The sequence below is a fragment of the Megascapheus bottae genome, chromosome 5, assembly GCF_031878675.1.
Source record: "Megascapheus bottae isolate mThoBot1 chromosome 5, mThoBot2.hap1, whole genome shotgun sequence".
Taxonomy (NCBI): domain Eukaryota; kingdom Metazoa; phylum Chordata; class Mammalia; order Rodentia; family Geomyidae; genus Megascapheus; species Megascapheus bottae.
In genome coordinates this window covers 17,130,500-17,274,678 of record NC_143513.1, presented here as the reverse complement: position 1 = coordinate 17,274,678, position 144,179 = coordinate 17,130,500, and the positions used below count along the sequence as shown (strand labels likewise).

The following is a 144,179-nucleotide window of genomic DNA, read 5'->3' as shown; positions in this document are numbered from 1 at the left end:
ATATGATATTAAAAGATGATATCATATATAAAACAAAAGCAAAATATGATGCTACCTTTTTGCCCCAAATATTTTTAAACACTGTAATTGTAACTTAACATAATATGAATGGTTTGAAGACTGTTTGCTAAGTTTCAACCACAGAAGCAAATGCAAGAAACTCAGAAAGAATAGAGAGGGTGTTAGAAAAAGGCATTCGTCAGGAGAAAAATTCTAAAACCTGATACTTCTTACTTCCAATTATAGTAGCAGAGAAGAATAAAAACATGAATGTCATATTGAAATCTAGGATCTATCCCCAGCCGACATTTTTCTTCTGTTGTTTTCCTTTACTTCAAATTAAGCTTTCTCAATAGTTATGTATAGTGTAAAATTCTCACATTCATGGAATGTGGATTTTCCTTCTTTCTATGACATGTCATCATTTGTGATTCTCCAATTTCTACTTGAGTCTTTTTCATACAAGGCAGGACACTGGCCATTCAAAATTAAATGGCTGTTAACATTTGAATTAATGACTTTTGCCCATGTTTGAAATGTTGAAATTACTGGTAAGACCAAATGAAGGGCAATGAATCTTTAATATAAAAATAATGCAGAAATAGGTCAGTTGATCTCATTAGTATTCTATGCTACTAAATCAGAAAACAATCATTAGGATGAAATGCAACAGAACATTTATTTGTGCTTTCCTTTTAACCTAAGTTTGGAATCACTCTTTCTTTAAAAAAATTATTTTATTGTCAGGGTTATGTATAGAGGGATTATAATTACATTTATAAGGTGAATACACTACTTCTTGAACATTTTTCTTCCAATTTCCTTCCCTCCACCCCATCCCATGTTGTAAAGCTCATTTCCATCATATTGTCCTATGAATATCATTATCATTGCTGCACTGGTTCACCCATTGTCATTTGTTTAATCATTTTGTGCTTTCCCTTCCCTTTCCTGTCCTGATTCAAATAAACAAATAAATGTATGTATATATATATATGACAAATAAATGTATATATATAACAAATAAATGTACACACACATACATACATATACATATACATATACATATATATATATATATCACCAGGTACCAAAGTCAGATACAACAACAGGGGATAAGCCATTGAGGGGGGAGTAACAACAGTAAAAATGAGTAAAGAAGTAACTTCATATAGTACATTGAATAAAACAACCACAACCAATCTCTTGTTTCAAAATCCTGGAGATCATTTCGCTTAGCCTCTTTCTACATGGTTGTAGGGACATAGATTTTGAGTTGTTGTGCTCCTCTTCTAGGGAAATCCTAGACACATACTAATTAAAGAAGGACTAAGGAAGTGGAAGAACCACCAATGCTACTGGATTGGAAAGATTAACATCGTGAAAATGGCAATAGTGTCAAAGGCTATCTACAAACTCAATGCAATACCCATCAATAACCCAATGTCATTCTTTAAGGAATTAGAGGAAGCAATCTTAAAAATCATTTGGAATAATAAGACCCATATAGCAAAAATAATCATTAGCAGAAAAGTCAGCACTGGAGGAATATCAATACCAAATTTCAAACTGTATTATAAAGCTATAGTAATAAAAACAGCTTGGAACTGACACAAGAACAGGCCTGAGGACCAAAGAAATAGAAGTGAACCTACAGACCTATGGACACCTAATCTTCAATAAGGGAGCCAAAAAAATAGGATGGACAAAAGAAAGCCGCTTCAACAAATGCTACTGGCAGAGTTGATTCAGCACCCACAGTAAACTAAATGTGGATCCTTATTTGTCACCCTGCACCAGAATTAATTCCAAATGGGCTCTTTGGCACGGGTTGTAACTTTCTTAATAAAGGCCCAGAAACACAAGAAATCAAAAAACAGTTGGGCAAATGGAACTGAATTAAACTGAAGAGTTTCTGTATGGCAAAGGACATGCTAACAAGTTAAATAGAAAACCCACAAAATGGAAGATCTTCACTAGCCACACAACAGACAAGGGCTTCATATCTAAAATATATCTACAGCTCAAAAATTTGAATCTCTCTAAAACAAATCTGCAAAGGAATCACTCTTTATTGTTGGTTTATTCATTAGAAATTTTAAAACCATACCAATATTCTGTGAGCATATGTAAAGATTATTCATCCATTACAAGGAAAATGATTTAAAATGTTAGCATGAATATGTGGTTTGTAAGTTAGCCTGTAGTCACATCCTTTTACACAGAGAGTGTAGTTTTAGCAGTTACCATGTGCAGCTGTATAGTGAAACTACCCTAGTTAAGAAAAATGAATTTTATATAATATCTTTTTTATAGTCCTTGGTGCTGAGGTCAGGGCCTGGGCACTGACCTTTGGCTTTATCAAGGCTAACAATCTACCACTTGAACCACAATGGTTTCTTCTGTTTGTGTGTTACCAAGGAATCTAACCCGGGGCTTCTGCTAGACAAGCACTCTGCTGCTAGTCCACACTCCCGGCCTCTAATATCTTATTTTTTATTTTTCAAATTTTTTCATATATTTTTATTGTAATTAATAGAAGGGTTACATTATAGTCACCAGATAGAAGATGCATTACTTCACATACATTGATACCCTTTCTCATGTATTGGCCCCATCTCCCTCCCCTTTAATATCTTATTTTTCTTACAATGACAATAATGGAGAAAATTTCTCACATATAGATAAATAGATTGGGAGATACATGTATAATACAGTATAAAATTCATTCATACTATACATTGTGTGTACTAAAGTATATATTATATCTATAAGTCTATAATACAGATTTCCTAAATGTGTAAACAAATGCTTTCCATGGACTTAATCAGCACAACTGAATTAAACAGTTAATTAACATAATTATATAATTAAAGAAATCTTTTGCCCAGTTGAAATGAATTTGAGCTCTGAGGCTTATTAAGCTTCTTGTTTATTTTTGCTTATTGTTGTTCAATTAAATAAAGATAACTACGCATTTGAGAACATCAGTGAATTTCCAACTAAAATTGTAGAATGAGAGAATACATTGGCTCTGCTGATACCTGCCATAAAAATCTCCTCTTAACCTTTTCTGCTTTATCTATCCTGACCATTTATTTGAGAAGCAGCCCTTGAAAATCTATTAAATAAGGAAGGATGTGTCCCTTTTATAAAAAGCACAGTCCTAAGGATTTATTAATGTATTTTTGAGGATTAGAGGGAATTTATTAGGGTAGGAAATTATGTAGTGATTACAGAACAGTACTCTTATAAATCATACCAAGGATTTTACAGACAGAATCTATTTAATTCCTTAAATACCACATAGTTGAAGCTTAGTATGTGCTGTTTCCAGAGAAATTATACTATTAAAAAGATTGATAAATCCCAGTTACCAGTATAGAGGACTGCATTAATATTGTAAAGGGTAGTCATGTCATTCAATGTTATTAAAGCCAATAGTAAATGAAATAGAAAACAAGCAAAAGGGATATAAGAATTCTGCCTAATGGAAAAATATTATATTTAAATTCACAAGTTAGGGAATTTATACAGTACACCCTTACACACACACTTAATTTTCTCTTAAGTTATGTAGTTTGGTAATTATGTAGTTTATGGGGGTTGGTTAACTATCTATATATAACTCTAGAGTCATTCAATAGCTTTGTACATGTGAGTTTTGATCCAAGTACAAGAAGAATTATCTCCTGGAAGAAAAAATAAAGTTTCTCTTAGTACTAATTTTGCTATATAAGATAGAATTTGGATTCTACGATAATTCAGCTTCAAAATAATTTTCAGGCATTTTAAGAGGAGTAATTGATTTTGATCTGAGAGTATTACCATTCAACCTGAGATAATATAATTGACTTCTTTGCAGAAAATAATCAAAGTTCAACAACTGTACTTAAAAATAGATTATAAAAGCATGAAATTATGTTGAGACCAGTGAGGTCAAGTATTTTAAAAGTTACCCTGTAACACTTGAAAGTATTTTTTCTTTTTTTAAATTTTATTGTAATTAATAGAAGGGTTACATTATATTCACCAGATAGAAAGTACAATACTTAACAATCATTGCTAGCCCTTCTCATATTTTTGTCCCCTTTTCCTCCCTCACCCCCTCTCCTCATCTTGTTCTTCCCCCTTCCGTATCCTATTTCAAATAAATGAATAAACATATATACAATATATCAAATAATAAGGTAAGATGAGAAAAACATAGTACATTAAGAACAACACATCTTATATGGGAAATTGTATAAAGGGGTTACAGTTACATTTTTCAGGTGCATTACTTCTACTTCTCATGTTTCTGTCCCCATTTCCCTCCCACACTCCTTCACAACCATTTTGTTTATCCCTCTTCCCTTTCCTATTTCAAAAAAGTAAATAAACATATATACAATATATCAGGTAACAAAGCCAGATACAATAGCAATATGAAATTTACCCTAAGGGCAACAAAAGAGAAGAGAAATAACATAGTACATTAAGAACAATCACACAAGATAAAGCTCTTGTTTCCATACCCTAGAGATCATTTCATTTAGCCTCATCCTATATGACCTTAGGAATCTAAGGTGCTATTATAATCCTCTGCTAGGAAAGTCCTAGGTGTGTACTAATTATTACAAATGAGGGAAATCATTGAGCCTATGTTCCTTTGGGTCTGGCTTACTTCACTTAATATGATTTTTTCCAAGTCTTTCCATTTCTTTATGAAAGGGGCAATGTCATTCTTTCTTATGGCATCATAGAATTCCATTGCATTATTTTTGATTGTCAAATTTCCAAAAAGTAAAAGATTGCACTTTAATAGGGAACACACTCAACCAAAGTTTTGTGTACCCGCTTCCCTAAGATCAAGATCAAGAATCATCTTTATGGGCTAGATCATTCAGATTTACTTTTTAAATATACAGCATATGATCACTATCATATAAATGAGAGAAAAGCAGTTTTTACTCTTGAAAAAAGGCAAGATGTTCAATTATAGAAATTCCCACAAAGCAGAGATTTACAAATGTTGAGTTGTTAGGAGCCTACAGAAGCCAGTAGCCACAAGAGAATGTGGGTTCCATGGCAATGTGGTCCTCAATTTCAGATTTCCATGATGATCACTGATCACAGGGCAGGAACCATATTTATTGAATAATATATCAAGTTAGGGTTTTTCTTTAGTCAAGAGCCTATAATTTAATAGCAAATGTGTAATACCATAAAAACAATGTAGAAAGTTTCCTGCAGACAAAATACGATATTTAAAAACACAAGCTGGGTATCTGGTCTAGCCTAAAATTGAGATTAGATGATAACTTCCTAACAACACTGATTCTGCTGACCACTGCCTATTTGTATGTGAGAATATTGTGGGTATTATGTATAATACTTCAGAGTCCACTAAAACAACTTTTGTAGAATTTAATATGTTTAGAACAGCTGATTTCATCATCATCTTTCATGCCTATTTTTGTGAATGAAATCATGATCATCCAATTTATTTTAATATTTTACATCATCAGATATCACCCAAATCAAGATAGATATTTCTAAATTTCCTCTTAATACAAAAGCTGACAGTGGAGAGATCGGCGGAAGATGGTGGCAGTTCAGTGTGAGTTGTACTGAGCTCCCACCAAGATTCAAATTCTGGCAGCGTGGGGGACAGTTCTTTACCAAAAATTGATCCTAAGTAAGCTTTAGCAACACAGAGATCTCAGTCAGAGAGGAAAAAGGCAGAATATTGGTGCCAGAAGACAGCATGCGGCCCCCCCAGCCACAGAGCAGACAGTGCTTCATGGCCACACAGTCCGCAGGCTGCAGACAGAGCCATACACAGCCTGCATGAGCCCAGAGCCGACACCCAGCCATGAATCCAGCAAATTGTGAGTACCTCCGAGGAGAAGTTTCCACTTCTGCTCCAGCATTGGGAGGGAGCCCCTCCCCTACCAGCTGAGAGCAGCGCCATCTTGACTGCTGGCAAGGACCAGGCCAAAGCAATTGGAGCCTGAGAGGTGGTGCTGGCAGCACCATCTTTCTAACTGGCAAAGGATTTCCCAGAGATCCCTTAGCCAGAAATCCAGCCCTAGCTCTGCTGAAGTCCATCCCCTGCGCCTGCTGCAGACCTGGTAAACAAAGCCGCCCGTGGATCTTTCAGCTTTGTTTTATCAATCAAGCAATCTGATCCGAAAAACTGCAAAGCCAAATCACAAGAGAAAAAGACTTTGTGAAGTGTTTAGATCCCGAATTTAGTGGAGACACAAGTATCATATCCTGGCACACACACCCCCGAAAAAAAAAAAAACCTGAAGAAAACCCTTTTGCTTTTTTTTTTGTTGTTTGTTTTTCTACCCGTTTTCATTTGCATTTTAGGTGTTCTTATTTTCTCTTTGCCATTTTACCTACACCTTTTTTTCTAATGTTATGTTCATTCCTTAATTTTTTCCTCTTTTTTATTTCTCCTCTCTTTTCCAGCATTCCTTCTGTCACTGTGGTCATTCCTAGAAACACAGTGACAGCTCTGGGTATAGTCTGAATAAAAATGATATCTATATTGATACAGTCACCTGCTTTTTAAACTCCTGGTTCTCAACCCTAGTATTTCTTGGGTAAGAACTCACAATAGTAAGGAATCTCCCCCACCTTTTCTTTTTTCTTTTCTTCTTTTTTTGTATGTGTGCTCTGTTTTGTTGTTGTTTTGTTTCCTTTTCCTTTTAAAATTTGTATCATTGAAATCTCCTATATCTACCTCCCTCTTTTCTCTATATATTCTTATTACTCTCCTTATTTTCATAAGTTTATCTAAGTTCTTCTAAACTTTCTACTCAAATATTCACCTTAAGTCAGTTATCTTTACATGATACCTTTTCTTCATTACTATAATAATCTTACACTCTTGCATTATTCTTTTCCTACCTCCAATACACTGAAAACTTTACAAGAAGTCATAAGAGATACACTAGGCCTCTTTGGCACAGGTCGAAACTTTCTTAATAAGGACCAAGAATCGCAACAAATCAGAGAAAGGCTGGATAAGTGGGACTGCATTAAACTGCAGAGCTTTTGTATGGCAAAGGACATAGCTAGTAAAGTAATTAGGAAGCCTACAGAGTGGGAGAAGATCTTCACCAACCATACAACAGACAAGGGCCTCATATCTAAAATATATCAACAGCTCAAAAAATTGAATCAATCTAAAACTAATTTCCAAAGTAACAACCATCCCATTAAAAGATGGGCCAAAGACTTAAAGAGAGTCTTCTCTGAAGAAGAAACAAAAATGGCCTATAGACCCATGAAGAAATGCTCAACATCTCTGGTCATAAAAGAAATGCAAATCAAAACAACTCTAAGATTCCACCTCACTCCAGTTAGAATGGCCAGGATCAAGAAAACTAATAACAGATGCTGGAGGGGATGTGGCCAGGAGGGATCCCTACTACACTGTTGGTGGGAGTGCAAATTCGTTCAACCACTATGGAAAGCTGTATGGCAGTTCCTCAAGAGACTAAACATAGAGTTCCCCTATGACCTAGCAATTCCAGTACTAGGCATTTACCCAATTGTCCAGAAACAAGGACATACTAAATCCACCAGCACAAGGATGTTCATTGCAGCACTATTTACCATAGCAAAGACATGGAACCAACCCACATGTCCCTCAGTTGATGAGTGGATCAACAAGTTGTGGTATTTGTACACAATGGAATTCTATGCTGCTGTCAGAAAGAATGACATCACCCCATTTGTTAGGAAATAGAAAGACTTAGAAAAAATCATATTAAGTGAAGTAAGCCAGACTCAAAGGATCATAGGCTCAATGGTTTCCCTCATTTGTCATAATCAGTAGAAACCTTGGGCTCTCCTAGCAGAGATTTGCAATAGAGCAAAACCTAGATTCATAAGGCCATATAGTATGATGCTAAATGAAAGGATCTCTATGATATAGAAACAAAAGCCATATAATGAGTGATTGTTGTCCTTAATGTACTATGTTATCTCTCATATCTTTTGCTGTCCCTTGGTTATCTCATATTGTTACAGTATTTTACTTTGTTATCTGATATATTGGATAAATGCGTATTTGGTTATTTGAAATTGGATAGGGAAGGGGGGAAAACAAGTTGAGGGGTGGGGATAGGGGAAGGAAATGGGGACCAAGACATGAGAAAGGGTATCAATGTATGTGAAGTAATGCACCTTCTATCTGTCAAATGTAATGTAATCCTTCTATTAATTATAATAAAAATATATGAAAAAAATACTTAATTTCCAAATCATAAAAAAAAGGTGATGGCTCATTGAACACTGGCACATCTAACCGATGCTAATTTTTATGTGTCTTACTACTCTATATCTCACACTTAATAATCAATCAGTTTACTTTTTTTCTTGGTAGTTTGAAGATACTCCTACCAGATATGGCAGTAAAGTGATTCAAGAAGCTACAGTCTCCTTTAACACTGTAATGCCATTATCTAGATTTAAAATAGTACCTTCACACTCTGTTTTTGTATAACCAAAGAGGGAAATCGGTTGCTGCTTATTTTAACCACTGCTATTTCTGGTACCTGTTACTGGCAGGGGACAGTCCCTACCTAACAAGGTATACAAAACCACAAGAGTGTCTCTAAATTCATGCTCTCTCTTTTTCAACTCACCTAATAGCCAACTAATCACCAATTCCTGTCAGTTTAATTTCTTAAATTGATTTCAAAATCACCCTTCTCTCTATCCTACTTTGATAGCTCTAATTCACACACAATTCAGCTATCAGGACACCACCACTACAGCAGGTTAGTTCATCTGTTTCCCATCCTAAGGCCCTAAGATGTGCCACCTACCCTGCTACATTCCTTCTGCAGTGATAATCTTCTCTTCTCCCATCCATGCTCAGTCAACTTTCAGTGGCTAATTTCTAACGAGGTGGTCATACTTTCCCAGGTGATTAATTATTATCCTTATCTCCAGGTTTCTGCTACAGAAATATTTGAAACCTGGGTTATTGCCTAAATTCAATTTACATGCCTGTCAGTGCTATTTATTTGTTAAGGATATGTATGCCTCATCTTACTTTTATTGTTGTAAAAATACCACATTCTTACCATGAATTTGTTTTTGCTTTCCTGGACAACTCAAAGGCAAGCAGAATAAGTTGATTATTTTTGAACCTATAATTCTTGTTTCAAATATTTAAGACTCTGGGGAGCTATGAGATACATTTGTGTTTCATGTCAATCCTTTATGGAGGCCCTATGTAGCCCTATACAGATACTGGTACAAGTCAACTAACCCTTGAGGGGAGAGGGTGTCAGACAGCATCTAAATTGAACCCAAAAATGCTGCAGAACTATCATCTTCCACCTTATATGAGATTTTATGAACTATCATACGCTAAGCTGCTTTTGAGGTTAGGTTGCTTGGAGACAGCCAAGATTTCAGACAGCTGGAAGAAAAGGAAAATACAGTGGCAGCATGATACCAGGACCACCATGATACTGTGAGCCAAAATCACTGACTAACCTTTGCAACAACCAGTAAACTCTCATTATGAATGTTATATGTTCCAAATCTGGAGCAAAGAGAGCAATAATGGTAGAAGTTAGTGAGGATAATCACCATGACACTGAGAGTGAAGCCTCATTGACTCACCTATGCAAGAAAAAAGAAAATTCTCATTGTGAATTCATGTTTGCCAACTATCTCCAGGTTTAATTACAAATAATTTATATTTATATACAAATATAAAATATAATACATAAATATATAGAATAATATAATATGCCTAATATATATGTGTCATATATAATAGAGTACATAAATACTATGTAAATATATTTACTATTATCATGTTGCATATATTTATATATAAATTAAATTACATATTACTTTAGTTTTATGGAATATATTATATGTATAAATGTAAGTATATAAGTATACATTTATATATTAATATGCTGTCTATTCATGGGCTCATTTCTTTTTCCATATAGTTTTGTTGTGTTTATTGTATAAGGAAAATACAAATGGTTTTATTTTATAACTAAAATTAAGTAATGCTAGTTACTCTAGACTTGATAGGATTCCATGTCTTTGATGTTTAGAAAATGCTGAAATGAAATTTCCTACTGTTTTGAAATAGTTGCAGACTTCTCAGATGCACTTTTTTATGATTTGAATATGAAGAGTAAAACTACATTGAATAAACATCTTTGACATTCATCCTTCCTATCTAATGGTTAGTAGAGAATCAAACATTTTTTTCTAAATACTTCATTTATAAGTATTATTTTTATTCTAATCAATTATAACAACCATTAGATGAGCTTAAAATAGTACAATATTTCCTCAGTGTTCCTTTATGCCATATATATGCTAAATTATAAAACCAAAATGGCTCACAATAGAAATGTGATCAACAAATAACTTTACTGACTAGTCTATTCATTATTTTGATCTTACAGATACATTGCTGTCATTGAATTTACTTCAGGCTTCTCAAACACTTTATTTTATAAATAAGTTAGACTTTAAAATATGTTAGATATTACATCTATTAAAAATCTATAATATATTTTCCATACCTGACTGTTTTCATTTTATAATCACTAATATTAATAGTAGAAGAAAAGTGGCATTTATCCATTCCAAAAGCAAATTTGTCAATTTCCAAAAAGAATTATAAGGGACCTGGAGTTTAGCCTAGTGGTAGAGTGCTTGCCTAGCATGCACCAAGAGCCGGGTTCAATTCCTCAGTACCACATATATAGAAAAAAGCTAGAAATGGTGCTGTGGCTCAAGTGGTAGAGCTCTAGCATTAAGAAAGCTCAAGAGCCCAAGGAGAGTGCCCAAGCCCTGAGTTCAAGGCCCAGGACTGGCTAAAAAAAAAAAGAAAGATAAGGAAGAAGAGATTTAGGAAATATTCTTAGCCTACTTTTTGCTGAATTTATTTAAAATTCAGCCATTTTCTCAAGATAAAAGGCATGTATAAAAAAGGGACTGGACTCAGCCTGGATTGACTGTCCATGAAGCCTCTATATCAAGTACATTTTTCTGTACTCTATCCAGTAGGCATGGGATTGCTATTTAGCTAAGCATGTTGAATCAGAATTGAAATCTTTACAGAATAAAATCCAAGGAGACTTACCCCGTAGAACTGACACTGTAACAGAGAGAACAAGGCCATTCAATGTGGAAGAATCTCTCTCTTTATAGATAGATAGATAGATAGATAGATAGATAGATAGATAGATAGATAGATGTACAATGGGAGAAGGAAGACTGGAATATTTTGGGAGGACTGGTGCATTGGTTCAGATCTGTTAAAGTTTTCACCCTCTCATCAGTGAAAGAGAATCTGGCAGGCAGGGCAGACACATTTGACTTGGAACAACATTCCTTTCTACCTTTCACATTCAAACTGAAACACTTGCTTGTGTTTGTTCTAGAGCCTCTGAGGTTTTAGATTTGAACTGTAAGTTCTCTAGGTTCTCAAATATCTGATTTTTATTTTTATTTATTTTCTTTATAGTCAAAGATGTCAGGCATGTGTTATGATTATTTGTCATCATTCTATATTGTTTGGTAAGCCATCCATCTTACAACTCTTGGTGTTTGTGTTTGGTTTTTTTGGTTTTAGTGATACTAGGGTCTGTATTTGGGGCCTCATACTTGCTTGAGTCGCATTCTACTACTGATCCCTTTCTTCAACTATTTTTCACTAGTTATTTTAGGATAGGGTCTGCCTTCTTATAACCAGGTAGACAGGGCCCACACACCACCCACTTTAGACTTTCATAAAATTGTTGGGATCACAGACTTTTCTTTACTGAGATGGAGTCTCATTGACTTTTCTGCCAAGGCTTCCCTAGAACCAGAATCCTTCCATTTTCAGTCTCTAGTGAAGGTAGAATTATGGGCATGAACCACACATGTCCAGGCTTTTTGCTGATTTTAAAATTTCTTATATGGGGAGCAGGAAATTCTCTGCTGTCCTCCCTTCCTCTCTCTTTCTCTCTCTGTCTTGCTGTCTCTCTGTCTCTGACTACCCACTTACTCCTGGAGAGGGGAGTTGCATTTATGGTAGAGTTTTTAACCCCCACAAAGGACAAAGATTGCTTTGACTCCTTCCATCACAATGTACAAATTAATTCTTATGCCCATAAAACCAAAAATAACTGACAAAAAAGTTTTCCTTCGGTAAGGACTGCTATAAGGAACATTATGTGATGTGTCTAGAGAAAACTGAAAATCAATCAAGGCAACACAGCAAGGATGCCAAAACTGAACTGAAAACTCCAAAATTTCATTAATATGCTCCCCAAGCAGCTGAGTTACTCAGAGCATGATGGGGCCCATGTGATTTCCTAGGCCCCAAGTTCACAGTGTGAGTTTTACCCATGCAGCCAAGTCTAAATGAGAAAACGTAAGTGTCCAGTAAACTTTCTTACTGAGATCTGAATGTTATCCCATTATAAAGTTCCAGCTTCCATTGCTCAGAGAGCATCTTTCTCCAAATCTTCTTATGCTGGATGTTAGCCAAGTTTCCTGGAGAAGCAACTGAACTGTGCAGGATGTGAGGGGAAGGAAATAGGTGGAGCACAGAAACCAATTTTCAGACCTGCCAAGCAGGGTTCCAACACTCAAGAGGTTAGGCAGTCGTCTCCACACCTGGATGTCATTAAATGGAACATTGTTGCTGTGGCCAGAATGGAACCAGAGCTGAACCTGGACACTTCACATTTAACAGCCACCTGAGACAACATGGTGAAAATCGTAATGTTGGAACACTGTGCTAAGTTCATGCAACTATCCTTTCATATGAACACAACTCAGAGGAAAACTAACAAAAAACTGCCTAGGGTCACTTTCCTGCTGTCCTGTTTTTAGTTCAGGAGAAGCACAGAGGTGCTGCCACAAAGACAGTCTTTTCCAAAAATGAAAAGAAAATATAAATGATCATCTTATGAGTTAGATTGAAGTAATCATGGAAAGTTCTAGCAAAATGGTACAGTCATGTCTTCCTTCGTGGATGCTTATTACTAACATTTACCTGGAAAATGTAGACTGGAAATAAGTGAATGTACTTTTCAGTTTTCCTCACATATGCTGCACTACAAGATCCCAGTCAAGGAAAATAATGACTCTTAAGAGAAGTTGCAGAGTCAGGGGTGTGGCCTACTGTTAGAGTGCTTTGCTAGCATGCACACGGCCCTGGGTTCAATTCCTTGGTACCACAAACGCAGAAACAAATCCTTAAAGTGGTGCTATGGTTTAAGTGGTAGAGTGCTATTCTTGAGAAAGCCCAAAGACAATGCCCAGGCACTGAATTCAAGCCCCAGGGCTGGCAAAAAAAAAAAAGAAAAAGTTAAGTTTCAGCCTCTTAAAGAACACAAGATCCTGTTCAAATTAAACTTACATTCAAATTAAATCTCTCATGTTAGAAAAATAAACTATTACTTTATTCAATGCAAACATCTCTATATATCATATATGGATTTATATGGATATATGGATATGCCCTATCACCGTCACAGGAGGTTACATCAGAATCTCCTGGGTTAGAAATGCATTTACATTATAATAACACATGGATAGAGGTTTTCAAATGATTTAATATAAGACATAACTTTTTTGGCAGAACTGGGGTTTGAACTTAGGATATTATATTTTCTAAGCACATGTATTACCTCCTGGTCCATACTTTCAGCTCTTTTGAATTCTGATTTTTTTAATTGAAAGATTTTATTAACACTGATTTTTACATCATATTTCAAATGTCATGTTTAACAAATGAGTATTCAAGAAGGGAGTTGCTATATAAAAACACTGGTACATGAATTTTAGAACATAATTAAAATTAAGCTGAGTGTTTGCTTGCCATAGCTACATATCAATCTATATAATATTATGTCTATAGAGTATATATCCCATCATAGATTTTATGTCTATGTAATTATATTTATATCTCCAAGACCACGTCAATAATCTTGGGTTCTCAAATATTGAGTCATTGCTCTTGTACTGTTTGAATCTAATATCCACATATCAAGAATACCATGCACCTTTTGTTCCTTTGGTATTGATTTATCTTTCTCAACATAATTTGTTCTAGTTTCATCTACTTCCTAGCAAATGCCATTATTTTATCTTGTCTGTTGGCTATGTGGAATATTTATACAATATTAAACAATATTTTTGGTATTCATTCATCTGTATTGGGGCATCTGGGTTGTTGTCATTGCTTGGCTATTGTGAATAGTGCAGAGGTAAACATAGCCTAGGAGGTGTCCTTATCATATCTTGGATTATTATGTTCAGGGTAGATGCCCAGAAGTGGTATGGTGGTATCGTAGGGAAGGTCAATTTTCAGTTCTTTAAGAAACCTCCACACTGCTTTCCAGAGTGGCTGAACTAGTTTACAATCCCACCAGCAATGTTCCTTTTTCTCCACAACTCTGCCAGTATCTGTCATTGTCTGAGCTCAAAATTTTGGCCATTCTTGTTGGGGTAAGGTGTTATCTTAGGGTTGTTTTTATTTGCATTTCCTTTATGACCATGAATGATGAGCGTTTTTCACTTGTTGCTTTGCCATTTTAATCTCTTCTTTTGGTAAATTTCTCTTTAGTTCTCTTGTCCATTTAGTCATTGGTTTGTTGGGTTTGGGGCGATTAGTTTCTTGAGTTCCCTGTAGATACTGAATATTAAGCATTTGTCTGATGTATTGTTGTAATTACTTTTATAGTTTTTATTAAATAATTCTTTTACATCTTTGATTATAGAAATTCCTAAATATTTTATTCTTTTGAATTCTGGTTATTTTTGAGATTAGATCTCTGTCCATGTTTGAACTGTGATCTTCTTATCTTATGATCCACTGCCCCGCATACTTAATGAGACAAACTTGCACCACCGCATCAGGTTTTTCTGTTGGTATGGATATCTAACAAACAATTCTGCTTGTACTCTCCCAGAACACCAATCCTGTGGAATTCAGCCTCCTGTGTAGCTAACAGGAACATAGCAATAGGCACAACTATTGGTTGAGGTGTAACCTCATACATTTTTTGCCCTGACTGGCCACAAACTGTGATCCTTCTGATCTCTACCTTCTGAGCAGATAGGAATATAGGAACAAACCTAGGCACCTGATTGCATAATTATTTTAAATGCTATTTTTTAATAGATAACACTTTTTCCCAGTTAGTCAAAGTTTTCAAACAATCATGACCTAAATATTCACATTAAAATGTTGCTCCAAATACTTGCTAATTTTAATTTAAGAAGACCTAGTGGAGCCAATATAAGAAAATAAATCTCTTTCCTTTGAAGTTATATGTACCTCTCATTCATGCTATAGTTTGGCTCTCAAATGTCCCCTAAATATTACTTTGAATGCTTGGGTCTCAGAGTAGTGGTAGAAAAGCAATGGAAACTTTAGTAGGTGAGGTGGGATGTAATGATAAAGTTGGATTGTCTCGAAAATATATTGGGGTTCTAACATCTTCCTGTTTATCTTTTGCATTTCCCAGCAGTTTTGATCTGAACAGATGTTCTCTTCTATAGTGCTCATCACAACAAACTGCCACAGTCCCTAAGCCACAGAACCAAGTAACTATGGACAGGTCCCTCTGAACTCATGAGTCAAAATAAATGGGCCTTATGAGATTGATCATTTGAGATATTCTGTACAGCACTGGAAATCTGCCTGACGTGATGCATTTTTGTGTAGCTACACAAACTATCAGATGTGGCACCACAACATATTGTGGGTTGACAAACTTCTATTTTCTGGCAGTGATATTTCTGGGGTTTATTTTTCTAGAATATGAAAATCCCTGGGCCTTAAACAAAGAAATTCAGATCTATTTAAATATTTTAAGGTATTGTGATATCACTTATAGAGAAATACAAACTTTATTTTTCTTCTTGTCCTTTCTTCACTTACAGAGACCAATAAGCAATTCTTGAGGTCTCAACTCTGGAAGAATTTACAAAGTTTTAAGACCAGAAGCTATGTCTAAAGCTCCCAAAGAAAATGGCCATCCACCTTCTTCCATCAAGTAGGTCAGAACCATGCTGGTACAATTTATTCCTGTTCACTTAAAATAGAATTTCTCTGAGTGGACTTGTTAATATTCAGGGATGGTATTATGATTTGCAAAGAAGGATGATCAGGCTTCATTAGCAGGCTTCCTATAGGTACCCTATGAGATTCTTGCTTTGCAAGTGTCTGCTTTAGTAAACAAAACTAAACCAGTATCAGGGTATCATCTACATCTGTACTAGGGTGAGATGAGAGAAGCTGAGCTATAAAGACAAACCAATGTTCCTTCTTCATCTGCTGGGTTCCTATGAAATAGGTTTTAATTTGTCAGGCTCTTCCACTGACTACTCAGCAAAACAGGAAATTTGATAAATTTTCTCCCAGTGTATGAGATCTGCTTCCATTAAAGGAAGTTAGATGAGAAGGCCAAAGTCTCTGAGGACATTTTATAAACTTCCAAAATGGTGTTGAATGATGACATCAACAGACCAACCAATATATTATCTTCCCAGTTAATAGCATTCTTGCTTGAATTCATAAATTGTTATACTTTAGTTTTCTGGGAAACTTACAAAGTTAACACTGTTACATTTTCGATAGGTGATTTCTGGCTAGCCTACTAACAACTTCTTTTCTTGTTGCCAGATAACTTTTGGACCTGGCCTGACATCCCATGCCTCTTGAGTGATTTCTGCTACCCTCCCTCTCCATCTCCAGCCTTCTTTTTCAACTCCATCAGAGCAAGTGATCACTACCTTCACACAAATTTTCCACTAGTTTTTGAGTTTGATTCCTATGAAGAAACACTGACAATCATTGAAAAACCAGATGGAGAACAACTAAATAATGCCTCCAAATGCATACCACTTTCCTGAGTATAGCCAGGCAATAGTATGACCCACTGAAGAAAAAGAGAAGCTAAAATGTTTAGAGAACTGTAACCCCTCTGTATATTACTTTTACAATAAAATTTGAATTAGAAAATAAAACCCAAAAAAGATAAGAAACATGTTTGTTAATTTTTAGGTGTATTTAGAATGTCAACTTTGATATAAAATTTATATAAAATTTATATCATTTTCTGGTTTGAAAATAAAATGTTAATGCTTTATACAATTAAAATGGACTGCATATCTTGAATTATTTTCAGCATTCTCTTTTAATTATTTCTGATAATTTTTTTATTTTTTCAACTTTATTTTTGTAATCCTATTTTTGTTACCTTCAAATAATTGTACAAAGGAGTTCCAATTCAGCATGTCAGTTTATGAGTGTGATGCATCTGAATCAACCTACCCCTCCTCTCATAAAACTTTTTACAATATTTATCATGTTTATGAGAATCCTCTAGAACATTGATTAGCAAGATAAATTAGTCTCAAAAAACTCCTCCTCTAAGATTTAGATAAAGATAAATTGTTTGCATATAGCACACTATTCTGAAATAGTTTAATACAAGCCACTATATACATAATAATAACATTAATAATATTCCCAGAGTATTAGCTAATTGAATTTAAATTAAAAAATCACCCATTTGAAATTCAAAAATTTAAGTGATGCCATAGGAGTCTTCAGATTATTAAATAATTAATTGAATGTTACTGCTTAGTAGTACAGAAATCAATTCCATTTTATGTTAATTATACAATATTCTTCCATTTGAAAGAGTCCAATCTCTTGAAAAGAAGATGTCATTCTGTAAGTCCTACCCTCACTTTATCTAATGGTACAGGCTCTGTAATCTCTGCCCTATTTCTGTGGCCTTGAGTGGCATGAATCTCACTAGTAGAAGTGTTAAACAAATGAGGATTAGAGACAAATCAAATATTATGAGCTGGTAAACTTTTAAAGCTCTAACATAAAGAAGAAATATTAGCAAAGTGTTCTATTGACTGAATGCAATCTTCATTGGAGTCATAATTATATTTTTCACAAAACTAGAAAGAAATCTTCGAGTTCACATGAAGATAGAGAAAAACAGAGATTTCCATACTAAAACTTTTAATTTTCAAAAGGTTTAACATTAATAATGTTATAATAATTTATAATCAATTGAAAATTAGCAATATCCTAGATAATGTAATGAATCCCTTGATGTGCATATTTTTAAAAGACCTCCTTAATAGTCTGCAAGTATAGTCTTATTCCACTAACTTTACACATAATGGAAATGATCTGAGAGCTAAATCTTGCATTACTTGTAGCTAGATTGTTAATAAAGAACAGTAGTACAAAATGCATTGACTCCATGTAGGCAAAATTAATCCACTATGACACTGATTTAAAATGTAGTAAATTCAAACACAGGTCATTCTTGCATAAAATCTCTCTCAATTCCATTAGTATGGGTTTCATTTTCCAGTTACTTCTGTCATTTGAATTTCTTTAATAGAAATGTGGACATTTCTCTTTTCTCCTTTATTCCCTGCATGTAATATGGCTTTTTTCATATATTTATCAAGATAAATTGCTTGAGATTCCATATCTTATCTTATACTCATGGTTCCAGTGAAAATATTCAAAATACTCGGCTAGTCATGGTAACAAGAAGTCAGAACTGAAAAGCAGTCAAGCTCAGCGGGAAACAATGGCTGCTCTGGTGAGGATCAGCTGAAATAACCCCACAGGAACTATTAATTAACAACACTGCGAAATAGAGAAACTCCTGATTCACAGCTTCTGTTTTCTATGACATACTAACTTACAACAAATCTTAATTCTTAAAGGAATCATTGAAAGTGTAGTGGAAAGAACTGGGGCTTTGGGCTCATCTAAGCTTGATGCTCGCTTTCATGTAGACACATCATTCCTCTCATAGTCTGAAAACAGGAGCCACAGTGCCTACTTTTCAAAGCCTTCCAAAGATCAGATCCACTCCCAGTGCACTGATCTTTGAGATGTCTGGTTCTCCCAGCGACTGACTCAGAGCAGGAGCATCTTGTACATTATTGTCCTGTTGTTGTGGCTCTCAGCGCTTCTTCTCTTTCTGTTCCTCCAGTCTCAGCTTCCTGGACCATTCTAAATGCCGAGATAAAACCTGTAGCAGAAGGGGGCGGAAGATGGCTGCGATTCGGGGTGAGACATACTGAGCTCCTGTCAAGATTCATGTAGTGGCAGTGTAGGAGACAGTCCTCTACTAGAAATTGATCCTAAGTAAGCTTTAGGACCACAGAGAACTCAGGCAGAGAGGAAAAAAAAGGAAAAAAAGAAGAATACCAGCGCAAAAAGAGAGCGTGGAGCTCCTCCGCAGAGCAGCTGGGGAGACAAAGGCTCTTCTGAATCAGAGGAGAGAAAGCGCTCCACAGCAGCGCAGACCCGCAGGCTGCAGACAGAGCCTGCGTGAGCCCAGAGCCAACACCTGGCTGTGCATGGACCTGCCAGTTTCACGGAACCGGAGAATCCAGCAATTTGTTAGTAGCTCTGAGGAGAAGTTTCCACTTCTACTCCAGGAACGGCATTGGGAGGGAGCCCCTCCCCCACCACCTGAGAGCAGCGCCATCTTGACTGCTGGCAACTACCCAGGCCAAAGGAATTGGAGCCTGAGAGGTGTTGCTGACAGCGCCACCTAACTGGCAAAGGATTTCCCAGAGATCCCTTAGCCAGAAATCTGGCCCCAGCACTGCTGAAGTCCATCCCCCGGTGCTGCCTGTAGACCTGGTAAACAAAGCCGCCCGCGGATCTTTCAGCTTTGTTTTACCAAACAAGCAATCTGATCCAAAAAACCAAAAGCCAAATCACAACAGAAAAAGACTTTGTGAAGTGTTTGGATCCCGAATTTAGTGGAGACACAAGTTTCCTAACCTCTCCGCCCACAAAAAAGTACCCTTTTTTAAATCTTTTTTTTGACCCCATTTCATTTACATTTTAAAATGTTCTTATTTTTCTCTTTGCCATTTAACCTACACCTTTTTTTCTAATGTTATGATTCATTCCTTTTCTTTTTTTTCTTTTTTCTCTTCTCTTTTCCCGCAATCCTTCTGTCACTGTGGTCATTCCTAGAAACACAGTGACAGCTCTGGGTACAGTTTGAACAAAAACAACATCCATATTGATACAGTCACCTGATTTTTAAACTCCGGACTCTCAACCCTGGTATCTCTTGGGTAAGAATTCAGAACACTGAGGAATCTCCCCCCACCTTTTTTCTTTTTTTGTTTTTGTTTTTGTTGTGTGTGTGTGTGTGTTCTGTTTTTTTATTTTGTTGTTGTTTTGTTTCTTTTTTTCTTTTCTTTCTTAAATTGGTATCATTGAAATCTCCTATATCAACCTCTCTCTTTTCTCTATATATTCTTCTTATTACACTTCTTATTTTGATAAGTTTTATCTACGTTCATCTAAACTTTCTACACAAATACTCTACCTGTCTATCACCTTAGGTCAGTCATCCTTACACGATACCCTTTCTTCACTACTATAACATTCTTACACTCCTGTATTATTCTTTTCCTACCTCCCTTGCCATCTTTCATATTATTTTTCTGTCTCTGGTCCTCTGTTCATCCTTTAACTCTTATAATGCATGGATCTACATTTGATGGTTGTTGAGCAATGCTGTGTATGTAGGTGTTCAATTATACTCTAGGTCCAGAAGGACTTAAATACAATAGAGATTGGATTGAGGGGCTTATTGTTTTGGTCATAAATTGGTCATCTGTGATTGTATTAGATTTGTACATAAGTGTACAAAAAGAAAGAGAGAAATATCTATTGTCAGGCAACTAAAAAGGTCTAGGTTGGTTATATCTGAAAAATTATAATCTTGTTTAGTATTAATCTTGCTCCCATCCTCAAATGGGCAGAACAAGAAACTCAAGAAAAATGTCAAATCAATGAATAGCATCTCCCACCCAACATAAACAGGCAATGGAGCAGTCAGTGGCAAATCTAGAGAAGATCCTTCCAAGTGCTATACAAATGCAATTTATAAATATCATTAATGAAAAATGTGAAAGCATAAAGAAAGAGATAAGGGAGGAAGCCACAGCTAAACAAGAGGAAACCATAAACAAGGTGATATGTGAAAAGGGGGAAGCCATAAAGGAGGCCATAATAAAGGTTTTTCAAAGAAAAATGGATGAATTCATAGAATCCACAAACAAAAAGGTGAACAAACTCCAACAAATGTCCAAAGAGAATTAAGCTGCTGAGCTAACCACTCAAATGGAAATCAAGGAGCTAAAGAAATCCATACATGATATAAAAGAAGAGGTGCAAGGCATCAAAAATGAGCAATTAGAAGCAAGGGAGATGAAGAATAAAGTAGATAGCTTTGATAGCAGGTTAGACAATGCAGAAGAGAGAATTTCCGGGGTTGAAGATAATTTAGTTGTTATAGAAAAAGAACAGAAAAAGAGTCAATTCAAATCTAGGAAATATGAGAAAACGCTACAGGAGGTCCAAGATGCAATTAGGAAGCCTAATTTAAGGCTAATTGGTATTGAGGAGGGTCAAGAGGAAGAGGTCAATGGTATTGGAAATATACTTCAGGGAATCATCTCAGAGAACTTCCCAAATATCCAGAAGGGCAGGCCCATCCAGATACAAGAAGCTTTTAGAACCCCAAACAGACCTGACAAGAAAAGGACATCCCACCGCCCCATTATAATCTGAACTGAATCAATAGAGGTCAAAGATAGGATCCTAAAAGCAGTCAGGGAGAAGAGAACAATCACCTATAAAGGAAAACCAATCAGAATAACCCCAGATTTCTCAGCAGAGACCATGCAAGCAAGAAGTGACTGGAAGCATATATGTCATGCCCTTAAGTCAAATAACTACCAGCCAAGAATACTGTACCCAGCTAAGCTCTCATGCATAACTGAGGGAACAATAAAAACATTCCATTCCAAGGAAAAGCTTTAACATTATGTAGCAACAAAACCAACACTACAGAAAATTCTCAAAGATGTTCTACACATGGAAAAGCAACACAAATGTAATACAGATAAGATATGACACCTAAAACTCATAACATCTAAGTACCACAAAAACTATCAAGACACAGGCCCTAATGAAAGCTTGTAAAAAATGGCAGGAACTAATAAATATTTCTCAATTCTGACTCTCAATATCAATGGACTTAACTCTCCAATTAAATGGCATAGATTATCTAGTTGGATCAAAAAACAGGATCCATCGTTCTGCTGTCTTCAAGAGACACATCTTACCCAAAAAAAACAAACACCTTTTGAAAATGAGAGGTTGGAATAAACTCTATCAAGCTAAAGGCCCCCATAAACAGGCTGGAGTTGCCATCCTCATATCAGATAAACTAGATTTCAAACTAAAATTAGTGAGAAAAGACAAGGAAGATTACTACATACTACTAAAGGGATCTTTCCTCCCGGAGGACATAACCATCCTAAATATCTACACACCGAATCCCGGAGCTCAGAACTTCATCAAGCAAACTTTACTTACACTGAAACCATACATAGATCAAAACACAGTGATTGTTGGTGACTTTAACACACCACTCTCACCTTTGGACAGATCAACAAGGCAAAAACTCAACAGAGAAACCTTAGAATTGAACAAATATATAGACCAACTAGATCTAACATACCTCTGCAGATTATTCCACCCAGCAATAACACAATATACGTTTTCTCAGCAGCACATGGAACATTTTCCAAAATAGACCACATTTTAGGCCATAAAACAAACCTGGACAGATTCAGAACCACTGAAATTATTCCCTGCACTCTCTCAGACCACAAGGGCAACAAATTGGAACAGAACTCCATCAACAAAAACACTGTAACTCATGGCGACTGAACAACACATTGTTGAATCACCAATGGGTCATCGAAGAGATCAGAATAGAAATCCAAGAATATATGAAATTTAACAAAAACGAGCACACAAAATACCAACTCCTTTGGGACATGGAAAATTTATAGCTCTGAGTGCCTACAATAACAAATTGGAAAAACCACAAACCAACAATTTAATGTGTCACCTTAAGCTCCTGGAAAAACAGCAACGAACCAACGCCAATCCCACTAGAAGGAAGCAAATTGTTAAAATCAAAGCAGAATTAAATGAATCGGAATCCGAAAAGCTATAGAAAGAATCAACAAAACAAGGAGTTGGTTCTTTGAAAGAATTAACAAAATAGACAAACCCTTAGCAAATCTTACCAAAAAAGAAGGGAGCATACTGAAATAAACAAAATCACAGACAAAAAGGGTAATATCACTACAGAAATTACCAAGATCCAGAGTATCATGAGGGAAAACTTCACAAACCTTCACACCAACAAATTTGAGAATCTAGAAGAAATGGACGAATTCCTAGCCAACATTAACATACCCACACTGAACCAAGAAGAACTAACCCAACTAAACAGGCACTGAAATAGAAATAGCAATTAGAGACCTTCCACCTAAGAAAAGCCCAGGGCCAGATGGATTCACAGCTGAATTCTATAAGGTCTTCAAAGCAGAGCTCACACCAATACTCCTCAAGCTCTTCAACGAAATTGAAAATGAAGATTCTTTACCAAACTCATTCTATGAAGCCAATATAACCCTCATCCCCAAACCAGACAGAGATTCATCAAAGAAAGAGGACTATAGACCTATTTCTTTGATGAACATCGATGCATAACTTCTCAACAAAATACTCGCCAACCATCTAATACAACTCATCAAAAAATTATACACTATGATCAAACAGGTTTTATCACAGGGAGGCAAAGCTGGTTCAATGTACGCGAATCAATTAATATAATTCAACACATCAACAGGAGCAGGGACAAAAATCACATGATTGTCTCAATAGATGCAGAAAAGACATTTGACAAGATCCAAAAACCCTTTATGTTAAAAGCTCTGGAGAAACTAGGAATCCATGGAACATTCCTCAATATAATAAAGGCTGTGTATGACAAACCCACAGCTAGTATTATACTTAATGGCGAAAAGTTAAAGCCATTCCCTCTAAAATCAGGAATGAGACAAGGATGCCCACTTTCTCCACTGCTCTTTAAAATAGTATTAGAATTCCTAGCCAGTGCAATAAGGCAAGAAGCAAGCATAAAGGGGATCCAAATAGGGAAAGAGGAAGGAAAACTTTCCCTCTTTGCAGATGACATGATTCTGTACTTTAAGAATCCTATAGACTCAACTCCCAAGGTCCTTGAGCTGATTCAAAACTTTGGAAGGGTAGCAGGGTATAAAATTAACCGTCACAAATCCACTGTCTTCCTCTATGCCAACAGTGAGAGAAATGAGGCAACAATCAGGAAAGCAACTCCTTTTGCAATAGCCTCAAAGAAAATAAAGTACCTAGGAATTACTTTAACTAAGATTGTAAAAGACCTTTTTGATGAAAACTTGAAAACCCTGAAAAAGGAAATTAAAGCAGAACTAAGGAAATGGAAAAACCTCCCATGCTCCTGGATTGGAAGAATCAATATCGTGAAAATGACAATCTTGCCAAGGACTACCTACAAATTCAACGCAATACCCATCAATATCCCAATGTCATTCTTTAAAGAAATAGAAGAGGCAATCCAAAATTTCATATGGAATAATAAAAGAACCCGTATAGCAAAAACACTTCTTAGCAAAAAGAACAGCGCAGGAGGAATTTCAATACCAAACCTTAGATTCTATTACAGAGCTGTAATTATCAAAACAGCTTGGTACTGCCACAAGAACAGGCCTGAAGACCAATGGAATAGACCTGAAGACCCAGATATTAATCCACAGAACTATGGCCACCTAATCTTTGACAAGGGAGCCAAAAAAATAGAATGGAAGAAAGATAGCCTCTTCAACAAGTTGTGCTGGCAGAACTGGTTAAGCACCTGCAGAAAACTAAAGTTGGATCCTTCTTTGTCACCCTGTAGTAGAATTAACTCCAAATGGATCAAAGACCTGGAGGTAAAAGCCGACACTCTGAAAACTTTACAAGAAGGAATAGGAGATACACTAGACCTCCTTGGCACAGGTCAAAACTTTCTTAATAAGGACCAAGAATCACAACAAATCAGAGAAAGGCTGGATAAGTGAGACTGCATTAAACTGCAGAGCTTTTGTATGGCAAAGGACATAGCTAGTAAACTAATTAGGAAGACTACAGAGTGGGAGAAGATCTTCACCAATCATATAACAAAGGCCTCATATCTAAAATATATCAACAGCTCAAAAAATTGAGTCAATCCAAAACTAATTTCCAAAGTAACAACCATCCCATTAAAAAATGGGCCAAAGACTTAAAGAGAGTCTTCTCTGAAGAAGAAACAAAATGGCCTATAGACACATGAAGAAATGCTCAACATCTCTGGTCATAAAAGAAATGCAAATCAAAACAACTCTAAGATTCCACCTCACTCCAATTAGAATGGCCAGGATCAGGAAAACGAATAACAACAGATGCTGGAGGGGATGTGGCCAGGAGGGATCCCTACTACACTGTTGGTGGGAGTGCAAACTCGTTCAACCACTATGGAAAGCAGTATGGCAGTGCCTCAAGAGACTAAACATAGAGCTCCCCTATGACCCAGCAATTCCACTACTTGGCATTTACACAATCATCCAGAAACAAAGACATACTAAATCGACCCGCAGAACAATGTTCACTGCAGCACTATTTACCATAGCAAAGATATGGAACCAACCCACATGTCCCTCAGTTGATGAGTGGATCAACAATGTGGTATTTGTACACAATGGAATTCTATGCTGCTGTTAGAAAGTATGACATTGCCCCATTTGTTAGGAAATGGAAAGACTTCAAAAAGATCATATTAAGTGAAGTAAGCCAGACTCAAAGAAACTTAGGCTCAATGGTTTCCCCCATTTCTCATAATCAGTAGAAACCTTGGGCTCTCCTATCAGAGATTTGCAATAGAACAAAACCTTGATACAAAAGGCATATAGTAGGACGCTAAATGAAAGGACTTCTAGGATATAGAAACATAAGCCATATAATTAATGATTGTTGTCCTCAATGTACTATGTTATCTCTCATCTCTTTTGCTGTTCCTTGGTTATCTCATATTGTTACAGTATCTCACTTTGTTACCTGATATATCAGATATATTTGTATTTGGTTATTTGAAATTGGATAGGGAAGGGGGGAAAACAAGATGAGGTGTGGGGGGTGGGGGGAGGAAAATGTGGACCAAGACATGTGAAAGGGTATCAATGTATGGGAATTAATGCACCATCTATCTGGCAAATATCATGTAACCCTTTTATTAATTACAATAAAAAATATATGAAAAAAAGAAAAAAAACAAAAACCTGTTGCAGCATTTTTTTCCAGTGGTGGGACTTGAACTCTGGGCCTTGAACTCTTGAACTCCCGGAGCTCTTCAGCTCAAGGCTACATATCCCTTGAGCCACAGCACCACTTCTGGTTTTCTAGTGGTTAATTAGAGATAAATATCATAGACTTTTTAGTTTCTGGGCTGGCTTTGAACCATGATCTTCAGTTAGCCTCCTGAGTAGCAAGTGTGAGGCACTGTGCTCAGTCAATAAGCATTCTTTAGTTCATCTTTGATTTTACACATCCTATTCAAATTCCTGTCTTGTGTTCCTCTCTGAATTTTTTGATGACTGTTATCATGTTTCTTCCATTTGCAATCACAAGAAGAAAACATCTTACCAAAATATTCTACTGTTTCAGGACCCTTTGTCTTATTAAACTAAACTCTGAGAATTCTCTCACAGAATCAATTCTCTTCTCAATGTGCATTTTAAAAGATGTATATCACCTCCAAATCCTGCCATAAAAATATCTATCTGATGAGGGGTGGGGGTGAGCGGGAGGGAAATGGGGACCAAGACCGGTGGAAGGGAATCAATGTATGTGAATTAATGCACCTTCTATCTGGCAAACATCATGTAACCCTTCTATTAATTACAATAAAATATATATGAAAAAAAGAAATAAGAATGGCCTATAGACACATGAAGAAATGTTTGACATCTCTGGCCATAAAAGAAATGCAAATCAAAACAACTCTGAGATTCCACCCTACTCCAATTAGAATAGCCATAATCAAGAAATCAAATAACAACAGATGCTGGCAGGGATGTGGCCAGAAAGGGACTCTTGGTGGGAGTGTAAACTTGGTCAACCACCATGGAAAGCATTGTGGCAGTTCCTCAAGTTCCTCTGTACCCCAGCAATCCCACTACTTGGCATTTACCCAATCTTCCACAAATGAGAACTAGCACAACGATGTTCATTGCAGCACTATGTACCATAGCAAAGATATGGGACCAGCCTAGATGCCCTTCAGTTGATGAGGGGGTCAAGAAAATGTGGTATTTACGCACAGTGGAATTCTATGCTGTCATCAGAAAGAACAACATCACCCAATTTGTAAGGAAATAGAAAGACTTAGAAAAAATCATATTAAATTAAGTAAGCCAGACTCAAAGGAACATAGGCTTAATCATTTCCCTCATTTGCCATAATTAGTATAAACCTTGGATTCTCCTAGTAGAGGTTACAAAAGGGAAAAACCTAGATGTACAAGGATGAGGCTAAATGAAATGACCTCCAGGATATGGAAACAAGAGCTTTATAATGTGTGATTGCTGTTCTTAATGTAATATATCTCTCATCTCTTTTCTTGTCCCTTGATTATCTCATATTGTTACAGTAACTCACATTTTTATCTGATATATTGTATATATGTTTATTTACTTGTTTGAAATAGGATAGGGAAGGGGGAAAAACAAGATGAGAGGAGGTGGTTGGGGGAAGGAAATTGTGACAAAAACATGAGAAGCAGTAGCAACCATTGTTAATTAATGCACCTTGTCTCTGGCAAATGTAATGTAACCCTTCTATTAATTACAATAAAAATAAATTAAAAAGTAACCTAAAAAATATCTATCTGAAAATCAGAAATCTGGAGGTTTTTTCTCACCACCTATACCTCAACACAAGGAATGCCCCTTTAATCATGTATCTATAAATTTATCTATACATTTATATATTTCCTTACATTTAATATTTTCCAGAATTTCAAAAGGTAGGAGGTTACTATTTACTGTGTTCTTCTATGTGCCCAGAGTTTCCTGTTCAGAGCCTCTCCCTTTCATCATTCTCTTCCATTCCCCAAATTCCCTCCCCTCAAAGTAATTTCTCATTTCCCATGTCCTTTATCATGCATCTACATTAAGTCTTCTTGTTGTTCTCACCTTTATGCATTCACTCCCTTCTTACCAGCCCTCCCTCTTACAATCTTGTTTTAGCTTTTGGTATCCATTTTGTTAAACTGATAATTATTCAAGAAGTTTACTCTATGGAAAGATTCACTTCTTCACTGAAATATTTTTAGTCAAGTAAATTACATATGTGCATATGCATTGATATTGTATGAGAGGTTTTATTTTGGGCTGAGATTCACATATGAAAGAAAACAGGTAATTTGGAGCCACCACTCATGGGTATGTATCTGAAAAACTTCACATCAGGCCACAGCAAAGCCTTCTTCACACCCATGTTTATCATAGTGCAGCTCACAATAGCCAAGTTCTAGGAACAACCCAGATGCCTCCATGCTAGATGAGTAGATTTTTTTAATGTGATATATTTTAATTAATTTGTTTGTTTATGTATCCATTGAGTCATTCAGTGGTGCTATTAGGGTTTAAGCACAATGAAGAAAACAGGAAGCAAAGACAAACTTTTATTTCTACTCTCAAAGAGAAAAATCAGATTCCATTTTTAGATTTTCTTCTTACCAGTATCACAAAAGACAAATACACAAATGTCACTTTTTGGAATTACTGGAGATTGAATTCAGGGCCTCACACCCATTATTCTTGCTTTGCTTGGTTCATACTCTGCCACATAAGCCATGCCTTCCACTCTCCCTTTTATTAGTTACTTTCGAGATGGAGTCTAGCAAATCATTCTGCTTCAATTAAGCTTCACCCATGATCCTTTCAATCTCAGCCACCTTAAAAGCTGTGAGCCACTGAATTAATTTTTTAAAAACATCCAGCATTTCCTGTTATCTTGGGCTATAGTTACTAGGATACATGTGTATCATTTTTCCCTGGATTGTAAGTAAATATGGCATTCATTTCTACCGGGTGCACTTCAAGCAGTTAACAATTAATAAATGTTAGCTGAATGAGAAGAGTTAGAAGAAATGAATGCTGAAGTGACAAATGACTGGATATAATAATTTCTTTTGAGAAATATATGCACAAACTGTCCAATTTAGGTTTGCAAAGTAAATTAAAAATTACTCATCAATCTTCTTGTTCCACTTTCAAGCATCCATGAGTGGAATGAAGCAAGGTTCTGAGAATGCAATAATTCATTGAAAAAGAATCTGTCAATGAGCTGGAATACCTTGTGAAATCATAGATTTGGTAGGCTTGGCACAGGATGCTACCTGCCTCTATACCTGCTTCTATACTTAAATGGTTTTTATTAGATTTTTCAACATATGAAATATCTTGATTTAATTTGGAAAAGATACCACAAACATCAAGTTTATTATGACAAGACCTCAGTAGATCACAAAATTCTGACAGCTAGAAATACGGCTCCTAGAAAAGTAGAAAAAGATGGATTTTATTACAACATAGGAGGCTGATGATTTACCCAAGGTTAAGCTTGAGTCTCAAGAAGAGTAATCCATGATAGAAATAAATTTCTTGTCTTCTGAAGTATTAAATATCAATGTGGATGTAGTCAAAATAACACTAAAGAAAATTATACTCCACGTGTGTTCCATTTGGAATTGCTACTGATTTGTAAACTGTTCTGTAATGTGATTATTGCTTTCTGGACTATTATAAAAATAGCATATTTAGTGTAGTCTCATTCTTAAGAATATCAGAGGAACTCAATGAGAGTGAAGGGAATAAAATGAATGATGAGCTGTTTACCATGCAAATCTCAGCACCACAAATAATGCAATATTTCTTCTTTTCACTAATTCATATTTTATGAGGTCTATTTTTAGCTATGTGCCTCCTTATCCATTGACTTTGATTGTGCTCCAGGGAGTCTGCTGCTCACAGAAGACACTTGTATTGATATTTCTAAAATGAACTTACTCATTTGGTAGACTGCATCTGACTCATCCATATCTACTCTCTTGACGTGAAGGAACAATACTTTGATATTACTTGATTACTCATTCTCATACTACATTTATGACACTTTCCAGAATGGCTAATGAAGAAAGAAGGCAAAGCTTATCCATACCACTCCTACAGAAAGGCTATTTTTTAGAAGACTTGTTTAAAAGAACATGCCTGTTTAAGATTAGAACTTGATGTCAAACGTCCCCACATAGAAGCTTGCTTGTGTAGCCTACATTCATAATTAGCTACCCTATTTCTGGAAAGAAAACTATGAATTTCATCTGCAGGACCAGCTTTTACTCTGGACTATTTGAGGCTAACCCCAGCGGGGTCTTCTAGGTAGCATGCATGAAAATGTTCATCTTTTGTTTACAGGATACATTTTCAAATTTTCTAGAACTCTTGCTGTATATTGTCAGCTGTGATAATGCTGGCAATGTCCTTCTGACTGCTAATGGGATGCTTCTTTGCTAGATTCTTATTCTAGTCACCGTTCTATCTATGAGTGTTCTAAGGAAGAATCCTCCCCCTTTTTTAAATAAATAAAACTGGAGTTGATTTGTTTATCAGTGAAGATACACCTGCATCTTTATAGGTACCCAGTAGATCCTATACTATTTGTTTAAAACCATTTCCTCAGCTCACTTCATTTTGTGATGTGTTTCACCTTTCATATGTCAGCAAACAGAAGGATAATTCATTTTAATCTATGAGACTAGATGACTCAAAACTTATTCGAAACATGTGTGAGTCTTATTACATCTTTGATGTGTTACATCACTAAGTAGCAATATTTTAGGATTCCCATTAAGAGATTATGGCACTGTTTGCTTGGATTTTTGTCTTCTTTGAAGCTCCATAGTCACTTTCCCAAAGAAAACAATCAGTAGCCATACCAAAGAAAAAACTGATGTATAATATCATTGTGATTTCTTTGGGCATACTTTCACTTGAAATATTAAATTGCCTTTAATTTATAGTTTTAAATTATAGATTTAGCCTTCTTTATTTTTTACAACCCTGTTTAAAATTGTTTGTCTTCTCGATTTCATAGCAGTCTCCTTCTTCCCAACTTTTCAGTCCCTTTCCATGCCCTGAGTAAGTAATGCAAAATGACAAGCTACATTGCAAAATTTCAATTATTGGAACAACCAAGAATACCAATCAATCAAAATCTAGTTCTTTGGAAAGATCAATAAAATTGATTCAACAAGACTAACCAAGAACTAAGAGGCAACTACAAATAAAATTTTCTCTAATAAGTGATGTGATATTGCTATTTGTCCCACATTACGTACTACTCTCTGCTCACAAATTCATAACAGAATAAATTATTCAGTTTCCATGGAAGACATGAGTTATTGAAAACTCTCACTCAGGAATCCATTTGAATATGGTTAGATCTTAAATGATTAAATGATATTTGATAACTTTCCCCAAACCCCAGTAGGCCCAAATAGAATCACTGTGATTTTTAACAGAATTTATAAGAAAAAAATGCCCATTTTCCTCTTATCTATCTCGGAAGAGAAGCAGAATAAACATTTGCTAACTCATTTAATAAAGCAAATATTGCCCTAGTACCAAACCCAGAAAAAAAAGACTTTATGATTAAAACAAGCCAAGACCAATTTCCCTCACAAGCATTGATAAAATTCTACTTTACCTCCATTAGAATGGCCATTCTCAAGAAATATAAGAACAAGAGATACTAGTGAAGATGTGGCTAAAAGGAATTGCTACGACAATTGTTGGTGGAATTGTAAACTTGTTCAGCCACTCTGGAAAGCAGTAGGGTAGTTCCTCAAAAGACTAAACATAGAGCTCCCCCTATGACCCAGCAATCCTAATCCTAGGCATTTACCCAAATGGCCAGAAACAAACCCAGGCTAAACCTACCAGCACAGTCATGTTCACTGCAGCATTATTCACCATAGCTAAGAACCAAACCAGATGCCCCTCTGTAGATGATTGGATCAAGAATATATGGTACTTATACACAATGGACTCCTATGCTGCCATCACAAAGAATGCCATTTCCCCATTTGTAAGGAAATAGAAAAAATCATATTAAATGAAGTAAGCTAGTCCCAAAGAAACATAGGCTCCATGGTTTCCCTCATTTGTAATAATTAGTATGCATCTAGAATTTTCCTAGCAGAGAAGCACAATAGATCAAAAGCTATTCACATATGGCCATATAGTAAAAGACTGAGTGAAATGAACTCCAGGATAGGGAAACAAGAGATTTATACTTGTGGTTATTGTTTTTAACATACTATGTGAGATTATTTCTTTTTTTCTCTTTTTCTTTTTTCCTTACCTTATGAATTATCCTCTGTTGTTGCTGTATCTCTGACTTGGTATTTGGTATTATATAATCATTTATTGTTTATATGAATCAGGGAAGAGAAGAGGAAAACAAGATGATGAGACAAAGAACAAAGGGGAAACCAGTATAAAAGTGAAATTCACAGCACAATAAACTTTAAACTTGGGAGGGAGTGGAAGGAGAGAAAGTAGGAGAAAAACATGGGAACAGGTAACAATGTTCAAGAAGTAATATACTCATTACTTTATGAATGTAACTATAACCTTTCTATACATCACCCTGATAATAAAATAAAAAATTTAAGTCACCTACTGAAATGAACCCCCACAAAAATCTTGGCAAATTTTGTAATGTCAAATACAAAATGAATAAAAATAAGAGCTCAATGTGACAAAGCAAGATTTATTTATTTATTTAAATTCTACAAGCCTAATTAATACTCAATCCATTTAAAATAAAAGCCCTAAGCAAGTGAAGACTACAGTAAAATTATTTCAACTTGATAAAGAATAGCTTCAAAAATCTTATGGTTAATAGCAGAACTAATAGTAAATAACTGAATCATTTTCTCCAAGACCAGGAACAATGCAATGATGTCGTCACTCACCACTTTATGTTCAGGATTATTTAAAAGTCTTAGAGTAATGACACCAAAAAAGAAAAGGAAGGTAACAGCTTCAGGAAAGAAGGAGAGAAAGAAGGAAGGAAGGAGGGTAGAAAGGAAGGAAGGGAACAAGAAAAGGAAAAAGACATATAGGCTAGGATGGGATAAATAAAACTTTTGACTTTTAATGTAGATGATACCAGGAATCAATAATGATTATTTTATTAATAAGCTATTATGGAAAAGACAAGGCACAAAATTAAGCTTCAAAAGTTAGTCATTTTCTTATATACTACCTCTCAATGAATTATTTAAATTAGAAAACTGTAAAATGTCTAACACTTAAAACAGCACCTTCAAAATGCAACAATAGGGTATAACAAAATAGTACATGTTAATCACAGAGAACCGTACAACTCTGAGAAACAAACTTCACAGATTAAAAAAGAAGAGATACTTTACGATCTAAATTGAAAGAGCCAATGAGTTTCAAGTATTATATACACAAAAAACCTACACATGAGTGCTTTTCCAGTAATTTAAGTAATAATTTCCCAAAGATAGAAGTCATCTTCAATAGACCCATAGATAAACAAACTGGTCTGTCTATATAATGGAATGTTATTTAATAATTGTCTTATGTCTGAGTGCTAGATCGAAATATTTTAGACATAACTTATAAATAACTCACAGATACTTCTTATTGTTTTTGAGGGTAATTATTCCAATAATAGGACTCTAATACATTTAGAGTCTGTAAGGTAATATTATGTCCTAAATAGATAGAGGCAGACTACCTGCATCCAAGTGGCTGCTGTATTTTTCTTATTGGTGGGAAGCATCAAGGAAATTCCCTGAATATATATATGTATATATATGCATGTATATACATACCCATATGTATTTATATATACTGGTCTTGTTCATGAGTGTAGAACCCTCATGACTTAATCACCTCACAGTCATTTCATCATTTGATTGTACTGTAGTGGTTAATTTTCAGTAAAAGGGGTTTGAAGGGACATCAGCATCCAGAACCTATGCACACTCAAAAGAAAAGAACAGTGTAGCTAACTGAAAGAGAAGACATTCTTCTTTTCCTCTCTGAAATAAGCCATTCCAATTGCAATTAGTTGGTACTTTGGAAAAGGCACAATTACAAAGGTGGTATACAGAGTTGTAAAGTTCCAGGTTCCAGGGAGAAGTCAGACAAATGAAGCATGGTGTTTGTTGGGAACAATGGAGCTATTATATGAGGTACTGTGCACGTAGATATAGGACCTTGTGACTTTACTAAAATTCAAAAACTTTATAACATGGAGAGTTCAGGTTAATATTCATAATTGTTATAAAAATCATTTGGCGCTAAATGGCTCATGCCCACAAACCTTCATACTCCAGAGACTGCTATCTCAGGGTTGTGATTTGAAGCCAGTGGGGACAAAAGTTTCTGAGACTCTTGTGTTCAGTTAGCGAGCAAAAAGCCTAAAGTGGAGCTGTGGCTCAAGTACTAGCTTTGAGCAAAAAGCTCAGGTTCAGCTCACAAGGCCCTAAGTTCAAGTGCAGAAGACTGGGAGGCTTGAAATCCCATAAAATTATAATAAAAATGATATAAGCCTGTCATAACATAATTTAGGTATTAGCATTTATGTATACAACTTTATCAGTTAGAAAGTCTGATGCTGATTAGGTACGAATTGAACAGTCAGTTAATGTACAGTGGATGGAGGAGTCCTAATTGTCAATGGCATATAGGAATATATAAACAAGTTCAGAAAGGAAGTTAGGATAATCAATGTGGTAAGGATTATACCTTTTTATGAAGATGCTGAAACTTACATGATATATTTGTACAAACCAATTTAAGTAAGTTGTTATATAAACATAAGCACATGCTCTTTCAGTTGAGTAGATCTATAAGCAGAGGTGCTCATAGCAACTAGCACACAAAATGCCCAGAATGTTCTCTGATATTGTACTTTAGCAGCGGAAACAAAGCTCCTTGGATGAAAGGCTTATCCCAAGATAAGGACTAAGAGAGCAGCTAAAAGGGCTCTTGGGTAACCAAAGTTAGAACAATTGAATTATCAAGTAAATTATGTGATATTGTACTAAGATCCAAAGTGTAAAATAAATACCCATAAGACTATATTCCCTAATATATCCAAATACATAATATATAAAATTTCTAAGCCCTATAAAATCATATAAGTGAATGAATATATAATGAATACATAGTGGATATGTAATACATATATACAAGGAATACATATCTAGTGAGAGAGGAAGAAGTGGAGAGAGGAGAGACAAAGCTTTAGAAAATTTTAGATATGTTATCTCATATAAGAGTATAAGATATGACATTAAGAATAAGAGTCTACAACTCTGTGCGGTATATTGGTGAGTCTGCAATTCATAATGTGAAGGAACAGTTAAATACAAACATGGCAAAAGGGTGCATGGCTAGGATTCAGGACTGTGATTATTGCTGGAGACTGGGGGAGTTCTTTTGAAGCTCTTATTCTAGGTGCCCGTTCCATGAATCTGTTTAGTCTTCAAAACCTCATAAATCTGTGCACTTAAACCTCATAAATCTGTGAATATTTTCATGTGACTATTATATTTCAAAATAAGTTTTAAACATATAGAGACATTATATTTTCATGTAGAGAACATGGCATCTCTGAGAGCCAGAACACTTAAATGGTAAAGCCAAGTTCCTAAATTCCACAGATTTACTGTAAAGATTAAATGAAATGAAAATAATCAAAATGGGTAAAAGCATAAAATAATTGGTAATAATAGTGACTATATGCAATAGGTTTCAGCCTGCTAAGTTGTCAGTATCATTAATGTGGAGACAGCTGTAGCACACTATTCATTTCTCATTATTTTCTGCATTCTTTATCCAGAGAATGATTATCCTTCAGCTCAGACATCCAGGCGGTCCTGTGTTTATGAATTCATGTCACATGTCTGCCAAGAGAATATAAAGGGAAGGGAGATAAATAAAATTTGCTTCCTCCTGGTGTCAGAGAATGTCAGAGCTATTTTGGGCAGTTGTGTCCTGGTGGGAAGATTATTATCACTATCAAGATGCTGTTAGGGTGTACCTGGAAAAGCTTTGTTTTGATCTTGTTTTTGGTAGCCTGGGAAGCCCTAGGAGTGGGTCCTATGGCAGGGGCCCTAGGATAGAGTTGAAAGGTAATCCATAGTTTTCATACCCGTGAGGATAAAAATCAAGAATGATGAGTTAAAAATACATCCAGTGTTTTTTTTTTCTCTGTGACAATGAATGTATCAGAGGGGTATACAGAAAAACATGTACAGTCATTTCTATGAGGTATATCTAACAGTGAATAGAATAAAAATATGGGGGGAAGGATACCTACCTGGGTGCTGTCCTTGATTTAGTGTTCAGCTACTAGTGGCAAGTTAGAAATAAGAGCCTCATGGACTTTTCTGTCTAGGCTGGCTTTGAACTAAGATCATCAGATCTCAGCCTTTGGAGTAGTTAGGGTTACAAGGGTGATCCAAAGGTGTAAGGCAAGCTTTTTTTTTTACAATAATTTTGGGAAAATGTTGAAAAGACCAGAAGAAAACCTCATCTTCCAAGATAAACAATGAATTAATTATGGCATAACTCTGGTAGAGAGGTAGTATGATTTCTGTTCCTCCAGATAGTGCAAAGAAAGACAAGTTCTACCACCGAAGTGTGTGTAGGAGGCATGGAGGGGTGGGAAGAAAAGAGAAAAGAGGGATGGGCCATCTTTAAAAAGGAATTATGATGAATGTGACAGGTCTGGGGCTTGAACTTGGGGCCAGTACACTATTCCTAATCATTTTTTCTCTCTACCACTTAAGCCCAACTCCACTAATAGATTTTAGGGTCATTAATTGTAATTGGAGTGTTAAGGTCTTCTTGCCCAGGCTGACTTTGTGATCCTCAGATCTCAGTTTCCTGAGTAGTTAGGATTGTAGGTGGGAGCCACCAGAACCTGGAAAAAGGCAATTTTTACTGACAAGGTGAGGGTTTAATTTAAATTGATCTCATTTTTTTCTTTCCCTTGTCATGGTCCACTGGGATATAATCATTGTCCTATTACTCCTTTTTCAACCCAGAGCTTCTCAACAGTTAATGTGCAAAGCCCTAGAGAATTTAACATCTAGAGTGTATATATATATATATATATACATACATATGAATTTTATATATATTCATATATTCTATATTTAGAAAGAATTCACATATATATATTTATATATAAATTCATAGAACCAGGCCTATAGGATTTAATACTCTTAAAACATATGGTCTAGGTCTAAATCCATAATTCTATTTTAAGCCTACTCCTTGGCTGTTGAAGACCTCCATTCATGTCTCTCAGCCCCAGGGACATTGTGACACATCTAAAGCTCATATATCAGCAATCAAACTTGATGCATCCTTTAGATTCCTACCTCTGTGGGCTCTACATGAACACAGGGACCAAATTTTATAGTTAAATAATAATTATTTCTCTATTACCTACTGAATCGTAAGACATCCAGTCTTCCTCAACATTTTAGGGCTTCGAGGATCTCTCTAAATCTTTCCTTCTACTATAAGGATGCCTTTTGCTCTTTCATTGGAACAAAACAGTTCTATATCAATTTACTCCTTGAAATAGGGAAAAAATAAATTACCTCTTGTTCTTCTTACCACTAAGAAAAAAGAGTGCAGTACTATTTTTTACTTTGCCTGTTTAAGCATGAGGATTGGAACTAGTTTCATGGCCTTTACTGTTATTTCCTTTCTGGACTTCTTCAAATATGACAGATAGAGAATTGAGAGAACATATATGGTGTACTAGGGAAAAAATAGAGGGAATATGGGAAAGATTTGATATTTGCCTAACATAAAATAAATAGGATTAAAGTTATATGAAGTACTGATAAAATATTAAATTTAAATGTGTATAAAATGTACTAATGCAATCTAAGAATTAATTTAGTCCTATTTCTTTAACATGAATGCATAACTTCAAGTCAAAACTTTGTTAAAATGAAGCTTTCAAATATTGGGCTTGAAATTTTATTTATTTAGACAGAGAACTAGTCATTTAAAATGATTTCTGTTAATAGTATAAATGATAACATTTGAAATTTTGATTTCTTATATTCATTTTTATATTTTACAGGTTTTTTTTAATATTTTCTGGTTTTGTTAAGTTATAGTTGACCAAAACAAATTGTATATATTTAATGTTTACATTGTGCTGTTTTAGTATGTTTATATTGTGAAATAGATGCCATAATTACAATAGTTATCATATCTTACATGGTGCCAATGAAAATATGGTTAACAATTCTCAACAAATTTCAAGTGTATGATACAGCACTGGAAGCTATAATGATCATGCTATATATTAGGTTTACAGATCCTCTTCAGAACTCCTTCGACACACATAAGTGAAACTTGATTCCCTTTTATCAACATCTTCTTCTTTTCCAGATCCCCTACTCCTTGGCAAATACTATTTTCTCTGTCCTTGTGAATTCAATTCCTTTAACTTCTGCATGTAAGTAAAAAACACCTATTATCCATCCTTCTAAAAATGATTTTACTTATAATAATGACTTTATTGCATCTCCGTTTGTCCTACCATATGTAGGTATCTAGAATTCTGTGTATTTTTCTCATAACCTAGTGCCTTTGAGATCTAATTTCTACATATCAAGGAGAATATGAGCCATTTGTCTCTCTGATCTTGGCTTATTTCATTTTCCTGTGAATGGCATTAGTTTTTCTTCCTAATGGTTATGTAGAATTCCATTGCTTATAGTTTAAAAATCATTTAGCCCCTCTGGGTTTTTATGTATGGAAGGCTAATCTACTATTTAGAGCAATGATTGACAGGTAAGAAGTTTCACTGACACTTCCTTGCTTTATGCTTTGTAGATCTTTTTATTACCTTTCATCCCCTCTTGCTGTCTTTTCCCGGGATAAAAATGTGTGGATCTCAGGCTGGGAGTTTGGCCTAGTGGTGGAGTGCTTACCTAGCATGGTGCTGAGGCTCAAGTAATAGAGCTACCTCTAGCCTTGAGAAAATCCAAGGACAGTGCTAAGGCCCTGAGTTCAAGCCCAGGACTGGCAAAAAAAAAAAAAAAAGTGTGGGTCTTTATTTTGTTGGTTACATGTTATTATTTCATTCTCTTTACTTTTTTATGTAATTAATACATGTTCTGTATTTGTGATTCCCATGAAGCTTACAGAAAATATCTTACAATTACAATAGTTTATTTTAAGCTAAAAAGTATAATTGCATATAAAACCTTTACATCATAACTGTCTGCACATTTTATATCATTGGTGTCACAAGCTACACCTTTTATTTAGATTACCAATGAACTAAATTATTTTATCTACAGACACTTTTAATGCTTCTTTGAGCTTTTATATTACAATTAAAAAGTGGTTCAGCTGGGTGCTGGGGGCTCAATGCTTACACTCATAGTTGCTCAGGAGGTTGAAATCTGAGATCAAAGGCACCCAAGCAGGAAGGTTTGTGAGACTCCTTTCTCCAATTAAGCACCTGAAAGCCAGGACTGTAGCTATGGCTCAAGTGACAGACTGCCAGCCTTGATCAAAACAGCTAAGGGACAGTGCCCAGGCTGAATTCAAGCCTAGTACTAGCATAAGAAAGGGGAAAAAAGTGGCTCATACAGTCATTCTATGCATTTATTATGCACTTGTTGTCACTGAACGTTATAATTTTGTTGTCTTCATGTTACTAATTAGCATCCTTAATTGCAACAGTAATTTCCTTGGGATTTCTTATACAATAGTCTGGTGATGAGCTCCCCTAATTTTTTTCTTCTTAAGATAGTCTTTACGTCTGAAAAACAGTTGTGCCAAATGTAGTATTTGGGGTAGATTGGATTTTTATATCATTTGCACTTTATTATTTTATCTTATGCTTTTTTGCTTTGCAAGGCTGCTGCTAAGAAATTTGCAGTCTTTTTTCATATATTTTTATTGTAATTAATAGAAGGGTTACATGATATTTGCCAGATAGATGGTGCATTAATTCCCATAACGTGAAAGGGTATCAATGCAGACAGTCTTATATACCTCTCTTGCACGTGATGAGTTGCTTTCTGATCTTTGTTTTCAAATTTTTCTTTTAAAATTGTCCTTCAAAAATTTAATTATGCCTCTCAGTAAAATCTGTACATTTTGGGCTGTTCTTATCACTTCCAACATTTGGTATGCTTTTGAACATTATACTTTTAAATAACTTTTGAGTTTCTCTTTTTATATAATTCCTGAGATACATATATCAGTTCACTTAAGGACGGCTCATAAATCCTGACAGCTTTCTTTACACTTCGCCTTCTGAATAATGTTGATGGATTTCTTCAGTTCATGGATACTTCTTCTGCTTGATTGAATTGGTTGTCGATGCCCTCTTTTGAATTTTCATTTCATTTATTGAGGTCCATAATGTCTTTATATGTTTCTATATCTGTGCCAACGTTCATATATTGTTTATGCATTATAATTCTGAAGTCATTGTCTTTCCTATGTTATAGCTCATTAAGCTTCCTTCAAACAGCTATTTTGAATTCATGCCAGATCACATATAAGTTTCTGTTTGGCATTGGTTACTAACATTCTACTAGGTTCATTTGGTGTATCATGCTTGCCTAATTCTTTATGACATGTGTTATGTATGATATTATATTGGTGTCTGTGCTTTCAAGGAGCAGACACTCTTCTCTTTGGACACTGGTTTTTGGCAGGTAAAGAATTTCTCTTCTAACTTCCCAGTTGGATGGGAGTGCCTCTTGTACAGCAGTCAAGTGGAACAAGAGGCAGGTGACCACTTGTGTGTCCATAGTATGCACTGGAAATACCTCCTACCAGAAACAGAGATGAGTGAGATCACCTTAACAAGCTAACATCGGTTCCTTGAATGCAAAGACAGAACTGCTTTTGGAACCTTAGACAGAGGCCCAGATCACAGGGTTGATTAAGGAGCTTCAGTGTGATTTGAGGTCTAGAGAGCTGTAACTAAAGAAATAGACCAGGGCTGAGAATTTGGCGTAGTGGTAGAGCGTTTGTCTAGCATGCAAAACCGGGTTTGATTCCTCTATACTACATACATAGAAAAAAAGGCAGAAACCTTGAGAAAGCCCATGAAAAGCACTCAGGCCCTGAGGTCAAGCCATAGGACGGGCGAAACAAAACAAAACAAAGAAGAAATAGACCATCATGGCTCCTCCCAGACACCTGGATGGGTAGACCTGGTTGAAGAACTCTAGACAGGTAGGACTGCAGCTAAAAACAGTGGATGCTTTCATTGCAACTAAAAGCGAATCCAGTAATTGTTCCACTGTGGAACAGGCCTGACTTCTAAATAACAACTCTCCTTAATATTGAGCTTTGTGACCTTCTGGATTTTGTAAAAGGCTAAGTGGATCCCAAACCTTCCTCAGGACACTTGCGTGTCCAGAAGGACATTTATGTTGAGGAATGCAGTACTTGTTTGTGGAAAGACACATGAGCTGAGACTCTCCCATCATCTTATTGACATTATTCTTCCTACAAATGTAATTTTTAAAGTTCTCATGAGAATGTGAGAATGTTCTCTATATATTAAGTACTTTATTTTTTTAAATCTTAGTGTTTTAAAATGTCTTGTAATTGAAGAACTGTTTACAACTTAGTCCTAAATGCTACAAAACAATTTTCCAGTAAACTGATAACAGAAGTTCAGTGCTGCCACCTCCAGAAAATTCTGTATCCTCCCCCAAATTCTATCTTTCTACTAGACCAATATTATTACTTTATTGTACCTTGTGATTGGGTACCTAGATTTTTTTTCCAAAGGCCACTTATATCTATAGAGTATGTTTGTACATGACTTCAAAGACTGATCCCCAAAAGGTAAAAACATGTTCTTCATAGTACTCACTACCACACAATGCATCAAAAGTTAGTGGATGATACTGAGTAAGTATACTGCTGACTGTAGAGACTGTCCATTGCATATAATAGAACTGGGCATGGAGAAAACAATAAGAATTGGAGGGCACTCTTCATCCATCTTCTAGAACATCTTAAAGAACACTCTAAAGTGGAGAAAACAAATATTTCCTGGCACATGAATGGGACTATTACAATGTTATGAAGCCATTACACACAGAACCATTACCTTAGGCAATTTTATGGGAGCCACTTTTCCTAATTGTCTCCTGTTTGGTTCCTTGGACTGGTTTCAATTTTTCAATCCTGCATTCTATCACAGGGTATGAATATGTTCTTCATTGCACAATACTGTCAAAATGTGCTCGTTAACAACTTCAAGATTACTATTCTATAGCAAGTGCTCTTTTTATTATTGTAGGAGATTCTGATTGGTTTTCACCTACATATCATTTGTCAGTACATTATATCTAACATGAAGTAATTAGCAAACTAGGGTTATTAAAATATTAGATCATGTTACTACTCATCTCAAAGTCTTTTAATCTACATTCATTTAGAAGTAAGTATAAAATATTTGCATACTCAAGTGTTCTTAAATGATGTAGTCTCTTTAATATCTGTTATTCTGTTTAATATAAGTTCTGTGTCAGGTCCACTACTTCACCAGGCTTTTACCATTGTGGAAATGTTCAATGGCCCTTTATGTGTTTTGCTTATTATTTTTTTCCCTTTCTTTCTGGATTTCACTCATAGATTTCACTGAAGGCATGTGACCATGTGTTACTTGTTCAAATTCTAAAGTTCTTATATATACATTCTTTATTTAATTCAAAGCCCTGGGCTTTGAACTCAAGGACTGGGCACTGTCCTTGAGCTTTCTCAAGGCTAGCACTCCACCACTTCAATCATAGCACTATTTCTGGCTTTTTCAGTATATGTGTTATTAAGGAATCGAATCCAGGGCTTCGTGCATTCTAGGCAAGCACTCTATCTCTAGATCACACTCTTTGTTCTTGTGCCCTATTTTAGTTTACTTTGAGATTTGGAATCATATAATACTAGTTATATTTTGTTTACTTATTCATCATATGAATCCATCACAGAAGGTAGGGTGTAGTATATCTTATTTATGAGGTATTTTTCAGAGCTGGCATTATACAGGTACACAGGGAGTATGTTATATGTAATAGTTTTATTTATATTTGTTATTATCTCTTTACTCAATCTTTCTTGGAATTCTTGCTCAAAATCTTTTCAGGATTTGTGCCCATATACAGCATTCCATAAAGATCTGATATGTGGACAGGGGAAATAAATTAATTAGAATAATTCAGAAGAAATATTATTAAAATAATATTTAGACTTGTTATTACCCAAGACATAGTAAGTAAAATAGAATACCAATTTCATTCATACCTCAATGGCCTCAAAAATATAACCAGACCTCTGGTGTTTCTTTTTTTTTTTTTCACCATTCCTGGGCTTGAGCTCAGGGCCTGAGCACTGTCCTTGGACTTTCTCAAGGCTAGAGCTCTACCACTTGAACCTCAGCACCATTTCTGGCTTTTTTTTTCTATGTATGAAGTACTGAGGAATCGAACCTGGGTCTTTGTTCATGCTAGGCAAGCACTCTACCATTAGGCCAAACTCCCAGCCCTTGGTATTTCTTTTGACTCACAATCATTGTCATATATAGAGTTGGCTGAGCAGATAAAACCATCTTTGAAATTTAAAGAAATTGTGTTTTCTCAAGCCCTGCATGTATGATCAAGTACAATTCTAGCCTATTAGTGGTGAAATGAGCATTTCATGCTATTATAATTTCAATACTTCCTTATCATTAAGCACCAAATAATATATATACATATATATGTGTGTATATATATATATATATATATAGTCTTAATTTTTCTTTTTGTTGGTCACTGGGCTTGAACTCTAGGCCTGGATGATGTCCCTAAGCTCTTCAGCTCAACTGCCCTTCTACTGGGGCTGGGCATTGTCCCTGATCTCTTCAGCTCAAGGCTACTGCCCTACCCCTTGAACCACAGCACCACTCCTGCTTTTCTGTTAGTCTCATAGATTTTAGTGCCCAGGCTGGCTTTGAACTATGATCCTCAGATCTCAGCTTCCTAAGTAGCAAAGATTACAGGTGTGAGCCAACACATCTGGCTGTAATATATATGAACTTCTGATTCAAGATGTTTTTCCTTAATTCTCCTGGTTTTCTAGGCAAGCAGTATTCAGCATAATTTTAATTTCTAGATATTATTGCTGTGAAGTATTTTTATTGAATTTGAATATGATGTTCTCTGCAGGTATTATGACTGAAATGCAAGTTCCCACTAAATTGAATGCTCTAGAGTAGGGAGAATTTTTTTAGTTCCTACGTTTTACTGCTATTTCTAATTTTAAAAATAGATTCTAGATCTAGAACTTAAACTCTAACCTCTGTTTGTTCACAAATTGAAAAATACAAAAAGCACAAAGACGACAAGATAATCCATAATCACTCCCTAAAACAGATATGACTATGTAGTTATATTTCTATATGTATCATCTAAAGAAAATTATCATTAGTTTATGTTATTTAAAAGTGTATTTTGAATTGTATTCATAGATATGAGGACTTTAAAAATAATGTCTATAAATTATATATATATATATTGTAGCCTTCCTTTCCTTATTCCATCATTAGCCTCTATATCAAAAATTAGGCTAGTTTTATATATTTTCTTAAGAAAAATAATATTATGAATAGTTATATATATGAATGGATTAGGTTATCAATTTGTACCTTCTTAGTGTAGAAACACAAAAGTTACATAACTGAGTCAATGTACAAAATTGTTAGTCTTGGGCTGGGAGTTTGGACTAGTGGTTAAAGTGCTTTCCTCGCATGCATGAAGACCCGGGTTCGATTCCTTGGTACCACATATAGAAAAAAGCCAGAAGTGGTGCTGAGGCTCAAGTGGTAGAGCTCTAGCCTTGAGAAAGTCCAAGCCCAGGACTGGCAAAAAAAAACTGTTAAAGTCTTATTACGTATTTTCTAATTCATCATAAAATATTACACCACTTTATATTTTCTAATTTAGTTATGAAAATAATTAATTACTCCCAACATTATTTACCTTTTTGAAGTAAATATTGTCTGCCTCAAGAAAAGTAGTCACTCTTATCCTTTACTGTTTACTACTGAACATGTCTCAGGTTATGTAGTCATTTGTAATATGTGTATTATGCTATAAATTATTTGCTCATTATGGTATGTGTTTGTCCACTAGCTTTTCTTTCCTGATTTTTAATTGCTACTGTGGAAAATAAAACATAAATAGTTTATATTTCTTCCAAGTTTATTATTTTATTTGACATTTAAGATAAAAGATCACTTGGATTTAATTTATTGTAATAAGACATAAGTAATAGGTGAAGTTGAAATGGAAAGAGATTAGGAAAAACATTATTTGGATCTGGAATGGATTACAGTTCTAATGTCTCTGAGCATAGTGCTATTTGGAGATGGAAATTTTCAGAGATAGGACTCATGGGAGGATTTGAGCCATGTGGGGTGTTCCATTAAGTGGGATGCTGAGAATCGTCGCCCCTGCCCCCAGTTTTTCCTTCTTCCTTTCATTTCTCACCACGAAGCATGATGTGTGTTTTCTATGTTTTTCCTCTCATAATGTTCTGCCACACTACAGGCCTGACAGTAAGGCACATTGGTCACAGATGAAAACCTTTAAAAGTATGAGCTAAAACAACTTTTTTTTCAGCTGATTATTTCAGATGTCTTTTGTTTTGTGCCAATCTTAGGACTTGAACTCAGGATCTGGGCATTGTCCTTGAGCTTTCTCAAGACTATCTCTCTACTACTTGAGTCACAGTACCACTTTCCCCTTTTTCTGAGTATGTGGTACTGAGGAATCAAACCCAGGACTTTGTGCATGCTAGGTAGGCAGTTCACCACTAGGTCACACTCCCAACCCTCTCAGATTTTCCGTACACTAGAAACACACCACCTTTTAGATTTTTATCCATTCTCTTTTCCTTTTATGTATTCATACATTTTGTAAATTAGTATCTCCTTACATTTCTTCCCTATGAAAGAAACGCTGGCCCAGTGAGGCAAGAATTCCAGTCTTTGGACTCTTGAATTTAAAGAGGGAACATCTGGAAAACCCTTGAGTTGAGAGATAAAAGGCAGAAGGTTTCCTGCAATAGTTACCAGAAATTTAGTGTAGCTAAATTTACCTCAGGTTCTTGAGTCAAGCAAGATAAATTTTGTGACAAGATTTAAACATAAATACAGATTATAATGAACTTTATTAGAAAAAGAAATATGCCAGAGAAAGAAAGAAAATGGCCTACACAGGCCATGGGAAGGCAATACGTAAGCCATCTCAGCCATCCTGCACATTCACAGGATTATAGAGATTATCCTTGAGTTAAATAAGGAAAAGAGGCCTTTAAAGATGGTAAGTTGCCTAACTCTTTCTTTACTGATGTTTCTATTGTGCATTTAGAAGTACTTGGAGCTTTTTATTGGTTGAGTGTCTTGTTTCAAACCAGATATGGAAAAGGGGCTGAAATTGTGTCTCCATTGTTCTTTTGTGCTATTGACCCATTCTCTGAGGATCTCCATTTTTTCCAGAATGTACAAAACAGGTTAAGAATGTATAAAGCAAGAAAATCAGAGGTTACGTCTCAGCTATCAAGCCCACTTTGGTCTTATCTTGATCTAGAGGGGCACAGCTTGTTTCTCGGAAACCTTCCTCCCCATTCTGCACATCTAAGTTTCCTTTTTTTCATGGCATCAGAGGGATGAGATGGAGTCTCCCATGCTCTTTTGTTCCCAGTACCTTTGATCCTTCACAGAACCCAAATTATAATTATGAAAATAGCTCATCGGGTTTTGGAAAGATAGTTTATTATAATCTATTAAATCTGTACCTAGCTAGATACTTCTAAGATAAGAGCTAAATATTAAGATATGAAATGCAGAAGCTATATAGTAAACAATAATAAACCTAGGAGTGACAGGAATCTACAAAGACAGAGACAGAAGAGCAAGAGTCATAAATGAGCAGAGACTTGTTAAAAATCCCTAAGATAATAAAAATGACAGTTTTGAAAATGTTGCACAAGAATGAGGTCAGAATAGGGCCCACTGCTTGGAGGCATATGACAATTCTGGAAGAAATAGGTAGTTCATGCAATAACAGAAAGAAGTTTCAGAAAGATCTCAGCCAGGAAAGAATACAGGGTCAAAGATAACAAGATAAAGTTAGTGATAAACGAAGCAACCTGCCTTCAGGTTAAAAGAAAATCCACTGTATAATACTGAAAAAATAGGACAAGCCATAAGAAAAAAAGATACGCTAAGGTTTCCATTGATTACAACATCAATATGAATCAGAACAGCTCAAAAAAATCACCACAACCAGCACTTTTTACAGAAATGTTGAATTAGACATAAATTCCACTAGTTTGTCTTTTTCAGAACACACCTATTGTGTAACATTTATTTATGTGTGTTATTACTTTAGAGAGACAGATGTAAGATAAGACTCACTAGTGCTAAGAAAATGGAAGGGCTTGGACTGTTCTCCTGTAACTGATGAACTCAATACAGTGCACAAAGTTCTTTAAATGATTGAATGGATAGCTCACATAAAATAATACCTAGTGACCCAAAACATAGTACTGAAAGCAGTGGATGAAATTCATAAAAATATAGATAAAGGTTTTTTAATGAAATATGTTCTTTTTTAATGAAATATGTTCTTTAAATATAGGGTTGAAATCTAACCATAGGGTTTCTTAGCCCTTTCGGTTCTACCTTTATATGTCAATCTACTTCTCATTTTGGCTAATAAAACCTAATAGCTTGTTCTTCTATTTCTTTCTCTTTTAATAATCATGTAACTGAATGCTCAGTTAAAAAACATCAATGCAAATGTTAGCCAAATAATCTTAACATTACCTGGTATATTGTATATATGTTTACTTGTCTATTTGAAATAAGGAAGGGAAGGGGGAAACAAGATGAATGGGAAGGGTGGGGGAGGTAAATAGGGACAAAAACATGAGAAAGAGTATCAATATGTGAGAAGTAATGCACCCTCTACTTGACAAATCTAACTGTAACCCTTCTATACATTACCCTGACAATAAAATATATCTTAAAACTCACTTAAAAATGGACAAGGGAGTGTCATAAATTAGAAAAGGATATAAAACATGTTTTTTTTTTCTGGCTACAAAATCAGCAGAGTACTTTATTTGAGTGGACCTAAACAGACATCTGACTTCATTATAATTAAAAAAGGGAAGATATTTTTAACCTTTTTAAAATAGTAGCAAATTGAGACAGTTGCTGAATAATATTGTGTCTATGTGTTTATGTCTTTGCTACCTTTTTCAACTTGTTCTATCAAGTGAGGATTCAAAATCTCCAAAAGTGACTGTAGAATTTTGTGTGCAATTCTATCAATTTTGAAATTTTGTTACTGAGTGATCCCACATTTGTCAGTATTCATGCCTTTGTATTAGTCTATTAGTCCAAACAGTATATTAGAACTGTATGACTGGCAGCAACATTCATTATTTCAGACTCTGAATGTTGTTGTCAAAGTGTTGGCTAGACCTGTAGTCCACTCCTTATTTGATTAGGCAAGGATGCATTTCCAAGCTCACTCATAAAGATATTGGCAGGAGATCTAAAAGTCTAGTTTTACAGGCAAGGTTTACAAAGAAATTAAGGTAAGAAAGAGCACAAGGAAAGTTTATTTTTGTATATTTACTAAGAATTAATCATTTTTGATGTTTTTTGTTATTTTTTTGCACCTGAGTATCCTACCTCTTTAAGAGTGTGTTAACTGTATATAAATTTATGGGCTAAATTTGATTTTGCCTTAAAAGATTGCAAGCTTGTCATTTTACATTTTGGGGCTTCCTATGATTTCTAACTAAAAATTATTACTTTCTCCATCTAATAGACCATTTGTCTTCATTTTAGATTTTAAAAAGTTGGTTTTAGCATGCTTTATATTATTTTAATGTTTACTCTGAAATCCATTAGTGTTTCAAAATTTAAATTTCTTTTTTTAAATGTTATTTTATTGTTGGGGTTACAATTACATTCATTGGGTAGTGAGTACATTACCTCTTCATCATTGATACCTTTTCCCATGTTTTTCTTCCATTTTTCCTCCCCTTATCCTCTCCCAATCATCTTTTTTTCCCTCTTAGCTTCCCTTTTTCAAATAAACAGATAGTACATTAAGAACAACAATCACAAAGATAAATCTCTTGTTTCGTTATCCTGGAGTTCATTTTGATTAGCCTTATTCTATATGGCCTTCTGTACATAGCTTTTGAGCTATTGTGATCCTCAGATAGGAAAGTCCTATATCTGTACTAATTATTACAAATGAGGGAAACCATTGAGCCTATGTTCCTTTGGGTCTGGCTTACTTCACTTAATTTTATTTTTTCCAAGTCTTCCCATTTCCTTAGTAATAGGAAAATGTCATTCTTTCTGGTGACAGCATAGAACTCCATGGTTTAAATATAGCACATCTTCATCAAAATTTAAATTTCTTTCACCACTGTGAAACTTTTGATCATTGTCCTCTCTAATATCTGTTTTTTTTTTTAATCCAGCTGCACGACCACTTGAGTCACAGTCCCAGTTTTGGCTTTTTGCTGATTAGTTGGAGATTGTCATGGATGGTTTTGCCTCAGCTAGCTTTGAACCACAGTCCTCAAATCTCAGCCTTCTAAATAGCTAGGATTACAGGTATTTGGCATAAATGAAGACTTTTTAAGACCTAAATGGCTATTATTCTTCTTCCTTGCTTTTTTTTATAATTAAGGGAAAAGGACTCAAGTTTAATACATGTGAAGCAACTATGTGAAATGAAAAGGAATTACAGTTCATTACTATGAAACAAATCCAAATAAATAGCTTTAATGGCAACTTCACACATGCCATGGGACTTAGGCTTAAGTTATTCAACTTTTGTGTTTTTAACATGAGAAGCTGAATAGAAAGAACCTTTTAAGCACAGAAGCACCTGCTCTCAACTTGTTTGCATGTATTCACAACTCTGGATGCCCTGTCTGTCACTGCTTCCTAATTTGAAGTACTTTCCTCTCACTTCCTTTAATTGATCCATCTCTTACTGGAGAATTTGTGTGTGTGTGTGTGTGTGTGTGTGTGTGTGTGTGTGTGCGCGCGCGCGCGCGCACGCATGTGATCATGAGCATACGAGCACATTTTCTATCTTGGAGTTTGAATTCAGGTCCTTGACACTATCACTGAGCTCTTTCACTCAAAGCTAGCCCTCTACCAGTTTGAACCACAGCTCCACTTTGAACTACCGATTTTCTGGTGGCTAAAAAGTGTCCAAGACTTTCTTGTCAGGGCTAGCTCTAAACTGTAATCCTCAGATCTCAGCCTGAGTAATTAGAATTTACAAGTGTGAGCCACCAGCACCTGGCTGTGAACTCGCTTTTTGAGGAAGATAATCCATACCTCCAAACCTCCCTAACTCCCTCAAACCTCCTGAATAACATTGACAGTGTCATGAGGCAAAAGCGGGGAGATGAAAACAGTATTCAGGCCTAGAGATTCTCAAACATCTAGACTTCTACATACATCAAAGAGGGTAACCCCAAAATACCCAAGGCAAGCTTCAACTCCTCACCCTAATGATATCTTCAAGAATAGCTTTTAAACAGTTATCCCTTGAGCCAGACATTTTCTTTTAAAATAATGTCTGCTCTAGTGTTGTACTTGACAACTACTTGAATGAGAGGGAGAGAGGGAAGGAGGGGGGGAGAGGGAGTGGAGACAGAGAGAGAGAAGAGAAGAGAGAGAAAGATAGAAGAGAGAGAGAGAGTGCGTGCACATCTGAATAGTGTCTAAGGATGGGTGACAAAGGGCCTGAATTTCAGGAAGCCAGGTTGGGGAGGGGACAGAGGCCACATCACTGTGGAAATGTGGAGGCTTGTAGCCAAAGCTTTCTCCTTCTGGTGAATGCAGGTGGGCAGACTTCCCTCAGAGGGCCTTTAGAGTCCTGGTGACCAGGAGGGTGACTTTTCTGCATCTGCGGCTTTCCCACACACCGGCGTACACGCAGAAGAAACTTTTACCCAGCAAGAGCCCGCGTTGACGTAGGCATCACCTCCCCTCCCGGCTGGAGAGGAGCCCGGAAGAGAGCCTTGGAGGCGATGTGGAGTAGAGGGGGTTTACTTAGATTCCTGTGGTTAGGGTCCCGGGGCGCAGCCGATCGAGAGGCACCCGAGAGTGTGGGTTCCTAGACCCAGCAACCCCTCATTCAGGCTTCTCCCTCCTCCGTCAAGCACCCAAATCCCAATGAGGTCATAGCGATGAGAGAGAAACAGATCAAGAGAGAGGGGGAGGAAGAGGACTAGGACCAGGAGGGAGAAAAAAAAAAAAAACCCAGACGGAAAGAGGCCAGCAGACAAGGTCGCTTTTTCTGGCGACACAGCAACTGCGAAGCGCGTGGTGCTGAATACCATCCTCCCCTCCGCACTTCGCCTGACCAGGAAAACAAAGGAGAGGAGGCGAGGGGAAGCGGCTGGGAGACGCTGCCGGGAGCCCGCATCCTGCTGTCATCTCCCCCGGGGAAGCCAGGCTGCTCTCCTCCGCCCGGGGGGAGGGGGGGGGGAGAGAAAGGAGAGCCAGACGGGCTCGGGAAGCTGGAGGAGGGAGCGGATCTCCCTGCGGAGGTCTGAGACGCGGCAGAACTCTGGACAGCGCCCCGCGAGCCAGCGATGGCGCTCCAGCTTCCTGGGTGCTGCATGCAGGTCTCTCTGAGGCTTGAACGTCGGGCTCTGCTGTCTTGACTCACCCCTTCCGCCCAGGACCATCCATCGACGATCCCCCCCTCACCCCTACACACCCCACCCCAGAGCCAGGAGGTGGAGTTCCTCGTCTACCTCTGGCCAGCCCCGGGAAGACCAGTCTCCAGCTCCCGGAAAACTCCAGTCCTTGTGGATACCCGTGTCGCTGGTGAAGAAAGAAAAGTTTGGGGATGTGGTAGGGGGTGGGAAGGGGTGAGGAGGATTGTGGAGAAGACCAGAAGGTGGACGGTTGGCTTTCCTCTCTGCTCGGGAAGGGATGATGACCCAGGAAGGATGTGCACCAGCGGCCAGATTATTGGGAGCCTCTTGGTGCTGTCCGTGCTGGAGATAGGGTTAGGGGTGTCCAGCGTGGCCGTGGGGGCGGTCAGCTTCAGCCTGGCCCTCCGACAGCACAAGCCGCAGCTCGGAGACTCGTCCCCGGTATGGAGCGGGGTGTGTGTACGTTGAGCCATTTCACTCTTTACCTATTTAGGGTGGTGAGCAGTGTGCGTGCTTGCTGTAGTCCCTGGGTCACTGCCTCCCCGGGAAACACAATCAGCAGTGCTCCTCTGGCTTTGCATGGAGGTCCCTGTGTGCCAGCTTTGCTTCTTGATGCTGTTCTTTTTTTTTTTTTTTTTTTTTTTACTGGGAGGTGGCGGGGGGGGGGGGGGGGGAGGGGGGAGTCTGGAAGGAGGGTTCTTCTGGTTCCTTGGGTGTAAGAGGAAAATGAACAGGCTTTATTTCATCTTGAGGGGAAGGGGTTCAGCCTCCACTGGCTGGTTTAAGAGGATCGCACCTGTCAAGAGCAGACTCCCTTCAGTCTTATGTGCCTCTGAGAAGGAAAGTCAAAATGAGAGTGCTACAGCATTGTCCTGTACCTGAAGAAGCATGGTATTTATCTTTGTGTACAACTCAGGGCAATAGTGTCCAGGGGACATCAAAGCAGCCCTAAGATGACACAGTAGGGGTGGCTGGTGTGTGTGTGTGTGTGTGTGTGTGTGTGTGTGTGTGTGTGTGTGTGTGTGTGGACAGGGTGGTGAATATCACCCCAGAAATAATTGCTCTTCGCTTTCCTTTGTTGGTTTTCTCTTACTTCCCCCCACCAATTCCTGTAAGTTCTAGGTAATGTTAGAGTGAATTGGAGAAGACCTCACTTTAAAGGGTAGCTAGGGAAAATGTCATAACTGTCTTTAGGTCAAGTGGCAGATTCAACAAGCTTCTTGTTTCATCCTTAAGATACATCTCTAGGAAACTGGTTTTGTTTGTTTGTTTGTTTTGGTTTGTTTTGTTGTCGTTGGTGGTGGTAGTGGTGGTTTTGTGATTTCTTTTTTTTTTTGTCCAAGTATAGGACTTGAACTCAGTGCCTAATGCTTTCTTTCATTGGCTAGCAGCCTACCAACGGTGTCACACATCCAAACCCTCAAGGGAAGTCGTAAGAGGCCTTTCTTTGATCACAGATAATAAATAGGCACTGTTCCTAATGAGGAGTTAATTTAAAAAAGAAAAACAGCTTCTTATTCTAGTTATGTAGCAACCATATCCTCTTGGGTCTCTGGTCTTGTTTCTAGATAATTTATTAAGGGACTTTTCTATCATTGATAGATAAACCATGGTACTTAATATGGTACCATGGTACTTAATAGCCATGGTTTCAGTATGTAAGCTTTAAGTTACTGAAGCAAAAATAACTATTTAGGAGTTCAAGGAGAAATCAGTACACACTAAATCGCTTTTGAGAGATGATCTAACGTGCTTAATTCTGATAAAATTGTGCTTTGAATGGTAAGTTTTTACATTTCATTTTTTCTAGTTGAAATAGTTTTCAATTGCAAGGTCTGTAAGGAAAAGTGGTGTTTTATTCTAACTCAGTTTCCCTAAGAATCCTTGTTGTGAATTCAACAAGTTACCAATAACCCACAAGTAAGTGTCTTGTTGTCTTGTTTTTTATTATGTATTTTGAGTCAATGTATATATAAAATATAAGTTTGGGAAAGGTAAAGACACATCTTTAATCTGATAATTCTACATCTTATATGTGGCTACAACTATTTTTAGAGTTGTTATTGGCATATAGGTAGAAATAAGTTAAACCTCATAATGGACTATGACAGTGTAATGCCAAAGTGGAGAGAAAGGGGAAGAGAATATGATGTTTTAATGACATGAGAAGCTCACATAATCAAATCATATCTCACTAATTATAGTCAAGGAGCTCAGGGACTAAATGTGAGTTTTCTGTAAGTAATACTAAAGTATACAGTCTATTGGTTTATCTTCAAGAGCAAAAAGAATTACTTCATTAGCTTGGACTTGTGTAAAAATAATTAAATGAATTTTTTCTCTTCTCAAAATAAATCAATATTGCCTAGATAAGTATATACCAAAAAAAGAAGTCAAAAGTGAAATCAGCTCAAGAAAAGCAATTGAATCAGTTTTACAATTATTCTGATATAGTTGTTTTATAAAGAACTGGTTATATTTCAATTGGTTGTTTACTGTAACTAAAATTCCTAGAGCAATTGTTTTGAACATTATACTATCTGCTTCAATAAAATCAAACAATACATGTGACTGAATGAATGCATTGGAAACAACAATGCCCAAACAGTTGATCACTTTCATAAATCTAATATAAAAAGGTCACTTTTTGACAATCTTAGGCCTTGAACTCAGGGCCTGAGCACTGTCCTTGGGCTTTCTCAGGGCCAGAGTTCTACTTGAACCACAGCACCACGTCCAGCTTTTTTCTAAGTATATAGTACCGAGGAATCAAACTCTGGTCTTCATGCGTGTGAGGCAAGCACTCTAACACTAGGCCAAACTCCCAGCCCCAAAGGTCACGCTTTTTGGAACCATAAATAGCCAGTTGGTATCACTGTGTATTCCAAATTATAGACAATATAAGTAAATTAATCAAATTATTTTTGTAAGCCCATTATGGTATCATCTAAACTATGATTTAATCCCTCCACTGATTAATTCATCCAGCCAATAATTAAAAGGGATTACAATCTTTTATGCAGAGGTCATACAATGATTCAGAGGATATCACCTTGTAGAGAAAACAAGATGGGTATATCACTGACTTTGTCAGGGGTAAGAAGTTGTAATGTAGCCACAGGTAGATCATAGGCAGAAGAGAGAGAAGTTGGTGTGACTAGTAAAATATCTGGTGGAAGAAATGCTATTTTACTCTTGATATTGTATAGCTATTCAATCCATGTGTCTCATTGTTAATATATAAATATACATATATCTATTATGTACATATATACATATATAGCAAAGTCTATTACATATATATATGTATATGTATATGTATATGTATATGTATCTATCAGTGTTGCGGCATGATTTCACACTACATGGTTACAACACTCATTCAACTTATCATTCCTTGGTTGAGTAAGTAGTCAAAGTATCTTCATTCATTACAAGGCCCAATTTAAATGTTGTTATTTTAAAAGTATGTAGCCTAAAAAAGTATTCGGGTAATTGTGGCAGCCAGTATTGGATGTGAGACTTGCAGTGGAGTCACAGGAGAGCCTTCAGGGGTGAAAGCAAAATACTGGGATGGGATGGGCTATGTCTCAGAAAGAGTAGGCTCTTCTGTCTTTCTAGGACTTAGGTATGTGATCAGAGAGTGAGGACAGAAGGAGTGATGGGACCAGACTCTCAGGAAATAGATTTTCCTTATATTTTTAATAATAATAGCAAAAAAACAGTAGTTACTATTTCTTCCTTCACAAGAAGGCTACAGGAAATATAGCTAGAAAATGAATCTCTGTGGGAAATTATGAGTAAAAAAATCTGTCTTATTTATGCATACCAAGTAAGATCCTTCACTAATTAACCTGTCAGGGTACACACATAGAACCAGACTGTGTTTTGATAAGTGCCAGAAAGATTTCTTCAAAACATTAATGTCATTATTACAAGATTTCTGAATTAAACTGAAAAGTTAATGAAAGTAAAAGCTGTACTACGGAGGTTTAATTTTCAATGAAGAGTCTCAGAAATCATGAGCTTTTATTGAGGAAAAATACACTATATTTTTAGGCAGTTACTTTGATTATTCAGTCTCAAATTTGCAAGCATTTTTAAAGTGGCTTTAAAACAAAGTAGTGTTAAGATAAAGCACTTTGAATTCATAATGTGGAACCTTAAATAGATTATTTCTAGCCAGTCTATTTCATAGTCCAGCAAGGCAATTCCCAAGATCAGACTTAAAAAGTGGGTAATGAGGGAAAATAATTCACCTGACCATAAATTTATAAATGTGTACAGCATTTGATTTTCTTTGTTCTTTCGTATTACTATATGGTCACTTACAATGAAACCACACCACAAAATCAGAAAGTGTTAACTGTTAGATGACATTGAGTGAATTGCTCGAGAAAGGGCATAGTTATGTGAAATAAAATCAATGTATAAGATTTATAGACAGAAGTGAATCACAGTACTGTGTTTTCAAGTTTCTGCAAGAACATCAATCTTCTCTGTCTCCAGTGTATCTTGTGCTGTGATGATCCACTACAGTCAGTAGGGAGATCTCATGCATCCTTGGGTTGTTGCTCTAGGAAGTTGGCGGTGGACAATTTAAAAATTCATATGATGGTGTTAAGAGGAGAGACTGATGCAGAGTTGTGCTTTATCTCTATTGAGCTACAATTCTTTCAATCTGTATCTGATTATTATTCTGTAAAATTTAATTCATAAAAAGGACTTTTTGAAGTGTAGTTCTCCCATGCATAAACCTAAAGGTAGTCTTGTGAAGTATTTAAAACTTTCTTTATCTCAAAACATTTCATCTTTGAATGATTTCAGTGCTTATTTTCCTGGAACACATATGACATATAGATCATACTTTTCTCTTATGGCTAAATCTGATGTTTTGTTTGGATGAAATTTATAGCATAATCAAAACACACACCTGTTCAGTAGCCTTCCAGTTCACCATGGCAACAACTCAGCCAATTTCAAGAGCTTGTAGAAATTCTACTTTTCGCTGATCCATAGCACAGCAACACAGAGAAAGTGTAATAGCTCCTCCAATATAGCAGTCCTAAGTATTTAAACCTAGCAAATTTATTTAATGAAAGACAAAACAATAACATTTCAAAAGCTCTTTAGTTACTTCAAATGTAAATCATTTGTATCTAGGGTAAAAATACACACCATTCAGGATTCATATTCCTTATTAGGGAGGGTAATCCATTTCTGATTCTCAGAAAAAGATATACATTTTTGTCCCTTTTTAATTTTAACCATACAAGTAACCCATGAATACACAATTTTACAATTACACTTTGAGAAGGAGTGAAATTGTACATCTTAGCATCTCATCAGAATTAGTTACCATTATTGCCACACTCAGAGACATTTTTCCATGGTTTATGGAGGGGGGAATACTGTTTAATTGCCACCAAGTTTCTTAAAATAATAAAGGCTATCTATAAATTCTTTGGAGCACAGATCAAATCTATTATGTGGCATTCTCATTCTCAGATGCTACTACATATCTTTTGGGCTTAGAAAATTTGATAAGCAAAGCAAACTAAGTATGTTCATTGTTCAAGGAACAATCTTATGCATAAAAGAGGCCTAAGCATACATAGGTCTGAGGTTTACTGAAATGGTACAATGGAAGAAAAATAGTCTCGCCATTATTGATGAGGTTTTCTTAGTCAAAATGCTGTCCATATATAAGATGTAACTGTTGGAATAACAAATTCATTTCAGGAATTATAACTTTTATAAGATTCAGAAGTCTCTGATAATGTTTGCATCAGTAACCTACCTGATGACATTTTGGTAGAAACATGCCAATCAAATTAAAAATTTCTAAATTAGGGCACTTAGGGTAAAATGTTTGAGTTGTTTTTTTGCATGAGCTTACATAACAAGTCCATTTAATATTTATTGTCATCACGGTAAACCAATTGACATTTTTTGTCCATTTGTTTAGTCCTCATGTAATAGCGAATCCTACTTGTGGAAGTAAGATCTTCACACCGATTCAGCCTTAAATTCTCATCTTTAATCTCAATGAAAACTACAACTGATTTTATTATATGTGAGCATATATATATATGCGTGTGTGCACACACACATATTCACACATACACACACATGCACACACATTTCTAATCATACTCACTGCATCCAAATGGGAATAAACCTCAACAGCTTAATGTTTAGATGATGTTAGGTCAGAAGCATTCCTTCGCCTGTGAAGTCTACCAAGTTTTATTTCCAACTGCATTAAATTAAAAAAGAACCATAAACACATATTAAGTATCTCTTCATTGAAATGCTTGGTACTAGTTTTGAGGTTTCCTCAGATTTTAGAATAATTATATATGTATGTTTGTGTATGTATGTGTAAGTGTAAGACATGCGACCATGAAACAAGTCCCAAGTCTTAACTTGATATTCATTTCTATTTTATACACTCCCTATACACATAGCCTGAAGATAATTTTTGTGGTATTTTATATGCACCAACCCTTTGACTATAATCTGTTAAATGAAGTCATATGTGGAATATATACCATTTGGGTTGGCACAGAAAATGTTTTAGATTTGGGAGAATCTCAAAGGTTATGGATACTCATCTTATATATGGCTACACACACACACACACACACACACACACACACACACTTCCCCATTTATTCAAATAATTCAAGGTTAGGCAGAACATTTGATTTTACTGTTTGAATAACCTAGTAAAGCTATCTGGTGACCATTTTAGTCTTGTGTTAGTTACTACATGACACATGCACAGTTCCCAGATAATATGAGGTAACAGTATTTCTTTTATTAGACATATTGCTATAAAAAAAGAAACCATGACTGATCTCCTCTAGGTTATTTTTCTTAACCTTCTCATGATTGCAAAACAAATAGATATAAACTTATTTAAATAGCTGTCAACTTGAATTTATGCATCTTGATATAATGGTTTCATTAGATGTCATGTTTTTCCACCAATTACAGTTTCTTTATTTGCAAAGAGAAGGAAACTCTAGTACTATTTCATCTGTTGGTATGAAGCTCAGAAGAATGTAATTACAAGTTGTTGATGTCTAGGCCAGCACAGAGGAATTACCAACTGACCACTAAGTATTCAGCGAGTGCTAGCTGCTGCCTTACTCCTGATATCCTTATAGATCCATGACTTCCCAGATCCTACAGTCTACTAAGTAAAGCACTAAGGAGAGATTCTCAAAACCGATACCTTTAATCATCCTTTGTTTGACTTATTCTTTAGGACAGACCTGTGTAGTATATACTGGGTTGTGTTTGGTTTGCTTTTGCTTTCATTTGGATATATAACATTAGCAGATGCAAAAATACATTAAAACATCTCGAATAGTTCATGTGAATATTTATCATAAGCCAAATGAAGACATACCTACTTATGTTAGACATCTTTCTCCTTTTTTTGAGTCAAAAGGAAGTCATAACTACCATAGAGATAATCGGCAATCAGTTCAATTAGACAAGTACATAGTTACATATAGTGGCAACTCAAACAATGGGGCTATCATGACTGTGGCCACTATTTATATTATAAAATAAATTTGTCAGAAATACACATTTAGAACCTTTTAAGTCCCAAAACACAAAAGCACAAGTTAATATCTCAGTTAAACATACTTATTATTTTGCAATCTTGTGTGGTTTTTGTCTATTTTACTCAAGTAGATCTTGAAGCAATGCACATTACAACTTATATATTTTGAAAATGTATAAATTAAATATGCAGATCTCAACAATGATAAATACAACTTCAATGAGTGTCCATGATTTTTTACACCATTATTAAGGCTACTAAGACACCGTTGTACGTTGTTTCTTTGGTCCATGGTGTATTGTTAAGTATTAGACAAAATTGTGGGATAAAAGACAAAAACCTAATGGTTGAGTAAGTGAACTATGAGATAGTGTTAATCTTGTAGAAATATCAGACATAGCTTACTGCTCTTAAATGTAAACAAATTTCCAGAAGTCATGATATTTATTGCTATTTCTATATCTAATAAGTTTGTATAGATTATAACATTTTAAGAAGTTTAAGCAAGAAGTGGAATTTAGCTACAACAGTACTAGTAATATTTGATCCATTGAATCAGTACTAATACCCAAAAATTTCATTTCAATATCTACTGCATTAGATAAAACAGGAAATTTTCATAAAAAAGCCATTTATTAAGTGCTGCCTGAATTCATTATTGGCTCCCATACCTTTAAAAATATGAGTCAGGCTGCATGGTTTAAGATTAGATTCTAATCATTCATTTTTCTATTTTCTAAAATACACTGGTGCAGTCAATCAATCTATCAACCAGCACAAACCACATGGTACTAGAATTGTACCGTATTAATACTTCCCATGTAAAATTCCACACTTAAGATTTAAACATTAGCTTAAAATATTGAAAGTATTTAAGTGATTCCTAAATATTGTAAGGACAATTCTATTCAAAATTATACTACTAATCAATCCAATGTGTTCAAAGTGACCAGAAGCATTGCCCAGGCAAAGATGACTTCTTCCTGGTGGGGACTGGGGCAAACTTCATGAGGGATTAGGATTCAGGCATATTTCCAGCAAGCAGAGAAACAATGTGCTGAGCAGTGCTAAGAAGATGTAAAAAGAGGGTAATGGGAAAGCAAAAGGGAGTGTTTGCGATAGCTGAGTGAACCAGCCTTGTTCAGGTTAAATTCATAAACAAAAATCTACCTTATGAAAGTAACATTCCTTTGCTCCAAAAGGAAATATTAGTCTGTACTTGATTCCCAGCTGTGCTTGGAGGGCCCTGCTAGGTAGAATGTTCTAGGTGTTTTTCAAAGCCAAGATTGTAGACTCTCGCATTTCTACTCAGTTTCAATCTGTCCCAGCCTCAGGTCCCATGAGGTACATTTTAGACCAAAAAAAAGTGTTGAAAAAGTCTGGCTATTTGAAGGAAGTATAAAGGTACATCACAAATTGAAACATAATTTTGAGTACTTTTCTTGTTGACTTATTAGACTATATTTATAAGCTTATAACGTCCTTATGTTCAAATATTTTCACAGCTGCTTGACATCTGGGAATAAAAAATGTGTACATGAAATTGGAGGTATCCATAAAACATAAAGGAGTATAGGTGTGGGAGCTATGAATTCTGAATTCAAATTCTAGCTTTAATATTGCATTATCTCAATTACCAATTAATTAACTGATCTTCAAAACAGCAATGTCTCTCACTTTCCCTCAAACTTACCTTAAAATTGAAATATACTATTAATAAAAAGTTCAATATTTATTTTGTCTACACAGTAGTCAGTAACAATGTCCAATGCCACAATAGTTACCAAATGCTTTGCCATTTTTCTTTTAAATTCATAACCTACGTATGATCTCTGTGAGTTGTAGGAATATTTCATTTTTATACAATTCTGAAGAATATGTTATTGTAAGACCATTGATGAACATAGCTTTGGACTACAGGTTTACTATCATTTAGGTTATATCTTTTCATAAAAGTATTTTCTGGAGACTTGTCATGTCTGTTAGTGTGCATATTCCTGGATCTCAGAAACAATGTGAGGATAATGAATAATATTTTCATTTCTCCTACAAAATAGAAGTTTGTGTCTGATAGTTCAACTACTTTTTGCAGGTTTGAGGATAATTGTTAGGTGTTATTTTTTTCCTTGTCTATTTTTTTCCTACATAGCTTATTCTAAGGAAGCAAAATAATGATTCCATTATACTAACTCCAACAGCTGTTTATGTTTATAATATAGTACATTGCCTAAAAATCCCAACTTCTTTTAATATTTCCTTAATTTCATCCAACAAATCACTTAGGAATGTTAACCTGAAAGATTTTAATCATGGTGATTTAGGATCAGAGAGTGAAATCAATGGCAAGAGTAAGAACAAAAAGCTAAGTCATGTAAAGAAAGAAGTCTACATGGGTGAGTGTACCAACTCTTTAGAGAGCAAGTAGAAAAATAAGCAACTCCTAGGACGAGCCTGATGAACTACTCATATATGATATGGATTGCATTTGGTCTGGGAGCATCTGGATTTCAGAATGATTTTCCAGCCACTGCCGTGTATTCCCATAACTGATAAGCTTTCAGAAACTGCCATGAATGTTAGATGGACATTCATCTATTATGTTGTTCTAGGGGTTCTTGGGAAAAGCGTAACTGCCATCACCTTTTCCTTTCTTTCAGTAAGTATTTTCAACTCCATGGCAACATGTCCTTTCCCATTGACAAAACTGTCATCTATATTTAATATCACTTATAAAGTCCATATATATCATGTTGAGAGTAATGTATTTTGAGTGCTGTACTAGCATGTCACAGTGCCTAAGTTAATTTTACCCCCGGTTGATGCAAGTATTTTAAACAAAAAATAAAAGCAGAAAGTCATGAGAATTGTGAAAGCCACATTAGTATTTATTTTACATATAAATGTGCTTTGTAGGTTGCTAATATATATAATTTAAGCTGCTTTAATACATGGAATGTTATCAATAAAATCTATTATCTAATGATCAGAATCAAACACACCCCTTTACTTCCCTCCATAAGTAATCACATTCTTAAATGTTTATTTGTATGTATATATAATTTTAAATTTTACCTATGATATTAAACTAAAAGGAAATTTTCAGGAGATAAATTCTTCTCATTTTGTGGCTACTACCCATAAGATAAGATTTATTCTGTTTTGTCATAAGAAGTAACATGAATTGTGAGTATAAGATTTAGTTGAATAAATGACATTTAAATATACTGTGAATTTAAAGTCTTTCTCATAAAAATGGTATGAGTTCTTCTATAATTTTCCTCATCACTTTTGAAGTAGAAACACCTCCAAAATCAAAACATTTTATTTATTGAGCATGCTCAAAATATTCAGTAGTTTTTTTTTGTTTGTTTGTTGTTGTTGTTTTACGTGGGTCATGGGGCTTCAACTCTGAGTCTGGGCGCTATCCCTGAGCTCTTCAGCTCAATGCTACTACCCTACCCCTGAGCCACGGCCTCACTTCCTATTTTCTAGTGATTAATTGGAGATATAAGTCTCCTAGTGCCTAGACTGTGCTTTGGCTTTGAACCGTGATCCTCAGGTCTCAGCCACCTGAGTAGCTAGGATTACAAGCATGATCAGTAGATCAGTAGGCCCAGAATCAGTAGATTTTTTTTTAAATAAATTCTATCACAAAAGAATTTGAAAGAAAGCAGAAGGCATAATGTATTACAAACACAAATGATCACATTACACAAAGAGTGATGCGGTACAGGATGTGAGCAAATGTCATTCTGAGAATCCAGGCTTATTCCTTCTCCATGTTGAAAGATTTGGGTCTTGGTCCAGTGGGACGTGTCTGAGATTTTATGGATGGAGATTTACTTAGAAGTGTTTGCCATGAAAGTAAACTACAGCTAGGCTTGATGATTTCTTCAGAGATTCCTTCTTGTGTACATTTTTCTTTCAGTGATGTGGTCTTTTAAGAAGTTTTTATCTGTTACTCATCCTCTCTTCACACCATAGCAGTATTTTCTTCCCAAGTGATGTGTTTTTACATTTCTATGTTTGCTTGGATGCCTCTCTCTCACACCTGATTCATTAAACATCAAGATGTCCTGGCGCTAATTGAGGGAAGCTTATCCCACCAACACATCTGTTTTGGATTGCTTTCTCTTGGGTTTTGCTTTTTCCCAATATGGTTAATTCTATTTGTGAGAGGTCATGAATCTATTGATAAAGATGTACAGTTACCCTTTCCAGTTAAACTGATTATGAAAATTTCTGAAGTGGAAGAAACATGATACATAGAGCTGTCCGCACATCATTTTGTGGTAGGAAAAAATTAGTTTAAGTTTTAGGGAAAAAGAACACTGCATAATTGACAAGGTTTTCCATGCACTAAGAAAAGAAATGAATATAAATAGGAAAGCAGAATAGTGGCTTCTTTTTAAAATGAACACTTAAAAATTAATTGCAGGAAGAGGGGAAAGCCAAGACCATATAGGGATATGAGAGAGACGGGGCGGGGGGAGGGAAAACACCTGCTGTAAGTTGGAGTGGGAAATGGATTGAGACAAAGTCCAGGAGTAGGCTTACAGTTATGAGGCCAAGTTTTTGTTGAGGTCTATGGCAAGGAACCTGGATGGGTTTGAGGATCATGGTTTCTACTGGGTTAGAGCTAGTCAATAAGATCACTGTCAGTGAGCCCGCATAGAAGAGGATCCTTGTAGGAAGCCAGGAAGGCTGGTTCCTTCTCTCATTTTCATGATCCTACCTCTCTCACTCCTTAATTTTCTTTCCTATCAGATTAATTTAACAAATATAAATTCTAGAGCTAGCATGATATCTGCTTAATATCTGGCAGTGAATATAGTTAGTAGGCTTCCTGGTTTTTTTGAAGTTTAATTTTAAAAGATAGAGAGAGGAAAAGATACATTAATACACAGATACACACACATACATTTCAATGAATGATACACCAATTTCAAGGACAGAGTGTGCTATATTAACAGGAAAATATAGGTACTGAGAATATAAAAGAATGTCAAGGACAATGGGGAAATCAAGAAAAGAACTTTTCAAGACAAACTATGTACTGAAGGATAATAAGACAGAACTTGATGAAGACAAGAGAATAAAACTATTCCAAGCTGGGAAACAACCAGGTAAAGATCCTGAGATGGAAAGTGTTCAGTGAGTTTTAGAAGCTGGCTGGAAACTAGAGTGAGGAACGTGACAAGGAAGGAAAGGGAACAAGGCACTGGTGAAATAGAAACAAGAATTCATTTTTATGTACATTCCATGAATTTGACTGCACCCTATTTTTTTCTTTTTCAGACAGTGACTTACTGTGTTGCGTAGGCTGACCCCAAAATCAGTATATTGCCCAGTTATCATGAAATTCAATGTTTTTCATTCTCCATCTCCTTGCAGGATAATATAGTGTACTAGCAAGCCCAGTTTATTTTGCCATTTTTTTTAAAAGAAGAGCTTTTAAGATACAAAGGGGAAAATTATTTTCTCATTACAAGAAGCTCAATATGGAATCATTTCCGAAAATATAACTGGAGTCAGTCAAACCAGTGACAAAACCCAAATCCACACAAGAGGCTAAGTATCTGATTCAGTGGTAACTGATATGATACTGGAGGTTGTAAAATGCAAGAAACATAGATATTTAAACAGCAAGTGTTTGATCTGTATTTGATCACGTGATGTCATATAAAGAATGGCTGCTAATTATACCCAAATGATATGATCATACATGTTTTTATTTAATCATTTGTGACATGGATGATTAGAAAAGAGAAAGGAAAACTGTGTGTGTGTGTGTGTGTGAGAGAGAGAGAGAGAGAGAGAGAGAGAGAGAGAGAGAGAGAGAGAGAGAGAGAAAGAGAGAGAGAGAGAGAAAGAGAGATAGAGAGAGAGAGTATTTGGCTAATAAAGTTCATAAATCCATTTGTTCCGTGTTTAGGTAGAGATTACTGTGAGATATCAAAATTGAGAGATTTTATAGTCTTAGATAAAAGTGGGTATAGAAAGCTAGCTGTTCACAAGCAGCAGTTGTATTGGATATCTAATGTAGGAGTAATTACAAGGTATGGAAAACTACCTAATGAGTAAAACCACCCCAAAGAAAGCCTTTTATTTTTTGCCATTCATGAACCTGATAATAAGGAGAGACAGGGACTATCTTCCACAGAAAGTTTCAATGTGACCTTCTCAGCGCTTTCTAGACCAGGAACACGATGGAAGCTCACTTTTTGAGAAGTTAGGTAATATTTTCAAACCCACAAGAACTATTGATCAGTTTACCTATATAAATAAATTGCTTTCAAAAATGCTTTAAAAACAGATTCCAAGTCTCATTTATCAAACAGAATATTCAGTGGAGTTCACCTGAGAACGTCCTACATCTCTGAATACCTGTGTCTTCTATTATTTTCTTTTTATTTTTTGTCAGTATTGAGTTTTGAACCCAAGAGTCTCACAGTTGCTAGGTAAGCCCTTATGCCATATCCCAATCCCTTTCTGTATTTGCTATTTTTCAGATATGGCCTTATGGTTTGGGCCTGGCTGAATCTGGTCATGTTTACCTGATCCATACTTCCCAGCTATCTGCAATTACAAACATGGTGTGCTTTTTCCAACCTTTGTGTTCCATTATTTGATTTTTAATTAAAATATGTAGGAATGGAGTTGAGCAGGTCTACTATATGATTTGTCTGAAGTGCTCAGGAATAAATATATAAATATGATGCTTTCCTCTACCTGTTGTTGGGTTTGTGGGGAGGAGGATTTGTTTGGTTTTGGTTTAGTTTTTAATTGTGTGTGTGTGTGTGTGTGTGTGTGTGTGTGTGTGTGTGTGTGTGTGTGTGTGTGTGTATGTGCCAGTCCTGGGGCTTAAATTCAGGGCATCCGCACTGTCCTTGCAATTTTTTTGCACTCAAGCACTCAAGCCTAGCACTCTCCCACTTGAGCCACGGCCTCATTTATTAACTCTAGGAAGGGGGTGGGTAGCTGGATAGGAGTAGTTATTTGGTCATAATGAGCTTCATGTGCTTTCCTGCTCAGGATGGCTTTGATCTATGATTTTGAGAAATCAGCATCCTGTATAGCTGGTATTATAGGCAAGAGTAACTGGTATCCAAATCATCTATCTGCTTTTAAAACTTAGTGATGTATTCCATAAAGGAAAATAATTTCAAATGTTAAAAAAAAACATGTGTTTCTATAAATGAATGAATTTTCCTGAAAATGACATATTATTCTGCCTGATGAAAATTTGTGTCTCTGTACACATTTTTTAAATGTGCGTACAAGTCAACTGTGAACAAATAATGTATACACAAATAAAAACACGATATACATGTAATCAAGAAAAAGCAATATATATGCATAATATACAATAGAAATAATAGCATAGGCACCCATCAATGTACAGTATTAACAACAAGATAATATAGATCTTTAATATCAAAATAAAATTAAGATTTGGGATAGAGGGCTTATCAGTGAGAACAATAATAAACAAAAAGATCTTCTGTGAGAAACTTTAAGGAGGAAGATTCAATGATAATGGATAGGAGGAAGAGGGCAAAAACATGAGAAAGGGTATCAATGCTCGAGAAGTAATACACCCAGCACCTGATGAATATAACTCTAACCTCTCTATATGTTACCCCAACAGTAAAATAAAAAAGAAATATTTTAAAACAAAAAGAATGGATAGGAGGTAAACTGGGAAAGGCAGAATTTTAGAAACTGTGGCTTGGGTTATAGAGAATGAGAGAATACTGATATTAGAAAACATAAATAAAGGTTTTTATACCAAGTTGTGCCTTGTACAAAATTCATGATTCATTTATTTATAAAATATCCATGCATCTCTTATACAGCAAACATTTAGCTGTGCTTTGTTGTATTAGAGATTTAATATAGAATGATAATACAGGTCTATCTTTTCCTACATTTCTACATGTTCTCTGGAGGACAGTATAAATGTTTAATCATAATGTAATGGGGAGGGGTAATTAAGGATGATGTAATAGTTTAAAATGGGAATTCCATTCAGAAAGCTAATGAGATCTTTCATAAAGAGGCAGAAAGCTGCTCCATGAAGAGAACTTATTCAGGTAGAAAAGAAGGAACATTACAGGAAAAGAAATAATGAACACCTGTCCCTTGAGTTGGGAACAATTTGATGTGCTTTGAAAACTAGAGAAATGGTCTATGACAACTTAGGCTGAAAGCTGAGCAGAAAACGTTCTCTAAGCCACATGCAAGTTTGGGAAAACATTGACAGATTGTTTTATCATGGAGCTAACAAGTTCAGAGAGAAATGGGTTTGATGAAGGCAAGCAGGAAAAGAACAGTTTGAAAGCTTTTGCTGCAAATCTAATAAGAAATGAGAGTGGTTAAGATAGAACTGAGACAATGCCCATGAAGAGGGGAAGGTATATATCAGAAATACTGGAGGCAAAAAATGTACTGTGTGGATGAAAAATATAGTACATGCGGGTCTGAGGAAAATGTCAGTAGTTGAGGATTTCAAGGGAGAGAACAGTCTAGTCCTGTTAGCAAAAGTGAGAAATATTATAGAAGGAAAATGTATCTAAAGGGGAAGATTAGAGTTATTGTGAAACTCTGGGTATAAAGGGAAATTTGCAAGGTGCTCAGTAATTCTGCTACCTGTCTTTATTTTCAGTTTTCATATCATATTTCCTATCAGTGCTGGAATCGTACCATTACTACATGATGTCAGCCAGTAGAAGAGTCTGCTTCCTTGACTAATGAAACAATACTACCACAACTTATGATTGCTATGTTTTATGTGATCATACATAAAACAACTCTTGAGATCAGAGGCTAAAGTGTTCTAATACATTAAATCTGGCTCATAGGACCATAAAGACAAGCAGGGGTGTATAACAAAAAGAAATGGTTGATGACTTTTTCCCACAGAAAAATGAAGCATAATTGTTAGGAGATGTATTAAAAATTCTCAATAGCAAAATGGACAGCTTTGTAGTATCACACAAGGTGATTGATACCATCCAAGTGGATAAACAAATTTTTAAAATATATAATTTGAAGTAGAGATGCTAAGATAGCAAGACAGTTGGAACCTGGTTTCTGAATTCAGGTCAGTGCTCAACCCATAGATTGGAAAAATTACTGGGACAGAAGTAATAGCTAATGTCACACCTTGCATGAAGGGAAAGAAAGAAGTCAAACTTTAGGAATATCTGCTTAAAAGATGCTTAGTAGGGGACTCAGTAGCAGGATTCATTAAGGAGTGACTTGAAGAAAAGTAGATTAATCAGAACCTCAAGGAAGTCAGCAAGGAAAGTATTTCAGAAGCAGGAGGAGTGGTTAATAGGGATAATCTCTGAAAGGACAATTTCAGTGAAAAATGAGCCTTAACCCTGTTCATTACTAGTCATCCTTACTCTTGAACTCCAACATTTCTGTCAGGGCCTTTGCTAAATCATGAACTATGTGTGCTTATAGAGGAGATGAAGATGTAAACAGAAAAAAATACCAAACAACAACAAAAAGAGGTGCCAGTGGTTCATGCCTGTAACTCTAGCTACTCAGGAGGCTGAAAGATGAGGACTGCAATTCAAAGCCAGCCCACACACCAAAGTCCATAAGACTCTGATCTCCAGTTAACCACCAGAACGCTAGAAGTGGTTCTGTGACTCACATGGTAGAGCACTAGCCTTGAGCTGAAGAGATCAGGGACAGTGCACAGGCTCAGAATTTAAGCCTCAAAACCTACCCCCACCAAAAAAAAAAAAGCTTTTCTCCTTCAAGAGCTTAAGATCTATTAACTCAGATGATAAACATAATCTAAGACAAACTGTGAGAAGATGCTAAAGAAGTAGAATTACAAAGAATACTGGTGGCATCATAACTGATCAGATAATTTGAGATGGGACTTGAATAGGAAAAAGTAAGAGCAAAACTTTCCAAGGAGAAAATTGGAATAGGAAAAGATGATCCATCAAGAGTATGTTTGATTATTTAAATTATCTTCGGCCATGGAAATAAGCAGAAGACTAATTGGGTGAGTTTTCTGCATCTGGATTCTGCAGCCTGCTGGGATCTCAGGGTTCTTGGCCCTCTGCACCTTAGGGTTGCTTTTGCAACTCTGGTGCTCCACAGCACGGGTGGAGGGGTCTTTGTGGTTCTTTTAAGTGTGTAGTTTATAAGCTTTTACTGTTTTTCTTTTCTAGTTCCTATGTTTCTCTGTTTCTTCTTGGTTTCGTAGTTGTTGACTTCTTAGTGGAATTAGTTGTTAGGATCCCCAACTCCCTATTTTGTGGGAGAGAGTTAGGACAGAGCCCTAGTGTTTCCTCGTGGTCTTCTTTTTTTCTCCCCCAGCAGAAGACTAATTGGCAAACTGAGTTATAACTGTGTCTGGGTCTTGAGGCCAGGCCAAGCACAAAGCCATTGAAAAATGAATGAACAAAGGATTGACAGAGGATTTGGGGTGCTTTAAAATCATCTTAAGATGAAGGTAGTCAATTATTGGAGAAAGACAGGCAGGAGATTCTTGTAGGCTCTTTGAAAATCCAGGCATGGGCTGATGAATCCCTGATGAAAATGAGAAGACCTCTGCATTCACAGTGAATGTAGAATGAGTGACATGCTGCGATAGATTTGATGCAAATGTCATGGGAAGGGAAAGGGAGGGGAAGAAAATCAATAGTATCCCTGAATTCTGAGAGAAGAGTAGTAAGATTGATAGTCATAGCAAAGGATTTAGTAGCAATAGAATAAAGATTCTTTCATGAGTTTTTCAAGCTGAAAATATCCCTGCTGGATCTCTTTTCATTGACTGTCTTACAACTGGCTGGGCACGCAGTAAATTGCAAAATGATTGTAGGCTGAGCTAAAAATAGACAAAGCTGTCAGAATGACCACCATCCTGTGTCATTCTCTAGTCTCCTGAGGCAGAGGCACACTGTAGACATGGCATTTCCTTTGAAAAATCATATGCACAGAGAACAATTGTTGGTGACAGAAAACTCCAAACGTACCAATCAGAAATGAACACATCTGATAATTATTTGCCTAGAGGGTCATCTATTTACATGCTTAGAAGTCTTGCTAATCAAAACTCAGTGTGTCAGGTCAGAGGTTATAGAAAAAAAATGTTCAAATCCCAGAGGTGATGTGGGAAAACTCTCCACAGCAGAGACAATGCGCATTGTGAAGCAAATACTCACATAGGTTTGTCAGAAAGCAAGATTCAGTGAATGAGGAAAAAATAGAATGGGTAAATGACTTTTTTAATACTTCTATCAGGAACTTACAGATGCATCTGAATGTCAAAATGAATAGAGGAGTTTTAACAATTCTTATTAAACAGCCCCATGTATACATGTTTGATATTAGAAACATAATACTAAAGATCATAAGCATTAATTCTCTTACCAGAACTCTAAAGTAAGCATTACTATGTCTCTTGCACTGTACTATGTTACAGATGTAGGAATGAGACTCAACAAGTTTACATGAATAGTCTGATTCCCACTCACTGGAAACACAGCCACATGGCCATGAGCCTGACTTTGAAGAATGTACTCTTCACTGTTCTACTACATTCTGTCCATTTCTTTTAACCTCGAGTTCTAAATTGTAGTATTTGTCTTCTATTTCAGACCTGCATAGAGAGCACCCATAAACTAATATACTACAGAGTGAAAAATGTTCTGAAGTTTCATTCTAGCTCTTCTAGAGTTTCAGAAGCCAGCAGCTCAACTTGACAAACCATTCTTTATGTACAGGGTGCCCTCCCCACTGTGAGCTCAGTCTGCTAGCTGATGTACAACCATCTTTCTTTCTAGCATTCCAAAGCAAAGCAATTACTTATCCTTCCTACCTTGTGTTTCCTCTTCATACTTCATATAGTTTAGAAGCAAAATCATGCCAGCATATCTCTTCCTTGTTCTGTACTTAAAGCAACAAGAACAATAAAAACACAAATAACTTTAATATCTCTTTCCCCAAGTCAGATTCTCCTTCTGTTTCTCTCCTGGGAATGAAGGGAAACTGAATTGCATTACATCTTTAATCATTCCTCTGAATAACACATACCTTTGGAAACAAAACACTGTTTGAAGAAATAAGATTTTGAAAATTAAAACCTTTGGAAAATATGTTTGATATTCATAATATATTGTTGTTCCCTCCCCCCAGGGATACTAAATCTGTAGTTTCAGGCTACATTTTGTATAAGACTCACTTATGGGGAGAATTATGTCACTTTGTTGAGTTTTATGAAGTTTAGATCTGCTCAAAAGGAAAGAATTGAGCAATAAACAGTGTTTGCTTATATATTTCTAAATGTCACAGACCCCATGATTTTTTCCATTTTAATTTTTATTATCGAGGTAATGTATAGAAGAGTTACAGTTACATTCATCAGATAATAGGTGCATTACTTCTCACACATTGATACCCATCTTATGTTTTTGTCCCCATTTCCCTCCCCCTACTCGTTCCCAATCATCTTGTTTTCCCCCTTCCATTTCCTATTTCAAATAAACAAATAAACCTATGTACAATGTACCAGGTAGCAAAGTCAGATATAATAACAATATGAGATTAGCCAAAGGGTAATATAGGAAAAGAGAAATAACATAGTACATTAAGAATAACAAGCACTCCATATCCTCGAGACCCCTTCATTTAGTATCATCCTATATGACCTTATGTATCTAGGTTTTGAGGTATTGTAATCCTCTGCTAGGAGAGTCCTAGATGTGTACTAGTTATTACAAATGAGGGAAACCTTTGGGCCTATGTTCCTTTGAGATCCCATGTTTTTTTTTCTATTCATCCTATGAGGTAGTAAAATGATTTGGAATAGACAACACTAGAGGCCTTTCCATAAAAGTAACTACAACTCCAAGATAACTTTCTACCTACCAGTTTACAATTTATATTTGTTAAGAAGTTCTGATTGAAAACTACTTATCATCAATTAGGAAACAAGACCCAATGATTGCTGGGAAAGTCTACTAACTTTACATTTACTAGAGAGTAATCCTAAAGGAAAAAAATTTGACAATTCAGTGATTTTCTTCCCAAGCAATTCCATTCTTGATATTCAAAAATAAATTTTTAATATTTGATAATGAACAATTGTATGCATTTATAAGGCATGATCAGACCCTTAAATATATATTTGTACTGCAAAATGATTAAATCAAGTAAATAACACTTCCATTGCTTTACATACAGTTGTCTTTCTGTGGTAAGAACACTTAAAATCTCCCTTTAGAGAGATGGGGAAGAGTTTACTGATAAAAATAAATGTCTTCAATAGGGTGGAAAAGAAAGAATGCAGGACATTGAGAAAGTGTAATCATAAAACTAGTTGGGAAACTAAAAGGCTCTTCTAGAGACTATGTGGTGTTAATGATATACTGGCCTTAACTTGCAGACAAGGCATAGACACAGCAGACACAACAGGGATAAATGCTTGGGGGCTGAAAGAAAGAAGGAAAGGAGAGAGGGAGGAAAGGGAGAAAACTTTCAGAAAGTCATTTACTTAATGGTGAAAAATTGCATATATCAGTAAAGACTGTTTCTAAGTTGGAAAAACTCTGGTTAAGCAAAGTATGTACATAGGAAAATTGTGTTGAGCACATAATGGTTCTATGGCTCACCAACATCTGCTGCAGGTTGAGCTTAGCACAAGCAAGTAGAGGAACTGTGTGTTAGCCTGAAGGAAAAATGAGAAAGAATACACAGAAGAAAAAATTCTAGAGCAAGCATGAATGAATACAAGGCTAACCTACAAAAAGAATTGCCTTTGCCTTTTCCATTTTTTTTTTATTTTTGCCAGTCCTGGAGCCTGAAGTCAGAGTCTGAGCATTGTCCTTGGACACTTTTTGTTTAAGGCTAGCTCTCTTCAACCAGAGTCACTTCTGGCTTTTTCTGAGTATATGGTACAGAGGAATCAAATCCAGAGCCTCGTATATGCTAGGTAAACACTCTACTACTAGGCTATGTTTCTTCCTGTGATTGAAGGAATTGATGAATACGTTCATTTGCTTTACTAGTAGTAACCATTTTGTTATTTACCTTTCTCCTATAATGTCATATTATATACATCAAATACATGCAGTAAATATACACAATAAAGCCACCTACTGTCTTTTGACACTGGGTCTCACTATGTAGCTAAAGACAAAGCTCAAACTCACTATGTATCCCAGGCTAGCCTCAAACCTGTGATCTTCCTGTTTCAACGTCTCCAGTGTTAACATTATAGGAAACAGTGTAAAAAGAAGAGATCAAAACTCTTCAGAACATTGAGCACATCTCTGAATATGCCTAGGATTGTTGTTGATTAACAACACATAAGTGAGATGATAGTTGACAGTATTGTTCTACACATATTCACATTGTGTGTGTAATCCTACTCAGATTAGAAGTGGATGTCCTGTGGAAACTGTATCATGTAAATCAAATTAAGCGGTCATATGAGATAGTTGAACTTAAGGCCATTGAAGGAAATATATTTTTTCCATACCACACATTGGAGGTAGATCCTCTTTGCTTCTGCTAGAATACATTCCATTTTCTTTATAAGCATTAATTCTTCTAAATGTAAAAGCCATTAATAAATGGCCTAAAGTTGGCTATCAGAACAAATTTGTGGGAATATTTTATTTAAAATCCTTGTTACCCTTGTTGCATATGTATGAAAACAATAATTTGGCCTTATAAGAACAAAATATGTTCTTTTTATATTTGGTCACTTTGTTCAATTGAAAATTCATTGTTAACTAGCACAGAAAAACAGAAGTGGGTGATCACTAATGGGTTACCATAGATGCTTAGATACATGGGTATGTTTTATAATGTTTAAATCGGGCTAAGCATCTCTATCTCTTTCAAATTTTTAATGTTTCCTTATAGTGAAAAGTTATCTTTCCTAGCTTTCTTAAATGCACAGCACTTAAATGACTTAGGCAACCTACAGTACAACAAAACACAAGAATTCCTTACCCCTTTCTAACTGTAGTGTCTACCCATTGCTCAGCCTCCTTCCGGCCTCAAGTGAATTCCATGAACTCAACTTTCTACAAGTATTTCACATGAGAGTTAGATTGTGTGATGTTTATTTTTCTGTGCCTGGCTTATTTCAGTTAGCATAATGAGATCGACTTCCATCCACGTTGTCACCAATGTCCACCCTTCAGTATTTCTCATGACGGAAGATAGCAGTCCATGCACATCAGACCATATTTTCATCAACCATTCATCAGTTGGTAGACCCTTTGGTTTGGTCATTTCTTGGCTATTGTGAATAGTGGAGAAATAAACAAGAGAGCACAGGTTTCCTTCAACAACTGATTCGATTCTAGGAGTGAGATTGCTGCTAGATCATGTGGTAGCAATGTGGCTTACTAGAGTAGAGTGTTTTGATTCTATTCAATACTAGAGAGCTTTGTACTTTCCCATGTTTTCCTTCATTCGCTTCAGAAGAAGACCATTTAATATTGTTTTAGGCCAGGTTTAATGGTACTATATTCTCTGAGTTCTTTTTTTCCCCCACCCTGGGAACTCCTTTCTCTTTCTTTCATTTCTAAATGAAAGCTTCACTAAGTACAATATTCTTGTTGGACAGTTCTTTGATGCATAATTTTGTTGTGTTGTATTGTGTTTGATTGCAGAGTTGTGTTTGTGTGTATGTATGTATATGTGGGGGGGTGGAGAGAGAGAGAGAAAAAGAGAGAGAGAGAGAGAGAGAGAGAGAGAGAGAGAGAGAGAGAGAGAGAGAGAGAGAGAGAGAGTGTCTCTTGCTGTGTGACTCAGGCTGGCTTTGAACTTCCAAATCTTCTGCCTCAGTTTCCTGAGGGCTAGGATTTTAGTCATTATCATTCCAGCTTTTATGTGGTAATAAAGATTGGACCTATTGGCAACTGCTGTCCTGATGAGATACATGCAAAGTCTAAAGAAAATTATTTGTATTTTCAGGATAGGGTCCTGCTATCTAGATCAGGCTGGGTTCAAGATACTCCTGCCTCAAGATCCCCAAGTAGTTTGGAAACATTTGTGCCACTTTCCCCAGCCTGTTAGGGTTCCTCTGAGAACTCTGCTCTCAGGTAATCAGTTTCATGGGCATGCTTTGGTTGGCATGTGTACATGTGTGCATGAGTATCTTTTTTTTTATTGGCAGTCCTGGGTACTATCCTTGGACTTTCCTCAAGGCTAAAGCTCTACTACTTGTGCCACAGCGTCACTTTCTTAGGTAATCAGGAAACCTTTATATGTTATTTATTTTGCTCTGTTGTAGCCTTGAGAAACTTCTTTCCAGTATTCATTGTACTTTTCTTCTATTTTGTTTTGTTTTCTATTACTATAGTTCAAAAGTAGGTTAAGAGTTTGATTTTAATTTATCTTGGGAGTAGGCTAAGTAAAGTTCAATCTAAACTGTGAGATTTGGCCTTCCTTTATCTAGATATGTGTATTCTTGCATACGTTTTGGAAAGTTTGCTATGATTATTCATTCCATAAGTTTGTTTGTTTCCTAATGGTACTGGGGTACTCCTGACATATATGATAAGTAAGCGCATTCTCCCTTGAGACAGTGCCCCATGTTCCTTTTTGACTGTCTGTCTCTTCCTTTAGCATTATACTTTCCTCTTGGTTCCTGATAACCCATGCCCTCTTTACAAAGCTGTCTCAAAGCTTTATTATTCCTGCATTTCTTTTTTACTCTTCCATATTTTCAAACAACCTGTCATCAAGCTCACATTTTTTTCAACTGTTTAATCTACTATTGGTGCCTCCTATTATCCTTTTAATTTAAGTTCACTCAGTATATCTTTCAGTTCACAAGCTTATATTTTGTTCTTAAAAATAGATAACCATTGTATTTCTCTGTTCCACTGAAGGTCATTGTATTTTCTTTAAAGATCCATTTTCACTACACTGTTTTAGTTTAGCTTCAATCACTTAAATTTGACTCTTAGCTGAGGTCATAGTTCCCCCCAAATTTTGAGGTCCTTAATTCCTGGGGGTGCACAATACTGTCTAGACACAGAAGAAATAGGTGGGTATTGTGGTCTCTATCATGGGATCTCATTTATGCCCATTGTCTCAGAAGCTATGAACTCTTGATTGCTTCTGCTGAGCTTGTGGTCACTCCCATAGTTCCAGAAATAGATTGTGTCCTATGTCCAGGTTGCTACAAGTCCATTCTCCGTGCATGGCAGCTATGTTGGCACTAAAATGTGAACCAATCCACGAATGGTTCCAAATCCACAGTTCTTGTCCTGTTCACCATGAAGCAGGGGTAGGATATCACAAAAGCCTATACCTGGAGCTGAGGAATATGCCTCATGCACAGTCATCTGCCTGTGGTGGGTATGTAGGAATTTCCCTAGCTCTCGTAAGAATTACATTGGAGTGCCGGGAGTTTGGCCTAGTGGTAGAGTGCTTGCCTAGTATGCATGAAGACCCAGGTTCAATTCTTCGGTACCCCACATACACAGCAAAAAGCTGGAAGTGGTGCTGAGGCTCAAGTGGTAGAGCTTCAGCCTTGAGAAAGTCCAAGGACAGTGCTCAGGCCCTGATCCCAAGCCCAGGACTGGCAAAAAAAAAAAAAAAGAATTACATTGGAGGGGCAAGCCTGGCCTCGCACGTCACACCACTGTGCCAGTGCTTGACTAATGTGTCACACCTGGAACCAGAGCCTAAAAAGACCAGTCAAGCACTAGGGTAAGTTAGAACTTGCACTGCCATTGGCTGCTTTCTAAGAAGATCTTGTCTCTGTAAGCCCCTAAGACCATTAAAACCAAGCCATGGCAGGTGACAGTGGCTCATAATTCTAGCTACTCAGAAGACTGAGGTATGAGGATCATGGTTCAAAGCCAACCTCAGCAAGAGAATCCATGAGATTTTTATCTATAACCACTAAAAAGCCAGAAATGGAGATGCAGCTCAAGTGGTAGAATGCTAGACTTCAAAAACAAAACAAAACAAACAAAAAAAATCAAAAAAAAAAACAAAGCAAAACAAAAACTAAGGGATAGTGCTCGGCATGTAAGGATGACATTAAGCTAAGTCATATCTGAGTTTTATGCACAGGATGTGCACAGGCTCAAGAGTGCACCCAGGCCCACACTGCAGCTTCCTGTGCTGTCTGCCAAAGCACAATTCCATCCCACCAGAGCAGAGGTCGCTGGCTCCTGGGCACTTTCTTGTCTCTGTCTATTATCACTGACCTCATATAGAGCTGTTTGGTTTCTTCCTGGTCTATGTCTTACTACAGGGAACCTGACATGGAACTCCATAGCAAAGTTCTCTGCTAACTTTGGTGCCTGGTTCCTGAGCAGGTACGGGGCTACTTCTTCTTCTGCCAGAGATTGGGAAGAGCTGTTACAGGTTGTCACATAGCTGCCTCCCAGAGGCAGGTTGAGTAGTTCAATTGGTGGTACTAGCATGGGGCAGAGTTTCAGGGTTCTGACCAACACTTGGTTTTCCTATCATGGGCTTTGGTGTGAAGTTTTAATTCCAGTGACTGAATTTCATTTCTTCTTTCACTACCAGGTTAAAAATGGCTCTTCCCAGGCTGTCTGGAGTTAGAAGAGGGGTGACACAGGAAAATTTTTTTCTTTCTACCTTCTTCACTGCATCTTCCCTTAGGATTCTAAAACCAAGCACTGTGGTTTCGCCCCTACATTTCTTAGCTGTTATGAATACAGTGTGATGATGACCTAGATGTGTATGCTGGTGTATCTGTGGAGAGAAAATCACTGGAAATTATTACCCACTATTTTGTTCCATTTCTGTAGATAGTCTTACAACCATCTTATTACAGCCTAATAGACTCCAAGAAAACAATTGTTGGTATTAAATTTTAGTAATTTATAAATCTAGTCTTATGCTTTGAGATAGTTCCATGTAATTATTTAAGATAAATGTTATTTATAATAAATCTATAAAGGGAATTTATACTTACTGTGGTAGAATACCAACTTTCCAAAGCTTCATCAACTATATTCTTTATAAACTCATTTCTTCTTGAATATATTCCTATCTCTTTTTGAACTTGAGAATTAAAGTTCTTTCTTAATTTTCCTGTCACTTGGGCAGGTATGCCATGAGGCTAGAGGTAGCAGGTGACAATGGAGAGGGAGTATGCTGTTAATCAGGTGGTTCTGGGTTTTGCTCCTGTGTTTGTTAAATGTATTGTCCAGGTATATTTTAAACAAAAACAAAAAGTTCCCATAAGTTTTTCTAAGTCTGTTGCCTCTGTAAATTAAACTAGCTGCATGAATTGTGACAATAGGTTCAAAGCTCTTTGATTAGTGTAAACTCAGAATAATAGTTTAATATTTAATGATCATAAATTACCTTCCAATTCTAGTTTCAGAAGACTTCCTTTTTTCCAAAGTATGTCATTATTCTCTTTTGGTCAGCCAGATATTACAATGAACAACAGTAGATTTATAAGCTTGCATGAAGGTAACTTTTTTCTACTAAATTATTTACATATTTTATTTGAAGGGTAGTTCAAAAAAAGGACAATATTACTAAATGATCTCAATAACAACAACAGTAATAATAATAATATAATGATAATGGTACTACTAGTATCTGGATTATAAATGTAGTACATAAAAAAGTGAATTGAAAATCCACTTTTTAAGGCCTTCATTCCAACTAGACTAACATTTCAGTTGTGAAGTCAGAAAACAGCCCTGCAGATTAATTGGTCACTACTGCCCCCAAGTGGTACCAAAATGGCTTTAGGGGGTACCAAAATTGTTTTAGAACAAAAAAAACTTTTCTGCATTTGACACCTAAATTTTTCCACCCTTTGTATTGATTGTATCATTTCCACCAAAGACCTGATCTTCTCAAAGTAGAAAAGATATTTGATTTGCATACCCACATTTCCAAAATACATTATCCTTCCAAGCGATAAAATCTATAAGTTTATTTTGATCTCTGCCCCAAAGCTTCCTCTAATACAAAAAGTTATGCAGATAGCATAACCAAAATGAGTATGGAGAGAGGTAAAATCATGACCTGAAAGTATCACATTATTCAGCCTTGAGAGTTAGAAAGACTGTTGCTCATTTGCCAAAGTGCACTGTACCCCTCCACGAGATTATGACAATGAAACTTATATGACTATTAGTACATAGTAACCTACAAACTATTCTGGTGTTCAGATGCCATCTCTGCCACTTATCTACTCAAAAATGTAAACTAACAATTATTGGAAGATTAGAATCCTGAGCTTAACAATGGGGAAGAATTTAGGTGATTTGCACGTAAATTATCACCCAGGGTCTGGTCAGTACTCAGTCATGGTGCTACAATTACTGCTGATACTGTTACTATTTTATGGAGATACTTTCCCTCAATCTAAGAATTAGTCTAATATTACAAGGTGAGCAATATGACATTTTACAAGAAACTTTGCCAACCATGATAATTATGTTTTGAAAGTTCTCTGCTTTGAGAAAGCGTAGTTCAGAGTGAAGTGAAGACATTTTCTGAGTTGTATGTGTCGATCAGGCATTCATGGTTCCTTCTTGCCGAGGCTCTGGACAAGGCAATTAAGCCTATTTTTAGCTCTCCTAACTCACACAATGCTATTAAGATTACGAATCAATCAATGTTTGTGGGAAATGGCCTAAAATATAAAATCTGTATGTTGATTCCAATTATAATGTCTTACAATATGAATTATAAAGAGTTATCTGCTATTAACTTTATGTAGCAAGTAATATATTTTAAGTAGTGTGGCTATTTCTTCAGTTAATGTCACCAAACTTAAACTAGTTCTTGACTCTTCCATAGGAAATTATCTCAAGTAACCATCTCTACCCAGGACACTGAAGAAGGCAATAGTGCATTGTCAGAGATAGAGTGCATATTATGTTATTTGTGGTACTGAACAGCAGTACATCTTAGCCAAATGACAAATTGCTATAAACCACAATGTCAGCATATTTTACTGGATTCTACTTGAGCTCCTTGTCAGAGCTATTCCAATTCCTTATTGGAGGCCTGTCACCATCTTCCCAAGGATTTACAGTTAAATAATCTTTTAAATGTTATCAGGAGACCCAGATTACTCTAGTCATTAGAAAAAAATATCCCACATGTAACTCAGCTCCATGGCTGGCTGAATTTAGCATTGGTATCATGTTATGGTACTCCCAGTTGCCTAGATAAATTCTAGAATAGATTCCATTTGTGAATACAGTACATCCTATAGCATAAACAGATACCTGCTGTGAATAGCTTATCTGCCAGTCATCTTAGAATATCAAGCACAGGTATTTTTATGGTCTCATCACGATACAGTAAATAAAATACAGGTATTCTGAGTTATTTTGTTTTACAACACCTAGGTAGAAATCAAAGTAGAGTGCAAAAGAATCTTTTTGATAAAATAAACCCAAAATACAACAGAGAATGTGACCAATTCACACAAGATGACCATGGAAATGGTCTCTGGCCCTTCATTTCCTAAAGTTTGATATCTTCTCAGGATTATTGGTACAGGGCCCCTGGCAGGAGTGGGATGGAGCAAGGCCTGCATATTAAATGATTTTTTGTTAATTTCCGTTTGTGTCCCCTTGCATTTTACTCCTTAATCTTTGAAAATAGTTGAAACTAAATGGGATAAATGGAAAGGGAATTGTACTGCAACTGAGCAAGAACACCAACCAAACTCTATAGTATGAGTGTCCATGCAGACAAACAAACAAACAACACAAAAAGCCTCTTCATCCAGATGTAGTAGTCACACCTGTGGTCCCAGCTACTTAGGAGGCATAAGAAGGAGGATTACAGTCTGAGGCTGGACTCAGGTAAAAACATGACACCTTATCCTACCATACCCTAAAGCAAAGTGGACCTGGATCCATGGAGCATTTGCCCTCAAAAAAAAAAATCTAAGGGAAGAAGTTTGAATTCCTGTAATAGCCACAAAACCTTTAACTGAAAACATTTTACAAATTATTTATTAAAGAAATCACACATTACATTTCTTTCATAATAAAAGGCAAGTGAGTGATGGCAGTAATCCCAAGATGCAATTATTAAGTACATGTTCATGTCCCTGACCTGATAGGGGAAATTTTTGGCATCATAATTCTACCTGCACACGAGAAATCTTAAAAGAGGACTTTTTCAATTCTATCAATGCTGAAGGAGAGAATCAACCTAGTAAGTATTACACACTTTTGAATTAACTGTAGAAAAGAGAAAATGTCTTCCATCACAATACTGAAGAAATGATTTCCTTCGCGGGTCTTTCATCCATAGTGAAAATGAAAGGATTGGACCGTGAGGGTAAAAGCCTGTCTGCTAAGCCATCCTGCAAGCTTCCTTCTAGTGAACAGAAAGATAATGCTAAAATATACTGATGAAGACTGAAGTGGTTAATACTTTCTCCAAAACCTATAAGCCAAGTCTTTTTTCCAACCCCACTTATTTTTGTTTCTTCCAGTAATCATTGCGGGCTTTTCAGTAAAGGCATACCTCAACTACAGGAAATAGAAAACCTGTCAGGCTTAATCCTTTTGTTATTTTATGAGCTAGTACCTATTATCTGGCTCGGTTGAGAGTACAAGCTATTGTTTATTCATTGTAATAACATCTTACATAACACTACAAAGGCAGGTGTTAAGCTCTCTGTTCAACTTGGTCAATGTGATAAAATTGTTGAGTCATGAAGAAATTAGCCAATGAGAGGTCAGAAGAAAGGTTTCAAATGATTTTATGATGTTCTCCATGCAGAGGAAGCTGAAATCTACCACATTAATAACATAAATCAATGAGGCTCTGAAACCACCATTCAGAGCTATTCTTAAACTATCTAGAAATGCAGCCTCTTCTCTGAGCCCTTACTTCATTAATCATCCACAATGTTCCTGCACTTCAATTACAATGCTTCCTTCCAGAAACTAGTTCTTAAAAACCTCACTCTCCAGATTCACTTCCCAGAAGTGAGTCTTCTTGTTTCAGCAATCTGATTCATGTTCTTGTAAGATCTTATTTTAGAGTCTTGGAGACAATGAGGAATTTATAATCTTAGACAAATTTATGGTTACTTTTCAATTTTATAATTCTGTAATGTTCCTTTTCGAAATGAAATGTCAAGTATCCCTTTTGACCTCATAAAACCCTCTGATCATCAAACTGAAGGAATTATTAGAAAAGGCTATACATGTTTGATGTTCTATGTAACTAATTTGAAGTTAACTGAGTAGATATGTGATGAGCGGCAATACTTCCCCTCCTAGAAACCTCAGTGAGATAAAAATAGAATTCTGTAACTCATTGATTCTCTGTGAAATATGCAAATACTTTATCTGGCTTACTTTCTGTGCACCAATTGTGTATATGGATGAGCTCTAGGAGAAATATTTTCAAAAAGAAAATAATACTAAGCCAAAATATACATGATAACATTTACCAGAGAGAGAGAGAAGGAGCAGAGTGAATGAAAATTTATTTCCTATGTTTACTTTAGAGTTCTCGTAACCAACCACTCCCTAGAAAGGGAGAAGGAGGGATAGAAACACTTGGGTAAGAAAAATGTCTATTCCTTAATGTCCCTTGAATCAGGAGTTCACTCAGTCTTAGAGATACTGTGTAGAATACTGTCAGCTTCTCCTTTAGTACAGACTTCCAGGTCCCCAGTAGTTCAATGTAATTATGAAAAGGAGACATGAGTTAAGCTCAAAGGAATATTTAAAAGTCTATTTTACACCCAGGACTTTTATGGAAGAAATCAGCAGAAAGAAATTGTCATGCTGTGTCATAAAATGGCTAAAATCAGAACTAGAGAAAGCAATTTTAATTTCATTCTCCCATAACTGATGTAGATGTAAATATGAATGAGACACTTCTGCTTGAATATTTTGTAATGTAGCTTAACATCTGGATATTGAGAGATAAATGTTCTTTGTGAAGAGTATGAGCTTTTCAGAAAGGACATTGGATCTTTCTACAAGCCTCATGAGTCTTTGAGATCAACCTCATCCATCCCTTCTCCCTTCTATTCACCCTCCAGGACAACTATTGATGTGGAAGAAACCCTAAGGCATGATATTCCCAATGGATATAAAGCAAAGATGGAAAAATACTAAGGTTTCTTCTAGCCTTCTAAGACTATCCACTTATCCTCATCAGAAGGTGTTCTGACCTTTCTCTACAACATTTCCTTTTGAACAGGTGTGGTTTATCATGCATAGTCACTTAGTGAAGGCTTGGAAGAATCACAAAGTTGAAAAGAAAAAAAAAACCTTATTTTTATGCATTGTGACATTTTTATGTTCCGAATCTCTTTCTGCTATCTTTTGATAATTTTTTTTGCCAGTCCTGAGCTTGAGCTCAGGGCCTGAGCACTGTCCTTGGACTTTCTCAAGGCTAGAGCTCTACCACTTGAGCCTCAGCATCACTTCCGGCTTTTTTTTTTCTGTGTATGTAGTACCGAGGCATCGAAGCCCGGTCGTGCATGCAAGGCAAGCACTCTGCCACTAGGCCAAATTCCCAGCCCACCTTTTGATAATTTTAGAACTTTGAACACCACTGCCTGAAAAGAATCTGTAGTTCTTGAAGAATTAAATTTTGCTATTTGACTGAGAGAATATGTGCATCGCGGTTACAGGCAGAAAAGTCAGGGGACTGAACCACTACCCTCAGGATCCACGAGCCAACTGGGAGTAACAACAGAATGCAGATGATAATGCAAAGACCTTGTCCTACTTGTATATTTATTGTGTGTGTGTGTGTGTGTGTGTGTGTGTGTGTGTGTATACTGAAGCAAGAATTCAAATCCTCTCTACCTTAACATTTTTCTCCCTTCGTAGTTGGCATTCTAGCACTCTACTTCCAGATTTTTGCTGGTTAATAACTGGTTTTGAACTGAGATCCTCAGATCTCAGTCTCCTGAGTGGCTAGGATTATAGGTGCCTTCTTAAGCCATGGCTGGCTTTTCAATCTAAGAGAAAGTAAGTTAAATGTAATAGTAGAGTATACAGTCATAGATAGACTGTCTGAATTATTTTGTGTACTTTGCCTCACATAAAAAAATCAAAAATAAGAATTTTATGTCATTTATAATTCAGTGCCAAAGTAAAATCCTTTTCAGTGATGTTGATCTAGAAAAGTCTGCATAATGACATCTCAAGAGCATCTGAAAATTGAAAAGGAATTGTCTAAAATCAATAAAGGGATCATTATAATCCTTAAAGAGTCAATAATATCTAGATTATTTTAAAATTCTATCAATGAAAAGATGAGAAGGAAATTAATCATCTACCCAATTAAGAATGTTTCTGAGAAGTTAACTAAATATTATTCTATGAAAAAATAAAATACATCAATTTTATAGTTTAGATCTGACTGGATTTAAGTATTCTCTATTCATACTGTAAATCATCCATACATCTCCTAATTCATTCATCCAGTTTGAATATAAATTATGTTACTTAAATATTTTATTCTGAATGCTTAGGAGATGCTATGTCAGAGCTGATTTTAACAAAAAAAAAATAGATGATCTATCAATTGAACAATTCAAGCAATGGCAAATAAAACAGCATCCAGATGGTGATTTGATGCCTACCTGGGGAAAACAGTCCACAAGGCTCAACTCCCTGAATAACCAGAAAAATGGTTCTGAACTGGATGAGTTACTCAAGTATTTGGGCACCAGTTATTAACAAAAAAGCTGAGCGAGAGCTCTAGGCCCTGAGTACCAGAAACACACACACACACACACACACACACACACACACACACACACAGAGTTTCAATTAATCTCATGAATGTACAGAACTACAAAATCCTTTCTACAAATGAAATGGTGGGCATTAAAGTTGTAGCTGCTCCCACATTAAAATGTAGTAGCTTGCATTTCTTTTTATTCATGTGAAAGGAGAGCCAACTTCATTCTCCACAATAGGCTTTATTTATTTCAAGCTAAATTCTTATAAGGTTTTGTACTTCCAGGTTTGAGCCTGAATGTTCTGGACCTATCAGAAGCTAGGCACATTTCATCAGTGAAGTCTAGCCTTGAAGATGGATAGATAACAAACAACTTTCCCCTTGTCATCAAGGTCACATAAGGGAAGCTCTAGGAAACTTCAAATATGGATAGTTTTCCATTCCTTTCTAAGTGTCCATTCTGAGAATACACATATTGGAGGATTGTTGGCAGTATGTTTAGCCCCACTGGAATAATGAAACAGTCATTCACTAGCAAGCATGAAGCTAGATGGGCTATATTTTCCTAATACCCACATAATGATTGAGAAAGGGGCTGTATATTGAACTCCCAAAATAGAAATAGTTCAAATATAAAATCACAAATATTTAATGAGAAGTCTATCCCCTCTTATAACTATTATTACTCATTTTACCCCAGGTAATCACAGCCATTTGTTTCTTTATTTCTGATTTTTAATTATCTTTAAGCAGATGTCATATGACAAAGCAGTTTCTGAATATAGTGCATCTTGATGAGTGTCATCCCCTCAACATTCTCACCCCTCACACACACATGGCTTCATCCTGCCCCTTTCCTTACTTTTCTTACTTTCATGGTATAATCAATGAATTCTTTTTTGTATTAATTGTTGTGACATTTACATTTGGCAGGTAGTAGGTGCATTACTTCTCACACACAGATATTCCTCTTGCTTTTGTCCTCATTTCCCTCTGGTACCCCTTCCCAATAATCTTGTTTTCCCACCTTCCCTTTCCTATTTCAAATAGACAAATAAATGTATAGACAATATGTCAGGTAACAAAGTCAGATACAGTAACAACATGAGATAAATCATAAGGGCAAAAAATAGAAGAGAAATAACATAGTACATTAAGAACAACAATCACACAAGATACAGCTCTTGTTTCTATATCCTAGAGATCCTTTCATTTAGCCTCATCCTATATGACCTTATGTATCTAGGTTTTGAGCTATTGTAATCCTCTTCCAGGATAGTCCTAGATGCGTGCTAATTATTGCAAATGATTATTACTATGTTCCTTTGGGTCTGAATTACTTCATTTAGTATTTTTTTCCAAGTCTTCCTATTTCCTTCCAAATGCAGTAATGACATACTTACCGATGGCAGCATAGAATTCCATTGTGTATAAGTACCCCATCTTGCTTATCCAGTCATCTACTGAGGGGCATCTTGGTTAGTCCATATCTTTGCTATGGTAAATAATGCTGCAATAAACATTGTTGTGCTAGTAGTTTTACTGGACATTTGAGTAAATGCCAAGGAATAGAATTTCTGGGTCATAGGGGAGCTCTATGTTTAGTCTTTTGAAGAATCACCATACTGCTTTCCAGTGTGGTTAAACAAGTTTACACTCCTACCAGCAATGTAGTAGCAGTCCCTTCTGGCAACATCCCGCCAGCATAGATTGTTTCTAGATTTCTTGATAATGGCCATTCTAACTGGAATAAGGTGGAATCTCAAAGTTATTGGTTTTCATATTTTTTAAGTTTTTCTTTTTTAGCTCACAATATTTTAATAAAGCAAATCTCCTCTGATCATTACTGTAAAGATATTTATCATTTCAAAGTAATAAATTCTATTTCCTATTATCCTCTTATTTTATTTGCAAATTAACCTATGTACTATAATTACCTATTTTACCCTAATGTGGTGAAAATTGTAAATCTAATTCTGTTTATTCTAAATCTATGTACAAGTGCACAGACACAATTTATGAAATAGCTATCTTTTCAGAACTGCTTAGAGATGCTATTTTATTATATGCTAGATTTTAAATACATCATAATTCTGTTCCTTTGTTCAGTTTTTCTATGCATATGCAAATGTCATTCTATTTTAATTATTGAAGTTTTAAAATATGTTTTAGTATCCGTGATTAACATTGAACAACTTCCTACCTCATTTTAGTGGTTATTTCCTCTGCAATATATTTATTTTTAATAAAATTTTTAGACTCATTTTTCTAATTTTTAAAAGTATGAATTGTCAGTGCTTAATGGAATCACACTGACAAATTATATTAAAACTGTTAGTATACTTTACATTTTAAACTATTCTATCCATTGTCATATACTGTTGAGGACTATAGAAAAATACTTTTCACAGAATAACTTGCAAAGAAGAAAAATGCACTGCTCACATTTCTGAAAACTGGAAGACTTAAAACAAATTACAATCAGCTCCAGTATCTGGTGATGACTAACTCCTTGCTTTATAGATGAGAACGCTTTCTTTGAGAATGATGAGAATACAGTGCAAATATTTAGAGGTATGAAAACAAGTTGTGCTGACAATATAACTAATATAATATATTAATAAATTTGTTTTATAAAATGATGCTTTCTAGTGTGCCTTGTGGCTGAAAATATGTACATACTCTTTCAGGCTTCTTTTAGAAAGAATGATACCCATTAAAAAAAATACCATAGCCAGGCACTGTGACTCACATCTGTAATTGTAGCTACTCAGGAGGCTGAGATCGGAGGATCTTGCTTCAAAGCCAACCCTGGCACTAAAAAAAACAACATGAGACTCTTATCTCCAATTAACCTAGAAAATGGGAAGTGATGCTGTAACTCCAGGGATAGGGCAGTAGCCTTGAGCTGAAGAGCTTAGGGACAATGCCCAGGCCCAGAGTTCAAGCCCAACAACTGACAAAAAAAAAAAGAAAAATACCATACTACAATGGTCATATTCATTTCCATTTGTATAAATTCATTATGTGCTTTGTTCATATTTTTAGTTTTCTACATGTTGGTTAACATCTGGATTATAAATTTTATTTTAGGAAATCATTCTGTATTAAAATGATTTTTCTACAATTATATCTCTCACATGTTATTTTTATGCACCAATATGAATGTCCATATATTTTGTCTTGCCACATTACTAAGTCAACCTCATTAATACAGTTAGAACAAACTTTTGAGTTGTTTCTCTTGGAAATGTTATGAATCAATCATTTTACCTTCAAATGATAACGTCTTGCTTCTAAATTTCCAATTTTAGTGTCTTTCATTTCTTCCTGTGATCGGTTGTCTGTTCTTCTGGTGAATACCCTTGGTGACAGTGGACAAGCATAGCCTTCTGCTCACTTCACATCCCAGATTCTTAGGATCAGCATGATTTAGCACGTTGGTATTGACCTTGTTCACCTGACTATGATAGTATTTCCATCCTGAGATCACTCTTTCCATAGGATACTGTTTGGAAGGAAATCATTATGTATGAGTCACATTTAATGAGGAAAGGAGATATGCTTTACTTTCTTGAAAATCAAGCATCTACATGAATTATTTAGAATTTTCTATATAGAATATTTTTCTCTCCTCATTTTATTGAGTTATGATCATTTAATTTGTCAGATGTCATGTATATTTATTGTACAATTGGGTATTAAACCAATACTTTTTGTTTTGTTGCTCAAATTGTTTCAACTTTGGTCATTGGATACTTTCCATTCTTTGGCCTTTTGACAAACCTCAATCAATGTGGGCTTGTTTGTTTGTTCCTTAGACATCTCATATTGTCTGGTACTCTATAATATACTTCAGGTTTCTAACATCTACCCTTCTCTTTTAAAATGTAATATTTCCAGAATAATCTCCCCATCTCAATACCCTTAATTTAATCACATTTGCTCTTTGTGCCTCATGAAGTAGTAATCACATGCTTGGATTATTTAGGCATAGCTATCTAGGGAAGATATAATTCTGTCTCCCTGCATGCGGTTGACCATTTCTTACAATCTCGATGGAATAACAGTTTGGATGGACAATATAGCTCAAAATTCAGCCTCAGTTATTTACTACTTGTATGTTTTCTTATGTTCTAAAATGGAAGGCTTTGCTACACCTTTAATATTATTGCTTCTTAAAGGACATCTGCTCAGGATGGAGCAGCATTCAGCACATCTCCCCTCACACACATGACAACATATATATGTATATATATGGGTATATATATGTATATATGTATACATCACACCTACACACACACACACACACACACACACACACACACCTGCATGAACTGAACAAAGTATTTCTTCCCGCCATACCTTGGGACAGGTGACCCAATTTCCTTCATCTCTGCGGTATTTCCCTTGAGGGAATTTGGCCCCTCCTGAATTGAGGTACTAGTGTCCATGGAATTTAGTTTCAAAGATTGTAGAAAAGTAGCATTTGGCAATGTATCAGTTTTGCCTTGTTCGTGTGGAAATTAAATCTTTTCATCTCCGAATACAAAAGCAGAAATCTTCTCCTTGTACAATTATTTGATGATAATACAGCAGAAATTTTCACAACCCTTTCACAAAGGAAATACTCTGAAAATGTAGGACAATTTCCCTAAAACTCCATTTTATCCCACAAATCAAAATCTTAGTTATCTATTGAATCTACTCTAAATTGGAATCCAATACATTTTCATTTCGAGGACTAATATAATTTATTTTATTGTGTTGTATCTCATTTCTTATAGTTGTACTGGCTATACTGGTACTGCTTCAGCATAAATGCAAAGCATATAATCTTCCTCGGATTTAAGCAGTTCATTTTCTGAGAAAATTCTATCTATCATGTGAGATTGTGTCTTTCATTCACAGTATAAATGTGTGTACACATACCCAGACAAACAAACATACACATATACATACACAGAACCAATGATCAGCTATATTTCCTTTTAACTAATTTTTGTTGTATCTGTGACAGCACAGGGATTGGAATTAAGGGCATGCTCTCATTTGTCTCTATTGTTCAAGACTGGCATTCTATTATTTGATTCTACTTCTTGCCTTTTGCTGGTTATTTGGAGATAAGAGTTTCATGAAGTTTTCTACCTTAGCTAGCTTTGAATTGGGATGCTCAGACCTCTGCTTTCTGAGTAACTAGGGTTACAGATGTGAGCCACTAGTGTCTCTTTGCAATTTTATTTACTTGCTAAATGATATTCATGATATATACTACATACTCTTGATAAAGTTATGATGAACAACAACAAAAAAGTACTTTGAAATATTATAAATTCTCTTATAAGATGGGGACACTAAATGTTGGACTAGAACACAGTGATATGTTTTCAAAGTGGTTTATTAGAACAAAAATTAACCGAGTCGGTAAGGTAGCTCATGCCTATAATCCTAGCTACTCAGAAGGCTGAGATCTGAAGATCAAGGTTCAAAGCCAGCCTGGGCACAAAAGAACCTGAGACTCCTACCTCCAATTAACCTCTAGAAAAACCAGAAGTGGGGTAGGGTAGTATAGTAGCCTTGAACTGAAGAGCTCTGGGACAATATCCAGGCCCAGGGGTAGGGTGGTAGCCTTGAGCTGAAGAGCTAAGGGATAGCACCCAGGCCAAGTTCAAGACACATGACCCAAAAAGAAAAAAAAAGTAAGCGAAACAATGGCAACAAGAACAGCTTTAGGTGACCAGAAGTCCACCAAACACTCCTGGTTGGAATTGTAAAATGTGCACTGCTTGCACTAAAAGTTCCTTTTGAGAAACATTTCATTATATTATTAGAAGAAAACTAACTCAGACTCTTAGCAAAATGTTCAATTCTATGTATAATTGCTAAATTTCATGTGTGATCTTAATCGTCATTAAACCTGCCTGAGGTCCCCATATATTCATTATGAGATCTGACAAACTTTGATCAACATTCAAAATCTCTACCAAGTAGCCAGTGGAATAAAAGGTCAATTTCTACTTTATGCAGAATCCCCTTTTTCTTCTCCATAAATTACAATGACTAAATTTAAGCCAAGACTTCTTAAATTTTACTAAGAAATTCCATGATTGTATATACTTCCTGTTATGTGTGTCTACTTTTCCCTTAGATATCCTCTAAGGATTGTGGACTGTAGAGACTGAATATCCTCCAGAGCCAATGGGAAAACATTGCTTAATTTTTCTTACTACTTTATCTTCTACTTCCTCACCCTGAAATCTTATTCTTTGGCCACTTCCAAATGAAATCAAACGATAATAAACAGGAATTAGCATCTCCACTTACATGTTTCAATGAGGTATCTGGGATGGAGAATTTTGCTTATGCTTCTGTAGTGTTTTGAATTTTACTGTACATAAATATTGACAACTTTTATAGAAAGACCCAAAGAACACAAAACTGTATTGTAGTCATATAATTTCAAGAATGAATTCTGGGTAAATGGAGTTTCACGTTGAATAATGGAGTAGATATAGAAAAGTAAGGAGGACATGTTTGAGTTTCTTTCAGAAGCTTGGAGCACTAAGCAATTAATTGGAAGTACTTGGAAACAACTTTGACATTTATGATATAGAATCAGTAGAAATGACTCTACAAGAAGTCAAGGATGTTTGGATTTCTGCAACAGAGGGTGATGAGAAAATAGTCACTAGAGAAAAAGCTTCATAGGATGTGTTTAGTATTCAAGTTTCATAAGGTTCTAGGGTTTGTATCTTTTCATGATTTTATAACATCCAAACTATTTTGGTACATGTACTTTCATCAATTGCTGTTTCTTATCATTTTATATGGTAGAAAACATTGACAGGTTTATCTAATTCTATTGACAAAAATAAAAGATCTTGATGCTTTCCTCACTGATTTTTAAAGATCATCCAAATTATGTATCAAATTATCATATCTCTTTGTGTGCCCTGTCTTTTTGTACCACTGGCTGGCCTACAATCATCTTGCTCTCTTTTTTGTCTTTTTTTGATTTCTTAGTATTTATTGTAAAGGTGACTTATAGAGGATTACAATTACGTAATTCAGGTATTGAGTACATTTCTTTTTGAACTGTTGTCATCTCTTCCCTCGTTTTCTCCCACTTTTTATCTTGCTCTCTTGTAGATAATGTTGCAATTTTTTCTCTTACTCATTATTTTTAGCAAATTTTATTGGTGATTCTCATATGCAAATGTCTCCACATTTATCAATAGAATATTTTAATATATATTAAATATATCCAGTACTGAAATACTTAGTTCAAGCCAGTTATATTATTAGTTTCTATTTGAAGCAACAAACATTGTGTGTTGTTTACTTATATTTATATGTTATTTATACAATTAGGCCGAGTCATTAATTAATGCAAATTTAGAGTCAAGGGGCCTATATGTTTCTACGCAAATTTAACTAATTATTTTATGTTAATCAAAATGTACATATCATTAATAGAAAATGTAATGTAACTGCTTTCAGTTAAGTCATGAATTTTCTGCTTTACATGAAACCCTGTGACATTAATAAGTTCCTATCTGTGAATTTTTTAAAAATATATATCTTCAGGAATTCTTTCTGGTAGAATGAAGTTATCATTTCCATTTTAGAGATAGGAACCGTGTACATGTAGAGAAACATCTCATGTTTAATGCCTTATATTTTTCTTGATACTAGATTCCTTATCTTTAGACTAGTTGATCAGTATGAATGAATGTATCCTTCTACTTTTTCTTCCCTGAGTAAGCAGAAAGGATGAAAAAGGCAGTGAAAGAAAACTAGAAAAGACAAAGCTCTAATGTCCTGTGTGCAATAATTTTGCCTAATGCTAAATTAGGCAAAATGGATTCCAGTTTAGCTTAAATCCAACAATTACATTTAGTGATACTGTAAACATTTTTTTCATAAAGTATGTATGCACTTTCAGCCCTTACTCTTTAAGGATCAGATATTTTCCTCTCCCAGTTTTTGATGGTAATGTAAAACCATTTGAACTTCCTTGGAACAAGTGTCACGAATGAAGTATAGCAGGCGAGGATCCAAGAGTTCTCTTATCTTTGAAATAAAAAAATAATTGTCTCTTTTTTTTCTTTTGCAGTTTCTTCTTTGTGGTGTATGTGGAATATTGTGCGCCAAAAAAAAATCAGGACTTGTCGTAAGTTTTTGCCTTGTAGTAAGTTTTTGCTTTGATTGTGTTGTGCATTGTCATGTTTGAAATATAAGAATTCAGACAAAATAGTGAGGCAAAGGATCAAGGGTGAGCTAATGCAATAGAAGTATTCACAGATAATATAGTGGAAATGAACTTAACAACTTGGGAGGGAGGTATACAGGAGCCATGGGGAAAGTGGAAGGAAAAAGAGAGGGGATAACAAGATTCAACAACCTTACATATGCAACTGTAACCCCTCTGTACATCACCCTGGAAATAAATTAATTTTTAGCAAAACAATTCTAAGGCAACCTAAATGACTATCAAGTCAAGTATCTATCTGTACAAGTACAGAATGTTATGACTTTAGGATGAAAAGGAGACTGAAATATCTTGGTTTTCTTGTTTCAAATAAAACTAGTATTGAAGTTTATGAAAAAACAGCAATATTAAAAAAAAACTTTGAGATGCTCTTTAAATACATGAAAATGCGAACTTGAATGTCTGCTATGGATGAAAGTCTCTCTGATTTTCCACTAAACCCCCTCCTGGGCAATCATCTGAACCCTTCAGCGAGCTGAAGTCTGAGTCAATGGGAAACTTAGCTGGTTAAATACAAAACTAGCCTTAAGGATTACTGGCTTTCTTTGACTGAAGCTAATTTTGCAAAGCAACAAGCAAGATTATTGTGTTGCTATGGTTATATAGGTAATGCTTAAAGATTTATTTTATTTTATTTGGTTTTATTACTGTGAGTCCACACATAACTGTGTTCAGATGTTTTCTGATATTGCCCTGGGATTCTGTGTGAGGGAACATGCTCCAGTTAACTGTGACATTGGCTGGAGGAGGCCCATGCAGGAGACTCCACCACTGCCTTCCATGGCATTTTATGAGAGTTTGCAAAGAAGGAAAAAGCATAGCTTATTTTATTGAGTCCTATAGGAAAGATCATAAACCTTTACAAATTGGTAAAAAATCAATGCCACACAAGGCCTCTAGGAAGGGACTTTTGATATTAAAAAGAAAAAGGGCTGTTAAGGGAGAAGCCAGACATAGGAACCAGACCAGGAACAAGGAAGACTGCAGTTATTTTCATTTTACTCCTTTAAAAAAGTCATGGTGCTTTCCCCTCATGGTAATAGGGATCACAGCCTGGTCTTCTTCCATGCTAAGCAAGTATTCTAGCATTTAAACTAAACAAACCTCTTCCCCCAAATATTGGAGGATATGTTTAACTGGTATCTATAAGTCTATTAGACATGGCCTTCATTTTTAAACATTTTTCCTCAACCAAGATTCCTTATGGTTGTGCATTTAAAGAAAAAGGAAGGAAGAGAAGGGAGGAAGAGAAGAGGGAGGAAGGGAAGAAAAAAAAGAAAGAAGAAAGAAGCAAAGAAATAAATGAAAGAAAAAAGAAAAAAAGAAAGAAAAGAAGGAGGAAAGAAAAAGAAGAAAAACAATATTGTTTCTGTTTTGGTTTTTCTAATTCTGTTATAAATTTATGAGGCCTGAAGATTTTAGAAATTATAGATACAAGTGAGTTCTATCTACTTTTAGAAGGGCACAACATCTTCTGTAGGTCCCCACTGATGGAAAGGACCCTATTGATGGCACTAAGCCTCAAGCAATCTATAGTCTCCAGTCAGTCTAGAACTTCTACCTGGTGGAATTCAATTATTGTATATGGTTATGAACTTGCATACAAAATGTAATGTTTAATTCTTGAGTGAATTAAGAACATATGTTAATGAAGTATCGTGCTTTTTAAAGAATTAATGAGAATAACCCAGTGCAGATGTGGGCTTTCTTATGATGGCAAATTAAAATGAATAGTACTTACTTGAAGGGTAAAATATAATGTCTCTTCATATTTTTGCGAATGTGTAAACTATTAAATATATACTCAAGAAACAGCATACCAGCTGTCAGCTATATTTGTATCTGGTTAATTTTACTTTAAATTGTGAGCTATGATTTGCCATTTGGAGGAGAGAGGGGATGATCCTATTATTTGATAGCAACTTTTCACCATTTTACTTAAGCAAGTATAAATAGACTTTTACCACCAGTGATTTTCAGCCCTGATGGAAGTACTCTGGGACAGATATGATTAATAATATGGAATAAATTAGACCTTTCTTCTTCTTTGTGTTATTTCATTCATCCATAGAAATATCCTTAAGGTCTTTGACTCATCCAGCCATTTACATGGGAACTCTACTGAGCTCAGATGCACATTCCCAAGGAAGCCTCTTTCCCTCTTCCCCACTCTCTCGGCTATCTCTCTCTGTCTTTTTGTGTCTCTACCTCCTCCCCTCAGTATTTATTATGTCATATTGACTCATTATCTCTTTCCTTTCACAAGATCAAGAGGAATCATTATGTACTATTTATTTTTCTGCAGTATCAGCAGCTGCCTTACTTAGGGCTAGCAGATACTAATGCTCAATAAGCACTTGCTAAACTCAATTATAAATAAGTAATACCTGATAACATAAAGGTAAATGCTACAGAAAGTTATAAAGCTGTCTGTCATGGGGAACTGTAGCAAAAGAAGTAATGTGCAAAGTTTTGGAAGCCTTTCAGGGAAAGATTGAGACTTACATTTTGCAAGAGTTCAAGGAAGATATGAAATTATTTCCGGGGAACTGAAGATATCCTTGAGTGTTTGGGGGAGGTGGGGGAGGGGAGTACAAAGTATAGTTAAATTAACAAGGAAGTTTAGGAACAGAGGTGCAGTGGTGAGTGCTTGCCTAACATGCATGATGAGGCCCTGGGTTCCATGCCCAGCAAGTAGGTGTTGGGAGCTGGGGTGGACAAAGGTGACTGGATACTGTATTACAGAGAAGAGAAATAAGATTGGATAATCAAATTACTATTACCCTGGAAGTCTATGGGAATGACTAAGACCTGTTACCCAAAACAAAATTATTCAAGTTCTTAAAATATTCAGTTGAGTTTCTCACAGGGCATTTATTATACAGAAGACATTATTCATCATTCTTCCGGGAATCCTATTTAGGATGTATTGTAGTGCCACAGAGTGCTACAAAAGATTTGTAAGACATAAGGCCAGGTCATAGGTAGTTCAGAAGATAGATACTGAAATAAACACATACTGGACAGGAGAAAGGATTTAACTAAATTTCCTACTTTCAAACAGTAGGAAGTTATAAATATTTAAAATTAAATAAAACTAGGGGCAATTCAATGAGAAAAAAAAGTTAGCTATCTGGAAAGGATTGAGAGAGTGAACTGGATTTAGGTCAGAAAATAAAGATCATTATTGCCTGATCACCACTCTTTTATTCTTTTCAAATATGTATTATTATCTTTCTCAGGGACCAGTAAGAAAGCTGACATATTTGTTACAGTTCCTAACTAGGACCATGAAATACTTACTAAATAAATATTTCAATGTAGCTAAAAGATAAGTTTTATTTACTTCAGAGTTCAATACATCCTTGGCTTCAACTTCTTCATTTTTTCTTTGTATTTGGGGTGGGCAGAGACATTATTTGGATTAAACTAAGGAGCTTACATTTGCAAGGCAAGTGTGCCACTACTTAACCCACAACTCCAGCCTTCCATACTTTCTATTATTTTGTAGGATCTTCCTTTTTTGGGCACAAAGTGACCTCTTTCTTCCTCTGCTCTCCCTGCCCTCCTCCACCCCCTAAACACACAGAGCTGGGATTGCAGATACACCTTCATTCCTGGCTTGTTTTTGAAATGCTTTCTTGCTAATTTCCTTCCTTCGTCCGTTTTCCAACTATGATCATTCATGTTCATGTCTTCCTGATATTTGTGATTATAGGAATGAGCAAGTATACCAGGCTTCAATTTCCAAAACACTAAAGTCTTCCCCCTCACTCATAAATGAGCCTTGCAAAATCTTAGCTGACAGGTTCTCTTTGCCCCTCTTTGAAAAACAAGAGTACCTGGTGGGTAGAGGGGGAGAGGCTTTTCCTAGAGCCTGGGTGCTGTCCCTGAGATGTTTTCTTTTTGCTCAAGGCTGTATCTCTACCACTTGAACTATACTTCTGCCTTTTTGTGGGGTTAGTTAATTGGAGATTAGAGTCTCATGGACTATCTTAGAGACTGGTTTCAAATCAAGTCTTCACCTTTCAGCCTCCTGAGTGTGGAGGAGGGAGCCTGGGGAGCCCAGCACTGTTTGTGTTTTTAGTATATGGCAGCATTGGGGGCATGGAGTTCTGGGTGTGTTTTGCCATTCCAGCATTAATGCCTCCTTTCTTTTCCCTGTCAGATGATCCTCTTTTCAGCCTGTTGTATCTGTGGACTCATTGGGGGCATCCTCAATTTCCAATTCCTTCGGGCAGTCACCAAGAAGACCTCATCCCTGTATCCTCTGCATCTTGCCTCCATGTCTCTGGCATGTATTGGAATTGGGGTCTGCACCCTGTCTTCCTGGCTCACTTGTCGCCTAGCCAGCTATGAACAAAGGAGGATGTTCTCCGAAAGGGAGCACTCCCTGCATCATTCCCATGAGATGGCTGAGAAAGTGAGTTTTGTACCTTTGCCTCCGCTGCTGTCGCGTGATGAAGACTGCAGTCTAGGTGAAGCAGCTTGCAAGCTTAGATGACAATTTGGAGGGACGAAATTGTGTAAGGTTGGCCCTATTGGGATAAGATAATAGCTTTCAATTATTTTATTTTTGTTTTCGCCTCCATTTATAGGCACACCTATTTTCAACAGAATTTCATCACCTCTCTGTCCACTCAAAAGCACATTTCCTAAGATAGTATTTCCTAAATTATTAACTACCTTATAAATATGAATTCTCCTGTGTTATGCAGAGGCAACACACACAAACTAAGTACCGTCTCCATTCAGTATAACACCAGCTTTAGAACTCAAATGAATAACTTTTGCTAGCTCATCCCTATGCCTGCAAGGAATTGCATTTGATTATGTATGTAAATCGGATGTTTGGGTACAAAAGGAGCTCTTTAATAAGACAACAACTATCAGTGCAGATATGACCATTCATATAAAGCTGCATTTAAGTCTCTTTTCTGAACACTTGCACATTTAGATGGCTTTTCCTGTATTTTAAACAATCATCCTTGCCTAATTATTTCAAGCAGAAAGCTAAAATAATTGCAAATGGTATAGAGAGCTACCTATATGTATATTGCATTTTGTTGTGCATTTCAATTTCTGCTAGTGGAGCTATTAAAGGGACTGGATTTCACTGTAAAAAAAAACGCACTCATGATCAGATTACATTCTGTTGAGTATGATGGAAATGAAACTTTACCAGCACAGAGCATAATAATAGTAACAAGAGGAACTACTTCTTTCTTTTAACTTACTCTGAAATTTAAAAGAATTATAGTTTATTTGTGGTTGCTTTGTGTATAATCTATATAGAAGAGAGGAGTTTCTCAAATTATCCCAAGAAAGCAGTTTTAAACAAATCTATGCATGTTCTTCCAAAAACATAAAATATAACGTAAATAGCTAGCTGATAACAAGTAGATCATAAATATACATAATCATTCTAAATTTGAATAGTGGCTATCTGTGCTCTATTTATAACAATAGTATGGTTTAGCTTTTTGTCTGTATGTTGGTGCAATATTTATTGTATACCTGTTATATTTACATTAGAGATTGAGGGCTATTGAAATAACCGACTTGCCCAGCTGCCCGGTGGTGCCCCCGACACCAGAGTTACCTACAAGGTACGCTGACTCCCAGGGAGTTATCCTGTTGTAATGTTGCGATACAACGCACTACCTCCTTTAAGAAGCCATGACACCAGCATATCCCTTGGACTGGTGCTGTCATGTGGCTCCTCAAAGTATCTCTTTCCTAAGGGCTACTTTGAAGGGTTGACAAAAGCCTTCATGGCAGAGTCTTGCAGCTTGAAAGTTGGTTGAGTATTTAAAATATTCAGCCTGCCTATACGCATCCAAACACATTTCTGCTTGGATGATTAGTAATTCCTCTTATTTCTTTTCTTCACTACATTCTAATTCTGATTGAATATCATTATTCACAGACCAGAGTTTTACTTTGAATAATAGACAAGTCTGGATAAAAACAATGTATGTCTATTGTGCCCCAATTGCGTCAACACATAGCCGATGTCGTACGCTGATCGAGTAAACAAAAAAAGAATATTTAGCACAGCACATTTGTTCCGGTGAAATCATCTGAGATGACACATTTTGAATTCATTTCCGTATTTCCAACTGCTGAAAACAAATAGTTGATAAGCTTGGTTTGTTTGAGTGGCAAAATTGGAAATACAGGAAGCCATGTAGATAGTGTGGCCTATTTGCTAGATGTATGTTCACTTGTACAGACCAGACCAAATTAAGAGGACAACCTTCCTGTTTAGCACGGCATGCCTATTTGCAAATAAACCAACATGTCTCACCCATTTAATAATTAATTTCCACAGTTATTTCCTGTGAGTAATTTTGCTGTCCATGTTGGTGTGAATTTAGTTCGGGAAATTTAGTTAAGAAAATTATTTGAAGGTGGTGCTGGTGACTCATGTCTGTGATCAAACTTGTTCTGGAACTGAGACTGTTTTGTTTTGGTTCTCAGCCAGTCCAGGTAGCACAAACAACAAAACTATTTCCAATTATGCAGGGAAATATTAGACCAGAGGTGTGGTTCAAGTGAGAGCCCTGAGCAAGCCTAAGTTCAAGTCCCAGTACCAGCACAAAGTTCTCTGATTATTTTTTTTAATTAAAAAAGCCAGCTTTCTTTAAATCCTGTAGTGTAACATGTATGTTTTAATTTTTTAAGGAAAATGACTTGTTTCTTATTTCCGTATCCATTAAGAAATTTTCCTTTTAACAAGATGAATAATAAAAGATGTTTATATGAATACTATTGATGCTCATTTGAGGGGGGTGATTTCTTACTATCTTTGTATCAGTTCTGAGTGTGTCAGATCCAGTTTCCTAGCAACAAATTTACCAATTCAATAATTCCAGTGTATTTTCAGACTTATTTTCAGTGTGAACATCACAAAAATGAAACAGCATAGAAACAGCTGGGAATGAGATAATTGAGAAAATAACTTCCACCTGAAACACGTTTTGATTTTTGTTTGTGTATGTGTGCTTTGTTTTAACTGCTCCTTTGCAAATAGGCTTGTTCAAGTGTGGAATGACGCTGTCAACCTATTGTAAGATAATTTTGCTGTCATCGTTATCAATGTGAATGGGCCTCATATCTCATCACCTTTTATTACATAAGGAAGACTATAATATTTAATAAAAGATTAATTCAAAGCAACTATTTTATGAATGTATTTTATCATCACAATTGGGATTTTAATGTTCCTTTTCTATTTATTTTTATTGTCTTCCCATGTACTTTTCTTTGTTAATTTCTTAAGAATTGTTCCCTTAAAAACACACACTGAGGTTTCACTGATTTCCTTTTTATTATATAAGTAATAAGTTATAAAAATAATAACAAGCTTTCCAGGAGGCATAATGTTACGTGTATGTAATCTTAATACTCAGGAGGCTTTAGAAATTGGGACTAACCTGAGATATGCAGTGAGACCCTGTCTCAAACACAGTCTTTCCTTTTGTGATTGTCTATGATGCATTATTGCAAATTAGCATTGAACTTTTTATGAGTTGGTACTCAAAAGGCAAGATGCTTCTCTTTAGAATAAATGTTATTCATAGAATGTGTTAGCATATTTTTGACATGCTTCCCAGAGGCTGGACACCTGGGAAACATGGTCCCTTAACTACCTTCTTTCTAGATAGCGTCCTCCACAATAGAGTTGAGTGAGGAAAAGGCAAAATCAGCAGTAGGACGAGAGAATGAACTGATTTTGTGAGTAGAAAATTTCACTCTAAAAGACTGTCATTTTTAGTGTGACCATGTGCTCTACTAAGAGGTCGTAACATTCTATTTCTTCAAATGCATCAAAAGTATCAATTCACGAGATTTCTCTCAGACCCCCAAAAAGGTTTTTCCATGGCTTGAAATATCAGTTTTGCTAACCACATAACCAAATCTATCCCTTACTCTCAATTTTAATTACTTCGTATTATTTTCCTAACAGGAAATGACAGACAATATGAGCAATGGAAGACCACCGCTGATATTTAATGGAAGAGTGTAACAATGATTTGTAAAGAATTGAACCTGTTTAGGGTGTTTCACGAAGCAACCAGATACCAAAGGACCAAGAGATTAAATTTAAAATTCTTGCATTTGCTTTTATCTCTCCTGAGCATCCGCTGAAATTACTCTTCCTGGATTTTGCTTCCTTTATTCTCCAGCTTTTCCTCTGGAGAAAGAAACTTCCCAGAAAGGCTCGAGTTAGACATTTCAACAGAGCTGCAATATGTTTCCATGAACACTTTTCAGGAAATGAAAGTAAATAAAACAAGAGGAAGATGCATATTCTACAAACATTATTTTACTGGCACGAATATTAGATTTATAATTCCATATTTCATATGAGTAACTGAAAAATGGAGGTATCAAGAAATAATACTTTTGATGGGTTTGTTTTGAAAGAGGTGTCTTCAAGAATGCCACAATTTAAAAAAAAAAGCCTCAACAATGCCTTGTTATAATAACATTGTAATTATTTTCAATTTGTGAATGAACTATATTTCATAATTTATTTATATATGGCAAAAACAAAATATAAAAAGGAATTTTTAGAGAGAAGATTAACCAGTATGATATTTTTGCATTTTTGCACAAAAGTGAAAAGTTGTAAGTGAACTCCATGTATAGATTAAACAGGTTTGGCTCATAATATGTAGCTTGATCTGCATGTTCACGAATAATCCTGAGAATACAATATGTTGTGTATATGTGTATATATATACTGTACATATGGAAAATGTAAACAACATATATTTATAGCTACATGAATGTAGTTGGTAGTAGAAAGGAAATTGTGATAAGGATATTCCAACATGTATAGAAGAGAATTGCTCAAGGCTTTTTTTATGCCCACAGAACCACATGTTTAATTTCTACTAAACATTTCTTTTTATTATGTCTGCTACATGTAAATATTCTTGCTGATATTTATGGAGCCGAGTGATTAGAACAATGCTATATAAAAGTTGTCTTAGTATGCTTATGATGTTTACATAGTTATTATTAAGATTAATTTGTAAACAACTTATAATCATATACTTTCATATCTATAAATGAAATCCCTCATGGTTATACATGATATGTAAGTATTTTAAACACTTGTCAACCCAATTAAATTATACAGAATGTCAGACGATTTAGTCATTAAATGAAGTTACAATTAGCTTTGCTATTGTTTAGGTGTTTGCTTTCATTTTGGCAATTAACAAGAAGTAATATAAACATATTTATCCAAAAGAATTTGAAAGAACTATTTATAAGAGAAAATAAAATGATAAACTAAAATTCAGGGGGCTAAATTCATTCTTTCTATTCATGATGGAATGTTAATACATCAAACAAATCTGTAGACACAAGACAATAGCATGTAATTTAAAAATATTTATGAGATTATAATCTTTGGCAACAAATGAATCTAATATTTTTAAATCAATAATTCCCACATTATTGTATATTTTTATTACTTCCCAAAGCTAATCAATTTTCAAATCATTTTTATGAGTTGTTTACTGAACTACTGAACTTTAATATCCAACTTCAGAAAATGTTACAGCTTATACATATGCTTATGAATTTTAATTGTACTAAAAATAATCATCAATGGAGTTAATCTGAAGCTTTTTCATTGAATAGCAATAAGATCGTGATTTAATGTATTTTCACTGGCTTCTTAAAAACAATTATGGCTAAAGTAAACTGACTACTCTGTTCAGGATAGTGTTTCACAATGTCCCCTCTCATTTGGAAAACTTTTCCATCTAATAATTATAGATCTTTCACATAAGTGCAACCCAAAATAGTGGATGAGTATTATCACCATTCATTTCATGCCACAAGCAAGTGTGCCATGTGTCCCTAAAAAGGTAAAGTATAAAGTGCAGCTATTTTGTGTATCCAGGATTATACTGAATTTATGCAAGTAAGTCAGTTTGGTACTGACAGACTAAACCACTGACTGGTTGTCAGCTGCATTTCTCTACAGACATGTTTGTATAATAAGAAATACCACTGAAATATTTTAATGCCTTTGAACTGATAAAACTCACATGTTAATTTACACAAGTAGGCACAACTGTGCTTTGACATAGAGTTAAAAAGAGAAACAATCCCATCACAATTACCCAAATAGTTCTCAGTATATGCTTAACCATACATAGATATATACTTAAATGCAATTAGTTCAACACAGTGTTTTCTGGATTCCGCTAGACATCAGCTGGAGTTAAACGCAGTTAGTTCAACACTGTTTTCTGGATTCAGTTGTGGGGGCCATGTAGTGACCCCTGAGATAACTGAGGCAAGGTAAAAAGACATTCAAGTAGCTGAACACCTATTTTTCACATGACACTGTTTATGATCTAGGCATTTTAAAATGACTACATTATAGTTTTAGTAAGAGATTATCCTCGAGGAGAAGAAATGAAACACCATTATTTAAAAAATATATGAAACAGATGTGCAGGTGTGCTCAGAGAATATCAAACCAAGAGTTAAGCTTATAATAATCTGAAAAGTGAACTGCCTTGGAAATTTTCAAACCTTTTTGTGTATGCTCTGTGTGTGTGTGTGTGTGTGTGTGTATGTGTGTGTGTGTGTGTGTATGCACACTATGGTTTGAAGTAGCATATCGTATGATGAGGCTATCGATGTCTATGTAATAAAACGGTGTGTTTTGAAACAACATATTATATTGGCTTTCTTTTCATAATACAAAAATGTTTTCCCCTCATAGCTGTATAAATAAAAGTGTGATCCTGAGATTGGCAGCAGGCAGACTGCTATGGATGAGAACAAGAATCACAGCTGGAAGGCATGAAAGTAGAAAAGGATGCTACTGGAACATGTTCAAATGCAGAGAGGGAGTGGGTGATAATACAGAACTAAATGAGGGTAGTAAGTAATATAATGAAATCCTTGGCATGCCAGGAGGAAATAAGATACTGATCATTGACTCAGAATTAACTCAAGGTAGGTAGGACTGAGACAGCAAATCTCACAAACGAAGCAATAGTTAAGAGGCTTTCAATGGCCTGTTTGGGTTTATCAAATTGACTGAAACCTGTTCTATGAGTGTAATATCATTTAGTATTTCTGTCTTCACACACTAAATGCTAGAAGGACTTCATGATTCAGTTAACCAAAAATAACCTTATATAAATAAATTTATATGTGTGTCTTATGGTAGGGAAATATTACTTTATTTAGAAACACTGAGAATCATATTTAAATATGATCCAGAACAGCCAATAGTAATATGGTCTACAAGTGTAAAAGTGAATTGCATAAGGTCATCAAGTCACTTTTCTAAGGTACTCTGGCTTAGATCTTAAATGTTCCCCCAAAAGTTCATGAGCTGATTTCTTGGTTCCCAGACAAAGGTGGAAGGTTTTGGAACAGTGATTGGCAGGATCTGGGTCACTGGGGGTATGATTTTGATAGAGATATTAGGACTCTTATCCCTCCCTTTTGCTCTTCTTTCCTCCATTCTCCCATCTTTTTTCTTTATCCCTCCCTCCCTCCCTCCCTCCCCTTCTCCCTCCCTCCCTCCCTCCCTCTCCCTCTCCCTCTCCCTCTCCCTCTCCCTCTCCCTCTCCCTCTCCCTCTCCCTCTCCCTCTCCCTCCCTCCCTCCCTCCCTCCCTCCCTCCCTCCCTCCCTCCCTCCCTCCCTCCCTCCCTCCCTCCCTCCCTCCCTCCCTCTCTCTCTCTCTCTCTCTCTCTCTCTCTCTCTCTCTCTCTCTCTCTCTCTCTCTCTCCCCCCGTACATCTCTATCTGTTCCTGCTTTCTCTCTTTGCTTTTGGATCACCATGAGGTGAGCAGCTTCCTCCACACATGCTTACCTTCCTGAATTTCTATATCATTCTAGGCCCAAATAATCAGAGCCACCTGATAATGTACAGAAACCTTTGAAATTGTAAGCTAAATTGGTTACGTCAGGTCATTTGTGATAATGATGGAAAGCTAATTAACACACAGGGTCTCCCTACTACAACTAATATGACAAATTTGAATATAAGTTAATTTAATATAAATCCATTTTTAAAGTAAATTTTCAATTCTTTCATATTTGATAGGCAAAATAAGTTGAGCAACTCCTCTCTTTTTGGAACAGTATATTCAGCCATTGCTATGTGTCAACATCTACTCTTGGAATTCTTATGCTGGGGAAGGTGCAAACAACAGCACATTGCCTTTAATTTATTCTCTGACAGCTTTTAAAAAGTGGCATCTTGGTGAGGGTGGGGGTGGGGTAGGGAAATGGGGACCAAGACATGAGAAAGGGTATCAACGTATGTGAAGTAATGCACCTTCCATCTGGTGAATGTAATGTAAACCTTCTATTACTTACAATAAAAATATATGGAAAAAAATAAAATACTGCAAAAAAGTGGCATCTTGGGCCGGGAGTTTGGCCTAGTGGTAGAGTGCTTGCCTAGCATGCACGAAGACGCAGGTTCGATTCCTTGGTACCACATACATGGAAAAAAGCCAGAAGTGGTGCTGTGGCTCAAGTGGTAGAGCTCTAGCCTTGAGAAGGTCCAAGGACAGTGCTCAGGCCCTGAGCTCAAGACCAGGACTGGCAAAAAAAGAAAAAGAAAAAAGAAAAAAAGTGGCATCTTTTAAAACCTTATGTCCAAAACTATACTTTCACAGATATTGAGCAAACATTTTTCAGAAATGTAGAGAGAGCATCTTAAGTACCGTTTGGTTAGAACACTGTTTCCAAATAAAATTTTAGAACTTGGCATTGCTTCATTCTTTTCTTCTTTAATTCATGCTTTTCTGGAAACATATGTAATATTTCTTACTCCAGTATATTACAGCCAAGAAATTCAATTGTTCCAGATCCATAAATCATAAGTTGCCATTGACTCACAGTAGAGGAAATCAATTCCAATTGGATGCCTAGTAAAATTATATAGATTTTTTAACACTCTCTGCCCAAGAAAACTCTGTATTGAATATAAGAGTCTTGAGTAGGAATGATTCACAATAATATGTTATTACTGAAAGGTTGAGCTATAGAATGATGAAATATTTTATTAGGCTAAGATTTGAGTATTATCTAAATCAGCTGTCAATTTGTTAAAAGACAGTCCTACTTTTAGGCAGATAGATTTCTTGTAGTTGGAAGTTTTTGAGCAAATGGAGACATCTTTATTTCCCTTGATATCAGCCAAAAATTATTTTAAATTTTTTCTCCATTAACAACCAAAACTCTACTCAACCACACAATACATTGTATAAGCCTTTCTCCCAAATCAAAATGTATTATATTACTAAAAGCTGCCACACATACTCTAGAACTTGGCTGACACTTGACAGAATCACTTCAAATCTTGATAGAGTAGTACTAGGTCCCGCAACCACAAGAAATCAGGATTATAACCAATCTTTACAAGCAACACATTATGGTCCTGGTCCTTACCAGGACAATGTTTCTCAAGCATCTTTCCATCATACCCTAGAGGAAAGCTGAAAGAAATACTTTGAAAGGCCAAGGCTAATGCTCAGAAGAAAAAAAAAGCTGCAGATTCATTTGTCAGTGACTCCACTACCATTCTCTCCGAACCATATATCAGCACAGGAATCAGGAAACGCACCCATACAATGCAAAAAGCCCTTTTAGGATAGCGGTCCAGTTATCCACATCCTCACTATGATTCAAATTCTTCTGAGATACAATCAAAGTATGTTCATATCAGACTTCAAAGCATATTAATATTCACACCTAAACTAAAACGGTAAAGGTTCTACGTTCTCTCTATTAACATAAATTAGTGCAAAGAATTCAAGTTTCCAAGCTACAATATAATGAATATTAGACATTTTATTCTAGTTCTGTCGCTGAGCCCAAAGGATAACCATACAGCATAAGAAAAATAAACTTTTATCTCATATTGTTACAGTACCTCACTTTGTTATCTGACATATTTAATTTATTTGTATTTGGTTATTTGAAATTTGATAGGGAAGGGGGGAAAACCAAGACAGGGGGAGGGCGGGGGGGGAGGGTAAAGGGTACCAAGACATGTGAAAGGGTATCAATGTATGTGAAGTAATGCACCTTCTATATGGCAAATATCATGTAACCCTTTTATTAATTACAATAAAAAATAAAAAAATACAAAAAAGATTGCAGAGTTTTAAGAAGAATAAAATTGCTTATGAGTAAAAAAAGAAAAATAACCTTTTATACATGTAATATGATAACATGTATTATCTATAAATTTGAACATTCCTCTATTATAATACAATCATTTCTTTAAACTATGAATGATGTATAGACACCAGTATATTAAAGGGTTGAAATGGTATCTGATGGTACCTCTGATTGTACCTTTTTAACCAAATTTTGTGATATATGCATACACTAGTAAGAACGTCTAACAAACCACTAGTTTTCTTCTTTATTTGTATTTTATTTTTTTAAATATTTTTATTGTAATTAATAAAAGGGTTACATGATATTTGCCACATAGAAGGTGCATTAATTCACATACATTGATACCATTTCACATGTCTTGGTCCCCATTACAATCCTCCCCACCCCCCTATCTTGGTTTTCCCCCTTCCCTGTCCAATTTCAAGTAACCAAATACAAATATATCCAATATATCAGATAACAAAGTGAGATACTGTAACAATATGAGATAACTGAGGGACAGCAAAAGAGATGAGAGATAACATAGGACATTAAGGACAACAATCATTCATTATATGGCTTTTGTTTCAATTTCCAACAGGTCCATTCAATTAGCTTCATACTATATGGCCTTATGTATCAAGGTTTTGCTCTATTGCAGATCTCTGCTAGTAGAGCCCAAGGTTTCTACTGATTATGACAAATGAGGGGAACCATTGAGCCTAAGTTCCTTTGAGTCTGGCATACTTCACTTAATATGATTTTTTCTAAGACTTTCCATTTCCTAACAAATGGGGTGATGTCGTTTTTTCTGACAGCAGCATAGAAATCCATTGTGTACAAATACCACATCTTGTTGATCCATTCATCAACTGAGGGACATCTAGGTTGGTTCCATATCTTTGCTATGGTGAATAATGCTGCAATGAACATTGTTGTGCTAGTGGCTTTAGTATTTCCTAGTTTCTGGATGGTTGGGTAAATGCCAAGTAGTGGAATTCCTGGGTCATAGGGAAGCTCTATGTTTAGCCTTTTGAGTCACTGCCACACTGCTTTCCATAGTGGTTGAACGAGTTTGCACTCCCACCAACAGTGTAGTAGTGATCCCTCCTGGCCACATCCCCTCCAGCATCTCTTGTTATTAGTTTTCCTGATCCTGGCCATTCTAACTGGAGTGAGGTGGAATCTTAGAGTTGTTTTGATTTGTATTTCTTTTATGACCAGAGATATTGAGCATTTCTTCATGTGTCTATAGGCCATTTTTGTTTCTTCTTCAGAGAAGACTCTCTTTAAGTCTTTGGCCCATCTTTTAATGGGATGGTTGTTACTTTGGAGATTAGTTTTGGAATGATTCAATTTTTTGAGCTGTTGAGATATTTTAGATATGAGGCCTTTGTCCATTTTATGGTTGGTGAAGATCTTCTCCCACTCTGTAGGCTTCCTAATTATTTTACTAGCTATGTCCTTTGCCATACAAAAGCTCTGCAGTTTAATGCAGTCCCACTTATCCAGCCTTTCTCTGATTTGTTGTGATTCTTGGTCCTTATTAAGAAAGTTTTGACCTGTGCCAAGGTAGCCTAGTGTATCTCCTATTCCTTCTTGTAAAGTTTTCAGTGTGTCAGCTTTTACCTCCAGGTCTTTGATCCATTTGGAGTTAATTCTAGTGCAGGGTGACAAAGAAGGATCCAACTTTAGTTTTCTGCAGGTGCTTAACCAGTTCTGCCAGCACCACTTGTTGAAGAGGCTATCGTTCTTCCATTCTATTTTTTTTGGCTCCCTTGGCAAAGATTAGGTGGCCATAGGTCTGTGGTTTAATATCTGGGTCCTCAATTCTATTCCATTGATCTTCAGGCCTGTTCTTGTGCCAGTACCAAGCTGTTTTGATAATTACTGCTCTGTAATAGAGTCTAAAGTTTGGTATTGAAATTCCTCCAGTGCTGTTCTTTCTGCTAAGAAGTGTTTTTGCTATACGGGGTCTTTTATTATTCCATATGAAATTTTGGATTGCCTCTTCTAGTTCTTTAAAGAATGACATTGGGGTATTGATGGGTGTTGCATTGAATTTGTAGATAGCCCTTGGCAAGTTGTCATTTTTCATGATGTTAATTCTTCCAATCCAGGAGCCTGGGAAGTTTTTCCATTTCCTCAGTTCTGCTTTAATTTCCTTTTTCAGGGTTTTCAAGTTTTCATCAAAAAGGTCCTTTACATTCTTAGTTAAGCTAATTCCTAGGTACTTTCTTTTCTTTGAGGCTATTGCAAAAGGAGTTGCTTTCCTAGTTGTTGCCTCGTTCCTCTCACTGTTGGCATAAAGGAAGGCAGTTGAGTTTTGAGGGTTAATTTTATAGCCTGCTACCCTTCCAAAGTTTTGAATCAGCTCAAGGAGCTTGGGAGTAGAGTCTATAGGATTCTTTAAATACAGAATCATGTCATCTGCAAAGAGGGATAGTTTTCCTTCCTCTTTCCCTATTGGATCCACTTTATGCTTGCTTCTTGCCTTATTGCACTGGCTAGGAATTCTAATACTATGTTAAAGAGGAGTGGAGAGAGTGGGCATCCTTGTCTCATTCCTGATTTTAGAGGGAATGGCTTTAGATTTTTGCCATTAATATAATACTAGCTGTGGGTTTGTCATACATAGCCTTTATTATATTGAGGAATATTCCATGGATTCCTAGTTTCTCCAGAGCTTTTAACATAAAGGGATGTTGGATCTTGTCAAATGCCTTTTCTGCATCTATTGAGACAATCATGTGATTTTTGTCCTTGCTCCTGTTGATGTGTTGAATTATGTTAATTGATTTGCCTATGTTGAACCAGCTTTGCCTCCCTGTGATGAATCCTGTTTGATCATAGTGTATAATTTTTTGATGAGTTGTTGTAGATGGTTGGCCAGTATTTTGTTGAGAAGTTTTGCATTGATGTTCATCACATAAATAGGTCTATAGTTCTCTTTCTTTGATGAATCTCTGTCTGGTTTGGGGATGAGGGTAATACTGCCTTCATAGAATGAGTTTGGTAAAGAATCTTCATTTTCAATTTCGTTGAAGAGCTTGAGGAGTATTGGTGTGAGCTCTGCTTTAAAGACCTTTTAGAATTCAGCTGTGAATCCATCTGGCCCTGGGCTTTTCTTAGGTGGAAGGTCTCTAATTACCCTTTCTATTTCAGAGCTTGAAATAGACCTGTGGAATTGGGTTAGTTCTTCTTGGTTTAGTGTGGGTATGTTAATATTGGCTAGGAATTCATCCATTTCTTCTAGATTCTCAAATTTGTTGGCGTAAAGGTTTGAGAAGTATTCCCTGATGATACTCTGGATCTTGGTAATTTCTGTCGTGATATTACCATTTTCATCTGCGATTTTGTTTATTCGGTATGCTTTCTTCTTTTTTTGGTAAGATTTGCTAAGGGTTTGTCAATTTTGTTAATTCTTTCAAAGAACCAACTTCTTGTTTTGTTGATTCTTTCTATAGTTTTTTTGTATTGAAAATCATTTAATTCTGCTTTGATTTTAATAATTTGCTTCCTTCTACTGGGACTAGGGTTGGTTTGTTGCTCTTTTTCCAGGAGCTTAAGGTTACACATTAACTTGTTGGTTTGCAATTTTTCCAACTTGTTGTTGTAGGCACTCAGAGCTGTAAATTTTCCTCTTCTTTATTTGATCTGCTGATTTCATGTCTGGGTGTTTGGCTTTGTGATGCTGTCCTGGTTTCAGTTCTTGGCTCCTTCACTTGAACCTGAAACTTCATCTTTCCAATTGTGAAGCTGTAACAGTGATCTGACTCCGTTCTCTTCATTCAGAATTGTCTAGAAGGACTCTCTTCTGATTTAGCCTGGAAAATCCAATCTTGGTCTTTGACCAGGCATAAGGTTACAACTAAAGTGGCTGCAAAATTTTAAACATCTAGTTAACCTGCATTTATTCAAATTGGAAAAAGGGACTCAACATATGAACTTCAGACATCAGAAAGACAGCAAAAGCCCCTTAGACCTTAAACGTAGAGAGAATGGAAAATCTAGAAAGCTATTAGAAACAGGTAAATGGCTCTGAGCTAGCAACCAAAGTAAAATCATTTACAGATAAAGGGATTTGTAAATCAAAGAGAAAATTAATTTTCTTATACACAAAATTCTTCCTTTATATGTCTGTGTCTTGCAACTTGTGTCTTTGTTCTGTTTTTTCCTCTGTAAGCCTATAGTGAAGCCTACTTAAATCTGTAAGAGACTATCAGTATGAAAGGGTTCTCCTTAAGCCAGAGCTAAGAATGTCAGTGCCATCCTACAGTCAATATGGTTCAGGATAGCTGGAATCAGAAAATACCAAGTGGGCAGAAGATAAAGGATTAGAGTTGATTTTATTTGGGATTTAGCCACCCATCAAAATACACTTTTCAGTGCAAGTCTTTGAATTCCATACATATTATTTTAAAATGAGGATAATGATGATAACTGGGTACCAGTGGCTTATGCCTATAATCCTAGTTGACTGGGGATTCTGAGAAGGAAGGATCATGGCTCAAATCAAACCCCAGGCAGGAAACATCCAAGAGATTCTTATCTCCAAGTAACTACAAAAACCTGGAAGTGGAACTGTGGTTCAAAAGAGCTCTAGCCTTGAGCAAAATATTCAGAGATGGTGCCTAGGCCCTGAATTCCAAATTCAAAATTTTCAAATTCCAGGATAAGGATGAAAAATGAGGATGTATAAAAATGTTCAAATCCCTCTGACACTTCTGTGACCTATTGTTTTGTTACTGGACAAGTCCACTTTTTGTCACTGGAGAAAGACATTTCATTACTCTAGTGATTTCTAAACCATGGAAGTATTCAGAGTTCCCTTTGGCCATTAGCGGGCTTTAGAGGCTAATTCACTGGGATATTTTTCCTAATCATATCAGAGTAAACTATGTATCAAAACCCACACAATAGCAGACATGGTGACCATCCTACAACTTGTGCTTGAAGACTGAAGTATTCAGATGGTGAATTTGAGGCCCAAACTAGCTTACAAAGCAAGCCCCCATGTCAGAAAATAAAAACAAAATAAAAACCACTTAATAAACTGATATGATAGTTCGCACCTGTAATCCTAGCTCCTCAGGATGCTGAAATCTGAGGATCACAGAAGGTAGTCTAGCAAGGAAGCCCAAGAGACTCTCATTTCCAAGTAACCTGTAAAAAGCTTGAGGTAGAACTGTGTGCTATAGTGGAAGAACACAAGCTTTGAGAGAAAAAGGAAAACAGATGCTTACATAACAAATAAGAAAGCACCATAACTAACTTTTCATTTGTATTTATTTTCCCACCTTCAAAATTTTCATACCACATTCTTTGAAAATAAAGTTAAGGACCTCTGAACTCACACCCACACTGACTCTGCAGCCAGCAGGTGGCTTATTAAACTACAGTTTTAATGCAATCTTCAAAAACTGTCAGTGAGCTGAGGACAGATGGGAATAAATGAAATTTCCACAGCTCTCTTGCAAACACTGTGGCTAATTTTAATAACCAGACTTCTCAGAATTGAAAATGTGAGATTTGAAAACAGAATATTAAACTGAGTTGCAGCACAGGTTGACTAGAAAGGAAGCAGGTCCTTAAAAGAAATACTGAAGCCTGTTTTCATAAGATAAGAGTAAATTTTACAAAGAAGGCACATTATCTCTATTAGGTAGCCTCACCCATTTTGGGTACCTTCTTCACTCCTTCCCAAACTCGGGCAACAATGAATGGTCACTGTTGTGTTGAGCAAACTCACACACCTCACATCCACACATATCTCAGAAGTTTGCGCGTGTTTGTGTGTGCGCGAGTGTGTCTGTACTAGGACATGAACTCGGGCCCAAAGCATTATCCTTTAGCTTTTTCCACTCAAGGTTGGTATTCTACCACCTGAGCTACACCTTGACTTCTTACTTTTTGGTGGTTAACTGGAGATAAATGCCTCACAGTCTTTTCTGTTCTAGCTGGCTTCAAACTGTAATCCTCAGACCTCAGCATTCTACTTAGAATGCTACTTAGCTACTTAGCTAGGATTTCAGACATAAACTTCTGTGCCCAGCTATCAGATTTTTTTTAAATTTAAATCAATGTTTTATAACTAGGTTCTTTTATCTAAAAGGCTTTGTTTCTGCTCTCTTGGCCTTCCAAGAGCAGGTTTGTAGATACTCCAATAGGCAGTTAAAGTCAGACTCAAGTAGACACTGCTAAAAAATTGGCATGAGTATTTAAGGGCTAGATTTTAAAGTTCAAGCTAAACTATTTTTCTTTTCTTTTCCTGTCTTCTCTATCTCAGTATGTTGAGCGGGGGGATTGGTCTTCTAATTACCTTCATAAGGGCCCAATGTGATTTACCATAATCCAAATAGTAAAACTATATTCATACACTACAGACAAGGATACAGGTTCCATGTAGACTGAGGAAGCTGAATCCACACTATCTTTTCATAGGAACTGGTATTTTAGATGTTCTTTCCAAAATTCTCAGCTAATAAAGTTTATTAACTGGCATGCAGATAATCAAGGCAAAGCTGTTTAGATAAATGATTAAATAAAGACAATTCATAGATGTATACCTTTTTACCTTTATTCATTAAAATATAACTTGAGCGTATTTGTTGTTACTTTAAAGTGCTCCTGTGTCTTTATGAGACACAGGAGAATTGTAGGTTTGCCTATGCCTAAGGGACGATGGGTAACCCTGGCAACGCCAATAAAATTAACCATAATTAGACTATCATCCTAGCTACTCAGGAAACTGATATCTGAGGACTGAAGCTTGAAGACCACCCAGGATGCTCCAACTAAGCATCAAAACAGCCAGAAAAGGAGCTGTGACTCAAATGGTAAAGCACTACCCCTGAGCAAAAAAATCTCAGGAATGGGGCCCGGACCTGAGTATAAGCCCCAGGACCAGCACATACAAAAAAAATTAATAAAATAAAAATAAGCAAACATAGTTTATCAAGAGAACTGCTTTTTCTCTCTGAAAATAGTACTATATTTCTTGGAAATAATTGCATTTGGTTCATTATAATTTAATGATCCTCTAACTAAAAATAAGACCCATAATTTTTTTTTTTTGCCAATCCTGGGCTTGGGCTCCTTGGACTTGCTCAAGGCTAGAGCTCTACCACGTGAGCCTCAGCACCACTTCAGCTTTTTTCTGTGTTTGTGGTACTGAGGAATCAAACCCGGGTCTTCGTGCATGCTAGGCAAGCACTCTGCTACTAGGCCAAACTCCTGGCCCAGGACCCATAATTTTATCCTTTGCAATTTAATCAAAGGGGAACATGAGCTATAATTCTTTATTATATATAGGAACCATGTGGAGACTTAGCAATGGTACTATTTTTTTTTACAGTCCTGGGCCTTGAACTCAGGGCCTGAGCACTGTCCTTGTGCTTTCTCAAAGCTAGTGTTCTACCACTTGAGCCACAGCACCACTTTCGGCTTTTTCTCTGTATATGATTCCGAGAAATTGAACCCAGGGCTTCATGCATGCTAGACAGGCATTCTACCGCTAGGCCATGCTCTTGGGCCATGGTGATTTGTTTTTATGAATCTAACTAATTATGTACAACCTTATAAACAAAGTTTAGTACATTTTATATATCAAGTCAAATGAAACAAAAAATGATTACCACTGTGGGTTTATCAATTATAGTTGAACAATAATAGTTGAACTTTTCTGAATATCTACCCTTACACTTCAAATCTTATTAGAGTCAAGTCACAAACATGAGCAAGCATTGTAATCATGTGGATGGCTTGTTCAAACAGAGTTCTGGCTCCATCTTAAGTTGAATGAGCCTGATGTTGATGCTTTGGGGGGCTAAAAATCTGATTTGAAGACAGTCAGTAGAACAGAACACTCGCAAGCAAACTGAGTTTTAGGGAGAGATTCATTGTTCTCTAATTTCTTGTTTTATAATATATGCTTTAGATTGGAAAGTGTAAAATCCACTATGCTTACTGATGTGCTGTCACTTCTTCCCATATTGTTTATAGGCAGGGTCCATCCATTAGTATTAGAAATCTAACAAGCAAGTTGGGAGAGCTTTAAGAGTCAAAAACTGATGCTAAGATGTAAGGATTACCTATAAAATCAACCAAGCCATCAATACATAACTGAATTTTGCCATTTGTACAGTGTATTAGGCTGAAGATTCAAAAAAGAAAGTAAAGGTCGTGTGTGCCATCTGCTGACAAGTTTGTGACTTACAAGTGGTTTTCCTCAAAGATTAATTTCTTAATGTTAGGGCTTGAGATCCCAAAATAAAGTACGCAAATTTGAACATGTATTTTTCACTAACAGTGTTGTATTTCACAATTTATTGAACCACTCAAAGGACTACTATTTCCTTATATATTATTTATTTCACATAACTAGCTTGGAAACAAATGTTTTAATTCTTCTGACAATATGACTGTACATTTGTGTTCATATGCATATTTGGAGGGAACTCTATCAATAAAATATTTTAAAGGTATACTAAATCAAAATAATTGTGTTTACCTGCACCAATTTCCATATATATCGTTTGCTTAAAATTACAACATAGTAAAATGGATTTGAAATTAATCACACTAATATCACAAAAACAAATCAGGAAATTAGAACCAAAGCATCCTCCAGGATTTACTCATATTCTCTTTTTGATTGCTGGTTGATTGGTTGGTTGTTTTGCTTTTTGACCATATTGAGAACAGAGGGGGAAATTGAGTTCATGGCCTTACTTACTGGGCTGGCACTCTACCACCTGAACCATACCTCAGCTCTGTCTATCAATAGTTCTTAAGATAAGGGCTCTTTTACTTCTGTTGCCTGGGCTTGCCTCAAACCATAATCCTTTCACTTAATTTTCAGCATAGCTCCTTACTGGCAAAAGTCATCACTACCCAGCTTACCCCAGTTTTCTACATTCCATTCTTCCACTATTATATTGTATTGTTACTCAAGAAAGGTTCTATGCTCCTGGACCCAAAGCCAACTTCACAGACTTGAGTCAAGCATATTATACAAATTGTCTCAAAGAAATAAACTACTGAGTGCTTTCTACAGGACTGCTCAGTGTGCTTAGGTCTGAACTGTGATTATCTTATTAAATCCTCAAAACTTCACCCTACCATCTTTTCTTCTAAACTAAGATTCAGAATTTGAAGTGTCTAAACACTGAGCAAGCCATCCAAGGTGATGGTGGTAGGACTGACACTTGTGTGGCTGATTATAGAAGCTGAGCCATCATTCTTCCTTTGTCTAAAGCTAGTGGTGGTTTGTACCTTTGCAAGCCTGTTTCCACATTGATCAGATACAGACCTCCATGTTTGTAGGCAGAGGCTGCCTAAAGCTAGCCATCCACATACCTATTATAATTTCTTCATTCTCAGGAAGGGCCTTTAGAGATCCAAAGTACCAGTTTGGGGAATAGTACTTTTCCCTTACATAATATGGGAGAAATATTAAAGAAATTGTTTCTATATTCTTGAACCTCCCATCATCTATCAAAGGTGGATGAGATATTACTGATGTATTTTTTAATTGAGATACCAGGTTCAGGGAAACTGTTTTTCAGGGAATGGACTCACAGTACTCCTTGCTGTGTTATCACCTTTGACACAGTATAACCTGTTAATTGTTTAAGATTATGTCCATATTCCACTATGACTGTTCTTTCCTTTCTGTGTTATCCAGGCATTCACTTGGGGTACATTGCTTGGATTTTTTAGGGGACAGATTATCTCCTAACGAGACTATGGTCTCCAAACAGACCAGGCAAGTAATTGGCCAACTAATATAAAATTAACCTAAAACTAAATGTTTGATGGCAGTGGAAAACAAATACATTTATTGGAACCAATTCATGCAGAGAAACAAGGTAGAGAGTCATAAACTCTTTGTAGGGGAAGAGAATGTAAAATGTAACATAACATCTGATGTGAGTGAGTACCTATGTAAGAGAAGGTATCTAATTATTCCCTGGTAGAATAAACTGCCCTAGAGTAGGGGGTAAGGGAGAGAGAGCTTTCTAAAACTGGATGGGTAAATATAGATAGCCCAGCCCATGTTAAGATGTTTGGATTTTCCTAAAGAAAATGGGGGTTTTAAGCAGGGGATGGTCAGAATATTTCAGAGGTCAGGTTGCTTTAGACAACTCAATTAGCCTTCCAGGAGCAGGAAAGCAGCCATGTAGTTCAGGACTACAAGACATAGTTTGTACAAACGGAGCCTGGTTTCTTCTTTAGGGCTCCCAAGCAAGACCGTGAGCTGATACAAAGTTTAAGAAAGAGCTCTGAGGATGGCCACAGCTAGGCAAGCAGTGGGACTCTTTTCTAATTTAGCAGCTGCAGAAAGAGGGCAACAGCTGGCCTGAGAGGGAGATAGACGGTGGGTTTGTGCTCACACAGTTGCATTTGGGGAATGGGAGCTGCAGGATAGGAAAAATTAAACTCCATAAGTACTTCTGGCTCGTGATTGTGCAATCCGAGCTTGCAAAATTCTATTAGACCACGTCGCTCCTGCAAAGGAACATCTTCGTTAATCCGATGAGGTAATAAAGATAGCATGTTTTTCCTGTCTTGACTCTGTGTGGTTTGGCGCATGCTCAAAACGTCCCACAAGCTCTGAGCTGGATCCCCTGCGCTGAAAACTTCAGTGCCCCCTGCTGGTCAGATCTGTGTATTACATCCAAGGAAAGGCGATGAAAAAGTCTTGGAGGCGGGACAGCGGGCTGGTGACGTAGAATTTAGACGTCGACGGCGAGGCGGTGTTGCTTGCGTCAGTCGCGAGCGCGACAGCGCTCTAGCTACCCTCATGGCCGCTGGTGGTTTGGACCCGCCGGGGCCGAAGGCGGCCTCGGTTGGACTGACGGTTGCACCGGCCGGGATCCTGCCTTGCCTGGAGCTGCCGACCTACGCCGCCGCGAGTGCGCTGGTGGGCAGCCGCTACTCCTGCCTCGTGGCCGGACCGCACCGCCGGCACGTCGCCCTGTCGCCCCGCTACCTCCACCGGAAGCGCACGGGGATCCGGGAGCAGCTGGACGCCGAGCTCCTGCGATATTCCGAGAGGTACCGCGGCTCCTTGCCTCCCTTCTCCCGCCGGGCGACCCCCACACACGGCCCGGGCCCCTCGCGTTGGGCATCGTGGACGTCCATCCTCATGGCGCGGCGGCAGAGAGCAGAATTGGTAAAGCGCTCACCGGTCCCCGAGAGTCCCGGGGGCGTCTGGGGCCGCGCGGCCCGGCCGCGCCCCCCAGCCAGGTCCCCCGGCCCGCCGCCCAGCCAGGTCCCCGCCGCCCGGCCCGGGGTCCAAGCGTTAGGCTTTTTTTCCCTTCCTCAGTGTGCCCCACCCCCTTCAAATACCATTTCAAAAAAATTGAATATGTTAAAACGACGAAAGGATAACTTGGTGTTGATCTGTACTGACTTTTAAGGCGATTCCGTGCCAGCTAGTTTTAAACAAGTCCGTCCCCTTACTCAGAAGGCATGCAGAGCCGAAGACAATTTGTCATCATGGGCAGTAGTGTCCTGTACAGAACTACTCTTGTCCTTTCTTGACTTTTGCCGTTATTTGCGACACATGGATCCACCAACACAAATTCCCAAGGTTTTTTGTTGTTGTTGTTGTTGTTTTTCTTCTTTTGTCTTTACAAAACAACAGTGGTCCTTCATTTTAATTCAAAAGGGCTTTCTCAGGAAGTGTCTTTGAGTTTATAATATTTCTCATTTGGTAGTTATTTCGGTTCTTCTGTGACTCCTATTTTACAAAAATAAGATCTACTAAGTATAAATCTTATTCTACATAGGTCTTGCTAGAAACAGAGTAATCTGAAATGAATACCTTTGGCTGTGAATACAGTTTTCAGTGGCCTTAGAATTGTGTGTGAAACTGAAACAGATTCAGGAAAATATGAACAGTGATGCATTTTGAGTTGCATTAGAAAGTTGGATTCAGCTTTCCTTTGAATGGTGGGAAAGTCACCAGATCTTTCTCCATAGCTATTGATTAACATTTTGAAGTAGTTGCCTGCTGTCCTCTGAAACCAGTTTTTAAATGCTACTGTTAGATTTCTTCCCATTTCCATTTGCTAGCAACAGATGCAGATTGGAACATTTCCATGATAAATCATTGGTTATAATATTCAGTTTCTAGCTTTGACCCTAATGCTTCTGTAATGGTTGATAGTTTCAAAAGTACTTTGTTCAGTGGTACTTTCCTTGCCAGGACTCTGATAGCCATGACAGTCACTCAAGGAAGAGGGCTCTGTTTATTCCTGGTATAAAATTATAACTTTTGTTTCTGCTGTTCTAAATAATCATTTCAACTTAGACAACACATTGTAATCTTTCTTTATATTGGCACTTCTATAGTCCTCTCATACCAATCCATAAGAGCAGTATATGCTGTGATAGTTTTGGAATTGGTAGACTTGTCAAACTCTTAGACATTGTCTGATCAGTGAAAATAATAAAAGATGGCTTTTCATTTTTTTTTCTGACAGCCTTTTAGGTGTTCCTATTGCGTATGATAACATCAAGGTTGTGGGTGAACTGGGCGATATTTATGATGATCAAGGACACATTCATCTTGACATTGAAGCAGATTTTGTCATTTTCTGCCCTGGACCAGGACAAAAACTTATGGTATATTTCTTATATTTTAACTTTCTTTGCATAACTTCATAATTTAGAAAATGTTAAGATTGCCTACTTTTTTTGTTCAAGACCAGTACTCAGACTCATTGCTTGGTGCTTCTTACCTGAGCCATGCCTCCATCTGTAAGATTACTTATTTCCTAGGAATCAAATATTGTAAAAATATTATAAATAGAATTTTTAAAAAAGGAAATATAAATAAACTACATCCACATTGAATGCATGTATGGAATACTGTAGTTTTCCTGTTTTAAGAAGAGTGTATTAAAGTGATTTTAATGATTTAACATATAAACTATATATATATATATATATATGTATGTATGAATGGCATTCCCTGGTATTTTCATGTGTACATACTTTGTGTTGATTTTATTCATCCTTTGATGGATTGATATATCCAGGCATTGATTGGATCATCCTTCTTTCTTTTTCACCCCCACTCACACCCTTTCCTTTTAAAAGTCAGTCTTTCGCAATTTTCTCCAGCAATTGTATATTTCAAAGCACTTCTTTAAGCTTACCAATTCTTCTGCTTGGCTTCTTTTGTTACTGATGCATTCTAGCATATTTTTACTTTTGTTGCATGTTTTGTTTCTTTTTTCAGCTCAGGAATATCTGGTTGTTGTTAAAATAGTAAACATTTATTTTCTTCAAGCTCACTGAGTTTCTTTAAAAGAGTAACTTGATTTCTTTTTTTTTTTTTTTTGCCCGTCCTGGGATTGGGCTCCAGGCCTGAGCACTGTCCTTGGGTTTTCTCAAGGCTAGAGCTCTACCAGTTGAGCGACAGCACCACTTCTGTCGTTTTTTCTATGTATGTGGTACGGAGGAATCGAACCCAGGTTTCGAACCTGGGTTTCATGTATGCTAGGCAAGCACTCTACCACTAGGTCAAACTCCTAGCCCAGTAACTTTATTTCTTTAAAGCATTCCTTCATGTTAAGGGCTGCATGGTCAGTTTCTGATGAAGTAGGTAATGTCATGGTTTCCTATAAGCTCTTGAAACTGGTTGGCATGTGTTATCTGCACATTGACAAGTCAGACATTTATTGTAGTCTAATGTGGCTCCATTGTGGCCTTTCTTTCCAATACTCTTAAACATGGTTATAATCTCTGAGCTTGTGATCCTTTCCATAATTTTATCACCACATTCAGATCTGCTGTTGCTGTATTGTTCAGAAAGAAGCACCTAAGTGCCTAGAAGGAATATATGTCCTTATAATCCTGACCCTGGAACCAGGATAAGCCCAGATGTCTGACACACCATAGCAGGCCTGTGGTTAGACACCATAAGATTTTACTCTGCTTGAGCATACTCATTATGCGTGGACCAACCCAACTCTAGTGTTATTGTGGCCACAAACCTATGTTAAGACTGTCAGTTGATAGCCCAGCAAGACCAACACAATCTTAGATTAGGGCCAAGGCGTCTACTTCTGTGGGCTTCTTGTTGCCAAGGTACACTCGTGGCCCAGCGGCCAGCCCCAAGTGATACATGAAAGCTGAGATTCTGGGGTTTGCCCTTTATTGAGCTTCACAGTGGCAGGCCTGGAATTGATTTTCAGTTCTAAACCTTGGGCTCAATTTTTAACTTGGCCTCTCTAAGACTGGAGGTAGCTTTCTCTTTCCTGCCTTCATCAATATATCTTCTTTTTCTTTTAATACTGAAAGTAGATGTGGTAGTCTCGCAATGATTTCCTTAGTTTTTGTGCTGTACTCTGGTGTCTCAGCTGCCATCTTGACCATCTGTAGTTTATGTGAGAGGTCACTTGATTGTGTATATTCCCTGTGTTTTCACAAGTGTAGAGGGCCTTCTTTTCAGTGTTACACAGAATGGTCTCACTGTCAGAATCCCCTGTGCTCCATCTCTATTCCTTGTCTTTCTCCCCATTAATCTTGCCATTCTCTTGTCACCTTTCATCTTTTTACTGTCTCTAGTTTTGCCTTTTCATAATCTCAGATGATTCATATCATAAAGTATCCTTTTCAAATTGGCATATAGAATTCCTCCGTAGGTTTTTTTTCCAGATTTGTTACTTCATTTTTTTTTAAATTATTGAATAATATGTGTTCTGTGGACAGAGTATTTGCTGCTTGGTTTCAGTGTGGTTACTAGCCTCTTCAGTGGAGCATTTTTCAGTGATGCTAAAAGTTTTATTTGATCTGATTGATTACTGCTGCTCATCCAGATACACAGTTGACTTACAATGCAACTTAATAAAATTTGGGTTTTCTAGAAATTCTGCAGTTTCCTCCAGTTATGTTTGATATAATGTGAAAAGTAAACTTCCCTCATTAACTTATACTATTAATCTGAAATTTTTTCATTTGACGATCATTTTGAAGTTTAGAAAGTTTCATTCATGTTTTAATTTGAGTCATTTCTTGATTTTCTTTTTCTTTTCTCTTCTTTCCAGGGTACAGTTAATAAGGTATCATCCAGCCACATTGGCTGTTTAGTGCACAGGTGTTTTAATGCCTCCATCCCTAAGCCTGAGCAGATGTCCTCCGAGCAGTGGCAGACCCTGGAGATAAATGTGGGTGATGAACTTGAATTTGAAGTTTTTCGTCTAGACTCAGATGCTGCCGGAGTATTTTGCATTCGAGGAAAACTAAATGTCACTAGGTCAGTTCAACATATTTGAAATATGCTTTGAAAGAAGACACTGGAGACTTCATTGTTTTAGTTCTTTATCAAATGTTCCTTTATAGCTGGTAAACCTTGGTTTAATATTCAATGTCCCTAGATTTCCTGATTCAACCCAAAATTTAGAAGCTGTATTTTAACTTCTGGAGAGGTACATTTAAGTAGTGGAGATAACAGTTTTTGTTAAAATACACTAAATGTTAGATTTAACATTGGCACTAACATACAAAGCCCATAGACATTTCAGTTGGCTGCAGGAGAACAAAATAGAATATTTAAAATTAGTTACCTTTGAAAATAGTTATTCCAGATGTGGTAGCTCACGCCTGTAATCCTAGCTACTCAGGAGGCTGAGAAATGAGGATCAAGGTTCAAAGCCAGCCTGGGCACAAAAGAACCTGAGACTCTTATATTCAATTGACATCTAGAAAACGGGAAGAAGGGCTTAGCTCAAGGGAGTAGGGTACTAGCCTTGAGCCGAAGAGCACAAGACAGCGTCCAAGCCTTCTTCAAGCCCCATTCTCTCCCCCCCCAAAAAAAATAGTTATAGGTCTATACTGCTGCTATGAGGAAAATTTTAGCATTTCAGGATATTTTTAACCTATCATTCATTTGTTCATTTGTTTGTTTGTTTGTTTGTTTATTTATTTGCCAGTCCTGTGGCTTAAACTCAGGGCCTGAGCACTGTCTTTGAGCTTTCTCAAGGCTACTGCTCTACCACTTGAGCCACAGCACCCCTTCTGGCTTTTTCTGTGTATGTGGTACCAAGGAATCAAACTCGGGGCTTCTTTTTATCTATGTGTGGTACCGAATAATTGAATCCAGGGCTTCGTACATGCTAGGCAAGCACTTACCACTAGGCCCCTGTTCCTTTATTTTTTGCCTATTTGTGTTAATTGCTTTTAACTTTTACAGTTTGCAATCCAAATGCTCTAAAGTTTCTGAAGTAATATCAGAAACCAGAACTGAAGAAAGTGCTGAAAAAATTTCAAAGAAGAAAAAGAAAAAGAAGAAAGATCCAGAAACATATGAAGCGGATGGTGGTACCTCAGAGCTAGCAAATTCTGCACATGCACAAGACCTACAGATTAGTAGTAATGTGGACAGCCTCCAAGAGGAAGAGCCAAAGATGAAGAAGAAAAAAAAGAAAAAGCACCAAGAAGATCAGGACCCAATCTTCCAAGGCAGTGACTCCAGTGGTTACCAAAGTGATCATAAAAAGAAAAAGAAGAAAAGGAGACGCAATGAGGAGGCTGAACTCACCCCAGACCTGGAAGGCTCACCAAAGAAGAAAAGAAAAAACACCAGTCAATAGTGCACTTGAGTGCTATTCAGTCGTTAAAATATTGACACTGGGTAGATAGGTTTGAATTATACAAAATTCTTCTTAACGCAGCAGTTTACGAAACAGGACTTTGTACTAAAATTATAAACCTGGCTGTAAAAAACACATTATTAAAAGTGCCATTTTAATGTATAAAATGGTAGTTCCTGATCTCTTACATTCTTTCAGATGTTGAACTGTGTATAAAACCATCTTTAACCCCTCAAGATTTGCAAAAAAAAGGCAGACAGGGAGTAGAATTTTCCTCCTTAGATCACCTGGTAGCACTCATTAGGCCTGTAGTCCAAGGCCCAGACTGCAAAACATTTGGAAATGGCGCTATAATACAGTGTTAATTCAAATTATTAACCAGATTATGAAGTAAAATGTTTATTTTTACCTTTCTCTGGTAATAGATTCTTCTTTGGTCTTTACGTAATATTTTACTTTGCTTTTTTAAAAACTCAGTAAATTTACTAGCTTTAAGTTTTCCTTTGTCATGACTGCTGTTTATTTCTCTTCTTTACAATGCATTGCCAAGGGATTTTCTGAAGCCTCCACAGCTCTTAAATATGTCTCTATTATATAGTGAGGAAATTTGCTATTATCTTCCTGTGCGGGTATTTGTGCAAATGTCTGTGTGCATGTGCACAGGCACTTGCATGCCTGTCTTCAGTTCTGAGAAGTTGGTGGAAAGGGCTGTTATGTACTTGTTCATGTATGTTTCAGCTGAATTGATTTTGTGTGTGGGATATGGAGCCTGATGAAGTCAAGGATTCTCCATATCAGCTGTTCTCAATGCCATTTATCAAGTGCTAGACAGTGCTGACATCAGTTTTCAGTTCTGGTAGGGGCCTATCTTGGACTGACCCAAGGACTGATCTATGGAGAATGGAGAGTTCAGGCAATGTGTATGAATAGGGGTGCCAGAAATGGAAAGATGGACGGCAATGTTTTGAAGTACAGTAGAGATTCAGCTGAGATTTGAGTCTGATATGACTAGTACATTTGGAAATGTCCTCAGTGAAAAATGCATACAACATATTTTGAAGATGTATAATAAGTATAAACTGTCTCAGATTTTATATTGGCAAAGCTTACTTTTTCAGTTGTAGGTTAAATAAAAATTTATTTTGGCCTGTGGTCAGTTCTGTTTTTTCACAGAGTGAAGACTATATATGACATATTAAATTTCCTTGGACAGTGCTATTTGGAACAAAGTATAAGTTGAAGTAAGTTGTATTTTAAGAGCTTGATTTAGTGATGTACTTGGGAATGTTGGAAAAAATATTTCCTCCAAATCTGAAGATCCTTGTACATACCAATGTCATGTTTATGTCACTCATAGAAAAGTGCACTGTGGTGCAGCAATCAGTAATTCCGACATAATTGATAAATTTTTCCAACTTTATTTTGGTTTTACATTGGGCCCTCTCCCATGCTAGACTTGTGCTGGAATACTTGAGCCATGCTGTGAACCTTTCATTTTTAACATTAAGCTATTTTCTAATATTGTCTTTTATGCGTGGGATAGCCTATACTCTATCCTACTATTTAGACCTCCCACGTAATTGGGGCTGTGGGTGTGAATCATCACATACAGTCTTTTTTTATTTCTCCCTTTTTGCACACTTGGCCTCAAACTGTAATCCTCCTGGTTCATGCTTAACATCTGGAATTTGTAGGTATAAACCACTCTTACAAGCCCAAAACAAGAATTTGATGAAATGGTGAATTTCCCTTAGAGGAAATCCTGTGTCAAGCACCTAAATCATTCCTGGCCATCTGCCAGGAAAATGGTTCTACATTCACAGGGGACTCAGTTTTGCTAATTATAATGAGCCAGGATACCACCTAGCTTAATGGTTCATTTTGATAACCTGGCTGAAAGGTTCTTTATTATATGTGTTTATAAATTGATTTAATATTTTTATGTTTCGTAGATATCCTTAAGATTGCACGTAGTCAAGCTCAGATATGTATTCTAGTGCTATAATTGGAATTGCACTCACCTGAGAGCTTAATGAAGGGAGAAATCATTTCTGTGAAACAAGATTTTTGAGCCAGTAAATCTTGTTAACTTACATGTCAAGTCTTACTGCATTGTTTAGTAGCACTAAACTATTCACTGTTCTTTTTAATCTACAAATTTCATTTGTAGCATTCCTTTGTTAATGGGATTTTTTTTTTTACTTTGCCTCATTTTTTTCTTTTTTTTTTTTGCCAGTGCTGGGCTTGAGCTCAGGGCCTGAACACTGTCCTTGGACTTTATCAAGGCTAGAGCTCTACCACTTGAGCCTCAGCACCATTTCTGGCTTTTTTCTATGTATGTGGTACTGAGGAATCGAACCCGGGTCCTCGTGCATGCAAGGCAAGCACTCAACCACTAGGCCAAACTCCCGGCCCAACTTTGCCCCATTTCTTATTGACATGTTACAAGTAATTGATTTCATACATTAGCCTATCTGGGAAGATAAGCCATTTTTTGTCTAGTATATTTGCCTTCTTCAGTCAGTGATTTTACTTGTAAGGATTTTGTTTTTTGTTCACTGGTTGCCTTTACTAAATATATATAAATATGTAGTATAGAGAGGTATATTTTTATGATACAAAAATACATTTATATTTCTTTACCCAAATGCCCTTAGCTTTTTTTAAGTTCATTTAATTCTAGGGTTTCTATTTAGTTAAAGAGATATAAAATTCTCTGTCTTGGAAGTACAGTGTCTTTAAACTCTTTGATTCATGGTTTACTTAAAAATGTTAAAAATTCTAATTTCTCTTAATTGTTATCCTTTAATTACTCATTTTTAGCTGTGATAGGTATTGATCATTGAAGATAATCTTAGTGTGTCTTCTTTTTTCAAGTTGAAATTTTCTTTTGGGCCAGTGTTCATCTTTACAACAAAACAAAACAAAAACACTAAAAGGCGTTAAAAATATGCAAAAGTCTCTAAAACATGTTGTATACCATGCAGTAGGAGAAAAGTTAAAGGGTACAGTCAGAAATTGACATTTTGGGGACATTTCTTGTGTATTCTTCATGGAAAGTTGAACAGCTGTTCAGTTTATCATTGCCTTCTCCCATCGTTACTAGAAACAGATGACAAGATTTGCGGTATAAACTTTTCTTTTCCAAATCTGCCTTGGCACCAGTAATTAACTCCATAATGTTTTGCCTTCAACTTCTTTCAAGTAAATACTTAATACACATGATCATCTTAAAAACCAGTTGTCTTTTATTGGCCATTGGAAGTGTAAACCTACTCTAATTTATTCACATTTCATTTGATTTCTCTTGAATGTTATTTGAAGAATCTTAGGCAGAAATTACCAAGTTACACAGTGGAGTAATTAAGACTAGAAATGAAAATCAGCCAACATCTGCAACTACGATTTCAAAAGTAAGCTGTACTCTACAGCTGTCTGTAATTATTTCCATGTTCATTGGGTATAAATAAATGCTTTCATACTAAAACAAATGCCTTGCCAATTTTAATAAACAGCTGGAAATTAAAGGTAAGTGACTAATCAATTAAAACTATTTGAGAAGTGAAAATTAGAATGCTTTAGTAAATAGAGCAGTGAAGGGAAGAACTGAATAAAATATGGCCAACTTATAAGGTGGTTATTACAGAATGTGCCACTATATTTTTGCTAGCCTTAATGTTAAGTCTGTCTTAGTTGCAAAATCTTGTATTATAGATGACATTTATAACTAAGAACTGCAGAGTATGAGTTGTACTGTGTTTATAAGGTAGTCTGTCAAGAGTCCTGATGTGGGAAGTTTGTTCCTAGTCAGAGATAAGTTCACTGTTGATCAGAAAGCATGATGCTCATGTTTTTGCCTATTTGTCCTGACCTCTGGTGATGTCAGAGTTCCCATGTACATGCTTTGTATGAGATTTTGTAACAGAAAAATGTTTTGGGAACCTTGTATTTATCATCTTTCTACTTTGGTAACAAATATTGGAGATAAATCAACTTTTATAAAGGAGTATTTCTGTGATCCTAGTTCTAAGGCTTCACAGAAGGAGTTCAAAGCCACAGTGAGCTTCCAGACAATTTCTAGGCCAGCATGGGCTTCATAAATGAAGTCTTAAAGCCAGAGGTGGATAGAAGTTGGTTTTGGTTCACATTTTCAGTGGTTTTAGCCATGATCACTTCGCCTTTTGCTTTGGGGCTTGTTGAAAGTGCGTAGTGTCCATGTGTAGAAGAGGAAGTCATTTATTTCATGACAAGAAAAAAAAAAGGATATAGATATATACATATATATACACATGTATATAGGTGTGTGTATGTATATACATATGCATATATGTATTGCCAGTCATCTAGCTTGCACTCTGGGCCTGGGCGCTGGCCTTGGTCTTTCTCAAGGCTAGCACTCTGCCACTTGAGCCACACCCACATGCAGCTTCATGCATGCTAGATAATCCCTCTACCAGTAGGCCATGCTTCCAGCCCCGAGTCCTGGTATTCTTAACAGGTTCCATCTCTTCCCACTGGTGTCACAGGTTCTGATGAACAAACCTCTAATACATGGAAAATATTTACCTAAAACACAAGTCAGTTGTTTCTGGTGGGGTGTCAGCTATATTTGCTTGTGGTTTGGATATGATTTACCCTCCAAAGCTCAAGTGTTCTAAGTCTCAGTCCTCGGGTGATGAATCACTGAGCTGATCATGAGAGCTTGATCCTAATCAGTCTATCAGTCCAATATGGGGGTCAAGTTGATGGTGCTACTGGGAGAGAGTGGAAATAGGAGGTGAGTTACTGAATTCTTATCACAGAGATATATGGGAGGTTTGAAGAGTCTTCTTATATTTTGTTCCACCATGACCTTTGGCCACTGTGTTCTGATTAACCATGGCCCAGAAGCAACAGATCCAGTCCCAGACCCCAAGCACTGAGACCCTGAATTAAAAAGGCTTTTGTTTTGTGACAGCAACAAGACCTGACTATCCAGGAGAATACATCTTCATTATAGTAGGCACTAACCCTGTTTTGTTGGATTCTGCTGTGGAGAGAGGCACTTTTTATTTTCCAAGGCTCTTCTAAATAGTCTTGAAAGATTAGTCTAAAATGTTAGCCTAGATCTAAAGCTATGAGTGACACTTCACAAAATGTCCAGGAAGAATCTTGCTAAATATTACCTGTCAACATCACTTCATCTTAAGACTATTCTAAATATTGCTATAAAAATAGTATACTATAATATATGGGATATTCTAAGAGGACTATATAATCCATTTCAACTTTAATGTTGAGTGGGTTTTTTTTTTTACTTGCTGAAACATTTGTTGCAAGTTGCTTATTTCTGTAGTTTTCACTCTTTAAATTTGTATGCATCAAGTGAACTGCTACCGTATTGGACTACACCCACACTCAGATACATATATTGCTATGTTTACACAATCATTCTGTGTGACATTCTGTTTAGAAATCACCTTTCTTGCACCACATGCAATCACCATGGCTCTGACAGCACTGTGCCCACATCACTCCAAATCACCTAGTGATTAAACAAATTGCAAGGAAGGCTTGAGGAATTGTAGTCTTGATCCTATTTGTTTCATTCCTGTTCCACCAGCACACATGTGTCAGACTTTCCAAAAGGGCTGATTAATTAACTCGTCCTTGTCTACTGACTTCTGCTATTCATCACATTCCATCAAGGCCGGGCTTCCCATGGCTGTTCATTGATGATGTTAAGGTGCAACAAAGATACAGCAGATCTTAGAGACAGAGCTCCTCTGATGACTGGACCTCTAGTGGCAGGGTCCTACCCAGCCATCTAGAATGCTTTTTTGCCTTTCCTTCCCTCCATTTCCTTCCAGGTCAGACTTCAAGAAACAGCTTCTCCTTGATTCTCTAGTGCCCCTGAGGATCCCAGTTTCTCACACACATTTAACATTAAAAAAATTCTTACAAGTTTGATTATGTCTCTGTGTCAAAGGTGAACTTGACTTATTTTTCTGTCTATATAGAACTGAGGTAATTGGGAATTTGCAAATTAGCTGGCGACAATAAACTAACACATCCTCCCTTGCCATTTTCCTCTTCTGCTCTTTGTGAGAGCAGAAGCCTATGTATTGCAGATTCTCTCTGAAACACAAGCACTAATACAATGCAAGTCATATAGTGGAGGGAGATTTTTTTTAATTAATGAAATATTACCATTAACTTTTTTGTGTGATCTTGAACCAGTTTGAAAAAGCCAGAGTATTATAGAAGTACAGGCTGCAGTACCAAAAGTGTATTGCTTATTTCAGAAGACAGTATGGGCATAATTTTGGTCCTGTTTCACTTGGAATAAAGGCCCTGAGTCTCAGTGATCCAGCTCAGAAAGAAGAGAGCCTTTTACTTTTAATTTAAAAATTAAAAAGCTCTAATTTTCTCCTCTGAATTTATGTGGCAATAATAGATACCACTTTTTTGTTGCTGGTTTGCTTTCTCCTTCAGAAATGCATTCTCTTGTTCCATGAAAGTAACATTTCTACCTGAACAGTCTGTGTTTGAACAAACTCTCACTATATATGTGTGTGTGTGTGTGTGTGTGTGTGTGTGTGTACATACATATATATATATTTACCCATCTCCTTCAAGCTCACATATTACTTTGGACTTTTTGTTTGCAAAGAAAACTACAAGAACTTAAGCCACAAAACAAACAGGCAAGCAAACAGGCATGGGAATTGCTATGAAAATTTACTGGTGTCAGGAATTAGAACAAGACAAGAGTGATAGCTACTGGAAAACAAGAGCATCTCAAGCTCATTCATAGGCATTCCTGCTAGTCATCTCGAAGGTACAAACTTCTGACTTATAAATTCTCAGGACAGAATGTTTGGGCCATTCCATTACTGAATTACTAGCATGACTGCCTAATATCAGTTTTATGAAGAAAGTAAAAGTGAGAGAAACCTTCAAGAACACTGAGGAGTAAGGGGTGCCATTTATTGACAGATACTTTGGAAGGTAGCCACTAACACTGGATACCTAGTGGATATAATTTCAAGTGAATATGTCCAGCTGGCGACTTCATTTTCCTTCTCAACTGAGTTACATCTGCTATTTTATGAAGTAGGAGTAGCAGCTTTGTATGTGAGAGGAGCTTGATCCTAAGCATATCAGAAAAGTGCAAGCAGAAGCTACTACTAAACTGTCAGCCAGCTTGGAAACATCACCCACGAGGTGATATGCTTGTTTATATAACCAATAGCTCATATACCTGGCGTATGGTGTGAGCCCCATGAGGATTGGGAAAGGCATCTGTAAATTTGCTTAGTTGTAGTGCTGGAAGTTTTTCTTTTATCATAAGAGATACATAACTCAATAATTTACTCCTTCAGAAATCATAACGTGGAAGGAACTCGTTTTAAAATCACTTAGCCCTGGGAGATCAAAGCTTATTCCAGTCTTCCCAATCAATGTGTTTAAAGACTCTGGAGACATTGTATTGGAACTTCAAGAAATGGGCTGCCAAAGTGCAAACTTCCGGTTCAGGCATACTCATCCATCCAACCCCTGAGAGGCTGGATTGTGTATTTTACTGAACTACAAGTGACTGTGAGGAACACTACCCAGCCCAGACAGGGCTTCTTTTGCTGTCTCTTCATTTGAGTTTATTTCAAAATACACAAAAAAATTCCTTTACTAAACATTTTAGAAACAAATGATTAAAACTTCTTTATCTATAAATGAATAGTACAGAAGCAACTGTGAGCCAGAAGTGATGTGGTAGGGAAAAGAGAAGAAAATGCTGGTTTATTTTTGACACATTTTGTCTTGAAAGTAGTTATGATGTGAGATTTACATTTCCACTGTATTTTATGTACATATTTCCATCTCCATTCTAATAACATTAAATACCTATGATTTAAGGAGATGATTGAAGTTATTTCCCAAGTGGATTTTAAATTTTTTCCAACTGGAGTTTATAGACCGAAGCAACCCAGCTCATAAAAGTGACCATTGAGACCCCAAATAGAGAGCTTCATGGTTCCACAAATCATGACCAAACAGTTTGCATCAATTTTTCTTGGAGACATCTTTATAATGCAATAAAATGAAAGGGCTTTACTTTTTACTTACATTAATGTATTTGGGGTTTATACCTAAAAAGTTATTTTCTGTTAATTTTGGTTTCAGACTACATGTCCTATCTGATATCACATGGTAATTTACAAAAACCACTCAGGCTTAAATGTCTCTGGTGGCCTCAAGTAGTTTCATGAAATGCATGGGAATGCATTTTCATATCCAAAAGCCCTTTGCCTTTTAAGAATCTTAATTTTGTTGGTATTTTTCCACTGACACATTTGTTCCTTTAACCAATAATATTTTTGGTTGACCAATTCTGGTTTTGGATCTGGAATTGCCAGGATATATAGAAGACAATATTACCAATAGTGGAGGACATGTTTTAGTGGAAGGAGAGGGGAGGGGAAGAAGCAAATAGGTAGTAAGATAGTGTCATGGAAGAAAATAAGGCAAAAGACATGCCAGTATATTAGGGGTCACGACTGTGACTTTATTTTTTCATATATTTTTATTGTAATTAATAGAAGGGTTACATGATATTTGCTAGATAGAAGATGCATTAATTCACATACATTGATAACCTTTCACATGTCTTGGTCCCCATTTCCCTCCCCCCACCCCCATCCCTCATCTTGTTTTTCCCAGTTCCCTATCCAAATACAAATATATCTGATATATCAGATAACAAAGTGAGATACTGTAACAATATGAGATAATTGAGGGACAGCAAAAGAGATGAGAGATAACATAGTACCTTAAGGACAACAATCATTCATTATATGGCTTTTGTTTCTATATCCTAGAGGTCCTTTCATTTAGTGTCATACTATATGGCCTTATGTATCAAGGTTTTTCTCTATTGCAAATCTCTGCTAGGAGAGCCCAAGGTTTCTACTGATTATGGCAAATGAGGGAAACCATTGAGCCTAAGTTCCTTTGAGTCTGGCTTACTTCACTTAATATGATTTTTTCTAAGTCTTTCCATTTCCTAACAAATGGGGCAATGTCATTCTTTCTGATAGCAGCAGAGAATTCCATTGTGTACAAATACCACATCTTGTTGATCCACTCATCAACTGAGGGACACCTAGGTTGGTATTAGAATTCCTAGCCAGTGCAATAAGGCAAGAAGCAAGCATAAAGGGGATCCAAGTAGGGAAAGAGGAAGTAAAACTTTCCCTCTTTGCAGATGACATGATTCTGTATTTAACGAATCCTACAGACTCTACTCCCAAACTCCTTGAGCTGATTAAAAACTTTGGAAGGATAGCAGGGTATAAAATTAACCGTCAAAATTCAACTGCCTTCCTCTACGCCAACAGTGAGAGGAACGAGGCAATAATCAGGAAAGCAACTCCTTTCGCAATAGCCTCAAAGAAAATAAAGTACCTAGGAATTAGCTTAACTAAGAATGTAAAGGACCTTTTTGATGAAAACTTGAAAACCCTGAAAAAGGAAATTAAAGCAGAACTGAGGAAATGGAAAAACCTCCCATGCTCCTGGATTGGAAGAATTAACATCGTGAAAAATGACAATCTTGCCAAAGGCTATCTACAAATTCAACGCAATACCCATCAATATCCCAATGTCATTCTTCAAAGAAATAGAAGAGGCAATCCAAAATTTCATATGGAATAATAAAAGACCCCGTATAGCAAAAACACTTCTTAGCAGAAAGAACAGCGCTGGAGGAATTTCAATACCAAACTTTAGACTCTATTACAGAGCTGTAATTATCAAAACAGCTTGGTACTGGCACAAGAATAGGCCTGAAGATCAATGGAATAGAATTGAGGACCCAGATATTAAACCACAGACCTATGGCCACCTAATCTTTGACAAGGGAGCCAAAAAAATAGAATGGAAGAAAGATAGCCTCTTCAATAAGTTGTGCTGGCAGAACTGGTTAAGCACCTGCAGAAAACTAAAGTTGGATCCTTCTTTGTCACCCTATACTAGAATTAACTCCAAGTAGATCAAAGACCTGGAGGTAAAAGCTGACACACTGAAAACTCTACAGGAAGGAATAGGAGATACACTAGGCCACCTTGGCACAGGTCAAAACTTTCTTAATAAGGACCAAGAATCGCAACAAATCAGAGAAAGGCTGGATAAGTGGGACTGCATTAAACTGCAGAGCTTTTGTATGGCAAAGGACATAGCTAGTAAATTAATTAGGAAGCCTACAGAATGGGAGGAGATCTTCACCAACCATACAACGGACAAAGGCCTCATATCTAAAATATATCAACAGCTCAAAAAATTGAATCAATCCCAAACTAATCTCCAGAGTAACAACCATCCCATTAAAAGATGGGCCAAACACTTAAAGAGAGTCTTCTCTGAAGAAGAAACAAAAATGGCCTATAGACACATTCTACATCTCTGGTCATAAAAGAAATGCAAATCAAAACAACGCTAAGATTCCACCTCACTCCAGTTGGAATGGCCAGGATCAAGAAAATTAATAACAATGACTGTGACTTTAAATAGGGCAGAGTTTCAGTAAGTGAAGTCAGAGCAAACACTTGAAAGTGATAGATTCTGAAGGAATAGGAAATCAAGGTGAGGTCATAGTAAATAATTCTAGAGACAGAAGGAGAGAATATCCTTTATCTAGGTGTCTTTCAGAAATCTCCAGAGGTTTCTAGAGCAAGAAGATAATCAGAGCAGAGTGAGAAAGGCGGAGAGTAAGACATGAGTTCTGAAAAAGTTAATTTTGTGTCTTTGAACCTTTTGCATCAGATACTTGCCAAGCATCTGATGAAGCTCTTTGCATTAATGATAGCTAAAGTCTTGTAACTAGGAAAATACTTAAGATATTTGTGTATTAATATGTATATCAAATCTATATTTCAAGTCATAAAAATGAAAAGAATATGAGCATGTACTTTCAAAATCTGCGTATATGTGGTAATATTACACTTCAGAGACAATAGAAATGGTTGTCCTCTCTTCCCATTCATACTTGGTTAACCAGGTTTGATTGACTTTTCCCATGGCAGGCTAGCTTGAGAAGAGAAAAAGAGTTATTTTGTTTGAAGTTTAGGCAGACCTGTTGCTTTAGCCTCTGGTGAAGTCTACTGATGGATGGCATCATGGAAAGGGGACATGCAACACAGAGCAGATTATTCCAACAAATGAGAAGGGAGAAGAGAGAGCAATCAGGGCTTAGGCTTGCTTTAAAATTGATTTGCTCCCAAAGAACATTCTGCCAAGACCAGCATTTTCTTTCAGAGATAGCACCTGTGAATCCTGCCCAAATCTCCAAAGGGAAGATGTTGCATACTGAAACAACATTCTGAAGCCATGTAGAGCTGAGCAAGGTAAACAGTAATCTACTGAAATAAAATTATGCTGTTTTCCACAGTGCTTGTGGTATGGAAATCGCATAGTATATTAGACATTGGAGATAGCTGTGAAGTAATGGAGAGTAGAGGCAATTCTAGTCAAGTAGACATTCAGATGCACCATCTAGTTTCTAGCTAAAATCACTAAAATCACTTGCAAAGAGAAGGTGCTAATTAGAAAGTGGGAGAAAATGAGGCAGGGGTAATACTGTTCAACAAGAAATAGACTCATCACCTTACCTAGGTAACTGTAACCCCTTTGTACATCACCATTACAATAAAATAAAATAAATGTAATGACAATTGTCCCCCACAGGGTAGATATTGTCCCCCACAGGGTAGATAGAGTTTGAGAGAAATAGTCACTAGCCAAATAACTGCTTCATGTAAAGCTTGTCTGTTAATGTGACTCAGCTCTCAGTCTCTGTAATAAAATACCTTTGTAAACAAAGTAAAGGGAAGAAAGATTCATTTTCACCCACAATTACAGAGTTTTCAGGCTATAGTTCATTGGTTCCATCATTTGGGAGCCTGTGGCAAGTCTTAAATATAGTGAGGAAGGAAATAATGGGGCCATGTGGAAAACCAAATGTACTCACTTGATAATGCACAGAAAGCCAGGAGAGGATAAGGGGAAGAGGGTTCAAATCTCCCTTTCAAGGAATTGCCCCTCCCTCATGACCTAATTTTCTTACAGCTGGCTCCTTGAGGTTCTACCACATCCCAACTGTATTACAGGGCAGCATCAGTGTCATATACATCTGGGCCTTTGTGAAATATTTATAGTCCAAATAATCACCACCCATTTATATTACCTACTGATGAGCTCTAGAAGAGTATTTGGGATTTTGGGGATATGTGATAAATAACCTATCAACTCCAGTGTTTTAGAATTAAATTCCATCTGAAAAACCAAAGATCTGATTTGAGCTAAAAGGATTTAAAGTATTTTTAAAGTCTAACAGGAAACTTCACAGGTACCTCACAGCATTCCATAGCTGAAACAGGAAAGATATGATCTCGTAATTTAAATAGGACTGAATATGGTACCTGCTTAGCTGCCGTGTAGCTTATTCAGTTTTTGTGGTATGTCCACACATAGAATTACTTGTACCTACAGGAATAGCTCTTTTTTTTGCTAATTTGAAAGTATCCCATATTTTCCCAACATTTGATAATCAGGCATCTGTAGTGAACAAACACGAATGCACTGCCTCGCATTTTTAATTTTAAATCTATGAGAATAATGCATTAAGTGTTTTCTGTTTGCAGGTTTTCTGTTAAGACCATGTACAAATGTGATTAACAGGCAGTGAATGCTCATATCTTCGTAGTTTATATAGAGGAACCTTTTGAACTAGAGACATTTTTTGAAAACCAAGGGTTCTCTGGATTGTACCTCATTGTAACTCAATTTTGATCACCAACTGTATGAATGTACGCAAACAAGTTTAACATCTTTATTTGGTGAAGACTCATCTTTAAACAGCTGATGATGTCACCTTTCTCACAAAATAGGGAAAAATCGATAGAGTAAATTTGGAAATGAATGTAACCTTGTATCTATAAAACAATACATTTCTCAAAGAAACTAACTCTTCACTTACTCAACAGTAATAAGGATTATCTTTGCAATTATCACTGGACAATTGGATGAGTAATGTGAACAATGCTACAGAAACATTACATGCTTTCTGAAATGAGGCTACGTGGATTTATTAAGAGGAAATGGTGTTAATTCTCATGTTTATTTTCATGCTATGTTAAGACATTCTAAATCATTTGGTCTGTATTCTTTATTATATTTTAGTCCTAAGACTTCATTGTGTAGCATCAAGATTTACTTATAACACAATAAATGTGGATGGGAGAGATACTTCAGTGAATGTTCTGGCAATCATCATTCTATGTATGGTTTTTCTAAGGCACACTATAGCTTGATAAGAAAAAGATCTTAAAGCTTTCAAAGAGTGTTATATTTAAAGCAAAAGCCAGGCTTTTATGATTAAAAAATACAATGCCATAGTCAGATGTAGATCTAGATGACAAATTGAGAGTTATTTTAAAAAGAAATAATTAAGGACTGCAGAATTTCAAGCAAGATAAAAAAATAATTTAACAACTCAATAATAAGGCTTAATTACTGCTAAGTGGATGGAAAAGCAATAATTGGAATAAGTTGAACATGTAAAAATTTAAGGCAGAAGTAAAATGAATTATAATAGTCTAAAATTGGACAAAATTATATGTGCTATTAGGTAATGATATAATGATGAGTTTAATTGGACTGAAGTCATTTTCCATTAGAAATGATTGTATCTGTATGAAGGCGAGAATATTTTTATCCTTTCTGAGATATGAAATAAAGTTAATAAAATTCATACATTTTAAGTAGTTATACAAAGAGATTTTAATTCATCCTGATCCCTGCTATCCCTTCCATTTTTTCCCATAATTCTCACCCTAATCTTCAAGAGGGCATACTTGGTTTGTCTCACAATATGTTAAGCTTTTGGAGATAGTAGAAGAAAAGGAATTAATTGTTCAGTTGTTGGCAATTATTGGCTCAAATGCTAGTGAGTTAATCACCAATAACTTCTGCAGCTCACAAACACTTTTCTGTCTCTCTGTCTCTCTGTGTCTCTGTCTCTGTGTCTCTGTCTCTGTGTCTCTGTCTCTCTCTGTCTCTCTCTGTGTCTCTGTCTCTCTCTGTCTCTCTGTCTCTGTCTCTGTCTGTCTCTCTCTCTCTCTCTCTCTCTCTCTCTCTCTCTCTCTCTCTCTCTCTCTCTCTCTCTCTCTCCCCCTCTCTCTCTCTCTCTCCCCCTCCCCCCATCTCAGTTTGCTAGTCCTGTGGTTTGAATTCAAGATCTGAGTGCTTGAATGGGTTTTGTTCAAGGCTTATGCTCTACCTATGAGCCAGAGCTCAAGTCTGGAAATTTTTTTTTGACAATTTATTAGAGACAAGTGTCTCATGGGCTTCTTTTCCTGGGCTGGCTTCAAACCACTGTCCCCCTGAGTAGCTAGCATTACAGGCCTGAGCCACCACCACCTGGTATTCCTTTTGTAACCAAACAGAACTCCGCTCTTAGTGGGATCCTTTGTTCCAGCATCCAAGAAAACTGTTTATGTGATCTATACATTTATCTAGGTGGAATCTGGAATGTCCTGCAGGAGGCCGGTAAGTTGATGGCTCTATAGGCATGTGGTGATCTTAGCATAGCACTATAAGCTGGTGGTGGTCTTGTTAAGGGTGGTGACATGCGGAGGCTTCAGAACATGGGTAGGAAAAGGGCTACATGCCCTAAAATGAGATTGCAAGACCCTGGCTTATTTCTCTTTCTTTCCTTCTTCTTCTCCACTGGAAAGTGAGCGTTCGTTTTTGTTTTTTTCTCTGCCATGCACTCCACCCCAATGTGTAGTCACAGATTCAAAACAACTGAGCCAATAGGTCTTATATTTAAGCCTCTAAAGCTATAAGTCCAAACAAATCTTTCCTCATTATAATTTATGTATTTTAGGTACCTGTTACAGTGACAGAAAGCTGACTTCTACTTTAACTATTAACTTTCAAAATAATTAAGGTCATATTTGAAGCTTAAACAACTGTAGTGGCTAGAAAATATTTCAACATATTCTACTTATCCCGTTTTTTAAATATTGGATTTCTTTTCACCATTAGTACAATGTTTTGCTGTAAAGCATATTTCCCTGTGGTATATTATATTATGTATTAGACAATAAATGCACGTTAACTTTAAATTTCAGTTTGCATTTTCTAAACTTTTATCGAGTGTGTATCATCTTCCTTTTCTTCCAGAAAATCAACAGCACTTCCTTTATAAACTTGAAATCTACTTTTATTAAAATGTGTACACTAAACTATATATTTGCCACTTTGCAATTTTCTTCGTCTCAATTGTTTTCTATGAATAATATGGAAATTTTGTTTCAGTAATTATAGATTATTTTAAAAATAATTTTCTAACATTTTCTTTCAAGAAAAAAGTCAAGGGAAAAAAAGCGCCCATTTTACAGTTCCAGGATTTGCATTCTTTGTTGTTGAAGGAATTCCTTGTGCATTTCTCACATATTACCACAAGGTGGAGTATAGCTTTAAGTATGGATTTTAGTTTACCATGCTTGCCTAACTAGGTTGTTAGGAAAGTAAATAGTGAAGCCAAAGTTTTAGTGAATATTAGAAAATTTGAGATTCAAAACTTTTAATCACTATAGGACTTCTCTAAATAATTATATTGATATGGTTTATGTAATTAAACAAATCTCTCATTGCCAATGGTGCCCAACAGAATAAACCAAGCAAATGAATTCCAGTCAGGTGGAGATTACATGATTCAGGGTCATGAGAAGGCATTTAGCTTTCATGTGATCGTGTATTTTCTCCTCAAAAACAGTAGTCATGACATAGTGTGCTGTTTTATCTTACACTCCCGTCTCACTTTGGCTAATGTATAATCCATCTTGCAACATCCTCACTAAAGTCCACTGAGCTATCTTGAAGAGATGACTATTCTCCTGAGTTGCTTTAGGATTATCATTTTGACAAATGAGTAGACTAAACAAAGTCCTTGTATTAACATTAAATAATTCCTAGGAGAGATAAAGAAAAAAAGTGATTGATCTCCTTTCATTTATCCAATGCTTGCATTAAAAAGCTCCCCAGAAGTTAAAGCAATGTAAAGGAACTTTCATAGATTCGATGGTCATGAAATCATATCTCCAGGGCTTTCTTCTAGTATTGTCACTCAGTATACTAAGTGAGGGAGCTACAATTGGACAACATTGTTGATAGAGAATGCTGGTGACAATAAAGAATGGAAATTTAAATCTCCTACCTCTAGAAGAGGGCACTACAAAATTTGAAGTGCTGAGCATGAGCCCCCAATACTTCTGACATCCCATTATATGATAATTTCCTATTTTACACTAGATCCTTCATGACTGGAAAGCCCAAAATAATAGATGATCAGTTCAAAGCTCAAAAGACAGCAATGGTTAGAAAGCCATTGCTTGTAGTCACATGTTCTTGGCTATTTATCCTAGTTCATTGGGAGACTGAGTTCAAGAGGATCATGGTTCAAGGCAAACCTGGACCAAAAACTCAACCCCATTCTCCATCCATAGTTGGGCACAGTGACACATACCTGTTATTTCAGCTGTAAGAAAGCTGGGATGCGAAAGTTCTGTACAGGATAATCTCACACTTAAAATACCTCAAAGAATGCATGAAAAACTCTTGGAGTGTAGTCAAACATTAAAAATGAGTCATTTTCTGAATGCCAATAATAAATAGGCTCAGAAAGAAATAATTAACAAGGGTGTTATGGTTAAAATGATATTTGAAGGATATACATATCATTTTTATTTTTGACCATACTGGAGTTTATACTCAAGCACGTTCACCTTGCTTGCTTGCTTGGTGCTCTGACACCTGAGCCATGCATCTAACTTTGATTTTTGCTGGTTATTTTGCAGATGGAGACTGGTAGACTTTTCTGACTAGCTAGTTTCAAACTGCCATCTTCTGGCTCTTACCCACCTGAATATAGGATTACAGACACTGGCCACTGGTGACTAAATGAAGAAAATTTCTAAAGTTAGCTCACAAAAATGACTAAAAAACCCATAAGCATTAGATATTACTGAGAGGATGATTTTGTGTCTAAATGGCCGAGATCCTTGATAAAAATTAAGAAAGAAAACAGAAAAATGAAAAAAAAATCTTATTCCCATTTGCTTCAACATGAAATTTTTTAATCCTTACCAAATACTTTTCAACTGTATATCAGCTGATCTAAAGCCAGAAGAATAAACCATTGACTTGGACAGAGGCAATTCTGATAAATGCCAGCTCTGAGAAGCCGTGAGTTTCATGCAAATAATAAGTTTGGTGAAATAGTAAGTTTGGTGACCTATTAAATAAGGTAGCAGGGAAACATACAAGGTCAAGATGATTCCAAAATTTCAAGCCCAGTGAGATTGAGTCTGACCAGCCAAGTTTACATGGAGAGTCTGTCTGTCTGTCTTTCTGTCTCTAAGAACTATTTGTAACTAATTTTATCTGTAAAGCCACCAGTGGTAGTCATTTCTATTGTGTTAATTTTTTTTTTTGCCAGTCCTGGGTTTGAGCTCAGGGTCTGAGCTTGGACTTTCTCTACCACTTGAGCCTCAGCATTACTTCTGGCTTATTTTCTGTATATGTGGTACCTAGGAATTGAGCCTGGGTCTTCGTGCATGCTAGGCAAACACTCTACCACTAGGCCAAATTCCCAGCCCTGTGTTAATGTTTTGAACAACCTACTCACTGAAAAATGTGACAATTTTATAATAGATACACTTAAATCTGCATTGCCCACTCAGCTTGCAAACTTAAGAGGCATGTGAGAGTAATTAAAATAGATTACTATTCACCTAGCCAGAGTTCCAGCAAAGTGGAGCAGAGATAATAAAAAAAAGCAAAGAAGGTGCAAAATTTGAAGTTTCTGGATGTATATTTCCTAGGTTTCATAATAAATATGAGTTACATATAAGTCATATGGGTGATTTTGTAATTCTTATACAATAGCTCCATTATTTTCCCATTTTCAAAGTTTATATTGATATGGTATTATCCTCCTAGTCATCATCTGAAGAGAAAATAAAACAGTGTCTGAATGTGGTTTGTAAAGTGTTCCCTTACTTCAAATTTCCTTCAAGTTCTGCCCTCTCCCAAGGCATATGGGTTTTTGGAAAGCTGTGTTCAACTCACGGACAATTGGTTGTCAGTCATCATGAATACATTTTTCTATGTCTAAAATACAACTTATTTTTGGAATAAGCTACAATTTATAAACATACTTGTTATCTTTACCTAGAGAAGGAATGGATGAGTTTATCTTCTTATTCCCTTCTAATTCTCATGTTCAATACATTCTTATATTAGATTGCCTTTCTTTCGAAAAGTCGCCATTTGATTTTCCTCATAAACTGTGATAGGATTTATGTCATTGTTTGGACTGCAGGTGGCACTGACTGACTTAACTTGTCAGTTCTGCTCTCAGTTATTCTTTCTTAACCTGGAAATATACAGAGGGCTCCACATCATGAATCATGCTGAAAGGAAAAGCCTGATAGATATTTCCTTTGAGGGAACAGTTTTCATGTGGGAAACCATTTTCTCTTTTTATCTGTTGTGTCACAAGCAGTCCAGCCAGAACCACATCTGTTTAATTTACTTGATATATTTTAGTGTCTACTTTGGTGACATGAACATATAGAGACTGGATAAATGCTAGTTCACGATGATTGTGACTTCCATTATTACAGTGGTTATGGAACCTGCTCAAAGGTTTTGATGCCATGCTTTCATGGTAAGATACATTTTGTCTGAAGATTGCTAATATAAAGAGGATTTAAATGTGGTATATTTACAGAAGCTTCCAGCTAGACATACAAAGGAACCATAGGATCAACTGGCCTATAGGCATTGTTGAAACCGGAGGATTTTGAAGAACAAAGTTAGACTTGTTTGATATAAAGGGTGTGGTTCGTTTCTGATCGGGAAAAGAAAAAATTATGTCTTCTGATCCAAGTTTTCTATTATGCTACAACTCAAAGCTGCATTCATTGGCAGGGACAAAATGGTAATTTACAAAATCTTGTTTTAGAGTTATGCTTTAAGATTCATACCAGAGGGGCTGGGAGTTTTGACTAGTGGTAGGGTGCTTGCTTAGCATGTATAAAGACCTAGGTTCGATTGCTCAGTATTACATACATAGAAAAAAGCCAGAAGTGGTGCTGTGGTTCCACTTCTGAGAGCTCTAGCCTTGAGAAAGCCTAAGGACTGGGCTCAGGCTCTGAGTTCAAGCACTAGGACTGGCAAAAAAAAAAAATATCAGAATGCCCAAAATAAATGAAGATAATGTATTTCCCACCCAATTTAGGTCCATGTAATTTTTCTCAGACATTTTTGAGTATTAACAAAAGGCAGACCTAAGAAAACAAAATTAAATGTAAATGGGGGAACCAGTTTCCATATCCAAAAGGAATTAAAAGAATTGAACTGAAAAGGATTTCAGGGTTTGAGTTATTCCTTTATATTTGGAGAATTAAAATAAATTAGATGACCAGAATCAAAAGTAAAGGTCCACTATGAGGATCCAGCATCACTTTATGTTGGAGATTTAGGGGAGAAACAACTGTGAAGTTCATAACATACCTTGTCATATATATTCTGGTAGTCATGATTTTTATTAGTTGATGCAAGTAGACATAGAATGAGATGAAAATACACACATTCCAAAGAAGACTAGATTCAAAATTCTGCTACTAGAACAGACCTCCAGAAAAACGTTGGCTAATTTTGCAGCCAAATGTTTTATTTCATAATTCGGGAAGTCCACCAATTCTCTGTTCCCTTGCTGAATTTCAACGCTGAGTAAATACAGTGCTAGACTTGACCTATTGCAAACGACCTGCTATCATTCATGCAGGCAAGCCATGGATTCGGAATTGATTTGGTCCTCCTTTTGGATTGTGGTAGGGAAA

The 144,179-nt window shown here is 36.3% G+C and overlaps 2 protein-coding genes across 3 annotated transcripts; both read left to right on the top strand.

The window, feature by feature from the left end:
• Positions 1-51,981: 51,981 nt before the first annotated feature.
• Positions 51,982-102,929, top strand: Tmem196 (transmembrane protein 196). 2 transcript variants are annotated; one of them, XM_090332296.1, is made up of 4 exons: positions 51,982-52,338; positions 93,291-93,347; positions 97,615-97,869; positions 101,419-102,929. In XM_090332296.1, exons 1-4 carry the CDS (start codon positions 52,192-52,194, stop codon positions 101,476-101,478), a joined length of 519 nt encoding a protein of 172 aa, XP_090188422.1. In that variant the 5' UTR covers positions 51,982-52,191; the 3' UTR covers positions 101,479-102,929. The 2 variants fall into 2 exon arrangements, with proteins under 2 accessions (XP_090188422.1, XP_090188421.1); XM_090332295.1 differs by having other exon boundaries at positions 51,982-52,356.
• Positions 102,930-118,401: 15,472 nt separating this feature from the next.
• On the top strand, positions 118,402-125,462 carry Polr1f (RNA polymerase I subunit F). The gene is made up of 4 exons (XM_090332732.1): positions 118,402-118,681; positions 120,115-120,256; positions 122,686-122,894; positions 123,831-125,462. Exons 1-4 carry the CDS (start codon positions 118,428-118,430, stop codon positions 124,228-124,230), a joined length of 1,005 nt encoding a protein of 334 aa, XP_090188858.1. The 5' UTR covers positions 118,402-118,427; the 3' UTR covers positions 124,231-125,462.
• Positions 125,463-144,179: the final 18,717 nt, after the last annotated feature.

Coding starts and splice junctions, on each gene's coding strand:
- Polr1f (XM_090332732.1), top strand. CDS start 118,428: ATGGCCGCTGGTGGTTTGGACCCGCCGGGGCCGAAGGCGGCCTCGGTT. Junction 118,682..120,114: donor CTCCTGCGATATTCCGAGAG/GTACCGCGGCTC, acceptor TTTTTCTGACAG/CCTTTTAGGTGTTCCTATTG. Junction 122,895..123,830: donor GGAAAACTAAATGTCACTAG/GTCAGTTCAACA, acceptor TAACTTTTACAG/TTTGCAATCCAAATGCTCTA.
- Tmem196 (XM_090332295.1), top strand. CDS start 52,192: ATGTGCACCAGCGGCCAGATTATTGGGAGCCTCTTGGTGCTGTCCGTG. Junction 52,357..93,290: donor CGGTATGGAGCGGGGTGTGT/GTACGTTGAGCC, acceptor TTTCTTTTGCAG/TTTCTTCTTTGTGGTGTATG. Junction 97,870..101,418: donor CCCATGAGATGGCTGAGAAA/GTGAGTTTTGTA, acceptor TTTTCCTAACAG/GAAATGACAGACAATATGAG.